Raw genomic sequence first — 142,887 nt, 5'->3', positions numbered from 1 at the left:
TTATTCTTGCTGATTACATGTCTGCTCTGGTTAAAGGTATCAGTCATGTGACCAAGTCATCTAGTCCAAGTCTCAAGCAAGTCCCAAGTCAATAAGGTTCTTAACTTTTTCTCTGACAAGTTGAGTCCTTAGTTGAAGCAAGTCGAGTCAGCCTTACCTGCAGTATCTGGACTTTATGAAGGGAAAAGACAAGGTATTAGGGCCTGTCTGATAATACAATGACCTACAACAAGAAGGTTACAGGTATGACTACTGCCGGGTCTGTTGACTTGTGTGTTAGTTGGTTGGTTGGTTTGTTTCTCAGCAGGATTAATTACACAAAAACTACAGAATGGATTTCCACAAAAATTGGATGGAGGATGGTTCTCGGCCCAGGATAGACCCCATTAACTTTTGTGGCTCTAGATAAAGGACCAGATCCAGGAATCACTTTCACTCACCTTCTTTAACATTGGGAGATTTTTTTTGACAGTTTCATTAATCTCATTAATGCATGGATCTTGATGGAAAAATCTGCTGTATTTAGGTGGCGGGTATCTATGAGTGAGTCTAAAAGTGGACTGTTGGGCTTTTGCGGAGGTATAAGCTTTACTGAGCGCCCTTCTAGTTGGCCATTTTAACTAACCTGTTCAAAAAGTATGATAATTAATTGAATTTGTGTTTGAATTCTTGATATTCAGTGAAATATTTGTAATCAAATGAATTATTTCTTAATTTCTTCGCAATCAAAATTTTGTCCAATGAAATGCTGACAGCCAGACTAAATAAAACTAAAAAACTAAACAGAAAACAGAAAATGAACAGAGTCAAGTCTTTAAAGTGGCTACACGGAACTTTTAAGTGTTTATGAAACAGTCTCCTGATTCCTCTGATGACTAGAAATGACCTGTAACAGCAAACAAGACCATCAGCAAAAAGACTGCTATTTTTATATAGCTATTATTAAAGCCTGTGCTCGGGTCCGATCACATAAATCACATATAAATACTGGTGTCGTACCGCTTTTGTCAAAAGGGGCCGTAGGCACTTTAAATTCCAAGTCTAAATTGAGTCTCAAGTCTTTTATGTTTTGCCGAGTCAAGTCAACAAAACAATGACTCGAGTCGAGTCCAAGTCACAAAGACTTATGTTAGTCTGGTTTTATATTACTCAATAAATGTTATTTTGTATTCAGTCAGCTTGATAATTAATCGGTAAATTCATGTTTGAATTGCATTTGAATGACATATTTCATTAGATTTAACATTTTTAATAGATTTAGTAACAGTGGTCTGCCCTAAAGTCCCCTCTTCCTTCATCATGTTTCCATCACAACAGCCTGAGCTCACCAGCTCGATGCGACCGGTCGAAACTCGCTAAAAGCCACACGAGTTACAACCAAGGGAGAAAGGTTGAACAAGAGTCAGAAACAATCGAGCGAGGGCAGAGAAAAGGGGATTGTTGTGATTAAAAGACAATTATCTGTGCACATCGACTTCCCAGTGTTGTGCGGTGTCAGGCTCGAGCTGAGCTGTTCTGTCCCAGAAGGCCTCGGGAGACAATGGCTCCTGTGTCAGGACGGTGGGGGGTGCGTTAACAAGTCCTGGGGTTTCATGACACTGTCACAGCACCATGCAACTGTGTGAACACGCTTAATACCACATTTAGGCTTCATAATGTGTTTTTATAGGACAGATGAGTTGGCTGGTTTGATACAAGCACACTGTATTTCCTAAAGTGACGTACAGTCGACTTAAAACCACAGGAGACATTTTAAAACAGCAGAAAAATCACAAGATCATAATTAAAATCACCCAGATTATCTTTAGGTTACTGTTGATGTTGAACATCTGGAGGTGGAAAAGTTACAAAGTGGAACTATTGCACGAACAGAAAAAGAAAACAAAATCAATGTGATTAATTGAAGATTCAGAGTGACCTCAGTTCACTGTGTGCTTCAAGGACATCAAGGAGGAGTCTGTAACGTCTTCGATCAGAGAGGCAGCAGAGAGGTTTCTTGTACACAACATACAGTGTCATGAAGCTCCAGTTATATTAATGCAAAGGTCAAAAGTATCCTAGATAAAATTAGCATTTTTTGTTTAGTCATGTAGATTTGCACTTTTGGATTGTGGACAAAGAAATCATCATCATAAAAAATGACATGACAAATATATATATTTTTTTTAAGTAACTGCTCTTAAAGCCTCTTTAGCCTGTTACACAACGGCCTACAGAATGATAAGTGGGTTTTTCAGTATTTGCGTAGCTTTACAAACTGCTGGCAGGGATGTCACGAGCCAGTTTTTCATGAATGTGTCAAAACTGGTGTGACAGTTCAGATGAACATCGGCCACTGACATAAGGGAATGTTACCTTATTTTCCGATAGGTCGATGGTAGTCAACCGGGCAAATGTATTCGGCTGATATATCGGTGCTCAAGTCAAGTGCTCAGTGACCTTGACCGAGGCACTGGCTCAGATCTGGAGTTGGTCCCAGAGTACCAGTCTCACTATGTTGTACGTTGGTGCTGCTGTTGACAAGTGTGACTTTGTGTAAAGAATATTTTGTTTATCATGTTATAACCCATTTTTTTTAATGCATCATCACATACTTTACTGAGTATTCCTGCCTTTCAATAATGGCAATGCAAAGTGTTTAAGAACGGGCCTGTAGTCTTTCACATTTTCCATTTGTTTCTATCAATCTACTCGCTTTTGACTTTTTCTTGTTCTTTCCTGTCACAGCTACATTTTTTCCATCTAATGTGCACCATATTTTTACTATCTACATTTCAGTTTCATTGACACATGGCAGCTGGCCTTTCTCATGCAACTTTCAAGTTGATTTTTGTTTGGTAGTGAAATGATGTGGCTGCCTGAAAGATGGAAAACACGACTTAAACATACTAACCACAAATCCCTAAAAAGCAAACTCGTGGTCACTGGTGTAAAACATGCAAAAAGACTGTTCTGACTCTTTAGTTTCTTAATTCTGTGAAGCACTGACTTGTGAAAACAAAACAGTGACAGATTTGACCGAAGGACATACACAAGCATCTACGCCTCATTGTCTCTATCACCCCCTCCCAAACTCATTTCCTGCCTTCTGTTACACTGACCTCAAAAACAAAACAAAAAAAAAACTGTGGATGTGCTCTCCATCTCCATCTATCCAAAATCATGAAATATGCCCAGTTCCGTCCAGCATACACCAGTGGATAGAAGGGCCTCGGAGCTCAAAGCCTCACCCATATTTGCTGGGATGAGGGGGAACAGTGTGGCCCTTTGTGGCCCCCGTTTGTATTTATGAATGGCTGAGCCTCGGGGCGAAGCCTCAGAACAATGCTGCTACACTGAAGGGCTGATTTTCATATGGGAGGGGTGATGGTGATGATGGTGGCAGCAGTGGTGGTGATGGTGGTGGGCAGGGCGGTTTATTCCCCACCGTTGGGGCTTGGTACAGAGAGTGGCGAGAGGTCTTGCTGGCAGCGGGCTGGTGTGACGCTTTGCATGTGAGTGTCAGAAGGACGGCTGCTGGAGCTGCTCATACAGGAGCTGCTGGGGGTCGGCCACGGTCACCTACACAGGTGAGCAGCAGCACTTTGTCTCTGATTTTCAAGATTTTAATGGACTTTGGAGCTTTTGGGATTGGAGATTTTTTGGAAGAAAGACGCAAGAGGACGTAGAATCTATCTATCTATCTATCTATCTATCTATCCATCTATCTATCTATCTATCTATCTATCTGTCTATCTATCTATCTATCTATCTATCTATCTATCTATCTATCTATCTATCTATCTATCTATCTATTTAATTGTATCTAATCTATCTAATCTTGTTATTTTACTTATTAGCTATTTTTGTTCTTTAAGGTCAAACACCTACAGTCAGGGTGAGTGTGCGCTTGTTTGCGTGAGCGTTCAAACATGAGCGTGAGAAGATTGAGAGTCAGATGAGTCACAAGTTAGACCTAGTTAGGTAATGAGTGTGAGTGTGTGTGTGTGTGTGTGTGTGACTGGGTAAATGCGTGCATGAGTGAACGTGTTTGTGATGATGTGTAAGCGTGCACAGAGGAGTGAGTGAGTGAGTGTGTTTTCTGTGAGAGTGTGACTGTGTGTGTTGTTGTTAGCAGGGGTTGCTAAAAGCCCTGCCAATTATTACTGGATGGATTTCGCTGCCTGTGCCATCAGCGCCGAGCCGTTCCAGTAACTGTCACATGCAAGCAGGTACCTGATGCCTCCGATCACACAGCCAACCAGAACAGTTTTGCAAGCAATTTAACACGGTCTGCGTTAGTCAAACGAGGTGAAGATACGTTTTCTTCAATGAAGGGTTTCACCACATCAGCAAACGGAGGAAAACTTTTGCAGTTTACAAAATGCAGACATAAATATTTTCTAAAAATCTGAGTGTAGTGAGTGCAATATTAGTCATAAGGCCGAATCACATCTGTGCTGACACATTTTAGTTTCAGATTTTGACTTTTGACTATAGCTTCCCCTTTAAAGGTGCACTATGCAGTTCTAATGAACAAACTCTCTTGGTTTTCATGACTGAATACGCTGAATAAACAAACTGTCTTTAAAGGGCAACACAGTTTCATACTGTTTTACTTTGCTTATATGCGGCAGACCCTGCCAGTGTTCTGGGGACCTTATTATCCTCTGAGAACAGCTTGTTTATTTAGTTATGGAAAAAAAATATTTCTCAGTTTGTCTTATTACCTGACTGATATTGTAAATATTTAAATTTGAGTTTGGATTTCTTCTCCAAAATGACACAGTGCCCCTTTAAGCCATTTAAAGCCAGTATTTTTGTAGGGATCGGTGGATGTGTGTCGCAAGTTTTGTAACAGAGTTAGCATTTTGTGCGATTTGGCGCCCCCAGACATAATGTAGGAGCCAACCACAAACAAAACTCATTACATCATAACAATGTTATGTGTTGAAAACTTGTATTTTGAAGTAAACATGTATGTAACGCTGTGATTCTACCCTCTCACTGAAGTTACAAAGTGCAGAAACCAATGACAGAGACACCATTCACCCTATTACAAGACACTGTACCATCAAAATCATCTTGAAGCTGTTGTTTTAAGGTAAAAATAAAAGTTACATATAAACAATATATTTATGTGTCATCTATGGAGGGACAGAGGTTGGCAGATTAAAACTCACTTTCCCGGTTGGGGACAGCGAGTCAAGTGGAGTGTTTCAGGGAGCATCTCTGGGATGGGGCCGCACTCTGTTTGTCTGTGTGGTTGTTGAACAGGTGACGGCTCTGTTTGTCGCCCCCTTTTGTTCAGAGCGGAAGGGAGAGCGCTCTAATGAGAGAGCAGGCCTGTGGCTCGCCATCTGCCCACTGGGCTGGGGATTGCCAGAGTCAACCGGGTTTGCCAGGTAGAAAAGATAGAAATAAGCTATTGGTGCTCAGGTCTCTTGTTATGCTGGAGATCGGGCCAACTGTGGCCCACTCTGTTGTCACGCTCACCTCATGTGCTGTTGGTAAAATGTGTATTATATCTGTGGGTCTTCTTTTTAAATAGGAAAAAAACGTGTGCTTAAGCTCAAACCAAACAAAACAAATGCAGGGTGTGTAATTGAAAATGTGCACAGAATATGTGAATGCCTAGAAAACTGTAGTAGTCACAGTTTGATTGAAAGAACTCAAATAAAAAAAGAGGAAAAGAGAAAAACAGATGCATAAAATAGCTAAAAGAGACCCTAAAACACTAAAATACTACACTTATTATAGGTAAGATAAATGTGTTAATACACTTCAAAATATCTGCTGCAGGAAGCAGCAATACTTTTATTTCCTTGACTACCTTAAAGTCCAGTCTGAATCTTTAATTTATGCCAGCACTCTCTGCAGAACCTTGGACAGACTGTGTGACTGATATTGGCATATCTCCGTGTTTATGTTTGTATTTTGTGTGCCTGAGTGTGTGTGTGTGTGTGCGTGCGCTGTGCTCATCGCTCCATGTGTGGGAGGGGGGAGCAGTCATGTTTTAAGACCATCTGCTCCTCTGAGTATTCTAGTGGGGGCCTTAGCTTGCGGTGGACCAACGCGCGTCACAGGCAAACAGCAAAGCGCAAGCTGTGAGCGGGCCTGTTCCGGAAAAAATTCCTCCAGTTTCTCCCTCGCACAATGGCCAGTGTTCTGTGCACAAGGTTCCCATTCTCTCGTTCGCCTCGTCCAAGAGCCACGGTGGAGCTCTTGTACACGGGCCGCAGACGATATTTACAATGAAAATGTTCTTCTTGGCACAGTCGATTGTTTGTGTGAGCCTTTTATGGTTTGTGGGAGCAATTTCAGTAATGTAAAATGACTCATAAAAGGTGTCGTGGCCTGATTTAGCAGAGATGATTGTTCAGATGGCATGTGCATCCCTGAAGCGTGATGTGGAATAAGTTATTATGTTGAGTTTTTGATTAGATATTAGAAAAGGAGGTTCTGATGGTGAAGATAAATGTGCACGGATGTACTTTGGGAATATCTTTGTCACCTTTTCAACCTGCTGGTTCTTCTTTTCTTTTGTCCCGAACATGACACGACTGTATTCGCTCACTCCGCCTGCTCTTGCACATTTAATGCACACATATACAGTGACTACAGTCCCAGCAGGACAATAGAGCAGCCTGAGCTTACAACCAGCGCATAGGGTTTTGCAGAGGAAGGTCACATAGCTGCACACCCCACACTGAGGAGTGTGTTGGCATGCCTTATGCTGCCTGTGTGTGTGTGTGTGTGTGTGTGGTGGTGGTGGGGGGGGAGTATGGCATGCTGCGTATTCGTTTATAGACGGCTTCAGTGCATCAAAGCAGCATTCTCTTCTTCAGCGCCTCTCCAGACTGTTTACGGAGGGATTCCCTTGAGGTTATCCGTGGCTCGAACGATGCCATCACTTGGCGGGTGGCCTAACGGCTTTTGGACGCAGTGACTCACTCTACATGTAACAATGAGAGTGGGAAAAAAAGTGCCACTTGGATAGACAAGTTGCCTTTGTTGCATTTATATGTAAACTAGTGCTTGTTCATGCTTGTGCTCCCCGCCCACGAACATTCCTCACCAGGGAAAATATTAGATCTGCACACGTCTGGAAAGATCAATGATCATGACCTAAGGCCTCAATTTCAAATTCATCCAGACGTGGCTTCAGATTCACTTTCTTCAGTTGAATTGTCTAATTCAGGCTCTTATGGATGGCTACTTTAAACAAACGGACCTTTCTAAGATCCAAATCTGCATCAAACTAATGTAAATGTCTAATTTACATAACCATATTCATGTGACAAGTTCTATGTTCCTCCTACTCCCCGTATGTTGCTCTAACACAGCCTGACTCAAAGTGATATTGAGTCATCATTCCTCCACCACACAACGTTTGCCCTCGTGTCTTGGGCACCACTAGCATTAAAAAGGTTCAGCTAATGTCAACATGTTAAGGGAAGTATGGTCAAGGCCCGGTGTTAGAGGCATTGAGACACATGGGACGGCTCAGGGAAGGAATTCTGAGTGGGCCAAAGAACGGCTCCAGAAATGCCTGAACGCATATTCAGAGCTGCCCACGACACATGTAAACCAGTGCTCACACAGACTCCCTCTCTTTCCCTTTCCCTTGTCTCCCTCTCACATCTCTCTTTATCTCCCTTTTCTGTCCTTTCCTCATTGAATCTGACATCTAGGATTCAGAGCAAGACGACCAACTCAGGGAGAACAACAACGGGAACAAGAAGAAGAAGAAGAAGAAGGAGAAGAAGAAGAAGAAGAAGTGAGGACTGAGAGGGAGCAGGAGCCTGGTGCTGAGGCTGGTATGAGGCAAGTGTTTTGTGTGCGTGTCGCGTGTGTGTGTGCGCTTAAGTGTGCACACGTATGCTGTGTACTCTGTGCCAGCCGTTTGTCTGCCCCGTCAATGAGGCCGTTGTTGTTGGGCTCGATGGTGGTGGTGTCAGTGGCCCTGCCCGGCTGCTCGGCTCTGTTCTCTCCTGCCGTTGCCGCTGCACGGCCTCTCTGCTTGGACACGCTCGCCTAGCTCTTGGCCTTTTGTTGCCGTGCAGATGGTGAAGCTTGACGCAACACTGGAGAAAAGTTAAGACTGTCACAGCCAACAGTGTGGCATTATGGGCGAAGACGTCTCGAAATGTGACCCACTTTCAGTCTGAGATGTTGATTTGGTCACACTTTACAATAAGGTACACAAGTAGTTACTGAGGAGCGAGTAAGGAACGAATCAGGAACAAACCTGATGGTTAATGAATTGTTAATGAGTAATTCCAGAATAACTGTGATTTGAAGACTATATAGTAGATAATGATGAGTTACTGGAGAACAGACTGGGAGATACAACATTAATGAATCATTACATAATGATTAGATAATAAATATCTGTGAATCAACATACTGACCACTTTCTTCATGAGGTGTTCTTGATTATCTATCAACCAGCTGCTGAGTGGCATGAACTAGTGACGACCCATTACTTCCTAATTACTTAATCATTAGTTACTCTTTTGTGTGCTTCATGTAAAGTGACCTATCATACTCAGTAGTTACCCAATATAGATTCATTAGTTACTAATTACTTAATCATTAGTTACTCTTTTGTGTGCTTCATGTAAAGTGACCTATCATACTCAGTAGTTACCCAATATAGATTCATTAGTTACTAATTACTTAATCACTAGTTACTCTTTTTGTGTGCTTCATGTGAAGTGAAACCTCATACTGTATAGTTACCAATATAGACTCATTAGTTACTAATCAATTAAATCAAGTCGTTACCTTACTAGTTCCTCAGTAACTACTCAAATTTTTGCGTGCCTTATTTCTCAAGTGTTACCGTTGATTTCAAAGTAGCATTAACTGATATTTTCCTAATGAGAGTACATCAAATAATAATGTGAAAATGGTGAAACGTAGTTTTTATCACTTGAATCTGCATCGCCCCTCAGCTTCAAGCTTCATAGCAAGTTTCAGCTCTTTGTTTAGCTGTTTGGCCTGCAAATTTAGTGTCCCCTATTACCACCCTCATAGCATTGTTTTTGGCGTTTTTTTAAATTAAAAAGTACTGACTACAGACTACCGTGTGTCTGTAGGAGGCTACAACATTTACATGTCTATAATCGATAGTTTCACTTAAACAATGTATCAAATGACAATGTGATAAGCATGTGAAAGGGGATGGTTTCACTCATAGTCATTCACCCTACAGAGAATTTTATGCAGTTTATGTTTTGGCTCTCAGCGTAGTTTTTGGCTGAAGCATGCAGTTGTATTCAGTAAAAGAAAAAAACAGACACCGTTAGAGACTAGCTGGTGAACACAATGGAGTGTTTAGCAGCTAAAGATTCAAACAGAGCAAAAAAGATTAAATATTGGAGTGAAATTCAGCACATGGACACAAATAAGCAACTGCTTGCTAACAAGGTCAGTATATCAACTTAAAAGGTAGTCTCGCATAGCCAGACCTATCTCCAAAGTGCTGTGTTAGCACTTGAGAAAGGTCTGATTTTTTTTAATCATTGAAAATAGTCTTGGGTGGCAATAAACCCAGGGTGCAGCGACAGTGCCCCTGCAAAATAGTGTCACATTCACATGGACAGGTGAGCCCTGGCATTAAAACAGCTAAATTCCTGCAAAAGAAAAGGTAATAACTGCCAGTTTAATGTTGTTGTCTTGGAGGTTGACGTTGTTTCTGATTCGGGATTTCGAAAACAGAAGCACACAGATAACATCAGGGAGGAGAATGTTACCTGAAAGTCAGTGTCAGACTGAAACCCACAGTTTACATCTGTTGAGTCAGACTACTTCTAAGATGATCATGTGACAGTGTTGTGTTCACAACTTGTCTCTGCTGCCCCCAAGTGGCCAAGAAAAAAAAAAAATTAAAGGAGTTATTCCCCCTCTGTCTGAAAAGCTCTGTTTTGGCTCCTGTCTCTTTAAGGACCCCCTCCCAAATACCCAGTCTGCTCTGATTGGCCAGCTCACACACACCTGGGCCAGCATCGCTAACGACAACAGAGCAGCTGTGCTAAATTAATTCTACATTTCAAACTAGTTGCTTATGCAAATGTGTGACATGGTGACGTAGTGTGATGTCACAAAGTCACAGAATTAGCTACTGATGAGGCGTTTCAGGAGCAGTGTTTTCTGTGGGAGATTGGAGCTTCTGTTGGTGTGGACCTATAACACTGAAGGAAAGGAAAACCTAATATGTCTCCTTTATTGCAAATAAAAAGTAGAAGGTAGCTGACAGAGCAAGTACATCTCCTTTGAGTGTTCAAAAATACATGACTGCATGATGAGCAGCAGGACAGATCCACGGCCTCTTGCCATGTCAAACCAACATCATTTCTCACTTCTCTCCTTCAACGAGGCTAATATTGGTCATGGATTCTCCGGGGGATGTTGTGATGTGTTAATCACGAAGCTTCAGAACACAATCCACTCTTAGGCCTGCCATCTGCACACACCGGCTGCTGCAGCATGGGGCTAAATCCTCTGCTTCTACTTCTGCACTTATTAATTCTTCGTCACAAGTAACAGCCATCATGAAAACAGTATACATTTTATTTATATCACAGTTAAACAGCTACGTATTTCTTTAAACACATGTAAAGTAAGAGCAACGGCCAGTATGTATGTTGTAAATGTAAATATCAACTAAACAAATACAAAATAATAGATTAAACGATGACGTGACATTACACTGATGAGTGTAGATGGATGAATTACAACATTTCCTGATGTTGGATTATTGTTACCTGTATTAGATTGCAGAGTGGAGAGAAGCACTTTAATTTTGCTTAAATGTTACAATGTGAGAAGACATTGCTGATTGAATGACTTAAAGAAACAATTAAAGAATAGTTGGAAGGTGATGATTGTGTTAAGTGTTGAAACAGATTCTCAGGACAGAGTGTAATTAATTTAGGAATTAGTCAGAGCGAGCACAGACATTTAATTTGACTGAAGAGCTGCATATTAATCTAAATCCTGTGTTATTAGCATTAGCATCATTATTGGCTGGAATTTATTTTAAAGATCCAGAATATGACTTGTTCCATTAAGGGGTCTCTCAACCAAAACAATGAAAACAAAAGACGTAGTTTGATAAGTTGTGAAGTAGCGTAGTAGTTGTGTTGCTGATGAAAATCTATCTGACGTGACTCAGCCATAAATGTTCATAGACGAGGTAATGTATTAAAATTTGTACGTTATGATTAGTCACATTCACCAACTGGCGACTAATATTATGATTTTTCTGAGTTTGAACATTGTTGAAAACATTTGGGCTAATCTAAGTAGAGGGCTCAAAAATATATATTACAAAGGTCAAGTTGTTTTAAGACATTTTAATGCATGTTGCATATTTTGACTTTAATCAGGAGCTGACATGGTGTGAAGATTTTCATTTCATAGTGACTCAATAAGCGATTCTACTGTATATGTTTTCTTTTTTTTAGTTTATCTTATGTGACAAAAATAAGAAGTTATGATGACCATGTGAAGCCACTAAAACCACCCTTTTTCCTGAAACAGCAGCACAGCCAGCATACTGTATTACACAAAATGACATGGGATTTTAATTTTGTGCGAATATGACAATGAAAACACTCTGCTGGTCACATTACCTGTTGGTCAAAAGCAAGTTTTTTTTTTTTACCAGGACTGTTGAGAAAAGGCTCACAGACAGTGAGGATAATGGAGACACTAAGCAGAAAAAAAACTATATTCAAGCGATAATATGACGACAGCTACATAAAATTCAATTTCATGAGGACTGCAAATGCTTCAAATCCCTTGTGTGTGTGGTGTCGTGCTAGCTAACAAGGCTATAAAGCACCCCCCACCCCCCAAAAATGATAGCTCCTATGTGGTCTGTGTGCCAGAATAGTTGGAAACCCCTTGTTGTAGACCATAAAGAGTAGAGAAAAACAACAAGGCAAACCTTGAAACTAAAAGTTTTCTCATTTTAAAGTGAGAAAAACCATCTATAGTGACATTTGGAACAAAATTATTTATGTGCAGTTCTTTTTAAATACAGTGGCATTTGTTTACATAAGTCGTCATCACCGTCATGAGCACAGCACAGATAGTATCAGTAATCTACTGATGACATGATGTGTGGTGACTGGAGTTTGTGTCAGAGCTCAGCCAACAGTGGCAGTCATTCATTGGACGAGCTTACGTATGGCGACTGCGAGGCAGCGAGCAGGTGCTGACTGACGCTGAGTTTGTGTGACTTTACTACGGCTCTGTGTGAGTCGGGGGACTGTGAGTGATGTCATCGCCTGATGATGCTGATGTAACTAGTCTTTTTTTTTTTTTTTTTTCTTCACAGAGAAGAAGGCTGTCGAGCTGTCTGGGTGTGAGTGAACACCCTCTAGTGGAGCTGCTGACCAGCTGTCCTGCAGAGCTTCTGTCTGTTTCTAACCATCAGCATTTCAAGGTAAAACCACAGTCGCAGTTTTATAAAAGACACTAACAAGCATTTTCAACTGAGTTTCTATTTTTTGACACAAAACACATTTGGTAAACTGTTACACTGTGTCCTGAAGTCCTGAAGTCAGTTTGGATTTGAATCATTTTGTCATTTTGTCTCTAGATCCAGTTATTTAGAATATAATGCAGTCCATAATGTGTTGTGTTTTCCAAAGGGCTGCTGAGTGAAATACATGTGTAATTTCATGCATTTCTCATTATGTTACTGACCTTAAAGGACAACACACTTTAATACTGTTTTACTTTGTTTATATGTGGCGGACCCTGCCACCTTTCTAGCTTCAAACAATGTTCTGGAACTTTATTTTCCTCTGAGAACAGCTTGTTTATTCAGTTATGGAAAAATAAATATTCCCATTATTACCTCATTAATATTGTAAAAATGTAAATTCTGAGTTTTAACTGCTTCTACAAAACTACGCAGTGCCCCTTTAACCTTTAAAAAATATAATAAGTACAAAACTGCATTGCATTTCTTTGTGGTTTTAGATCGAGGTACCACGCTGTACTCAGAACCCAGAAACTAAACTGTTAAATCTCAATAACATTTAGATAATTTGTGTGATTCTCTGAGGCAAATGCAGCGTCTGAGTCATCAGCAGCACCCGTGCTGTAAACAAGACGGTTCAGGTTATTTTTCTCTTGATGATGCATGTGCTGTAACTGACAGGATGTGTTGTGTTCCAGAGGTCTATGGTCCAGCGCTGAGCAGAGACCATGTGGTGTTTGGAGCTGCTCTTACCACTGCTGTTGATCATCAATGGTAATACATTTCTGTACCTCTTTGCTGTCTGATGGTACATAAAGTAGGCATGCAATACTATTTTTCCAATCTCAGATGCAATATTAATTGTCAGTATCATGTACAATATTATTTTTTGTCCTTTTATTTTACTTAATTTACTAATTTATCTGACCTATTAGGGATTCTTCTAGGTACTGCTGAGGTGATAATTTATAAAAAAAAACATCAGTTTTCTCATACTATCCAGTGCTGCAGCTCTGTATTCCCCCTGTCTGCAACGTTCTGTTTTAGCTCCTGTCTCTTTAAGGCCCCTTCTCCTGAATACCCTGTCTGCTCTGATTGGTCAGGTTACACACACCTGAGCCAGCGACATTTTCATGTCTAAAAGTATCCCTATCTTATCTTATCTTATCTTATCTTATCTTAATGTCTGCCTCTGATCTTTCTCTCAGATGCCAGTTGCCAGTGGAACGTTTGGGTCCCTCGGGACATCTCGGCCATGACGAACTCCTGTGTGGTCATCCCGTGCACCTTCATGTATCCATCCGGTATCAGGCCGTACCGTGGCGTTCACGGTATCTGGTACTTTGGCCAGCCGTACCCTCAGCTCTTCCCTCCCGTCGTCTTCAAAACACGCACAGACATCGTGCACGAGAGCTACAAGGGCCGCACCAAGCTGCTGGGCGACCTGCACCAGAGGAACTGCACTCTGCTCATCAACAACATCGGCTCGGAGCACTCAGGGAGATACTACTTTCGTGCTGATCTCGGTGGAGCCAACATGTATACGTTCCCGGACTTCTCTGAGCTCAAGGTTCTGGGTAAGTTACTGATCAGAGTGGAATATACATGAAACTGTGACCAATAAACCAGAAATATAAAAAAAGGTTTATAGCTAATGGTAAAGTAACAATTTAATGTATTAAATATAAGAGTTTTATCCATCTAGATAAGATAAAATGCTGCTTTACAATTAAAGTTCCTCTTGTTATTATACATTAAATAAATCCAGTAATATCTTTCCATTCATGTCCACCAGACCAACCCAACATCGACGTCCCAGAGGAGATTGTCAGCGACGAGAATCTGGAGCTGACATGCTACGCTCCGGACAACTGCCCCGACATGACTCCAGAGATCCAGTGGATGTACACCGACTACCTGCCCGACCCAGAGTTCAGCTCTGACTACCTGGAGGAGAGCAACACGGCGGTACTCTCCAGCACCCTCACCTTCACACCCAGACCCATGCACAATGGGCAGCTCCTGGGCTGCAGGGTCTACTACCCCAACACCACTCTGGTCTATGAGAGGCTCATCTCTCTAGACATCAAGTGTAAGTTAAAAAGCACTTTTCCACCTCTAGCTATAGCCTCAAATTTGTTCAACATCATTGTAAATGATGACTAGCCTTCAGTGATTTTGGAGTTTAAATACAGGTGTAAAATAATAATAATGTTGTGTCTGACATGCCACACTAGAATCCCAAAAGCAATTATGAATCCCACTCAAGCAAATTTCTTTCTTGAGTGGCTTCCAGGCAATGACTCATGATGGTTTAGTGTTTGTGTCGTGCAGCGCCATCATTTAAGTTCCAAAAATTACTTTAGAGTTCCTGTGGCGCTAACACTAAAGCTAACTTCCAGCTGACAGCAACACTGTGAAGGGGAGCAAGAGCAGAGTCAGCCTTTCAGAATAATATTCCTCCACATCCAGAATCCATCTAATAGTTGTTGAAATAATTCAGTCTGTATATCCAAAACAAAACTCATATATCGCTGCCTTTTGGACATTAAATTCTCCGTCTTACTTCCTCTCCCAGATGCCCCACGCTCCGTTTGGGTGAACGTGTCCTCAGAGGTGATGGAGGGCAGCACTGTGATGCTGCACTGCGAGGTGGACAGTAACCCTCCTCCCAAGATCTCCTGGATGTTCGGAGACCAGGAGCTTCTGTGGGACACGGCGTCCAACATCTCCCTCGCTCTGGACGATGTGACGCCTGCGCAGGAGGGAATCTACACCTGCGTCGGGGACAACGGCTACGGCATCATGAACACTTCTCTGTACCTTGCTGTCAAGTGTAAGTCCCTGAGACGGCAGCTGTGTCCCAATTCCAACATATATATTGTAAATACTGTGTAGAATTAGTATGTAGCAGGTAAGAGGGACACAGCAGGTTACATTGGAGTTTAGGCGATGATTTAAAATAAGTAACAATAGAGGAATTAGTTTGAATTCTCGCATCAGAAACAATAAAGACAAAGTCAGAGGCAGCTGTTGCCAGCCTGGATTTACAACAACTACAAATAACAGAAAACAAATAAAAAAAAGCCTCATAACATTCACAGAAACCTCTCAAATCAACCCCCATGCTCTTGTTGATTCGTATGCTCAGTATTTTCTTACCTATCCTTGCTTTGCCAATTAATCAATATGCGCTGCAGAGCTTCAGAGCCACGAAGAGGAAATGGCAGAACAATGAAAAAGTGTATTGGATGAGCGGAGCTGTGTCCCAAATCCACACAGCACACTAATGCTATCATAAATCAATTTCCTTTTTTGTTTCAAACAAACACCGAGCGCCACAGTAACCCTCCCAGGAAACAATCAAACTGTGACCTGAGAAGGCCACTGACAATTTAACTTTATCACAAGAAACAAAACAAGAATCCAAAGATTTAATATTTTCTGTGTTCTGAGATCTCCCTGAAACCAAATCACCACATTCTCTTTGTAGCTCTCACTTTCTTTTTGCCTTTCATCGCTAGACTACAGTGTTGATAAATATCTCATATTAAAAAAAGTCCATTATTTTTTTCCGTGGGAGCTCACCACATAATCAACTTTCATCAACTGAAACAGACACACAATTTATTTTATACTGAGACAGAGAAGACTCTGTTAAAAGGCTCATGAGTTGTATAATACAACATAGAATAAAAAAGTATGTATTCTTATGGAATATACACTTGTTATTAGGATTCAATAAAGTCTTCTTATCGATCTGAACAGGTAATTAGTGACTGTATCGAATACATTTTTAAATTAACCCTCCCAACCCTGGTGAAAACCGTGTGAAAGAGGTCGCTCACACTGATGAACACACAGAATTATCAGAGAGCAGATAATCCCTCAGCTTTATGGAGCTTTATAGTGAGTTTCAGCTCATTTTCACTCTTAACTTTACTATTTTTGGTCGCAGCAGGCATCTGTTTTCAGTAAAACGCTAAAAAACAAAACACCGTAACAGCAGAGGGACACAGTTAGAGACTTGTGAACATTTAACAGCTAAAGAGCCAATATTTTCTTCCGGAGTTGGTCTAAATGAATGATAACATATGCTGGATGTTCGCTGCTCAAAGTGGCCAAAAAAACAAATCACTTACTGCAGATTTAACTAAATATTGTGAATTGAAATTAAAGCCAGTATCCCAAACTCAAACCCTGAGTTTCTCTGCATTTTGTTGCAGACCCTCCCCGTGAGCCCGTGGTAAACGACTCCATGACGATACAAGAGGGAACCTCACTGGCACTGCACTGTAGCACCCAGGGCAGCCCGGCCCCGACCCTCACCTGGCTGAAGGACGGGGAGCTGGTGGGCACCATCACTGCTGACGAGCTGTCAGTGCTGGAGATCATAGACATCACACCGCAGGGAGACGGACAGTACCGCTGCCTGGCCGAGAACGAGCACGGAAGAGCCAGCAGCTCCATGAACATCACTGTTGAGTGTGAGTGCGTCAGTAGGACAATGTAACTGTAGTGAGCATCTCTAAAGCTGCTGTTACAACCTTTTCAAATACCCTCAACAGATGCCCCTGTCTTTCTGGAGGAGTCCAAGTGCACGGTGGTGAGGGAGGGCGTCCAGTGTGTCTGCATGGCCACAGGAAACCCTGAACCCACCATCGAGTTCTACCTGCCCGACCTGAACGTCACCATCAACGAAACAGACGGGCGGTACAACTTCTACACGCACACAGACGGACACACCTCCACCGGTATGATCAAGCTTAGGGAGAAAGGCGAGCGGATCGACAACGGCCCTGCCGTCAACGTTCACTGCAACATCTACAACATGTACGGAAGAGAGAGCGTACACCTGGAGCTACAGCAGGAGAGTGAGTAGAGACAAACTGAACACTGAAACTGATTATTTACTTTTATTCTTGTCGTGATGTTTGATTAAATTGTATGGAAATGTCCTTCTGCCTCTTTTTCATCATCTTTCTTTAGCATTCTTTAAAGGAGACATATTATGCTCATTTTCAGGTTCATTATTTTAAACAATGAAAACAATGATAAAAGCGTTATAGGTCTTCCTGAAAGAATAAGCCTGTAGATATTCTGTTTTTTTTCTTATTGTCAACAAATCCTGTGGTAAAAAACAGTAATAAATTGATTTCACTGAAAAGTATTGTCAGTGTCGCCAAAGCCTGATCTATCTTATTCCTCTTGGCGTGCCGTTGCACTGGATGACAGGTTCCTTCATTACCAATACCAACGGCACTGTGTTGAGTCGATCCCATGGCTGAACACACAGGTGTTGAACCAATCATTGTCCTTTAAGGAACTACTGTCAGCCAGAGATTGCACGTTGTGTAAGTGTGACAACTAGCGAGAGAAGCAACAGCGGCGGCTCCTCGAGAGGTTATATGTCATATCAGAACTGTGTAGTATATTTTATTGAAAAAAAAAGCAAAGAAGAACGCCACTGAAGGCTTCTTCTCCCGACTGACTTTAATTTACCAACTGGCTCCGCTGGGTGTAGCGTTCTCCTACTGTTGATCTGACTGGAAGAGGTCAGCCTGTGATAGACAGATGGTTCATCTAATCACCTGCCAAGTATTTCTGGAAAATGTCTGCTCTTTTTCCAAATAGTTTCTCACAGTGTTTTCCCAGATGGTTCCGTGTAACAAACCATCTGACGCTTCAGGTTTTGTATATGTTGTCCTACTGCTGTAAATTAAATGTGTACTGATCTGCTGCAGAAAATAGTCAAATGCACTATTTCCTCCTTTTTGAGTGATGTTTCCTTAAATAATACAGTTTTAAGCCTTTTTAAGGAATTAAACTATACTGTATATTTCAAGTTTGGTTTGAAATGTTTAGGGAAATGGGTGGCGTGCCTTGTGCAGAAAAAGGCCAGTTGCACAAGCTTTAGCAGTGCACATAAGACTGATTTTTCACCCGGTTTTGCAACTGAAGTTAAGGCAGCAACACTTTTGACTTTTAACTTTAGAGAAGAATGGTGAAAAAGTTTCCCCAAGCCAACTCCGTTCTCTGATCCAACCAGGACTTAAGTCAAAAATCTCAAGCATGGCAGAAATATCAGAGAGGACTGGGACACCAGGCTTGAGAATAAATATTGTGATTATTTAGGCTTCCTTCCAGTGTACTCCATAGCACCCCGGTTAGCTGCTTCGTAAGGATTAAGTGCTTCCTTTCTTTTTGCCCGTAACTCGTGCAGATTGTTTGCTCTTGTGGGATTGCTCTGAAACAAACATAACACATTGTTGGTTTTGGTCTCTTCGTTGGATTCATGGGATCATGACGATAAGAAAAATATAGAATAATGTCAGCTTTATTCTTACGATGCTATCATCTTTGTAAAAGTACATGATGGACATCATAAATGGTGGATTTTCTACTCCTATATATTCCTTCTTTCCCTAACTCTTTCTCTTCTGATTCAAATTTCTTCCCCAAAACTACATAGTGCTCCTTTAATATTTTGACCAATAATTAAGTCGTATGTCCTCATATTTAACTTTGATCACCTTTGTTTTCAGAAAAGTACATGATGGCAGTTATAGTTGGCACCATTGGAGGAGTGGCGGTCATAGCTTTCATCATTGCAGCAGTGAGATACGTTGGCCACAACAACAAGAAGTGAGTATAAATGACAAACTAATGGAGAGGCCGATGCGAGGCAGAAGTAGTCGTTTTCCTCACTAAGCATTTTTTGATATCCAAGGAGACACTTAAGCCTTGTCATCCATTCTAAAACACACACACATTGTATATGAGTGAATGTGGGACTGATGTGGACGTGCGAATCATTTCTCCAGAGCAATTTCAGTTTATTTGCCAGGACAAGTCCCAGTTGAAATCCTTGGAGATCCACATTGGCTGCCTTGTGGAGTGGGTTAGAAAGCTGGACTAACCTTATATTTTGCAGGCACAATTCCCTGCTCTGACACTGCTTCTGTATCCTTGACCTGCTACGCTAAATACAACCCAGGTAGCCCTCTTAACCAAGGTGCTTTATTTTAGCCTCAAGGCATATTTGGACCCCCAAATTTGCAAGCTTTCTCTGGCAAATCACCCCTGAAGTGGGTGTGAGCTCAGCCACTAAACCCATAAAATAACCACGTCACTCACAGCCACAGTTGGCCTCCAGCATAACCTCACAGAGCTTGTTGTTTTAAAATGGATGCCCAGGCTTGGCGTGTCACCCTGCGTTAGTCGCAGTCGAGACCGAGTCTGATTATGTGACTCCGTCCCCCAGAGAGAATGGCAACCCTAGGCAGGACGTGGTCCTGGAGAACCCAGCTTTGTACTACAGCGCAGTCAAGAAGGACAAACAAAATCTGAGGAAGAAAGTGGTGAGACATGCTGATGTCAATGATTATGATTATGATGGAGGATGGGTTGGGTGACCATTCTCAGATTGTTTGGGGTTGTACTTTTGTGTAATAAGTTGTAAAAAAAAAAAAAAATGACACCCCATGTTGACCTCTGAAAATGAGGTAATAAAGGAATCTGTCCCACCAGCAGTCCAGTAGCCCCAACCATGACCTTTCCAAACACTGTTTTCTCTTGCTTTCATCGCTTCTCTGCGTTTTTCTGTCTGTTTTTCTCTCCCCTAACTCTTGCACAGCTTAAGACAGAGCTGTTGGGCTCAAAGTTTAACTCCATTCTAGAGGAGACTACGGTAAGGTTCCTAAACGAATCCCCATTAAAAAAAAACACAAGCCTCAGTGACAGATGCATCTCCTCGCATATCAGCTTCTGTGTCCTGTACACTGCCGTTTGTTTCCGAAACTGCCTTCTGCATGGCTGCCTCATTGCTAACACAAACTGCCAAACCTAACAGGAAACATCTCAATCTCCCTGTCAGTTGTCGACCAGTAACCACTAACATCTTTTCTTTATGGTGTCTGTCGCATTCGTCTGTCATCCGAGGTGTCGTCGGCACCTTGCCAGTGATTTCTGCCGCTGATTCGTGCTTCTGTCTGCAGGGAGAAGACGGGGATTATCAACCTGTGGGCTCTATGGCAGGACTGGAGAGGCAAGAGCTGAATTACGCTGCTCTGGAGTTTATCGGGGCCAGGCCCAGGGAGGGGGCCTCAGGGAGGGGGGATGACGGCAGCAACTACACGGAAATCAAAGCCAAATGAATCGCGATCCTTCCCTGATCCCTCGGCTATGCGAGACGCAGTGGCGACCCCAACACATCTTCTGCCCCATAAACTGTGTAATAACCCGCCTCCCTCTTCTGGATTTCACCCCGCATATGATGACTCCTTGTCACTCATTTCCTCAGATTTGTCACATATAATGTACCGCTCCATGCCAGTACTCCCCCCTCACACTGGCCCTCCTCCATGGGACGCCCCTTCACACGCCATCATTTGGGAAAACTGGTACTTTTCTGGGTCAGAGCATGACCCACTGGACAATGTCAAAGAAATTGTTTGAATTTCTAGCCTCAGTTGCAGTACGTGGGCTCTAAAACATGCAGTGTTAACCAGCGACCATTTTTTTGTTGCTTTCATTGTTTGTTTGACACAGTTTGCTCGTCATCTGCTCTACATCTGTTTCCCGTAACTGTCACTGTGTCTGCTGCCAGTCGAAGCATCAGGGCAAGGAGTAACTGCGCTTTTTGTTCTCTTTTATTTATGTGTGTCTGTCAGATGAGAGCAAACCTCTCCTCTCTTTCTGTTTGGTTAATTACTTCCCAAGAATATCCCCTTTCGACCAAAGTGGATCAAGTGTTGGTTCAACCTGCAAACCTTTTAAGAACTGGTTTGCTTTTCCATGAGAGCCGCTGTCGAGTCACATCAGTCAGTCACTGTATACATCGGCAATTTACCAGCATTGCTAGGAACAGCTATGGCGGACAACATCGACTTTTTACAAGTGTTGCTCCTGGCTTTGCATGGCTACATTGGTATCCAAACATGACCGGTCCTCGGACCACTGCTGCTTCGATTTGGTGTCCAGAATGATCATTTTTTGTTTATTCTCCCGTAGATGAGTCAGAACACGCTACATTAGTTCTTGTTTTTAAAAATGGCGGTCACAAGTGGTTTTAGTTGGTCCTTGGTCATGATAACCTCCGCCCTCAGCACCTGATGTAAGCATGACGTAAGTGTTGGTGCCACTCTGGAACCAGTTTTCCTGACTGAGAGCCAATTCTTTTGCTGTCAAGAGCTGGTTCCAGAGTAGGCTCTGGTTCCGAACCAGCACCTGAACCACCTCGGTCGAAAAGGGGTTAGAGGATAACCCACCGAGGCTGAGAGATGTAAACGCATCTCAGCATCTTGTTTCCACATAATTGTATTTAATGTGTGCTGCGACTCGGTGGCCTCCCTTAATAAATGAAAACAAAAGTCACCATCATTTTTGATAATAATTGAAGAGGTTTTGTAAATTCAACACTGTCCAGTCACAGCTTCTTTTCAGCATTTTCCAACTAGAATGTGTTGAGATTTTTCGGGGAACTTCCTGCACTGTGGTCGACGCAAAATGTCCGTCTCATCTCCCACGTCTTCTCCCTTTAGTGTGGCTTCCAGCTCTCTGACTGCTCTGGAAAATACAGACCTAAAGCACAACATATTTGCGAGCGAGCGGCCAAAGTGTTATCTCTTTTCGACAATGTGTGTGTGTTTGTGTGTGTGTGTATGCGTGTGTGTGTGTGTGTGTGTGTGTGTTCAAATCGTGCTGAAAGATCATAGGACACTGATCACTGAAGTCTTTGGGAAGTTCGAGCATCACTTCACTTTTGATGCTTTGTTCTCACTGTGTTGCATCAGATGTTTGAATGAGAAAAAGTGATCCTGACTAGCCAGTTGGTTGTGCTATTCAAAGACATTTGATGAACCTGTGATGTAATATCAAAGCACACTAATAGTCTAACTTGATAATGATGGTGTCAATAATATATATTAATAAGATGTATATTGATGGGGAAAGGGATTCCAGTATGTACAGTAAATACCCTGCATGACTGTTTTGCCAGCAGGCTCACGTATAAGCATTAAATTATGGATAAAAGCCAGTGTGAGAAGTACAAACAGTCTTTTCACACATCATTCAAATGTTTTTGACTGAACACTGTCTTAATATGAGCTTAATAACAAAAGCGTACACTAGTCAAAGTCACATCAGAGGCTGCGTTTACATGCAGGGAGAAACCTTTTTGCGGTTGATTTAAAGCTTAAAACCTGCTTTCTATTATTAATAATAAAAAAAAACATAAAATAACTTCAGAAATGTAACAGCGCACTTCCATCAAAGGAAATTTTAAAAATAATCGTCAAATTCAATGCAGCAGCGGCTGAGGTGCACTCAATAAAATGCTTTGCCTATAACAGTGACTTAAAGTATTTTAATTTTTCATCTAAGTTTTTCCACCGTGATGAGAATATATTAAAAAAACTCAATTTAATTAAATTAAATTAATGCAGACTCTATAAACATAATGTGTATTTCAACACATCTAGTTTGTTAATGTATTCACATTGACTAAACATGACAGAAACATTTTACATCAGGGGTTTCCAACCACTGGACTGTGGACCGGTCTAGGATCATTCAGCACTGGTCCATGCTGATGTACTGTAGGTTACTGCATTGTGTTTTGTTATTTATTTTCCTGGAAAAGCCAACCTTTTTATTACATATCACACGGCAAATTACAAAGCTACTTGGTTAGTTCTGGGAAAACATTGCGGTTTGGATAAAAAAAAAGAAAGAAAAAAAGTTTCTTATGTAACTTCAGTAACGTTATGTTCGTTATGTACTTCACTATGTTAGTAAGGTAAAATAACTTGCTTTTTGGTTACACACTGGACACAAACAGCCTCCTGGGTGAAAGTCCTGTGAAGGTTTTAACCGGACCATCCGTCCATGACCTCCACCCGATAAGACTGTCAGTCTTTATACTACTTTGCCTGACTTCCTCCTTTGCTGCCATAATAATTACTACAGCCACTTGAGGTCGTCACCGAACAAGAAATATGGGTCATAATAAGCTGCTTTCACAGTCAACTTATAGGGTTGTTTTTCTGATGAGGACCAATGAGGCTGAATTAAAATACTTTAAGCCACTGTTTTTAGAAATGTTATATTTTTCTTATAGTCCATAGTATAGGTCAAGTCTTTCAAACTCAACATGCATCTGTTTTTTTCCTTTGTTATATAAATTGCAGTCTCCAAGCTCAGCTGACACAACGCTGATGAAATATCAGACTTTACCACCTTTCTTCAGAACTGTGTTGCAAGAGGACATTATACAACTGTTTTCACAGGTTGGGTTTAAGTTATCAGAGTTCCTCTTTTATACACAGGACATCAATCCACCAATGAAAACACATCTGTGCATCTGTCCACATCATCACGTCTAACGGGTCATATGTGTACACCTCAGTTTCCTCTGCAAGAAATCATTTCTAAAATACTGAGAGTAACAGCTACAGTTCGACTTTGAAAAATTAGTGTTAAGCATGAAATATGCAACTTGTCTACTAAGTTTCTTCTCCTAATCATACGTTGTTACACTGTACTGATGTTAATAGATGTCTCAAGCATCTGGCTAGAGATGTGCAATGATCTCTTCTTGGCAAACGACAAATGTATGTTATGAAACAAATTCACAATGCGGCAGCCTCGTTTTAAGTGATGGATTAAGTTCATCAGGAGCAGCTCGTCTCTGTGTGCACATAAAGGCCTCTGACTGCTGACTGCTAACTCCACATACCAGTAGACTGATCATTGGAAGCCATATAAAAACAACAATATGACACTATGAGGAGTACTTCAGTTTACATTAACCCAAATAAATCTCTCTCTGCCAAAACTACAGTTAAATAAATCATGTTGATGACGCCTCAGGCTGCCTCTCACACAGGGGCAAGAAAGATGATGAAGATAAGGTGTGTAGGATTTTTTTTCTGACATCAAAACATACCCACAAGGCTGTGATGTGAGGAAGTATAATCTTGCTCAAGAGATCACCAGTTTTGGTGTTAATGTATTACAAAGTCATGTTTCGTTGTGGCATGTTGTCCGTTCTCAGACTTCCTCAGAAAGAGCTCCTTTGCCTTATCTTGCCTTACATTATGTTTAAAGTATGAAGATTAAACGTGTAGAGTGCAGATAAATGAGCAAACTTTAAAAACTTTAAATTATGTATTGGTGCGTAATACAAAAAGCTTGGTATCAGGGGTTTTGAGCGCTATTTACACACCCCAAGAACAAAAAACAAATTAAAAATGTAGTTCTCTGTGCATGTAAACCAGCTATTCTTTCTCACATTATCCTTTTATTAAGACATTGTTCTGTCAACGTAATGATGGAGGGTTCCTGATATGCTGGCTAGCATTCATAAATTGCCTATATGCACAAAGTCAATAACCAGTTCATGTCTTTGAACGCCTCATCGGGTGGGTTTATATTTTATTTAATTTTTTTTAAAGTAGAAATATCAAATATGTCTTACCTAATCTTTTGTCACGGTGTGTTGTAAAGCAAATTTGTATGTCCTATACTTTGTGGTGATCATAATTATCATGATGGAGATTTTGTTTTCTACATATATGATTGACACAATAATTCAGATCAGGGTTTTTGCAATCTCTCTGCAAATTAGCACTGTTACTTAATGAAAGCAGGATTTCTGAAATGATGTCGTTTGCTTGCTCTTTTTATTTTAAACAAGTCTTTCATGCCTCAAGCAAATTCATCTGTCTCCAGTTCCACGCAAACATAAATAAAATAAAAACAACACGAAATGCAAACAGGTGATTATTGATAGAAAACAAACTGTCTTGTTTGTCATGCTGTCTCTTCATTGTTGGGAAAAGCAACATCACCATGATGAAACTGTGTCATGCTCCTCTTACATTTTGGTTTTGCTACTTTGGTGAAGTGAACAGATCAGAAAAAGTTTTAATTTCTCCTAATGTGCACTTCAACGTGATCAAGCTACAGCAGTAAATTTAGAAACTGTATTGTTTGTAGGTGAATACAGGTAAGAAAATCAATAAAACACATACAGACCTTTGTCTAAAGATTTACACAGACATTGTTGGCAGCGTTCGCACATTAGCTGATTTTTTTTATCAGCACCTGAAGACCTGAGGACCGGTCACTGTTGGAATTAAAGGTCATATAAATGACATTTGAATGTAGACAAATCACTTTTAAAAAATAATACATCGACAGAGCTTGTAGGTGCCTTAAAAACATAATTATGATTATGAAACAATCATTTTTAAATATTTGTTGTGTCCAAAATAATTGTTTTGATTATATCTGTGTCAGAATTCTTACGTTTGGTTCCAGCTTCTTACAACTTTTATGAGCCAATAGTATAACGCCGCTGGTATCATGTGGTATCTGTGTTTCTTCCGCGATCAACAGTCTTGGTAGTTGTTTTTTTCTACATGTATTTCTACATCATCACGAGATCAACATTTTGGGGTTTAGATTATTCAGTCCCTCAAAACAAACTGATAAATGCATTTCCAATTGGACCATTAGCAAGAAGGTTTGTTTAAGATCACACATATACTGTGCTCCCCATTTCTTTCGAATGACATAATATAAGAAACATACAAAAAGCATGTCTTTACATTTTTGTGTTGATGCTGACCACAAACAAAGCGGAAGCAGAAAAGGAAGTGAGAGTGAGTCAGTGATTGTACGACAAGTCACTCAGAAGAGATCACTGTGCAGAGAAGAGAGGAAAAGAGGCAGACAGAGGTAAAACACAACTTTTAGCTTATTGAAACATGTGTCTGTGTATTTGTTGAGTTGTTTTAATGGTAATTGTATTAAGGTTCATTATAGCAACTTTCTAAAAACAGATATTACACAACTCTTAGTGTAGCCGCACCCCTCGGGGAGACAGACAGCAATTAGAGTTGACTGGAGAGGCCTCAAAGCTTTTGACCATATTTCATCATTATATCACAGATGTATTAAAATCTTTGCTGTCAGCTGTGGAGCTTCCTGTTTCAAGAACTGAACTTTATGTTTGTCTTTTGTCCTCTTCATATGAAGTGTTTTCGCTTCTGAAACTGCCTCAGTCATCACATCAGGATGTTTTTTCTTACCTGGGCGACTCTGCTGCTCCTTGTCAGATGCAGCAATACTGACACAGGTATGCATCTTTATTACAACCTTGTTTCCCTTGTTTTTCAAATAAAAGTATGAATTATAAATAATAAGTGTCCCTTTAAATGTTTTACTTAAATGCTTCGAAACTACAAACATTTGTTTTTTCCACCTTGAATTAAGTAGAAGTTTAATTGAATGATGCAAAACACCTAATCACTTAGAAACTCTGAAATAGATACCACAGACATTAAAGGTGCACTATGAAGTTTTAGGGAAAAGATTTTAATCAAAAAACTAAAAAACTGAATAAACAAACTGACCTTAAAGGACAACACAGATTCATTCTTTGTTTATATTTGGTGGACCCTGCCGCCTTTGTAGCTTCAAACAGTGTTCTGGGGACCTTTTTTTCCTCTGAGAACAGCGTGTTTATCCAGTTGTAAAGGAAAGAAATTGTATTTCTGAGTTTGTTTTATTACCTCATTCATATATATTACAATTCTAAGTTTGAATTTCCTCTCCAAAACTACATAGTGCCAATTTAATCTTCAATAAATATGCAATACGTTGAAATGGCGTTATACTGTCTGGTCATTGCTGCTGAAAACACCAATTGAGCAGATGTGCTACCTGTGAAGTAATATTTGGGGGATCAAACTTAAGAAATATTGAAATCTTTTGTTACAGATGAGCCTCAAGTTGAGATACAGATGTCTCCACCAGCCTCTGAAGTTAAAGAAGGCACTAAAGTAACTTTAACATGTAATGTGACTAAAAGCCACCCACAACCTCAAACCTACTCTTGGTACAAAGATGAGAAAAAGATTGGTGAGCAGAAAGTCTGGTCTGTTGAGAAAATCCAGCCTGATGACAGAGGCTCCTACACATGTAGGGCCACTAACACTGCCGGTAATGGAACATCAGAGCCACGTCAAATTCAAGTTCGATGTAAGTTTTCACGGCTCCCTGTACTGCATGTATGTCAGAGTTGATTATGAAGGAGATGAGTAATTAAACTCACTGACTGTATCACCATAGAAATTATGCTAAAAGTTATTTCTCCCTTCCAGACGGTCCAAGGAATACCATAATCTCCGTCACACAAAGAGAAGTACGAGTCGATACCTCCGTCAAATTCACCTGTCAGGCTGAAGCCTATCCTGCCCCAAAGAGTTACTCCTGGTACCGTTACAGCGAAAATAAACCAATTGACTCATCACAGTGGCAGTCAAAGACAACTAATAACAACGAGCTGTATTTGCAGTCTGTAAAAAGCACAGATGAAGCATGCTACATGTGCAACGCAACCAACGACATCAGTACAGGGTGGAACAGTAAGCAGCTATGCATAAAGGTTCTCTGTAAGTATTCTGTTACACTGAAAACGCTCTGTGATATTTCAGTTTCTCTGAACTTCAACATCAAGTTAAGTTTGAAAAAAGTCTGCATTTACACCTGACCAACTCGAAAAAAACATCTTTTATTATTATTTGCTTTGTGGTGAAGAGTTAGATGAGATCGAATGCACTCTGATATCTGCACAGTAATTAAAAAGCTGGAACTAGCTGCAGGTTAATGTACCCTAGCATAAGACTGGATACATCTATCCTGGCTCTGTGTGACTATAACTGTTTATTGACTGCTGCTGCAATATAATGCAACATGTTTCAAAAGGACTGAATTCTTGTGAAAAACAAACATACATCTGTTTCCTCTCTACAGATCCTCCCACCAATCTCACGCTGTCTATGGATTCTGAGGTCACAGAGGGTCAGCGCATTACAATCAAATGCACTGTTGATAGTGCCCCAACGTCAACCCTTAGCCTGACCACACCCAATTCTCCAGATTGTTCAGATTGTCTCCCTCAATGTGATCATCACGTGCCCTCCAACGCTCTCTGCGTTTCATTTAATGTGACTTCAGCCCACTCAGGCGGTTACACCTGCACTGCCTGGAACGGAGTAGGTTCAACACAAAGTAACCAAAGGAAGTTGGTGGTGAAATGTGAGTACATTATTTCTTTGCTAATCAAACAACTGATGTTGAAACCAAAACTTTCCATAAAGTTATTCATTTAATCTCAGTATGAGAAGAAAAACAACTTGATTTTAAATGGCAAAAGTACATGTATGACTCATAATGTACAAGGGGTCGACAAAATGGCTTAAACATAAGCTAAGTAACTACATTGCTTAAGTACTGTACAGCATACTTATCTAGAGTGTTGGGGTACTTTAATTGTCTGATCCATTCTCTGCCACTTTATACTTTTATACCAAAACATATTTGGCATATAGTATAGTAGCTACTCTGAAGGTTTAGCTTATATATACACAACTCAGAAAATATGATGCACGATGCTGCAGCTACCCTTCAGTAAAGGTTTTGTTCAGGGCCAATAGTGATTATTAGTAATACAGGAGACTGATAACTGATATTTAAAACCGATGCACATTTACATGAAGACTAGAAATCTTTGTCTCAAAGTTGAGAATAACCAGTGATGGAATGTCACCAGCTAGAGTTTAGAAATTTATTTCTGATAATACTTTCACTCCATTTCTTTGAAAACTTTAGCTACTTGTTACTTTGCAAATTCAGATTATTCCGTTCTGATCGGACATTACACTTGACATCAGATAGTGTTGTGGACACAGAGAAAACAGAGTGGTGCATCACAGCCAAAGTACTACATTTGTAAATGTATTTATTATATCGGCAATCAGACACAAAAAAACCCAGATACTGATACTAGGAAAACTGCTGACTATTGGCCCAGATAATCATTTCATTTTGAATTTATTCTAAGTCATGTCTTTTATCTGGATCCTGAGTCAGTTATAAAATTAAAATTGAATGTGTATAAAAGTGACAATTTGTTCAGCTGAGTCTACAAAAATGCACATGTGACAAAAACTGTTAGTTTGCTGTTTCTCCTCGGCCTTCAGATTTTAATACAAACCCCACCATCAACTATCATTTGAATATTTCTGGAGAATTTCACACTTGAACAGTTATACAATCTAAGTTATGCCATTTCTAGCTACTTGTTACTTTGCAAATTCTTACATTATAATTATACATACATATGCTGGCGTCTTAAATAGGTGACGATTCAAATAGCTGGCTAATATGGTAAATTGGGGCATTTTGAGAGAAGCAGTTTTACAAATAGACCATATGCCCGCCCCTACGGAGCGCCCAAAAAAAGTGCGAAGGAACACACCCAAGGCGGCATCCGTCATTTGATTGGTCCACACTCTAGCTGCCCCCTATTGGCTGGTGAAACACAATATTTTGAGCGCAGGGAGGGACAGCCTTGAGTCTGAGCAGACTCCTCAACCGGAGAGGAGGTACTTGTTCTGAGTGCGTGCGAGGTTTGAGCGCGCAGACTTTAGATCTGAGCGAGCACAGGACGTATTTGAATGCGAGCGAAATTTTTGTGTGCAAGAAGAAGATGTGTGAGCACAAGCATGTGATTTTTGAGTTCAAGCACACATTTTGAAAGAAAGCAACAAACATCTCAGTGCGAGCACAAAATGTGAGCATGAGGAGAATAAATCTGAGCACGAGAAGGAGCTGTGTCACTGAAAAGGAATGAAATCATGCTCTCAAACTGAAAATCTACGCTCTTGAATAAAGATAGGATAATTCTCCCATAACATCAGATAGTGTTGTGGACACTGAGAACACAGAGTGGTGCATCACAGCCAAAGTACTAAAGATTTTCAAATTAGACATATAAGATTGAAAAATATTGCATTTTCCTGATTAGAGTATTCAATTGCTGCAGTAAAATTACAAATGAAGTAAGGAGTATTATATAGTGTAGTATTGTTAATGAGAATTTTACCAAGCCTTCCTACATTGAGTAAAATAAACAGTTGTAGGAACTTTATAGGTGTTATAACACTCAGCCTCTAAATGTGGCATTTCATCTCTCTCATCTGCCCCCACCACTTGAGGGGGCAGATGAGGGGCAATCTTGATGCTGATTCAACAAAGGTACCATGTGATACCAACGTCGTTATACTATTTGCTCACAAACCTTGTCAAAAGCTGGAACCAACCGTCAGAATTCTTACACAGAGATAAACAAAACAATAATGTTGGACCTGACAAACGCTTTAAAATTATTGATTCAGAATCATAATAATGTTTTTAAGGAAAATAAATACTTTTAGTCTGCTTCGTTCTACCTATCTACAAAAAAATGTAATGAAAATGCAAAACAATGAAAATGTTATCAAATGACCTCGTGTTTTCACATCGTGTGATTTAGTGCAACACCACCACAAATTACGGCCTCAAAAAGGACTTGAATCACCCTCTCTCCAGTTTGTAAGACAGTTATATGGAATGAATGATATTTTACAGTTATTATATCATCCAACACCTACATGGACAAAGACTTACCTTGAACCTGGCTAATTAAAAATGGCATTTTTGCAATTATTATTCACAACGGTTTCTATAATAACCGGTTGTTAAATGTTTGGATTGTGGTATTGATTACTACACATGGACATGATGAGACAATGTTTAGATCTGACTCTTCTGTTTTTTATGATATTTTTGGTAAATGCAGATCGTCCCAAAGATGTGACAGTGAAAGCCTCGCCTCATCTTATTGTGAATGAAAACGAGATGTTGACACTGCAGTGCAATGCCCACTCCCACCCAGCAATTACGTCTTACGAGTGGATGAAGATGACTGATGGGAAGAAAGAAATCATGAATCGTCAGACTGAGACCATCACCATAAAGCCTGTCATTCCTTCTGACAGCGGACTGTACAGCTGTGCAGCCAGTAATGAAATCGGGACTGGAGAGTCACAGCCAGCTGAGGTTAAAGTCAAGTGTGAGTAGACAGATGCACTGATTCCTTTATTCCTTCCTGCTGCTGTTAGACTTTACAACCAGCACTGCTCCCAGTAGACCACACACACACACACACACACACACACACACACACACACACACACACACACACACACACACACACACACACACACACACACACACAGACCAAAAAAACTTCAAGCTGTGCAATCTCATACTCTCTATTTTTGCTATCCCCTATTGCTGCTGTAATAATGCAAATGCCAAAGTTGTGGGAGTAATATAGGGTTATTTTATCTTATCTTATCTTATTTTTTTTGCAGTAGAAAGACAATATATTCAAACGCTGCTAGAATGACAATAAATTTACCATGTACCTTGTAGAAATGTCTCCAGTGGTCCTTAAACATCAGTTAAAGGTGTGGGCAGTTCATTGCTTTGTCACAGTATCTTTTTTTAAACAACCACTCGGGATTGTCGAAAGGGAATTTTTTTTGTGCTATCATTCATGTAACACAGGTCATTTTCTTCTGCTTCCCTTTCTCCTAAATTTTCCTGCTTAGATGCTCCAAAGTATGTAAATGTCATGAATGGGAAGAGTTTGGTGGTGCTGACCTGCAGCAGTGACTGCTATCCCCCTGTCAGAAAGTATTCATGGTACAGGAAGAAGTCAGCAGAGAACAAAAAGGGCGAATACGTTTCTAGTGGTCCAAGCCGCAAAGTGTATTCAGACGATCCGGGACACTACTACTGCATCGCAGAAAATGACATAGATAAAAAATCGTCGGATCCAGTCCAGCTGTTTGTTTACCGTGAGTGAATTCAAGACCATGTGTCCGTATGTGTATGTGTACCATATCGCTTTCATACAGGAGAGATGTTGAAGACACAAAATAAATGTTTTCTCTGATAAAGATCAGTCTGAAACAATGCTGTCTTTACACTGATGTTCTGTCTCTTCTTACCTTGCAGCTACCCTTCAGTAAAGGTTTTGTTCAGGACCAATAGTGATTATTACAGTAATACAGGAGACTGATAACTGATATTTAAAACCGATGCACATTTACCTGAAGACTAAAAATCTTTGTCTCAAAGTTGAAAATAACCAGTGATTTAATGTCACCAACTAGAATTTAGAAATGTATTTCTGATAATACTTTCACTCCATTTCTTTGAAAACTTTAGCTACTTGTTACTTTGCAAATTCAGATTATTCCGTTCTGATCGGACATTACACTTGACATCAGATAGTGTTGTGGACACAGAGAAAACAGAGTGGTGCATCACAGCCAAAGTACTACATTTGTAAATGTATTTATTATATCGGCAATCAGACACAAAAAAACCCAGATACTGATACTAGGAAAACTGCTGACTATTGGCCCAGATAATCATTTCATTGTGAATTTATTCTAAGTCATGTCTTTTATCTGGATCCTGAGTCAGTTATAAAATTAAAATTGAATGTGTATAAAAGTGACAATTTGTTCAGCTGAGTCTACAAAAATGCACATGTGACAAAAACTGTTAGTTTGCTGTTTCTCCTCGGCCTTCAGATTTTAATACAAACCCCACCATCAACTATCATTTGAATATTTCTGGAGAATTTCACACTTGAACAGTTATACAATCTAAGTTATGCCATTTCTAACAGCAGATCAGCCTGGACCAGGTGCAGTGCTCCCCTGGGTCATCGCTGCGGTGTCTCTCATTGTGAATGTCATCTTCATAGTCTGCCTGGTGTTTCTTTGGTATGTTTGGTATCAGCATTTATATTATATTATTATTATTATCAGCATATGGTTTGAAGTCAGTGTGAATGTAGTGGACACTTTTATAGAAAACACATCATGTCTCACTGTTTCTTCTCTCCAAAGGAACACAAGAAAAAAGGTGAAACCGAACCAAGAGGACAGAACCTACATGTCGCTGAGGAGAAATGATCTTTCACCAGAGTATGATGTCATCGGACAGCCTCTGAACTGACCGAACCTAACGAGTCAGCTTCAACTGAGTGTAGTAAAAGACTTCATACTCTGATCCGTTACATCATGTTTTCAACATGTGTAAGATTTTACAATGATGGCATTTCTTCAAGTTATTTGTATTGAACTGTTACATTTTGCTTATACTGTATTCTTTTTTCAGTTTTTCATGTCATGAACCTTTATTGACTCATGGGAAGTCTACTGAGCTCGCATCATTCACAATAATCTGTTCACATTGTTCACACCTTTGTATAATACACACCAGAGTAAAGGATTGAAGGGCTTTCCAGATTTCCCAACTAGTCGGATCATCTGAAACGGTCACATGCAAGTCGTGTTAATTAATATTTAAAATTTGATTGTGAAAATGTTTGAGTACACTCTGTAAAGGATGTCATCATTTGGGACAATAAAGGCCATTTTGATTTGTTGACTTGTAGAGATATCCTTTGCCACAAAAGAATAACATTTTTGCAATTGTTTATGTGGTAAAATACTTAAGTAAAAGCATTTTTGTAAAGTAACTTGGTACGTTTATTTATGTCTTGTACATAAGTAGACCTACACATTTGAGTTGTACTTTTCCTCATCATTTCCTTTTCATGACACTTCTACTTACGCTCCACTACATTTCAGAGAGGGCAATGTCATAACCTGTTTTTTCTTTACTTCAATTATTTGACAGCTTTATTTATCCTAGCAGTTGCTTTACAAATTGAGATTTGACACACAACACACATGAACAACTTTATAAACATTTTTCATTGTATTAAATAGGGATAGATTATCTGCCTGGAAGATTAATGGGCATGATTATCTGTATCGTGAGCAATGGAACGGTCATCCAAGTCGGAAACTCTACCAAGATCCAAGTAGCCCGAATTCACCGACATAACCACACATGACATCGCAGCAGTATGGAAGCACACATAGTGAACAATTACTTTTTACCTCTTCATCACTTTTTACTTTATATATTGTTTGTTTTTGCATAACGTGCAGTAACTACAACTTTGTAGTTGCATTTTCACTTTCATTCAGTTGATCTGTGCTCAACAGAAGTCTTTGAGAGTATACGTTAGGAGCCTACTCCTCAACTCCTTCCATATTTCTCAATATTAACTCAATTCAAACATGAAAATATTCATCTAAATTAGGACATTATTGGTATTATTAAAATGTTTGATATCTTTCATAATTTCCGAGATTCCCATTCAAGTAAATGGATGGAATGTTAAAAAATCCAACATTTTCACACCTTTTCAACCATTTTCAATCTAAACTACTCATTCAAACATTGAAATACTCCACATTTTGTCTTCATTAAAGCTATCATTCATCTTTCAACTCTCATTAAAACTTTTTCAAACCCACTCATTTTTAAAAGTATTCCCAGTCCTTCATACATTCACATAGAAACTCCATTCAAACTTTGAAACGTTCACAAAGTTTAGGCCTTTCTCATATCGTCATTCATATGTTTTATACAGTTGCAGTTCAAAAATTCATCATTTCTGAGCCATTTTCAGATTGTTGGTGTGTACAGGACAGAACGTTGACAGCCAGAATGGACAGGAAGTATAAAAAAATCTGAAAAAACTTGTCTTCAACTCGCTCACATTCCCACAATGTTCTCGCCACCTACATAATTTAAACATAAACTTGTAGGAAAATTCCTCCTGGTTGCAACTATGTGCGCTGGAAGCAAGTGGGCCAACACTTCTGGCTTGGTGGGCTTTTAAATGACAGGAGCACTGACCAACTGACACATTGGCTCCTATTTAACTGAGAGGAAAAATATCAAGAGGCATGCAAACACATCCACTTTTCTTAACTGCTCCACTAGTCACATTTTGACTATACACACACAACGTGCTCAGTAGTCTCATAGTTTCTACCATATCATCATTTAAGTGATTGCAGTTATTGCCTTTCAGGGAGAAGCATGATAATGTAAGGTGAGCCTCAGCTCAAATCTCTGTGAAATCAAGTCGCTGTCAGTTACCACTATCAGCAAAGTTACCATCACCATGGCAACCTTTGACTTCATAAGTGCAGTTTAAAACACACAGTGGCAAACACAAGTACAAATACAGTCAAAAATACACGCATAAGCTTGCACACAAGACCACACACAGAAACACAGCCAAAATTGGCTATAATAATATCTGATTGGTTACATTCCACAACTTATAGCCTTTAAACTCTGAATAATCTGAAACATCAAAGTAACTAGAAACTCAGTTTATCAAATAAATATAGAGGGGTGAAGTATAAAGTAGCAGAAAAAGGAAATACTCAAGTAAAGTACCTCAAAAATGTTCTTAAGAACAGTACTTGAGTAATATTCCATCACAGTTTTTTCTAAAATTTAACTTTAACATTTTTTTTTTTTCTGCAAATGAATATCAGTACTAAATATCTGTTATCAGTCTTCTTGAATTATAATAATAGGTAGCAGTATCGGCCTTGAAAAAACAATATAATTCGCCTGTATTTCACGACCCAACAGTACATAGGGTTTTTAAATTAAGTTTTTAAAAAATGTTTTTATCCGACCAGTCCAAGCGTAAAATCTGAACATCTTCCACCTGGAAGAAGTTTTCCAAAAGGTCAGTTTCAGTGACCTAAACTGCACTTGCGTGTGTATGAAAGTTCAAACACATAGAAACAGCTATGGTTTAGGAAATATCTGTGTATATGTGGTAACAGTCACAGGAGGAGGAGCTACAGTATATATGACATACAGTCGTTTGATGTTAACACTGAAACAAACATACATTTTTAAAAAAAAAACACATTAGGAGAAGTGTGCAGTGCTTGTACTTGTTTGTTAGTTTGTCAAGATAAGTATAATATCACACATTTCGATACTTCCCTTTTTAAAAAGTTTTGCACTACTTCACTGTCATGGAGAGGCTAAAAAAAAAATGGTAGGGGCAAACAAACAATTTTCTCCTCATACTTCTATGTTAAAGGTCCAAATAAGATACACAAGATGATATTATGAGATTATAAGTATAAATAATTGGATAAATGCCTGCCAGGCTCAGGAGAAGACAAGTAAAGCTTAGTGCTGTTTGGGGAAACTTCCTCAAACATTGTCTCGCACAAAGAGTTAAGAAATAGAAAAGTGAAGAGAGGAAGGGACAGTTCAGAGCAGAAACACTCTGGAGAGGAAGCAAGCAGGCAAACAAGGCATAAAGAGGTAAAACACAACATATCATTTTTGATTAAAATGTCTTCCTGAGCTGTAAATGGAAGTTAGTTAATGATTCTTTCTTCATGATATATTTGATAAACAGATTTGGGGGGAGAGTTAAAGATGTTGTTGTATTTAGTAAATGATTTTGTGAGCACAACACTGTAATTGTTCAGTTTATTTGTTGTATAGTTAATTTGCAATATAAAACAGAACAGAGGTCACAAAGTTCTTTATTAGAGCCGCACAATATGAAAAAACAAATCCTACCGGGATTATTTGACAGATATTTTGATTTCCTTTTGGTCAGTTCCTCTTTGTTTACTTCGCTTTACTGTAAAATTTGTCCTTTAGAAAGGAGAGACTCGCTGTGTCAATCATCGAATCAGGATGTTTGTTCTCATCTGGGTGGCTCTGCTTTTCTCTGTGAGAGGCAGCAATGCTGACACAGGTATGCATCTTTATTATATTCTCATTATGATGCAAACATTAAAGATATGAATACAGTTGTTGGCATAAATGTCCTCATAATTGTTTTCCTTGCATGCTTCCAAACTACAAGTATTTAGTTTTCCCACCTTTAATTTGTCAACTCATTAGTAACCTTCCTTGAAGCATTGACTGTATTGACTGTATTAAAATAGATATTTAATTGACTTTCTTGATTACCAAAGATGTGATTGATAAAGAAATATGTTAATGAAATGAGTTGAATGAAATTCTGTAATCAGCTCAAAAACAGTTTATGTGTTATCTGTCAGCAGAATTTCTTTATTATAAAGTATGGTTTGGTGTCATAATTGAAACCCTCTTGCTGTGTTTCTCTTACTTGTCACAGGTGGATCAGTGAAACAGCGAACACACTGTAACAATGGATTCTGTATCACTCTTAATGAAGGAGAAATAACAGCAGAGGCTGGACTCTGTGTTGTGATACCGTGTTCCTTCATTACTACTTCTGACTTTAAAACTGAACATATGGTTTGGTACAAATGTGAACCTTACCGAAGATGTGGTGATTCAGACGTGATATTCCACACTGACAAGAACAACAAAAAAGTTCAGCCTCAGTTCGAAGGACGAGTGTCACTGCTACAGTCTGACGTGAGTCAAAACAACTGCAGCATCATCATCAATGACCTCACTGAGTCAGACTCTGGATCATATCAGCTCAGAGTTAATGGTTTCCGGAAGTTGTCAGGTGGTTACTATAAGGTGCCTGAGGGATTTACATTCTCTGCAAGACCAACTGTCTCTGTTAAAGGTAATGTAGAGCTACAGCAAATATATCCAGTGACATTGTTCATTGTTGTGCCTTTGAACTGCACTAACGTGCGTTTATAGTCCTTGTTGACCTTTGTGGGCAACCAGTCTGATCTGTAGCATTAAATGATGTAACTCCTCCTTATTGCCCCATTGAAAGTCTTAACAGATACCTGTATCTGATTGTTTTAGCTTAAATTTAAGTGAATGATGAGCTTCAGGCTCCTCACCTGATTCCACTCATGGACTTTCTCTCCCATTAGATCTGATCCAGAAGCCCATAGTGATGATTCATCCTCTGACAGAGGGACAGCAGACCACACTGACCTGCACTGCTCCAGGTCACTGCTCTGGATCTGATCCTACAATCACCTGGAGGTGGAAAGGGACAGGAGTGAACGACTCTCCCATCACAGGAAACATCACTGCTAAGAATCACAGCTCAACTTTGACCTTTAACCCTTTAGCTGAACTCCACGGCACCAGTGTCACCTGTAAGGTCAGCTTCACAGGTGGCACAACTACAGAGGAGACAGTGACTCTGAATGTAACCTGTGAGTAGAATACTTTCATGACTTAAAGGTGCACTATGGAGTTTAAATTCTGAATATGAAAGTCTACTCTAAAATGACATAGTGCCCCTTTAAAGACCAGTTAATAAAAGGTGACTCAGGATTCTCTGTACTTCAAATTGTGTCTAAAAGTGAATTAAAATGATTGACCACATACTTGTAAAACATGTTTTCCTGCTTGTGTGTTGACAGTGTTTCCAAGGATCTTAAAAAACTCTGGATGTAAAGTTCAGTCTGAGGTCTTGACCTGTGTGTGTATCAGTGAGGGGTTTCCTTTACCCACCATCAAATGGCCGCTGTTGAAGGATCACACTGAGTACTCCGTCATCACCACCGTCTCAAAGCACACAGTGAGCTGCACAGTCAACCTCACTGTCATGGACCACAGCAACACTGCTGCTGAGTGTGTCAGCAGCAATGAACTAGGGGAAGTAAAACAAAACTTCACCATCCAAGTAGACACGTCAGAACTAGAAGGTACATGATCTTAGCTGAAACACTTCTGCTACTGTGGACCACTGCTTTGTGACCTTTTCAGTATTCAGACACAATAATGTATATTATTTTCCTCTTTTAAACCATGACTTATTCATTGTGGATTTGTATGTCATTTATTCTAAGTCATGTCTTTTATCTGGATCCTGAGTCAGTTATAAAATTCAAGTTGAATTTATATAAAAGTGACAATTTGTTGAGAATTTCACACTTGAACAGTTATACAATCTAAGTTATGCCATTTCTAACAGCAGATCAGCCTGGACCAGGTGCAGTGCTCCCCTGGGTCATCGCTGCGGTGTCTCTCATTGTGAATGTCATCTTCATAGTCTGCCTGGTGTTTCTTTGGTATGTTTGGTATCAGCATTTATATTATATTATTATTATTATCAGTATATGATTTGAAGTCAGTGTGAATGTAGTGGACACTTTTATAGAAAACACATCATGTCTGACTGTTTCTTCTCTCCAAAGGAACACAAGAAAAAAGGTGAAACCGAACCAAGAGGACAGAACCTACATGTCGCTGAGGAAAAAGGATCTTTCACCAGAGTATGATGTCATCGGACAGCCTCTGAACTGACCGAACCTAACGAGTCAGCTTCAACTGAGTGTAGTAGAAGACTTCATACTCTGATCCGTTACATTTTCAACATGTGTAAGATTTTACAATGATGGCATTTCTTCAAGTTATTTGTATTGAACTTGCTTACACTGTATTCTTTTTTCAGTTTTTCATGTCATGAACCTTTATTGACTCATGGGAAGTCTACTGAGCTCGCATCATTCGCATTAATCATATCACATTGTCACACCTTCACACCTGTGAATAATACACACCAGAGTAATCACAGTCAACTACTGTAACCAGGATTGAAGTGCTTTGGGTGGGTTATTTTTACAGGTTAAAGGGGCTGAGCTGGGTTTTTCTGTTTATATTTTCAGTACAGATAAAACGTGATTGAATTCTAGTCTCTATATTATTTTGTCCAAACACATTGACTCACCTGTTTAGATTTAATTCCTATGTTTTATGAAGTGGTTTACATGTTTTCTTGACTATGATTTATAATTTGAATTGAACAGCTGCCTCTTGTTTTATATCATTAACCTTATGTGAGCAGGGAGGTGTATAGCCTACTTCCTCCAAATAAAAACACACACCTGGTTTGTTTCTACGAGTTTCTTAGAAATAAGTGAAACAGCGCCCCTCTGGGTTCCTATGGCCGGTAAGCGTTTGTCAGTGTGTGCGGTGAAAGAGGGAATTGCACTGCTGTGGAGAGCAGGTGAGGTCGATAACCGGTGAGTAGTGACTTCAGTCGCCGCTGTGGATGTTCAGGACTCCCGAGAAAACTTTGAAGGGAGGCAGTTTGTGTTTTATCGTGAGTTAGAAACCGTTGAGAGACAGCAACGCGTTCAAAATTAAAGTAGAGTAACCAAAATTACAGTATTACCGATGTTACCAGGTCGTGTTTTCGCAAAACAAGCTAACATTACGGTAGCTAGGTTAGCTAGCAGCGATAGCCTTGATGCTAACCTGGACCCCGGGAATGAAAAGCGGACGGAGGTGGACCTCAGACGTGGACTGAAGAAAGTTGGACACTTTGAGAACTTCGCCAAAATATTAATGGAGCATCTGTGTTGGGAGACTACAAGTCCAGTGGAGCTTAATATTAAGTGGTTGATGGTCATTTTGCCAACATGACAGACAGGTAACTCACCCACTCCTCTGTGTGCCTGCTTTCTGGCTTTCCTGATCGTCAAATAATAAGTCTTTGCTGTCTGTAACATAACATTTTTGCAATAGTTAGTGTGGTAAAATACTTACTTAAGTAAAAGAATTGCTGTAAAGTAACTTGGTATATTTATTTATGTATTGTACTTAAGTAGACCTACACATTTAAATTGTACTTTTCCTCATTTCCTTTTCATGACACTTCATTTTTCCTGTACTTAAATTATTTGACGGCTTTATTTATCCTAGCAGTTGCTTTACAAATGGAGATTTGACATACAACACACATGAAAAACTTTATAAACATTTTTCATTGTATTGAATAGAAATAGATTATCTGCCTGGATGATTACTGGCACTGATATGTACCATTTTTCTGATTATCTGTATGGTGAGAAAGTCAGAAACTCTACCAAGATCCAAGTAGCCCGAATTCATCGACATAAACACACATGACATCGCAGCAGTATGAAAGCACACACAGCGAACAATTACCTTTTACCTCTGCATCACTTTTTACTCTATGTATTGTTTGTTTTGCATAACGTGCGGTAACTACAACTTTGTAGTTGTCATTTTCACTTTCATTCAGTTGATCTTTGCTCAACAGAAGTCTTTGAGAGTATACGTTAGGAGCCTACTTCCCCCCCGTCTCTTTTTAAGTGCCTTTTAGTGTTAAATCATCTGCTGTAGTTGGAAAAATATCTAGAGGCATCAACTTTTCTTAATTGCTCCACTAGCCACATTGTTGACTATATACACACAACACGCTCAGTAGGGTCTCATAGTTTCTACCATATCGTCATTTAAGTGATTGCAGTTATGTCTTTCAGGGAGAAGCATAATAATGTGAGGTGAGCCTCAGCTCAAATCTCTGTAAAATCACCTCTCTGTCAGTTACCACCACCAGCTAACTTACCATCACCATGGCAACCTTTGATTTCAACTGGGGAGCTGAGACATATTTATCAATGAGTGCAGGTTAAAACACACAGTGGCAAATACACGTACAAATACAGTCAAAGATGCGTGCGAACAAGACCGCACACAGAAACACAGCCAAAAATGGTTATAATAATATCTGATTGGTTACATTCCACAACTAAACTCTGAATAATCAGAATCTGCAAAGTAACTAGAAACTCAATTTATCAAATAAATACAGGGGGGTGAAGTATGAAGTAGCAGAAAAAGGAAATGCTCAAGTACCTCAAAAATGTTCTTAAGAACTACACTTGAGTAATTTGTACTAGGTTCCTTCATCACAGGTTGTTCTAAAATGTAACTTTAAAGTAATAATCTCAAAGATTTTCATGTAAATAAATATCTGTTCACTATCTATAGCCGAATGAGGTAACACAATGATGATTGAGCATATGGCCCAATGATGAAAGCCCTTGCATCTGCTGTAATACCAAATATGTACACTGGGTGTCAGTGGCAACTTTCCTGGAAAAAGTTACTTTAATAGCAACCATTTTTCATTCAGTAAATAGTAAGTGTTATAATTACCATCAGAAGACATCATTCTCTTTTTCACTTTCATGAGGTGTTGTTATGGAGGCGTGGCAGAGCTGCCAGGTGACTCCAGATCTCTGGGAAACCGTGAGGTCCAAAAATACACCTGCAATTGTCGCTTCCGGAAATCTTCGAGATTGCCACTTTAAGATATTTATTTTTACTGCAAATGAATATCGGTACTAAATATCTGTTATCAGTCTCCCTGATTTCTAATAATTGTAAGCAGTATCAGCCTTGAAAAAAACAATATCGTTACCCCTTGTATTTAACGACCCAACAGTATATAACATTTTAAAATAATGTAAGTTTAAAAAAAAATAAAAAATTAATTCCTGCCCGTCCAGGTGTAAAATCTGAAAATCTTCCACCTGGAAGGAGTTTTCCAAAAGGTCAGTTTTCAGTGACCTAAAATAGCAACACATAGAAACAGCTATGGTTTAGGAAATATCTGTGCACGTTTAGACAGGACCTTAACCAATGGTCATTTGACCATCATCACTCAACAGTCACACTTACAGCATATACTGTATGTGCTGCATTGTTGAAGCGATTGAGAAGCTGTATATGACATACAGTCATTCAATATTATTACTGAAACAAACACACAACATTGTTTTAAAACACATTAGGAGAAGTGTATAGTGCTTGTACCGGTTTGTCAGTTTCTCAAGATAACAAAAAATCACACATTTCCATACTTCCCTTTTTAAAACGTTTTGCATTTCTTCATTGTCATGGAGAGGCTCTAAAAAATGGTATGAGCAAACAAACAATTTTTTTTAATAAAGTTCTATGTTAAAGGTCGATATTAGATACACACGGTGGCATTATGAGATTATAACTATAAATAATTGGGTAAAAGCCTGCCAGGCTCAGGAGAAGACAAATAAAGCTTAGTGCTGTTTGGGGAAACTTCCTCAAACGTTGTTGTTGCACAAAGACTTAAGAAATAGAAAAGTGAAGAGAGGAAGGGTCAGTTCAGAGCCGAAACGCTCTGGAGAGGAAGCAAGCAGGCAAACAAGGCATAAAGAGGTAAAACACAATGTATCATTTTTGATTAAAATGTCTTCCTGAGCTGTAAATGGAAGTTATTTAATGATTCTTTCTTCATGATTAATTTGATAAATGCTTTTTCGACATTCTTGATTTTGTGGTAATGACAGGGTGGACAGATTTGGGGGGAGAGTTAAAGATGTTGTATTTAGGAAATGATTTTGGGAGCACAACACTGTATTTGTTCATTGTACTTGTTTTATAGTTAATTTACAATATAAAATAGAACAGAGGTCACAAAGTGCGTAATATGAAAAAAAGTAATATCGGATTATTTTGACATATTGTGATTTCGATGTGGTTCTTGATTAGTGGGAATGATTATTTTGTAATTTTTACTGTAAAAACTATTGAAATCATGATGATGGGACTTAATGGGGTCTGTACAGAACAAATGTATTTATTGCTTCTGGAGAAAAAGATTTGTCTCTGCAACACTACAGTACATCTTTATAATGCTGTTTTTTCACACATTTTACCTTTATCAAAAAATTGTAGTTTCTTGCAATTTGGATATTGCTTATAGCGTTATTTCGATTATATGTCGATTGATTGTGCAGCCCTATTCTTTACCATTAAAAATATAAGGGTAGTCACACCCCTGGGTGAAGTGTGTTGATCTCGTAACTACGGAATAACTCAATGTGCAACATCCTGTGTAAGATCTGTGATGTCAGCTGCGGAATTTCCTTTTGGTCAGTTCCTCTTTGTTTACTTCACTTTCACTGTAAAATTTGTCCTTTAGAAAGGAGAGACTCGCTGTGTCAATCATCGAATCAGGATGTTTGTTCTCATCTGGGCGGCTCTGCTTTTCTCTGTGAGAGGCAGCAATGCTGACACAGGTATGCATCTTTATTATATTCTCATTATGATGCAAACATTAAAGATATGAATACAGTTGTTAGCAATAATTTTTCAAGATGAATGTCCTCATAATTGTTTTCCTTGCATGCTTCCAAATTAAAATAAAAGTATTTAGTTTTCCCACCTTTAATTTATCAGCTCATTAGTAACCTTTCTGGCAGCATTGACTGTATTTACTGACTTGAAAATTCTGGGAAAATAGATATTTAATTGACTTTCTTGATTACCAAAGATGTGATTGATAAAGAAATATGTTAATGAAATCAGTTAAATTAAATTCTGTCATCAGCTCAAAAACAGTATATGTGTTATCTGTCAGCAGAAGTAGCCTTTCTTTATTATAAAGTGTGGTTTGGTGTCATAATTGAAACCCTCTTGCTGTGTTTCTCTTACTTGTCACAGGTGGATCAGTGGAAGAGCGAATACGCTGTAAGAATGGATTCTGTATCACTCTTAATGAAGGAGAAATAACAGCAGAGGCTGGACTCTGTGTTGTGATACCGTGTTCCTTCACTAGTTATGGCTTTACAACTGAACATATGGTTTGGTACAAATGTAAACCTGACGGAAGATGTGGTGATTCAGAAGTGATATTCCACACTAACAAGAACAACAAAAAAGTTCAGCCTCAGTTTGAAGGACGAGTGTCACTGCTGCAGTCTGACATGAGTCAGAACAACTGCAGCATCATCATCAATGACCTCACTGAGTCAGACTCTGGATCATATCAGCTCAGAGTTAATGGTTTCCGGCAGAAGTGGTCAGGTTCCTGGTATAAGGCGTCTGAGGGATTTACATTCTCATTTGCAAGACCAACTGTCTCTGTTAAAGGTAATGTAGAGCTACAGCAAATATATCCAGTGACATTGTTCATTGTTGTGCCTTTGAACTGCACTAACGTGCGTTTATAGTCCTTGTTTAGCTTTTGTTGACCTTTGTGGGCAACCAGTCTGATCTGTAGCATTAAATGATGTAACTCCTCCTTATTGCCCCATTGAAAGTCTTAACAGATACCTGTATCTGATTGTTTTAACTTAAATTTAAGTGAATGATGAGCTTCAGGCTCCTCACCTGGACTCATGGACTTTCTCCTCCATTAGATCTAATCCAGAAGCCCACAGTGACGATTCCTCCTCTGACGGAGGGACAGCAGACCACACTGACCTGCACTGCTCCAGGTTATTGCTCTGGATCTGATCCTACAATCACCTGGAGGTGGAAAGGGACAGGAGTGAACGACTCTCACATCACGGGAAACATCACTGCTGAGAATCACAGCTCAACTTTGACCTTTAACCCTTTAGCTGAACTCCACGGCACCGGTGTTACCTGTAAGGTCAGCTTCACAGGTGGCACAACTACAGAGGAGACAGTGACTCTGAATGTAACCTGTGAGTAGAACATCCTGTCCTTTATTCTCACACATCACCTTTTTACTAAAATGTTTGCTAAGAGATCTGCTCTGTCATCCCTGATGGTTTTCTGAACTGTGTTGAATTTACATCATTAATAGTGCACTTGCAGGAATGTTGGGAATTTATGGGCGCTGTAACATTGTATATAATGCAGTATATCATTTGTCTCATAGATGTGAAGCAAATCAAAATCACCGGAAATACAAGTGTGACGGAGGGTGAGACTCTGAATCTGACCTGCATTGTTGAAAGTTTCCCTCCATCTCTCATCACATGGACTAAATTATCTGACAAAAACGTGCAAAATGGAACAGAAATTAATCTGCAAAACAAGACTTTAACTGACCTGCGGAACAACACTGAAACCTTCTTGCAGGTAGACCGTGGGATGAGCACTTTCTCCATCTATAACATGACAGTAGAAAATTCTGGAGAGTACATCTGTACAGCAAAACATCTAAACAACAGCCTGATAAAAAAAGTTGATGTAACAGTGAAATGTAAGTACACTGTACAATTGTTCTAAGATAGAGCATTTATGTAGTAGTTTCATCATCTATGTGCCTCTATGCACATATTTAGAAAACATACATAAAAACGTGCTGTCTGCGTGCTGTTTGTTAAAACCACTTTGTAGAGTTTGAAGCATTTTACTGTGTCGCCCTCCAGTGGTAGCAACAAATGACACCAAACTAAACAATGCTTCACTACTCTATGCATGAATATAAAACCTTGTACACACTGAGTTTACATTGTGTGTATTATGTATTTCACATTGCTGTAGATTTTCATATATTTGTGTGTATGTTATATATATTTAGAAAACAATATGCATATATTTATACAGTCTTAAGGATACCACATGCACTATGAATGCCTCTTTCTATTTTAGTTGGACTCTTAAAAAGTTTAATATCTCTAGAAGTCTAATGGAGATGCAACTGGACCAATTATATTTTCATGCATATATATATTTGACAGACATTCCCTCAGTTTATGTACTTTAGGTAATAAATATTAACAACTTATTTAATATGACAAATCTCCTTTCATCTGTTTGTTGCTGCTATCTTATTTTGATATATGTTGTGTAAAATTTGCTTCACAGATATGAAGAAGCCTGTAATCACTGGTAATACAACTGTCGAGGTGGGACATGCTCTGAATCTGACCTGCAGTGTTGAAAGTTTTCCCCCATCTAATATCACATGGACTAAACTTGGTTCCAGCACAGACCTGCACAATGAGCCCAGTACTGACCTGCAGGACGATGCTGGCTCTGCAACACTTGTCATCCATAGTGTGACGGCAGAACATTCTGGACAGTACATCTGTACAGCAAAACACCTGGAAACAACTGTGACTGTATATGCTGATGTAACTGTGACCTGTAAGTAGACTGTACTAATCTTGTTGAAAAGGAAGTTTATGCTCACATTTTACACTATTAGCATTGTCTTAGTATGTTGTGATTCTGCTTGTGTGTTTACAGCTTTTCCAAAGATCTTAAACTCTGAATGTAAGGTTCAAGCCGAGGTGCTGACCTGTGTGTGTGTCAGCGACGGGCTTCCTTTACCCACCATTAAATGGCCACTGTTGAAAAACTACACTGACTACACTGTTGTTACCACCGTCTCAAACCACACAGTGAACTGCACGGTCACCCTAACTGTTAAGGACCATAGCAACACTGCTGTTGAGTGTGTCAGCAGCAATGCAAATGGGGAAGTAAACAAAAACATCATCCAAATAGATGTGCCAAATCCAGAAGGTACATGTTCACAGCTAAAGCACTTCTGCTACTGTAGACCACTTTATGATATTTTAAGTACCTCTTTTTTTTGTATACTGTGACCTCTGCATTTGGACATTGGTCAAGCTTTTTAAAGGAAGTAAGCTATTACTTCTGTTTTAGTGCTGAGAAGAACATTAACATTTTTGTTCTCCTTGATTGCAGGACGGTCCAAAGGCCCATTTGAAATTGTGTCATGGCTGCAAGTCATACTTGCCTTTTTGATTGGGGTACTTCTTTCAGCTGTCATTTGCTGTTTGGCAATAAAATGTCGAAGGTACTCCATTCATTTTAATAATTGACTCCTGGTATTGTTTGTGGATAATTTTCATGCCTGTATTTTAATCTGTTACAATTTGTTTTTCCCAGAAGAAAACAGAAGAGTTCTGGAAAACTGGATGAAACTCTGGAGATGGTGACCAGTCAGGAGGATCCACTGGTAATATAACTAATAATATATACGTCAGTTCAGCCTTTCCCAAACTTAAGAATGATGAAGCCCAACTTGAAATTGGAAAATCTTTTGGGGCCCACTCAAACTTTTAATCATAACTCTAGTCCCGTCATCGACTTGATAAAGAATACGATGTTGTGTCAAAGTCTGTTCTCTAGTCAGTAATATTGCTCTTGCATTAGAATTGGGTTTCCTGCCTTTGGTGGCAGTTTATGGGTCAATAGGTGGCACACATATCAATGGGAAACAGACTTTAACAACATTAAATAGGTAAAAAATAGGTCAGATAAATGAAGAATAACCTGTAATTTTGCTACCTTGCTCTATCAGTTCTGAAAACGTATTTGAATGTAAATATGTAATCATAAATATTCTATTGCAATTTCAAACCTAATTACAAAATTGAACATGTACCTTCACGGCCCACCAGGGGCTACGGCCCCCACTTTGGGAATCACTGCATAAATTGAAACACTAGTTTTCTTCAGAGTTGTCAATTAGCACTTGAGATGTGTGAATATGACTTTCATTGTTCAACATTGTCAGACACTTTTTTTCAAGGAAACTACCAAATATAGCAAATGGTTACACAGTTAGATTTGGTATAAAATATTCTGCTATTTTCAGGAAACTCAAAGAATCTGAGCAGCAACAACAAGACTGCTAAAAAACACATATATGGACATCACAGTTTAGTTATTTCATTAATAGTGAAAGGGCAACAAATAAGGAGGTTAGGAGCTTCAGCATCAGCATAGTAATAGCTGGAACAGTCAGATTTTTTAGACTGCCTTGTGCACCTGCATGAATTGGATTGGACATCACTAGTTAGCTGGTAGCCACAATAATTTAGCCACTGATGATGAATTATGAATTCAGTCGTTGTTTTCAGTAAATTTAAGCAAACACAACTTGTGCAATTTACCCAAACTAAACTCTTTGCTTCCTTCATGTAAATCAACTTGCAGAAAGTTGACACTTGGCCTTCTATGCCTGCTTTAATAGCCAGGCCCCTTTTTCGTTACCTTGCAGTGCAGTTGCACTACATGTATGTTACATGCATTTCTGATGTAACATTACCACATATAACAATGTTACTATAATTACAGGAGATGCACATTGTGATGGATAACAGTAGCTGAAACAAGTTTCAAGTCTTGCTTCAAGCTGTTTTATTTCAAACAGTACAGAATTGGAAACTACATCTTAAAAAGATGATGGTATAACTTAATTAAAAAAGAAATATTGGCAGTAATGTAGATAAACCAGTAGTATTCATTCAAATTTGGTACTTGTTTCAGCTGAATGAATCATATAATTTGCATTGTACTCAACAGATAGATGCTGGTCAAGGAGTGGAAGATGATCAGACCTATTACCAAGAAGGAGCTGACGAAGGGGAAGCTGTGGCAGCAGAGAATGCATCCCTTGATCTCAATGGTGGACCAAAAGATGTTGAGTATGCCAGCATTGATTTCTCCGTGTTGAAAAGAAAGACCCAAAGGAAGGCAGCAAAGACGCAAGAGACCACGGAGACGGAGTATGCTGAAATTATGAAAAAAGTTAAAGAGGAAAGAGAAGATAATGGTGGAGAGGAAGGTGAAGTGTTGGAGGGCAAAGAGGAGGAGGAAGTGATTGGGGAGGAGGAGGAGATGAAACATGGTGTCCCAGAGGAGGAGGAAGGAGAGGATGTGGAAGTGTACTCCAATGTGAAGGATATAATGGGTGAGAAATAAGGACTATGTTACATTGTGGAGCTGCTTGAGGATGAAGTTTCTTTGTTCATCAGATGTGACGGCTTGAAGTACTGGACTGATGACTGATATTCTGTTCAATGACTAACGGACCTGTAAATGGTTTCTAACACAGAGCTGTGATCTTCAAACTCCAAATTCAGCCTGTGGTAAACTTAAATGACTTAGACACTTTACTCGTCTACATGTTGGGGGATGAGCAAATGCATTCACTCAACTCAGGGTGGACTTGAAACTGGACATACTTCCTTATTCGAGCTTTATGGGCTACAGTGTCTTTTACTTTTCATGAGTTTTCCTCTTAGGCTCTGAGAGCCTAAGTGTGCTTTTGTTTGATACCTTTATGATAAGCATCTGCCCTGAGTGTCCTTCCGGCCAGCCCAAAGCGCTTCTGAATGGCCCACGTTTCACTGTGAAAAAGAACGTTCACGCTAACCCTGTTTATGGATGAGGTGTCTCTTTTTCAGCGTGGCTGTAGGGATTGCAGCGTTGGTCTGTCCGTTGGTTGGTTTGTCAGATCACTGGTCCATCTGAAATATCTAACAATGTAATATCTAATAGCTAATGGATAGATTCTCAATTTTGTACAGCCATTTGGGGTCCCCAGAGGATGTATCTCAATGACTTTGTTCGTCCTGTAACTTTTCCTGTCCCTCCACCATGGTTTTGGCATTTGTTTGATTGAAATGTCAATCAACAACTATTGGATGGATTCCCATGAAATCATCAGACATTTACATCCACCTCAGGTTGAATAGTAACTGTTTTTACTGTTTTTACTCTTCTTCTTCTTCTTCCTGTTGTTGTTGTTGTTATTGTTATTATTATTATCATCAGTAGTAGCAGGCTTAGTAGCAGCAGCAGCTGTAGTAGTAGTAGGTACGATGACCAAGGATTTTTGGTTGAATTCAAGCTCAATTATAATTTCACAAAGTATTATGTGCTGACTGAAACTCAATATAAACTTGAAATGTTTTTTTAATGCCACTAATATGGTAGAATTAAATTAAAAAGAAAATATACACGGTATGATCAATCAGATCTGAGTCAATTTTCATACAATGGTATACCTTTAAAATGGCAAATTGCTGCAACCCTAAGCATAATGCAGTCACTTAAGTGGGTTTGATAGGTTCCAATCAAGCATCTTTGATATGTAAGGTGGTAGCTTTACAGCAAGGGCTTTATAAATAAATAAATAAATAAATAAATACCAACGACTATTACGCCTCTCTACCAGTGAATGCCAATCCATACAATATACAATGGTGAGCACCAATATTTATGATCAAAAACCTGCTAAATTAATTATATTCCCATCAGCTTCAGCTTCACTATTTGTTTAAACTAATATGGTGAACATAGTAAACATTGCACGTAGTAAAAATCAGCATGTTAGTGTCATTGTGAGCCTGTGACCATGCTGACATTAACATTTTGCTCAAAGCACAGCAGCAGTTTCACAGAGCCGCTAGTGTCTGTGGCTGCTCATAGTCTTGTTCCTTTTTCATTTAGTGTGTCAAGTGTTTCTCAGTACAGTTATCACATGGCCATTTGTACACTGAAAGCGTTAGATCTCTTCTCAATTAATTTGGATGAGAGATGGGGGACAAAATTTACAGCCCAAACTGCTTTCTAAAGATTGGCCAAAGCTAATAAGAGGCTTTAGCAGAACTCAGACAAGTCAAGTGGATATCTTCCAAAGTTACAGTTTGTGTAGTTAGAAATTCTCTCCTTGTGTTTCCATGGACAGTGTTTTCTTGCAGTGGTGGGGCAGTAACACAAAGAACAAAATTCACACTAAAACACAATATATTAGTAGTAGATACCAAGAGGATCTCAGAAAGCTGAAGCTTATTAGCTTCAGCTCAACTTCAGGTATTTATCATCACAACATGAGGATTGTAAAGTTTGTGCCCTATCTCAGTGACATTGCATCAGAATGGGATCTCTTCAGGGCCAGTATGTAAAAGAACAATTGAAGCAACCAGTTTTGATGTACATTAAACTGGTGTGAATGAGCAATTTTCATATAAAATTATAAGAATTAATAGTTTTTTAAAACCGATAAAACATTTGGCCAGATTTGTCTCTAAAGGCCCTGTTAAAGTTCTTGTTTAACAAGTCATAGATTACTTCCCTTTTTAATGTGCAGCAGGAATCGAACTGACTCAGTGCTTATTTACTCTCATTGTAACAGGAAACACACTTGTTTGTGTTTGTCAGTTACAACAAAGCCTTTCTTTCTTCAGGTACATTCTGCAACGTTTGCAGGTTCTGTAGTAACTGTCCGATATGCAGACATGTAAAAACTTGCAAGGACGTCGTCGTTGCTGGTTTGTAGATAAAAATAGTTCTATTCTAGCACAATAAAGTGTGAACAGGAAGTTATTAGAAATAATACAGGATAAGCATTTGAGGCAATGTTTCACAGAATAATCAACACAGGGACGTTTCTGAGAATACAACTTATATATATGACACAATTAACTGCAAAACTATAACAAAACATTCTGTATTAAATAGTGTTCATGTTATGAGACTGCATGTAGCCAAAATTAAGAACTAGTATTATAACAAAGAATCTGCAGTTATTAAGTGCACTCAATCAGGGTCAGGAGTTTTCTTTTGCATACATGAATAAACTGATCATTCACCTAATACCTATCTCTGACCATTATTATGTATCTGACAATGATTATATGAACAAATAATACAGACTGTTCCCATTCATGCACTTCTCAATATACACATGATGTGTCATGCATGACAAAGTCAAGTATAGTTAGTAGATAGAATAGTTGGTTTCTTGAGATGACCTTGTTTTAAGACACATACGACACTTCCCCTTTCTCAAAGTTTCTCAGTTTCACAGTCATGAACATGATCTAAAAAAAAAATCAAGACTTGTTGGATTTTATTATTGAGTGTTAAAGTTGCACGTTCTCAACTTGATTTATTGTATATACATATGATATTGGCTTATGACTTTAGCTCCAAGTTTGGTAGTTTAATGAGGGCCAGCAGTTTGCAGATAAACGTCCTGGAAGCTTGTCATAGTGCAAAGAGGTACAAAGAAGAAGTACAAAAAGAGAAGAGAGGAAGAGTCAATTCAGAGCAGAGACACTCAGCAGAGATCACTGAGGTGAGAAGAGAGCAGGAGAAAGAGACAAAAAGAGGTAAAACACAACATTCACCTAATTTTTTAAATGTCTTAACGTAATTGTTTATTTAAATGTAGAAGTCAGTTTTACCTAATTAATGTCATTAGGCACTATTTAAAATTCTTGGATTTACTCGTAAAATAAGGTGTGCAGTAAATTGGGAAAAGGTTGTGGGACTGTGGGATTTATCTTGGAACTGCTACAGATAAGTTTATTTTGCAGCTTTATGGAACAGATATTGAGATTCACTTCAAAATAAATTATTCCAGGGGACATGAACATGTTAGCAATATTGAATAATGTGACTACAGAAAAGGTGAACATTCTTTATTTCAATCTGTGCTGTCAACAATGGAGGTGTTTCTGGTCCCTAAACTAAAACCTTTTAATGTAAAAAAAATGTCTGTGCCTCTGAAAGGAAATATTTGTCCTGTGCAGCGGAGAGACCGACTGTCTCAAACACCGAATCAGGATGTTTGTTCTCATCTGGGCAGCTCTGCTCTTCTCTGTTAAATGCAGCAAAGTTGGCACAGGTATGCATCTTTATTTCAGTGTTGTAATAATGTAATGATGTAAAAATATCAACAGAATACAAAGCAATAATTTGCCATGATAAGCGTCCTTAAAAATGTTTTCCTAACCTGCTTCCTCGAATTTACCAGCTCATTTGTGGTATTCCTCACATCACCTATTAACTTTGTGTTTAAAATTCTGGGATAGCCATTTAAATTATCTTTTTTTTTTTTTACCAAGGATATTTTAGATGAATAAGGATGTTATTATAATTATATAATTCTGTTGCGTCGTCTACTGCCGCAGTTGACATTGGTAGTAATATAAAACAAATGGTATACATACCATCTCTCAGGAGTACAGCCTTTCATCATTTATCAAATATGGTGTATTGTCAAATTTAAATATTCTCTGTTGCTGTGTTTCTCTCATTGTTTGCATTAACAGGTGCATCAGCGATACGGAACCCCTGTCAAAATGGATTCTGTATCACTCTTCATGAAGAAAACATAACAGCAGAGGCCGGACTCTGTGCTGTGATACCGTGTTCCTTCACTAGTTCTGGCTTTACGCCTGAACATATGGTTTGGTACAAATGTGAACCTAACCGAAAGTGTAATGACTCAGGCGTGATATTCCACACTAACAAGAGCAACAAAAAAGTTCAGCCTCAGTTTGAAGGACGAGTGTCACTGCTGCAGTCTGATGTGAGTCAGAACAACTGCAGCATCATCATCAATGACCTCACTGTGGCAGACTCTGGATTATATCATTCCAGAGTTAAAGGTGTCCTGAAAAAGGGACAAAATGGATTTGTAAATCGAACAGTAATCGTCTCTGTTAAAGGTATGAAAATGGTACAACAAATATATACAATGAAGATGTTCATTGTTGTGCCTTTGAACTGCACTAACATGCTTGGTGTGTTTATAGTGTTAATGAAGCATGAAGTAAATGTTTGTGATTTGTCAACCTCTGTGGGCAGACAGTAGGAACTGCAGCAGTTCCTGATAACTCCTACTTATTGGCCCATTGATATGTTTTACAGTACTTTTTGTTTATTTTATCCAAAATTTAAGTAAATGATGACCTTCAGGCTGCTCACCTGATACCACTCATGGACTTTCTCCATTTAGAGCTGATCCAGAAGCCCACAGTGATGAGTCCTCCTGTCACAGAGGGACAGCAAACCACACTGACCTGCACTGCTCCTGGTCTCTGCTCTGGATCTTATCCTAAAATCACCTGGATGTGGAGTGGAAGCAGAGACAAGGGTTCTCACATCACAGGAAACATCACTGCTTTCAAGACTGAGAATGTGACTGCTATCACACAGAGGCACAGCTCAACTTTGACCTTTAACGCTTCAGCTGAACACAACGGCACCAATGTTACCTGTAAGGTCAGCTTCAAAAACGCCACTACAGAGGAGACAGTGACCCTGAATGTGACCTGTGAGTATAGCTCATACTGTACATTATTCTCATTTTTTTTGTTTAGCAAAATGTTGAAAAGTATGCTCTCTTAGTGTGGATACCCTCAAACTCAACTGTGAATGTCTCATAACTTGAAAAGTGAGGTGAAACATTTGGGCTGTGTCTTTTAATAGTTCAGAAATAGCTCACCTAGTCCAGAGATTTTTAACTTTGTAGAAAGTAAACAGCTTTCCTTAAATTGAGTGTTGTTCTGCTACCTGTTTAATATCTTGTCTGTGTAGAGGTTGGTGGTTTAGTGTGTGATTGCATTCATATCAAATCTGAATGGTATCTAAAGCTCTAACTTTTTTTAAATGCTTGCATATCTCCTTTCCTGATGAATTTACATTTCTCTCGTGGCATACACTCTGATGTTAAGGAAATAAAAGCAGTGCAGTTACAGCTGTGAAGAAGGGGGATGTTCTGAAATGTACTTTTCTGAAATGTATAGTTCATCATTACTGTGCGCCTCCTCAAGTGCAATTCAGTGTGTTTAGTTTGTTATTGATAGAGATTTTTTTCTTACATATTGCGGTCTAACCAACATAATCTTCTCATAAAAAAGTCTCATACCTGTTGAGATATTTTATAAGGCTTTTAGGTGTTTCGAATAATAAATTGTTTTGTAAGACAAAATTCTAGTAATTTGTCTAAAATTTTGTGTTTTAAAGCTTTAAGTGGACCTACAGTCATTGGAGTGACAGATGTTAAAGAGGGTGATGCTCTAAATCTGACCTGCAGCGTTGTAAGTTACGGTCCATCCGTTATCACATGGACTAAACTTGGCTCCAACAAAAACCTGCAAAATGAAACCATGATCAACCTGCAGAACGAGACTGGAACAGCCACTCTTGTCATCCTTAATGTGACGGCAGAACATTCTGGACGGTACATCTGTACAGCAAAACACCAGATCCCTACTCTGGCAAAACATGCTGAAGTAACTGTGAAATGTGAGTAGACTGAACTAATCTCCTTTGAAAAAAAACTGTGTTCATATCAGCTTACTGCATGTTTGATGTGATGTTGAGATTCATTTTGTGTCCCCACAGTTTTTCCAAGGATCTTAGATAGCTCTTCGTGTGAGGTTAAGTCAGAGGTCCTGACCTGTGTGTGTATCAGTGAGGGGTTTCCTCCACCCACCATCAAATTCCCAATGTTGGACAATCACAGTGAATACACTGAATACGCTGTCTCTACCACTGTGTCAAGCCACACAGTCAGGGTGACTGCATCTTTAAAACATCACAACCACACCACTGTTGAGTGTGTCAGCAGCAATGGCCAGGAAGCAAAAAAGAACCTCACGGTCAAGACTAAGAAGTTCAAACTACAGGGTAAGTGTTTGATGACTACACTTAATTTACTTTAGAACAATGCTTTATAACATTTTCAATACACAATCTTTAAAAATGTTTTTATGTCATAGCAAGAAGCAGCAGTGATCACAACTTCTAATGGTTTTGACCAATTTGTTCCTCTCCATTCCAGATCTGCCCGAGGAATTGTTGATAATTGTTCAACAGCCACAAGTCATCGTTTCGTTTGTGATTGGGATTCTTCTTTCAGCAACCATCTGCTGTTTGGCCAGAATATGTTGCAGGTATCCTTTTAAATGTATCCTTCTTTTTGACATCCATACATTTCAGGTAATATGTGTCATAAAGGATCACACCAGTGTTTGAGCATACTCAATCCATTTTACAATAATGTTGGCTATTTTACAAGGTATATCACATTTTTTATTTTAAACCCAGAACATTGTTGCTGTGACGCGACACTGCTGAGCCACTGTGCCACTTACATGACGTGTCCTATATTGAAATAACAAATAGAAAACAATTGTCGTCTGATATATAGGAAGAACACTTTTAGAAAACAAAGGTAGCCATGAATTCAGAATTGAATAAAGGTTATAATAACTTAATTCATTATGGGCTGAAACATAAAAAATCACAGGAGCGGTTCATTTAAACCCTATTTTGAAAGTGACTTCAATTCAGTGATCCATTTTCGTTAATTGTTGTTCTTCATTAAAATATGTTTTCTGTTTAATTATGTTTCTTCCCCAGAAAAAAACAGAAGATCCCTGAAAATATGGATGAGACCCTGGAGATGGTGACTGCTCAAGTGATTCCACTGGTATTTATATTAACACAGCTGATTATTTTATTTGTTTAAAAGTTAATTTCATCTTTGCTAACTTTAGCAGCGTCAGTTCTCTTACTATATATAGACTGATCTGGGGAGACTGGACTGCATGATGACACAACAAGCAACCTTAAACTAGCAATAGACAAGGTTTTTGCTTTAAAGTATTATGAAGTAAATGTCGACTGCACCATGTGATGGCTTTAGAATAATGACACCATCGGCTTTTATATTGATTTCCTGTGTAATCGTGTCTGCAACTGGGCACAAAATCTCCCCAGGGAAATGAAGGCTGACTGGCGATCCAGACAAGCTTGGCAGCCTGGCACCATTTCTATCTGCTTTTATGTCTCCTTGACTAATCAAGTTCAAACATAAACACTAAAACTAGGTTTCTGAATATCAGGAGTTTTCCAAAAAGACCGATTTCAGTGACCGAAAAAGCCATTAAGGCCAAAATGCATAGAAGAAGCTACATTTAATGAAATTGCCATGTACGTGTGGACAGGGCCTGTGTCACATCGAGATTTCAGAACCATTAGCCGGGCGCTGTGAGTTGATCCCAAGCAGCCATCAGGCTCAAAGGAAGTTGGCAGATCATCATTATAGGCAGAAGTCTGACCATTCAACACTTTACAAACAAGTAGTAGAATCTGAGAATCAATTTAAAACTACAGCTTTAGTCACCTAAATTAAGTGCAATAAGATCATTTTGATGCATTACCAACAATATTTCAAGTTTCAAGTCTTTTCAAGCTGATTTTCAAACCTTGGAGCATAAAAAAATATTTAAATGGAATGACTTGGAAATTTGTTGGTAGTGAATGTATGGAATAAATGATCAGTAGTAAGCGGGCAAATGCTGCAGAGTTTCCAGAGCCCCATTTTTTGTTTAGTCAGTGTGTAAAATATTGAATGCCACTGACGGAGACTATTCCTGCTTAGTTTACAAACTGTACAGCTGTCTGGTTTGTAGCAGCTGGCAAATAACATATCATTTCTTCATTGTACATGGCAGATGGATGGTGGTCAATCAGTGGAAAATGACGGGACCCACAACCAAGAAGCAGCTGAAGATGGAGCCGAGGCTGCTGGGCAATCACTCCCTGACTGTGACGCTGAACCAAAAGAGGTGGAATACTCAGCCATCGACTTCTACGCATGTAAAAAGAAGAGTCCCACTGAGGACACAGCGGAGACCACAGAGACAGAGTATGCTGAAATTAAGAAGGAAGAAACAGGGGAGAGACGAGATGGTGAAATGTTGGTGGGCAACAAAGAGGAGGAGGGGATGATGGGGGGAGATGAGGAGCAAAAAGAGTGCATGTCTGAAAAAGAGGAGGAAGGAGTGGACACAGCAGTGTACTCCACTGTAGATGAAATCATGGCTAATATTTAAGGACGATGTAACTGGTGGAGTCAATTTCTTTCTTTTGTTTTATTAATGAAGACGAAACATGACAGGCAGTTTAACATAGACAGATGTGACATAACATTCACACAGTGAAACATTTAGCATTACATCAAATAAGCTTTGTTGTCTAAAATGATTTATTTAAACAATGTCATGTAGAATTAACAGATTTATTTACTGTAGCAGTTGATTTGTTCATTACTTTTAGACAATACATTATTTGATAAATGAATTGGAATTATATGTAAATAAATTGAGATCTGATGTGTCAAGTACACAGTTAATTAAGTGTAGTTTTGTTTTAGATTTTTAAGTGAAGCCACTGTGTGTTGCTGACTCACGAGGTACTGTAGAGTAGATCGGGGTCATCAGTAGTTGAAAGGTTTGGCGGTTGAGCCACAGCAGCACAATGAACCTGAAATAGCTCCTGGCGGTTAGGTCAGTGCCTTGCACTGTCATTAATGCCGTCAATGAGTCTGAATGGGTGAATGAGAGACAAAGCGCTTGAGATAAATATATATATGCCATATAAATGCGGTCAATTTCTGTAAATATTTTCAAAATTTGGTATGTACTTCTAACTGGTACCTTGCTTTGCACACAAATAAATGCTAACCCTGTGCTCTGAAGAATTGTCCAGAGTGTTTATTCTTTCTTTTTCATTTCAGAGAGTCACTGTACACACCACTTTTGTGAGGAAACATACATTTGCATGAATTCACACAACCATCGATGTGAAAGAATAATTAAATATTAAAAAAGAATAAATGTTATTTTCCCTCAAATTTAGAAAAACATCCTATCCTGGTCAGGAGACTGCATGCCATTAGCTGAAGATATTGTCTAATAGTGCAATAGGAAGTTGTCAGTGACACTGAAAAATACTGTACAGGGGTGCTATATAAGGAAATGTGTCTTTGAGTACTCTGACTGATGACGAAAGTGCGTACTGATATTTCACAATATAAAAATAGAGAAGTGCTTTCAAGAGACTGAAGCTAAAATGGAGAAACGGAAGGAATGTCAAAATTCTGCAGGTATCTAATACATTAATCTGTGACAAAAGCAGTTTTTCCACACATGAATATTCTTTGACCATTATTCAACTGGCACTGCATTAATACAGATCATTCACTGCCATGCACATCATACTTTGCACCGTATGTATTGTGTATTATACTTAAAAGGAAGAACATTTCAAGCTTACTGAGTCATATAAATGCCTGCACAAAGAAAATATACCATTGGTTGGTTGCTTGGTTTCAAGATGACCAGAATATTTTGTGCAACTGCCATAAACTTCCCTTTTCTAAATGTTTTGTATTAGTTCACAGTCATGAACATGATACAAGCCACAAATATTTCTCTTCCTTTTTCTTCATTAGTGTTGAATGTAGAAATTCAAAAATGATTATCAGACACTGTGACACGACTGCATCACATGGATGCGGTCGGACAGTAGGAGCAACAATACTGAGGCCGCCTTTATTGTTTTTGCACAAAGAAGGAAGAGGCGCATATGTGATGAGGTGGAGTCGGTTTAAGGTGCAGTCACACAAGAGAGAACCCTGTGGAGGACAGAGAGCAGGAGAACAAACAGGTAAAATACAACATTTATCTTATTTTTTTTCTAAGTGAAATCTATTGCAGTGAATGATTCTGCCCCAACTAACCCTAAGACAGTGTTGTGTCAAAGTATTGGCTTTGCTTGTGCAGTACGGCCAGCTGTAGTAGGGAAAGGTCTTTGGCCAGGCATGGGCAAGGGGCCCTGGATATGGCACAGACATTTATTGTGCAGAGCAGTTGTTGAGCCCAACATGGCACCCCTGGGGAAAGTGGTAGTCAAATTTATTCACAGGGGTACAGGTTACGTGAACATGCAACTTCCTGTATAAACGTCTGTGCTGTCAGCTGTGGAGCTGTTTCCGGTCCAGTTTGAACAACCAACCTTTGTGAATGCTCATTGCCCATTTTTGAGAGACAAGATTTCATCCTATGCAGGGAGAGACCGTCTCAATCATCGGATCAGGATGTTTCCTCTTATCTGGATGACTCTGCTCTTCACTGTGAGAAGCAACCATGCTAACACAGGTATAGTGTAAAGCTTTATTGCAATTTTGGTACGAGACTTTTTTGCACTGATGATCAATGTTTCCTTTCACGCTCCAAAATTGCAGTTATTCTGTTTTTTTTAATCCTTGAAATTTCTAAAAGTTCTTATGACCCACAACCTGTTACTGGTTAGCATTAATAATGAACTTAAAATGAAATAATGATTTATGTACCAGAGAAGAATCCGGAAAAATATGTAAAAACCTGAAACGTAATGATTTTACATGCTTAATTTTCTGTTTACCGTTCTAATCAGAGAGGAACTTAACACCATGACTGGCTAAAATATATCAGCCTCGTGCATCAGAGACAGATAAGCTGTTCACATGCTGCACCAAATAGCATTGGCCTGTCAAAATAGTCTCTCTTCATCAGTAAAAAGAAATTCTGTTGTATCATTTTCTGTGCCTAATTTCCTCTTTTTCCCTGTTTGTATCAACAGTCACATCTCCAGGAGCTACCCCAGAAATATCAGCAGAGGCTGGACTCTGTGTTGTGATACCCTGTAATGTTACAACTGATTCACGCTTCAATTTGAAAAGTGCAGCTTGGTACAAATGTGAACAGAACTGTGCTGATTCTGACATAAAACTCCGCTTTAACGACACCAACTCGAATGCTCAGCCTGGGTCTAGAGGACGAGTGTCGCTGTTGGAGCCTAATCTGAGTCAGAACAATTGCAGCATCATCATCAATGACCTCACTGGATCAGACTCTGGATTATATCAGCTCAGGGTCCTGAATGAAACATTTCACAGAGCAACTATCACTGTACAAGGTATAAAATGCTGTATGTTTATTAATAGATCTATGAAAAGGTTGTGAACTCTGGGGGCAATCAGTAGGAACGCTCCCATTAAACCTCCTACTTATTGCCCCTTTGAAATATTAAACAGATTTCTATATTTGTCTTTAGTACTTGGAGTGAATAATAAACTTCATGTCTGCTCCCCTGATTCTTCTAATAGATTTTTTTCTACTCTACATCTGCTCCCTCTATAGATCTGATCCAGAAGCCCACAGTGATGATCCCTTCTCTGACAGATGGACAACAGATAACACTGACCTGTACTGCTCCTGGTCTCTGCTCTGGATCTTATCCTACAATCACCTGGACGTGGAGAGGACGAGGAGAGAAGGGTTCTCACATCACAGGAAACATCACTGCTGTAAAGACTGAGAATGTGACTGCTATCACACAGAGACACAGCTCAACTTTGACCTTTAATTCTTCAGCTGAACACCACGGCACCAGTGTTACCTGTAAGGTCAGCTTCACTGGTAACATGACGATGGAGGAGACAGTGACTCTGAATGTGACCTGTGAGTAGCACTTCCTATATTGCATTCTCTCACAACAGAAAACATTAACATAACAATTGTTATGTACACTGTATTTAGAAAGTTTTATCAGCGTCAAGTGGTTGAAAAATGAAAACTTTTTAATAGAGTGATGTAGTAATGAGTCTTAAAACCCAGAAATCAGTCAGCATTGTTGCACTTCTGGTTCCCTCGTCTCAAAGTCAATGGGTTTTTTGAATGGGTTTTCAGTTAAAAGCCTGAAACAAGGTTTGTGGTCACCACAGGCTAAAGATATTTACACGTTTTATTCTACGACATAAAATACACCATTAAATGTCCCGACAGTTGAATTTTAAAGCACATATGTGTCTTAAAAATGTCAGTTGCTAACAAGTGGCTAAATGAGACTAGAGGAGTTGTCAGGGTCATTAAACGTCATCACACCGAACACAGACTCATTTACTCACTAGTCCGTCTTTACAGGCCGACTTTAGTTACAAATTAAATTGTCATTTATGGAAGGCTTGTATAGTAATTGTGTAGTAAAACGCTTGGTGACATACAAGTCATGTGACCGCAGCGTAGTCTGTTTATAGGCTAACATTAGCTTTTTACTTCTAGCAAAGATTATCTTGCTGAGCATAACATGCATGTATCATAAACTTGTGTTTGTCACAGTGCTTATTTTCTGCAATGATCCAAAATCCAATTCAACAATCCTAAATTATAAGCTTTTTGTCAAGGGAACCAGAGCAATGCTAACTTCCGGGTTAGCCTACAAAAGTATGTCATTGTGACACCACTCAATTCAGAGCAGACAACAACCCTTTCTTAATCTTATTAAATTCATGGTGACTAACAGGTATGTGTGGCCCTTTCATGTTTTTTCAGGTTATGACTTTTATACTGCTTAACAAAGAATTTAATTTAATTTGTCATGAAACTACAGTTTGGATTAAAAACTGGAGATCTTGCGGTCTTTTCAGCGTCTAAATTAGACTAGACTAGACTAAGCCCCCAGAAAGTGCTATTGTAATATACAATAGTAAAGCAACATTATGTAGAAATTGGCCTTTTGTGTGATTTGGCTGACCCCACAGTTTCAGAGTGCAAAACCACTGTCCTAAATACCAATGCCAGGTCTGGAACAATTTATCAGATGTGATGTAGGTGCTACCTACAAAAAAATAACTCATGGCATCATAACAATGTTATGTGTTTAAAACTTGTATGTTGAAGTAAACATGTATGTAACGCTGGGATCTTACCCTCTCACTGAAGTTACATAGTGCAGAAACAAGTGATGGGGGGGTGGAGTGGCTGACAGAGACACTATTCACCCTATTACAAGACACTGTACCATCAAAAATCATTTTGAAGCTGTTATTTTAAGGTGAAAAAGTTGCATAATGTTGCCCCCAAAAAAGATGATGAAATGTCTAAAGGTTTCTGAGGCTTTTGGAGGTTTTAAGCCTCCGATTGAAGCCACATGTTAAGAATGACTACAAATGGCATTATCTAATAAATCCAAATCTTTTGTCTTAAAGACGTCAAGAAACCTGAAATCACTGGAAGGACAACAGTAAAGCAGGGTGATACTCTGAACTTGACCTGCAGTGCTGAAAGTTTCCCTCTCGCTTCTGTCATTTGGACTCAAGTCCCATCCAACAAAAACCTGCCCAGTGAAACTGAAACTGACCAGCAGAACAACACTGGAACAGCCACACTTGTGTTCCCTAATGTGACAACAGAACATACCGGACAATACACCTGCACAGCAAAACACCTGAACACGACTTTGACTGTGTATGCCAATGTAAATGTGACTTGTAAGTAGAAAGGAAACTTATTGTCATATCCTACCTGTGTTGTTATCAACTTGCTGTACACTTCATTTGATGCTCTGATTCTGTTTTTTGCAGTGTATCCAAAGATCCTAAACAGCTCTGGATGCACAACACAGTCAGAGATTCTGACCTGTATGTGTATCAGTCAGGGGTTTCCTTTACCCACCATCACATGGCCGCTGTTGCAGCACCACACTAAGTTCACTGTCATTACCACCATCTCAAATAACACAATCAACAGCACCATCACCCTAACTGTAAAAGAACGAAGTAACACTGGTGTTGAGTGTGTCAGCAGGAGTGAAAATAGAGAAGTAAAAGGGAAACTCATCATAATCGAAGTAGAAAAAGAAGGTAATCGCTCACCATTTGAATGTTCTTTTCTCTAACCTACAAACCTCTATAGTGCTTTTAGTGTTTGTTTCTCTTGATTTCAGGTCAAATCAAGGAATTGGTCAGAATTGTGACAAGTCTGGAACATGTCATTGTGTTTTTGATCGGCGCTCTTGTTTCTGCAATCATTTGCTGTTTGGTGAGAAAATGTCACAGGTACACTATGAATTTACTATTTATGTAATGTTATATTTACTTTTTCTTGTTTATCTGAATTACAGGCTCAGTTTCTGTTAACTGTAGTTCATAAAAACATATCAGAAGTTGTATAGTATGCTTTGTAAAATGGTTAGCAGTGATGGAAAATGTTTATTGGAATAGGTGGGCCAAAATATGCTTAACTTCTAGTCTTTCAAGTGAGATTAAAGAAACCGTGGCCCAAAATTTAAAAAAGTCAGTCATTGTCTACTCACTCCCATGCTGAAGGAAAGGGTGAAGTTTCATAAGTCTTCACTTTTCTTGCATCACACTAAAACAGTGATGCAGCATTCTCCTAAACAACTGAAGTAGATGGGGACTTGTTTTAAAAGGTAAAAAAAAAAACCAACCCAACAATAAATAAAAACATGAAATCGCTCTATGTAGCTTGTCTGGTGTAAGCCACATCTCTGTAAGCCCCAAGATCCCCAAAAAGATTGGAAAAGATTTTAACTTGGGATCTGACGGCTTCTGGAGACATGGATTACACCGGAAGAGCTGGTTGGAGCCATTTTATGTTATGTTATTTAAGTCCCCATCCACTTCAGTTGTCAGTTGAGAATGCTGCACTGCGGTCCATCCACTGGCATCGGGGGTGTGAGCAGATGATGACTGAATGTTAGTATTTGGGTGAACTTTTCCTTTAATAATCTTTGCTTGACATTTGTATGTTAACATGTGTCGCTGTTTATAAACATTTCTCCTCAGAAACAAACGGAGGACCTACGGAAATCAGGCTGACACTCTGGAGATGGTGACAATTCTCGAGGATCAGCTGGTATTTATATTTATACAGTCGGAGATATTATCCATTAAAGACTTTTGTGACACTTTCCAAGCTGAAATTAGACATTTGACATTATAAGGCAACCAAATTATAATTTCCAGTTGTTGGTGTTGCAGCAGCGGATGAATGACTCTTTTAATTTTCTGTGTTGTATCTGACAGATTAATGCTGGTCCAGCAGTGGAAGTGGATCAGGCCATCGACCAAGAGACAGCTGAAGCAGGAGAAGCTGGGGCGGTGGGGAAATCAGACGTGGAGTACTCCAACCTTGATTTCTCCCTGATTAAGAGGCAGACTCCAGCAGAGGCAGGGGCGACACAAGGGAAGGCAGAGACCGAGTACGCTGAAATTAAAAGAGAAAAAGGAAAGGAGAGAAAAGATGGAGAGGACAATGTGGAAGAGGAGATGGATGAGGAGGCAAAACATGGTGTACAAGATGAGGAGGAAAGTGACGATGTGGCGGTTTATTCGACAGTGAAGGAGTTAATGGATGAGATTGAAGGATAGTGTTTCTTAGCTATTAGAGGATGAAGTAGCTTCTGTGATTTGTTGTGATGACATTGCGTCTTGCTGTCATGTGTAACTGTCCCATGTACAGTTTCTGCAGTGACTTTTCAAAAGCCAAACTGAGCCTCTGGTAAGCCTCAAATGATTGAGACTATGTTTAAATATCATAATGTAGAGCACAAGTTATTTTGTGAATCAGCTCCGTAGCGGCGCTGAGCACTGTACAGTTGTTTATAAAAGGCTGTTTTAGTATAGAAAACATTTGTCTTTGCAGACAAATGTGTTTGAGACCAACAAAAGTGGCTGTCATTCCAATGACATTGTTACCACATCAGAGGATACACAAATACATATTACATGTACAAATCATACATAATATGCATAGTTGTAAGGGCGCGGACACACCAAACACAGCAAAGAACTAGTGGCAGCGAGAGCTGACTGTCTCGGCCAAAAAAGGTGCACTTGAACATACCATGTTACAGTTTGACATTACACAAGATTACATGACGGCCAAACACGTGAGAAGAAATACCTTCCCATTCCATCAGGTGGACGTAGTATGTATTCATGTATTCATTCCAAAAGGGAAACGGATGACTCCGTACTACAGATACACAAATCGTTGTTATGATAAAGCAGCATTTTTTTGGACACGTCGCTCACTAAAATAGCAATCTCTAGTTGAGAATATGTCTGATAAAAAGTTGCAAATGGCACTGAAGGTCAAAAAATAGAGCCACGGCACTACATGAGTGACATCATGATTGGTTAAGCAACACGCTCAAGGGGCTTTCCCTTTCTTTTCCATTTTTCTTCTGGTGCAGTGATATGCTTAGCTGCTGAGCAGGCAATTAGAGGGATTTCTCTTACGGACGGGCTCAATATTGGCCGGTGTGTCAGGGCCCTAACCCCCTGTGACCTGTGTGAACATTAATGCTCAAAAGACTAAAAGAACAGGTGGAAATCTGTTGCAGAAATCACTTGAAGGTCAAACGTTCACACTTTATCTTAAATTTTCTGTCTACAGTATTGCTTTTAGTATGCAGACAAATTTTAATTATGTTAACGCTGGATGTGTGTATACTGCATTATGTTGTATAAACTGCTGTATATTGCAATTACAAGTATTATTTTACTCTATATATCGGGAAACCCGTAAGTAGAAAGGTGTTTTGAATATAACTTTATTGTGTCTTTATTTGTATATGATAACTTCGCGCAATGTAAATACAGTTTTAAAGCAATAGTAGTTAAATATTTTAGACTAATCGCTTCCTTCCTCAACCACTCACATGTTTATGCATTAAATATGGAGCTAGCTTAGCTTAGCATAAAGGCTGGGAAGAGCAGGGGGAAATGCTATGTGTAAACTAAAAAAAAAAAAAAAAAGGTTTTAGGAAGGTGTGGCCTAACTGTTTGCAGCCAACCTCACCATGGCAACAAGAGTATTGCAGTACCAGCTGGTTACAGTTGAGGAAATCTGAAAGCTTGAGTGAATGTTTTTGTTGTTTTTAAAATGTGTTTTAATAAAACATATACTTGAGAAAACTAATGCATTAAAACTGTAGCTGAGTATCAACACAGTGCTTTCTTTGCTGCTACCTTGAATCTATAAATCCATCAACATTACGGAGAAACTGTGCTCTTACTTTACTTTCACCACCTTTTGGCAATTTGATAGTTTTTTTTTTAAAGAAAAGAAAGAAAATGTTACTTTTTATTTGGATTGAATCACGTGTTGTATTATTATTGTATTCAGTGGAGACAGAACATAAAACTGCAACTTCTGCTGTAAAACAGACAGGAAATCATGGTGTGAGAGGATGTGAGCTTAAAATAACATCTGAAACTTCAACTCATGTCAAATGTTTTTGCATCCTGGGTTCCCCTTCAAAGAGACAACAGCAAAACTCTGCAGCTTGGCTCATGAGGCTCTGACTCACCGTGTGCACACCTTCCTCAACTTACTTTGTTCCTCTTTATTGGTAATGCCTGTATAATGTGGAAAACTGAAGATTCTCACAGCAGCTTTCACAGTGAGTGAAAAGAAAATGAAACTCCCGCTGCTGATCCTGTCAACATTACACCCACATCCAACCAAAAAAACAAAAAACAAAAGAAGAATCACAACAGGAAATAACAACAGGCTTTAAATGTAATTCATTCATATCACATCTTTTTGGCGATGTCGTTTTTATTTTCGTGTAAAGAGACAGCAAACATGAAAAAGGTCCTCAGCTGGAATTGAGCCGTGGAGGTCGTGTTATGTGGTATGTGCTTGAACCATTCGGAAAACAAAGCGCCCAATGTCTTTAACATTGTGGACAGTGAGGAGAAAGACTTTGTATTGTTAATAAATATAATTTTCATGGCCTTACTGATGTGTTTTGGCCATCTTCTCTTGTCTAGATAGCAGTTGCGCTGGTGTTATTAGTAAAGCTTTGCATTTTAATAACACTGTTGTTATTTAATAATAATAATTTAAGCATTTTTATGTATCGTAAATGATGCATCATTTAAAAACGTGTGTCTTCTTGTAGGCTTATGCATGAATGCAAGTAGATTTACATACACACACACAGTATGCCTGAATGTGCTTAACCTGATTTTGGATTAAGGCTGAGCTAACAGGATTAGAATGTTCTGCTGGCTGGACGGACGCCTTAAATAGATCAGACTGACGCTGCTGCTGCTTCAGAGCTGCAGAACAATCAACATTTTACAACTGAGAACAAATATTTCCACCACAGCTGTGCTTTTCCTCCACATCCGCAGGTGAGTGTGTGCAGCATTTTGTTGAAATGAAACTTCGCATTGCTGGAAAAAAAAGTCAATATTTGATTGGTTTAAATCGTGAATTCCTTCACTACAGAAAAATAATCAGCCTTTGGCACATTATGATAACTGGCAGCAATGCATTATTTCATTTTAGGGTTTTTATCTTAACTATTTCTATTATTACTGGGATGTGGTAAACCTTCAGTTTAGATGTAACCATGTGATAAATGAGTAGTTTACTCTGACACCTGCAAAGCTTCCAGTTGTATTTATTTTTACTGATATTTTAAATGTCATCATGTCTATCGTTACACTTACAAGCATGGTAAAGGAAGATCAGTTTTAAGGCTTTGTTTGAAAATAGTATTCATTGTATTAAAGTGACTTTTTTATCTTTTCACAGAAATGGCTGATGTTTTCAGAGGCCTGAACCTCCTTGAAACCCTCAAAGACTCCATAGAGAACAACAAGTTATCAGATGTAAAGGATACCGTGGAAGATCTCCTGATCAGCAGGATCAACTTAGCTGCAGTGGGAGACCGTGGGGATGAAAAAGCTACCTTCATAAACTCCCTCCGTGGCCTCAGTCCCGGCGACGAAGGAGCTGTTCCGTCTCCGTCCCCTGCTGCTCCGGAGGAGTTGGCAGGCTATCCTCACCCTAAACACCCTGACTTTCGCCTGTGGGATCTGCCACCTGTCCCATCCACCTCTCCATTTGAACCTGAGAGGTACATGGAGAGAGTCAAGTTCCCCCGCTACAATGCCGTCTTCATGACATTCACACAGACAGTCCAACCCAACAGTGTGGAGGTGTTCCTGGAGGCCCGCTCACTGCAGCAGCATACAGTTTATTTTATTCTCTTCGCTGTAGCTAAAGACACAGAAAAAAGCCTGGAAGAAAAGAGGAAAGCTAGTGTGGAAGTGCTGACATCACAAGGTGTGGCACAGCCTAAAGTCTACGTGGTGCGACCCTCAACCCTGGAGAAGTTTGACTTCCCCGGCCTTTTGGAGGACATGGGGAGAGACCTTCCAGAGATACGAGCCCACGCTCTTCTCTTGGCTCTGCCGACTCTGACCTCCACCCTGGTCACTCAGAAAAAGGATGCATTCAAAGCACTTGTATGGGCAGCTGCCTCACTATCTGGTGGGGTGTCGGCTATTCCTGTTCCCTTTGTGGCCTCCATGGTGGACTCAAGTGTAGCAGTGCGGATTCTAACCAAAGCACAAGTATCTCTGTGCCTGGACAATGAATCAGTCGAGGCACTGGCCCGACAGCGAGGCATGGAACTCACTAGACTTAAAGGGCTGCGGACTTGTGTACTGTCAGTGGAGGTCACCAAGGGTGAAGTGAAAAAGCGGCTGGCGGCGGCAGAAAAGGACTTGGCCACGGCTTCGTCGAAGCTGGTGGAGATGGCGATGCCCAGACATGCCCGCTCTGTCAGCCGCTCCTTCACTGCCATGCTGCAAGCCTTAAACAGCGCCATCGATGAAATGGCGGCTGATGCTGAGAGGATAGTGGCTGCTGCTTTCGGGGAGGGGAAGTGAAGTCAAATGTTTTTCTCTTTGTGTGCTGTTGATGTGTGATTCATCTTTACTTTTATGTTTTGGGCTGTAAGAGATGCACTGTTTATTATCCTTAATAAATCTTTTGATACGTTTCCACTCCTTTTGATGAGCCTGAAGTACTCAAAGACACTGTAAATACTGTGCATGCATACATTCTGCAAGTAAATGTCGAGTACTGTAAGCTGCTATTTGGCTGTTTGCCCACCCTGAAGAGGGACTTTCATTTTCGACAAAGCATTAAATAGAGGAAGTGAGAGGGAACTCGTCTGCATACGCACTGCAGCGGGCCAGTTGAAGAAAGAATTACTGTATCAACTTCATCAGTAAAACTATAAAAGATTCTCTCCTCTGGCTTGCATGATTGGGCATGCAAATACTTGAAGATTTTGTGTCAACCGTGAAAACTTCCTTTTTTTTAAATGTTATTTAAGGAGGGATGGTTTGTGGTACGGACTATAATAAAGGATTTCTCTGAGGTAAGAACAAGCTTGTTTTTGTATTTTTCAGTCACAGATGTTTTCTCTATCATACTTCCTATTTTTAAAAATAATAGGTATCTCTGTCTGTAAAGGTTCATCTCAGTCATTGAGATGTTATGCCGTCTGTCTAGAGAGAGGAGACTTTTGATTTCTAAAATGAGACTTCAAATTGCATTAAATTGTTTGTGATTTGGATTCAGCTTAAACCGGCAAAAGTGATTTTGTTGTATCCACAAGTTTAAAGTGGTATATAAGTCACGTATATTCTGTTAATGGAGCTTACAAAAACATTTTATTTATAGTCAGTATGTTGTGTATGGTGATTATGGGTGTACTTGCACGGCTGGTGACGCAGACAAAATTGATGTCAGAAGATCTCAAATATAAATGATATGCTCCCGAGCCATATTTAAGGTACTGAAAGTCAAGAATTTTAACCTCTAACTGGAAGCCTTAAAGTGCAATCAATGTGGGCTCTGCAAAGACACTATAATTTCAACAACTATAGGCTTTTCAGGAAAAAATGTTGTTATGACGTATTTTCAATCTGTTTGCAATCTCTTTTTACTACAACTCAATGAAAGTGTTGCCAGTTGTGAAAAAGATGTCTGTAGTGCTGGAGAATTCCCAACTATCTCAAAATGATGAAGGAAACAGACCAGATAATTGTCAGAAAAAGAAAAAGAGGAAGAAGAAAAAAATTCAGACTGGCTGATTTGCATTGCAAAACATCAAAAAACCCACCTGGTAAACAGATAGTTTACAGTAAATGTATAAAATGTTGTGTACACACGTTTTATTGGTTGTTTGTTTCAGATTTCTAGCTTTGATGCTGCATGAAGATGAATACTCGGACAATCGGGTGGTTCATATTTCTGGTGCTGATAAAATGTAAGAATTTTATCACCCTAGTGTGATAACAAAGTTTGCTTTTTACAACATTTGCGTTAAAGTTACAAACATTATCTGACTTTTCCACTTGTGTTTTCACACTACAGATCTTTCTGTTGCCAACCCTACTTATTTCAAACTAGAAGGCAGTCACCTGACAGCTACCGAGGGGTCATGCACTGGAATCAACTGCACAGTCTATCCTACCACACATAATTTTCCTGAAGCTGTTGCATCCTGGTTTTGGATGAAGGATGCGCATTATAATGATGCTATTAAAGACTTCAATGCCACAATCATTTGCAGTACGGATAATAAATCACGTCCCGTCAGTCCAGACTTTGCAGACAGAGTGAAATATATCGGGACTCCGTCTGCAAGCTGGAAATCTTCATCCTCGCCTCCGTCTTGCAGTATTACGATCTGCAACCTGAAAAAAACTGACAACGGAAACTATTCTTTCAGAGTTGTAGGAGAGGCTGGAAGATGGGAGACTAATCGAGTTAACCTCACAGTTACAGGTGAGTACAGAAATCAGAACACTGACAGACATTTTAAGAATATACAAAGAAATATAAAGGGCTATGCAGACACTGGGGGCTCCCTAAAAACTTGGTATTTTACCCGGATGGGCGTGGTTTTGTAGCACGTGGCAGTGCACTCTTCGGCGAGCTCCGTAACCATCTTAGTCCATACGCTGAGTGCTTGTTATTTTCACCTCACATCTACATGCATGGAAAGTGATAATCGGCCTCGTAAAAGCCTTTTTATGAGATTTTTTTCTGCCTGAAAACCTTTTGGAAATGTAGGCCTTGAGGTGATATAGTATAAAACTGCGTATTACACATCTCTCACTCAGTGCTGCTGGTTGAATGTGACTTTTATGAGGGTGGCCAGAGTCTGCATATTGTGTGAAAATATGGTTTTGTTTTATGTATTACACTATTGGAGTGTATTAGTTTTCAGGTATTTAAAAGAACAGTTTCAGTTTTCAGCCGCAGTTTGTTTTCGAGAAAGGTAATGGCACGGATTAAAATGATAAGTCAACGTTCACTTGTGGTCTCACATGGGACAAGAACAGCAATTAAGCTTGGCCGATATCCAACATTTTATATTGCGATATTTTCCTGTCCAAATATCAGGATAGACAATATTATCGCTGTAATATAAAATACAAATATTTTATTTGTAAATAACGGACTGAAAGAGAGAGATAGGCTGTTCACCTCTTTACCGCTCTCTTTGCAGCAACACATACAACACTTGTATGTGACAAAATGATATTAAATTAGAATAGAATTGCCTCCTTATTAGCCTCGCTGTGATAAATTAAAAATTGAAATACAGTCAGACTACTTCCTCTCAGGTGAAGAATCACACAACTGGTCGATAATATTGCATATGACACAAATATTGTTATATTCGATAATATCTAATATCAGTGCGGCCTAACAGCAGTGATCAACAGTAATAATCCTCTTTGTCTGAAGTCTCATTGACAAGATGCTCAATGTGAGACGACAGGAACGCGCATCAGATGCACATCTCTGTGTGACACAGGATGTAAGGCTTGGCGAAATACCAAGTTTTTAGTGAGATGAGCTGTTCCGGAAGCAGAAATGGTTGAACTAGTTGAGTCAAGATTCAAGATGATAATGGAAATAACATATTAAGAATACATTTTATCGGTGTTAAGAAATGATTGTACAGTTATAAGAATTAATTTGTCCCAAAAAAAGTCATACACTAACAGGAAGTTGTGATTTCTATAATTGAACATTTCGTTGTAATTGTATGCTAAAACAAATACATTATGATAACACATTTTGAGCGTCATTATTATATTTATTTCATGAAATATAAGCAAAAAGAATCAAAATGGGGTGAGCTGCATCATTACACAGCTCACCTGCCCTCTTCTATTTATCAGTGGGCCTCTAATGCCAAATTGAGCAAATGTAGCCCCATCGGATCCAATTTAGCTGATCTTCTGATCTTCGCACTTGTTATATGTAAAATCTTAAGTTTCTCACACTGAATAGCAAACCAATAGCAGTCAATATTATATATATTATATATATATATATATAATATATATCTTCCTGACTAACACAACTACCTAAAACGTAAGTTCTTACTGCTATATTAACATGGAGCTGATAATCTCAGAATCACAAGATCTGTATCTTAAAGTTATGTGGAAACTATCTCATGATTGAGATCTTTATTTTCAGTCACACAGGAAAAAGAATTAGAAGGTTCACTGAGTTTAAACTCAGCGTTTAATACCAGATCAGTTTTGCTGGAGCTCCACTCTGCGTAGATTACCAGCCTTTCAAATATGAGTCAGTAATTCACTCAGTATTCAGTTTAGTAACGAGTACATATGTAACTATGAGCACAGAGAGCTTAAGGAAGATAAAGTATGAGTAAATTATATATTAATTAAATATATTTTTTTAAGAGAAAGTGTGATTATGATTAAGTGGCTACTATGTAAATTCACAATCTCTGATCATATTCTCCTTTTCATTTTTTCAGAAAATCCATGCCTGATCACTTTTGAAAAACCACCTGCCGTAAAGGAAAATGACACAGTAACGCTCACCTGCTCCACTTTGAGTTCATGTTCTTCAAACCCACAAATTGAAGGTTCGCCACCATCGTCCCCAAAGCCTCCACAAGAACAAAACAAACAGAAAATCACCACTATGGAGTTTAAAGCCGACTGGAGCCACGATGGGAAGATGTTTTCATGCCAAACACAAGATAACAGGGACATGCATTTGATTCGAAATGTCAACCTAACTGTTGAATGTAAGTTATTGAATGCAGAGTTTATTTATATCACGTCTACTATCTGATTGACGGGTCATTTAATACAGGATCTAATACTCGACAATAACTGCAATCTAAACTATCAATGTTTTGTGATGTTGTAGTATGGATTTGAAAACCCAGCAGTAGAAACAGGCCTATATTTACAACTCTGTTGAGTCAAAATTATTATTTTATTTTTTCTTTATAGCTCAAGTTATATATGATGTAATCTTGTCAAATATACTTTAGCTAACAGTGCCAGTAGATGAATCTCCTTTAAGATCAGAATTGGCAAGCAGAATATGCCTCTTAGTGGCAGCTGTTACTTAATTGCTTAATCGCAGCAGCACAAAGCAACACAAAAGGTCAAAAAAGTGGCACGCAACTCAATTACATCAATTTTACGACACAGTTTCCATGCTCTTACATTTTTTGACTCAAACTTTCTTGAAGGGGAATTCCGGTATTTTTAAATATTTACATGTTTTGGTGTGTAAATGATTCATAACAACTAAAAAGTTTTGGAATCAGTTAAGTAGATCGACTCAGCTGGTGGCTTCGATACGGCTGCAATGGCTGCATCGTAATCCTTCTGGGCAACGTCAGTCATGTCCATTAAAAATCCTTATTTTTGCCACTGACTGAGGTTGTTATTCTAAGTGTCTGACACGGAAACAATCCCTGCAGAGATAATCCTTTTTGTTGAATAATAAGATGTTTTTTGTTGCCAGAATCACAAGTCTCACTCAAAGAGAGGTCTTACTCTGAAATCTTTCGAGGTGAATTGTTAAAGTTGTTGCCTTATCTAGATTGTCAAAATCCCCTAAGCCCCCAGTAAGAGTGTCAGGCTTTGAAGCCAGTTTTTGTAGTGTAATTACATCATCACCCGACCACCTGTGGCCTAAAAAGACTTTTTTCCATAAGCTCATATTGTGAAAGAAGCATCTGTAAAACGGTCGATACATTTTTCCAGCATCACAACCGTCACAAAATGACTCATTTCGCTATCACAATTTGATCTATTCGGTATAATAAAATTGGGAAATTCTGGAAGAGCTGGGTGATTAAATAATTTCTATCCCTATCAGGTTAGCCAGGCGCTAAACTGGATGTTAGCCTGCTTGGCTGTCTTAATTCTTAAATGCGCACAACGTGGAAGATCTGCGTAATTTTCATACTTGGGAAGTCAAGTGCCACTGAGCTGCCTTAATAGGAATGATTGGGGCGCCGCCTCCAAAGCTGTATCCAGGGTCTCATTAAACGCCCATTGTCAAAATCAGTTAAATATTCAGCTGTAACTTTGGAAATAAATTCATGCTGGCAGTCCCTTTAAGTAAATTTCAAACTCCTCTCTCCAACTCTGACTCACAAGGCTTCTCCTTGAGGCGAGACTTCTGTTTTTGGTAACAAAATGGATCTTATTGGGCTCTCTCTGTGGGAAACGTTTCCATGATGTTGTCAGACACTGAGAATAACAACCTCAGCCGGTCAGTCGCGACTGAAACAGTTTGAATGGATGTCACTTTGACGGTCGGAGTCGCCCTTGCAGCCATGTCGCGGCTGCCAGCTGAGGCGATCTAGTAAGTCACCAAGACATGTAACTGTAGGGCCCAGGTTTAAAAATTGGGAATTCCCCTTTAATTATGTCAAGAAAAAAACACAGTTACATGTTTAATTTGCTCTAAACTCGTAATATTTGTCAGACCACTTTAGAAAACTCTTCACGGAGACTAACAAACACAGTACAGCTCCATTCTTAGGCCTATTTGATTTTGCGTTAACACTCCACCTTTGCGTACTGTATGAAGACTGATTCCTCCTCACTTGTGTTGTATTTATTGACAGATGCTCCTAAAGAGACACTGGCTAACGGAAGCCCTAAGTTCATCAAGGCAGGAGAAACTGTGACCCTCAATTGCTCCGCCAAAGGACGTCCTGCTCCCTCCTTTACCTGGTTTAGAAATGAACAAGAACTGGGGTCAGGGCCAGAATTGAAGATCGACTCAATTAAAGAATCACAGGGTGGGAATTACAGTTGTGTAGCTCAAAACCCACATGGCAACGCTAGATCGAATCCAGTGGATGTAGATGTCACATGTGAGTACCTCCTGTGAAGTTTACTTGAATTAATTTGGTGATTTTTTTATTCTTAGCAGTTTTTCCCTCCTGTTGTACTGTTTTGACACTTTGCTGTAACACTTGTGAAATTATTAATATCATTTCTTTTAAAGGTAAGAAAAGTTGATTTTTGAGTCTCATTCCCAACTGATCAAAAACTGTTGCTTTGGCGTTGTAGGTTGGGTCGGCTGCTATCCCAAAGCATCAGTGTTTGATGAGTTGGGAACAAGACTCAAGAATCAACTGTTCTTACAAATAGGATCTTTAATTAACACTGGTGTATTCTTAACTGTTCATTTGTGGATCAAACTTAAGAAATATTGAAATCTTTTCTTACAGATGAGCCTCAAATTGAGATAAAGATGTCTCCACCAGCCTCTGAAGTTGAAGAAGGCGCTAGAATAACTTTGACATGTAATGTGACTAAAAGCCACCCACAACCTCAAACCTACTCTTGGTACAAAGATGAGAAAAACATTGGTGAGCAGAAAGTCTGGTCTGTTGAGAAAATCCAGCCTAAGAACAGTGGCTCCTACACATGTAGGGCCACTAACACTGCCGGTACTGGAAGATCAGAGCCACGTCAAATTCAAGTTCGATGTAAGTTTTCACGGCTCCCTGTATTGCATGTATGTCAGAGTTGATTATGAAGGAGATGAGTAATTAAACTCACTGACTGTATCACCATAGAAAATATGCTAAAAGTTATTTCTCCCTTCCAGACGGTCCAATGAATACCATAATCTCCGTCACACAAAGAGAAGTACAAGTCAATACCTCCCTCAAATTCACCTGTCAGGCTAAAGCCTATCCTGCCCCAAAGAATTACTCCTGGTACCGTTACAGCAAAAATAAACCGATTGACTCATCACAGTGGCACTCAAAGACAACTAATAACAACGAGCTGTATTTGCAGTCTGTAAAAAGAACAGATGAAGCATGCTACATGTGCAACGCAACCAACGACATCAGTACAGGGTGGAACAGTAAGCAGCTATGCATAAAGGTTCTCTGTAAGTATTCTGTTACACTGAAAACGCTCTGTGATATTTCAGTTTCTCTGAACTTAAACATCAAGTTAAGTTTGAAAAAGTCTGCATTTACACCTGACCAACTCCATTACCCCCAAAATCACCATCTTTTATTGTTATTTTGCTTTCTGGTGAAGAGTTAGATGAGATCAAATGCACTCTGATATCTGCACAGTAATTAGAAAGCTGGATCTAGCTGCAGGTTAATGTACCCTAGCATAAGACTGGATACATCTATCCTGGTTCTGTGCGGCTGTAACTAATTCCACCTCCCAGCACCTCTTAAGCTTCCAGTAGTGTTGTAGTCAAGACCACCTAGACCGCTGACCGAGACGACAAGACCAAGACATTGAGGGATTGAGGCCAAGTCTAAAATCAAGGCAGGACTCGGCAAATGTCAGCAAAGGGGAAAGTCTTGCACCAAATGGAGTGAAATATGAAAGCGTGTCCCTTGTTCTTGGCACCTGTTTCATCCTTTTTCAGCAGCAAACTGAGTCGAGCAGAGCAGGCACTGCTAATACGACACCTAGCTGCTGTTATCTGAGTTAACTAGCTAATAGCAACAACAGAGATGTTCTGCATTGTTTATTTGGAATATGAAGTCTTATATATTGCATCTTTTTGTATTTAACCTTTTAGGACAAAAGTTGACTTCCTGTTTATTGACTGCTGCTGCAATATAATGCAACATGTTTCAAAATGGCTGAATTCTTGTGAAAAACAAACATACATCTGTGTCCTCTCTACAGATCCTCCCACCAATCTCACGCTGTCTATGGATTCTGAGGTCACAGAGGGTCAGCGCATTACAATCAAATGCACTGTTGATAGTGCCCCAACGTCAATCCTTAGCCTGACCACACCCAATTATCGAGATTGTTCAGATTGTCTCCCTCAATGTGATCATCATGCGCCCTCCAACACTCTCTGCTTCTCATTTAATGTGACTTCAGCCCACTCAGGCGGTTACACCTGCGCTGCCTGGAACAGAGTAGGTTCAAAAGCAAGTAACCAAAGGAAGTTGGTGGTGAAATGTGAGTACATTATTTCTTTGCTAATCAAACAACTGATGTTGAAACCAAAACTTTCCATAAAGTTATTCATTTAATCTCAGTATGAGAAGAAAAACAACTTGATTTTAAATGGCAAAAGTAAATCTATGACTCATAATGTACAAGGGGTCGACAAAACGGCTTAAACATAAGCTAAGTAACTACATTGCTTAAGTACTGTACAGCATACTTATCTAGAGTGTTGGGGTACTTTAATTGTCTGATCCATTCTCTGCCACTTTATACTTTTATACCAAAACATATTTGGCATATAGTATAGTAGCTACTCTGAAGGTTTAGCTTATATATACACAACTCAGAAAATATGATGCACGATGCTGCAGCTACCCTTCAGTAAAGGTTTTGTTCAGGGCCAATAGTGATTATTAGTAATACAGGAGACTGATAACTGATATTTAAAACCGATGCACATTTACATGAAGACTAGAAATCTTTGTCTCAAAGTTGAGAATAACCAGTGATGGAATGTCACCAGCTAGAGTTTAGAAATGTATTTCTGCTACTTAATACTTTCACTCCATTTCTTTGAAAACTTTAGCTACTTGTTGCTTTGCAAATTACGATTATTCTGTTCTGATCGGCTGTTACACTTGAGATCAGATAGTGTTGTGGACACTGAGAACACAGAGCATCACGGCCAAAGTACCAAAGATTTTCAAATTAGACATATAAAATTGAAAAATATTGCATTTTCCTGATTAGAGTATTCAAATGCTGCAGTAAAATTACAAATGAAGTAAGGAGTATTATATAGTGTAGTATTGTTAATGAGAATTTTACAAAGCCTTCCTACATTGAGTAAAATAAACAGTTGTAGGAACTTTAAAGGTGTTATAACACTCAGCCTCTAAATGTGGCATCTGCCCCCACCACTTGAGGGGGCAGATGAGGGGCAATCTTGATGCTGATTCAACAAAGGTACCATGTGATACCAACGTCGTTATACTATTTGCTCACAAACCTTGTCAAAAGCTGGAACCAACCGTCAGAATTCTTTCACAGAGATAAACAAAACAATAATGTTGGACCAGACAAACGCTTTAAAATTATTGATTCAGAATCATAATAATGTTTTTAAGGAAAATAAATACTTTTAGTCTGCTTCGTTCTACCTATCTACAAGCTCTGTACATTTTTATTATTATTAAAAACATGAAAATGTTATCAAAATGACCTTTAAGTTTTAGTTTTCACATCGTGTGATTTAGTGCAACACCACCACAAATTACGGCCTCAAAAATGATCAAAACATTTTAATCACCCTCTCTTCAGTTTGTAAGACAGTTATATGGAATGAATGATATTTTACAGTTGTGCAATTATATCATCCAACACCTACATGGACAAAGACTTACCTTGAACCTGGCTAATTAAAAATGGCATTTTTGCAATTATTATTCACAACGGTTTCTATAATAACCGGTTGTTAAATGTTTGGATTGTGATATTGATTACTACACATGGACATGATGAGACAATGTTTAGATCTGACTCTTCTGTTTTTTATGATATTTTTGGTAAATGCAGTTCGTCCCAAAGATGTGACAGTGAAAGCCTCGCCTAATCTTACTGTGAATGAAAACGAGATGTTGACACTGCAGTGCGATGCCCACTCCCACCCAGCAATTACGTTTTACGAGTGGATGAAGAAGACTGATGGGAATAATGAAATCATGAATCATCAGACTAAAACCATCACCATAAAGTCTGTCAGTCCTTCTGACAGCGGACTGTACAGCTGTGCAGCCAGTAATGAAATCGGGACTGGAGAGTCAGAGCAAGCTGAGGTTAAAGTCAAGTGTGAGTAGACAGATGCACTGATTACTTTCTTCCTTCCTGCTGCTGTTAGACTTTACAACCAGCACTGCTCTCAGTAGACCACACACACACACACACACACACACACACACACACACACACACACACACACACACACACACACACACACCAAAAAAACTTCAAGCTGTGCAATCTCATACTCTCTATTTTAATATCCCCTATTGCTGCTGTAATAATGCAAATGACAAAGTTGTGGGACTAATAAAGGGTTATTTTATCTTATCTTATCTTATTTTTTTTGCAGTAGAAAGACAATATATTCAAACGTTGTCCTTAAACATCAGTTAAAGGTGTGGGCAGTTCATTGCTTTGTCACAGTATCTTTTTTTAAACAACCACTCGGGATTGTCGAAAGGGAATTTTTTTTGTGCTATCATTCATGTAACACAGATCATTTTCTTCTGCTTCCCTTTCTCCTAAATTTTCCTGCTTAGATGCTCCAAAGTATGTAAATGTCATGACAGCAGCAGAGCAGCAGGAGCCGGATGGGAGGAGTTTGGTGGTGCTGACCTGCAGCAGTCACTGCTATCCCCCTGTCACAAAGTATTCATGGTACAGGAAGAAGTCAGCAGAGAACAAAAAGGGTGAATACGTTTCTAGTGGTCAAAGCCGCAAAGTGTATTCGGATGAACCGGGACACTACTACTGCATCGCAGGAAATGAAATAGATAAAAAATCGTCGGATCCAGTCCACCTGTTTGTTCACCGTGAGTGAATTCAAGACCATGTGTCCGTATGTGGAATGTGTACCATATCGCTTTCATACAGGAGAGATGTTGAAGACACAAAATACATTTTTCTCTGATAAAGATCAGTCTGAAACAATGCTGTCTTTACACTGACGTTCTGTCTCTTCTTACCACAGGACACCTGTTGAGGGTCCTGAAGTACGTCTTCGTTTCTCTGATTATCCTGCTTGTTCTTTTATTACCTGTCTTTGTCTATAGGTAAAGTATAAAAAGTAAACATTTTCAATCAAAAATAAATACATTTCACAGATGCTGTGGCATGTATAACCGCTGTCGTGTACACGCTTTCAGACATAAGAGGAAGAAATCGAGTCATCGAGGACCTACAAGCAAACAGCCCTGCTTTGGTTTTCTGGTGATGAATCATTTGTGCAATTGTTTTTCTGCTTCTTTATTGAATAGATCTGGACAAAAATGACATATCTTCCTGTGTGTGTGTGTGTGTGTCAACCAATTCAGGTTTGGTGGCACTGTGCCAGACGGAGGAATCGGATAACGGAGTCCGTCACAGCAGAGCCTTTCAGGAGCAGAGATGACCTCTTGCCAGACCAGCCGTGCCGTCCAAATGCCCAACGACACCAGCCTCGCCAGCCAGACAGCACGTAAGACAGCAGCCACACACACTGTCCCCACCCAGTACAAGGCACAGTCTGTTGTACAGGGAGCTGCATGCTGCTGCTGCTCAAAGCATCTATTTAAGATCCTTCAGACATGAATGACACAATGAGAGTCTGCCCTGTCATTTATTATAGTTGATCACTGAGTGTGCATGTTTTTATTCTTATTGCCATTGTTGTTGTTCCACAGGTCTGCATCCAACAGCAACAACTGCGTTTACTCTAATGTCAATTTCCCCGCTGGAAAACAGGTGAGACACGCAATGCAAAGCAAGTTTTCACAAAAACTTTATTAAGAGAGCAACAGATGAAAACAATTGTATTGGGAGACTTTACAAAAATCACAATTTAAGACGGCTAACTTTCAATTTATTGGCATTTCTTACATGGACAGTTTACCACTTTTACACAAGTACATCATAGCGTTTGAAAACAGTCACACGTGTAATGTCTTCTGCGGCACTTTGAACATACTTCATAGACCTGTTACTGCTTGTCTCTCAATATAATGCCTCTATATGACCATACATTTGTAAACAAGACGGCTATTTCTGTATAGCAACTATAGTTCTTCCTACCTGTGTCCGGGTCAGATACTGGGTTAGTACTGAAGCCTTTAGAGACAATTTGTCTCTGAACTAAACTGTTGAAGTTTAATAGATAATCTCTTCCTAAAGTTTTTATTTTTCCAGCTGTGAAAACGTGGAATTTTTTTTGGAGAAACTGAGTTGTTTTAATTTATTATTAATTTTTAATTTATGTGTGAAACCAAAAAAAATGATTACAGAAAAATGTTTTTCTTTTCTTTTTTCAGGAGGAATTTAAAAAAAAAAAAAAATTATGTGAAACTGAGTGAAAGAAATTTCCGATTTTTTTTAGGAGGAAATGTTTTTTTCTTATGTGAAACTAAGTAAAATAAAAAAATTATTTGAAAAAAAAATGTGGGTGGGAAAAAAGTTTTGCCGAGAATCTCTTCCTAATTTTTTATTTTTCCAGCTTTGAAAACATGTGGAAAAATTTTTCGAAACTGAGTTTTGTTTTGTTTTTTATGTGGGAAACCAAGTAAAAAAGATTACAGAAAAAAGTTTTTATTTTCTTTTTTCAGGAGGAAATTTTTTTATTTTCATATTAAACAGAATTAAACGGGGAATTTTTTTTTTCATATGTGAAACTAAGTAATAGAAAAAAATCATTTGAAAAAAAATGTCATGTAATACTGGGTGAAATTATTTTTTTCAGATTTAAAAAAAACAATTTCAGGGGTAACATTTTTTTCATGTTTGAAACCAATTTTTGAGAAAAACATTTTTTTCTGGAGGAAAATGATTTTGGGAGAAAAACTTTTTTTTTCATTGTTTTTAAAAAAATTTCCTCCTGATATTTTTGGTTCTGTTTTCACCCATGGAAAAAAAGAATGAAGACAGTTTCAAAAAGATTATCCTGGCATAACTTTTTTTTTTTCCCACCAGTTTTCTAGTCATAAACACAGAAGAAAACACAACTCTTCACTTGCCCCTCAGGGCTTCCATAGAATAAGTCATGAAGTGGTAAGAATGAATTTAGGAGTCTCAGCTTGAGAGAAAAAGCTGCTCTGTAGTCTGTCGGTACCGTCCGGCACTAAAACAAAGTTTACTTTTGTTTCATCATCGTTATATAGTTATTAATCTTACATTGCCACACAGACACATTACCTCATCAATATGCATCCTGCAAACAGCTGATTTAAGGAGAAAAAAGTATGAACTACGTATTGCATCTTTTTCACTCGCTTTCAAAACAAATGCACGTTAACCACATCGACATCTTCACAACAGGAAGCGGTGGTGCTCGTACCACTTTTGTCCACAGGGGCCGCCAGAGTCAGCTAAAGGAAAGTTCCTTGTAGCTGCAAAGGTTACAATTTAAGCAGAAATATTGAATGCTTGTAAAACAATCCTTTTAATCTGGTTTATAAAATAACCAGGGTTAAAATTTTATTTTAAATGACAATAGTAGAACATCCCAAAGGGCGATCTTTTAGCAGAGAAGATACAGGGATCTGAAACACTGCAAAGGATTAACAAAATCATTGACATCAACTTTCAGGGCTTCTGGACCTCCTTACAATTTCAGTTTAACATAAAAAAAATATTAGTGCTCGTAAAACAACTATGCAAATCAGTGTATGTCCAGCTCAAAAAAAACGGATGTGTCTTTTGTGATCAAGCTGTAGCTCTGCGCTGTCCTTACTGTATGTCACAACACTAATCATTCAGTATTCAGTATTGTGGAGCAATGAATCACCAGCAAACCCACAGCTTGCATTCTGAGCATGAATGAGCTGATTCAGTTGCTACTGTACATTCACTGATGTCTCCTGTCTGCATCTGCTCAGGGTCCTTCTGCACAAAAGCCGATCAGACTGCAAGATGGACGCGCAGCGGATGAGTCTCTCAACTACGCTTCTTTACACTTTGGAAATGAGAACAAGTGAGAATTTATGTTGTTCACAAACACCAGAATGAGAACGGTTGTACAACATGGTATAATTTCATAATGATGTTTTTTTTTATTCAGGAACAAACAGGATAAAGCAGAAGTGACTGCGGTGTACGCTGTGGTGACCAAGCACGAGAAACCTAAAAAGGTCAGAAACCTATGAACCACAACGTGTCATGATTAGTTTATTGCATTATAGCATTGATGGTGTTGCTTAATGTCTAAACCATACTATTAGTTGATCTGTATTGTGCTTGTGGTTACACAAAAGCTACTTTTAAAATATAGATAAAGCAGAAATGTGTCCTTTTTAGTACATCTGTGTGCCCACAATACTTTAGCAAAGTACAAATACTTTGTTACTGTACTGAAGTCGATTTTTCAGGTATCTGACAACTTTTTACTTTTACTTCCTACATTTTAACACAAATATCTGTTTTTTCTACTCCTTACATTTTGTACTTTCTAGTTTTTCCTTGAGTAAAGAAGTTGATTCAGAACTTTTACTTTACTGTCTTTTTTTAAAACAAGCATCTGTATTTCTACTTGAGTAAAGAATTAGTGTACTTTTGCAAACAAAATGATTTCATTAACGAAAAAGTCTTCCTGTTCTCACAAGCATGAAACATGTGTTAAAATGAATTTTACTGTGAATCAAACCACTATGACTATTTCTGTTCCTAGAATGAGCAAGAAGACCGGGACTACGAGAACGTCAGTGCAGCCCAGACAGCCAAATCCCCGAATCCACTGGACTCTGACTCAGACACCACCAGTGACGATGAGGTGGAGCTTAATTATTCACAGGTGAGGTTCGAGGCGAAGCCTGGACATAAGAGAGCCGCCAGAGACTCTAGCAGTGACTCCAGCACCTCTGATGAAGAAGTGACCCAGTACTCTGACATCAAAATCTGAGTCACAAGTACACCCACATTGTGCCTGAGCCACATGAAATCATGTACATAGTTAATCAGGTTTTGTTTATTAAAAATGGCTGCATCATTTTTCATTACTGTAGCTTGCAGGAACAAATACCAAACAGAAGGAGAGAAAGTAAGCTTGGGCACCTTAAATATAATTAAGGTTCAATGCTAACATATTTTTGTTCTAACTACTGAATGTATTATCAAAGAAAGTAAGTGTGGACAAATGTACATATCTGTAAAAATGTAATGACATTACTGTGACGTGACATGACATGGTTGTAATGTTGTAACGCTGTTGTTTTACTGAGACTTAATTCTGAAATATGCATGTGTAAAGAATGTGTTATATTCGTAATGCTGCTTCACATAATGCGTTTTGACTTCAGTGCAGGAAAAAGGGCCTTCTTTGTTTTTATAAACAAACGCACACATATTCATGTATTTTAACAAAAAACAAAAACAAAATGATTAATAAAAAAGTGTTTTGTTTTGTACTTGCTTCTTTCACTCTGGGTTTAAGGTTTTAAATAAATTCAGAACTGTAAGACAAAAGTTATCATTGAAATATTAAAAACAAGCACATAGAAGAATAAAAGTCATAAGTTTACAGGGAAAATGTACTGTTATGGTTGATTGTGGGAGGTTAAAGGTTCATCCCCAGCATGCGGATGAGCTCTCACAGCTATAGAGAGGTGAAGTCAATTAAGTTATTGATCCCGATTGAATTGTGCCATGAATCACACATATGATGCGTGAAATTTTTTTGTCTTACTTTTTATATGAATTGTTGCATAATGGCCAAAAATGTGTTTTGTGAGGTTACAGTGACGCAGTGGTGTGTCTGCTGCACCCCCTCTTTGTAATTACATATTTTCACAGCCTTATTAGTTTTATGACAAACTATGATTTTCTCAAGTTGAAAAAAATATTTTTTAAATTGACATTGACAAACATCATATGTGTAATTCATGAAACAATTCAAATGGAATAAAAAAATATTTGTTTCTTACCATACATCATTTTTTTTTTTTAAAATAAGGTCCCATGATGGTCCACTGGAAGGGGGTGTGACTTCGCCTCTCTATATCATGTGGAAACTACAGAATAACTGCAATCATTTTTATTGTGTTTTTGTTTTGGTAGACATTTTTCAGTACAGAGACACAAGAAGGATAAAAGTTACAGTGACAGAATTTAAAAGCTAATCTTGAAGCCAGCGTGTGGCTTTACTCTCGTTACATAAAGCTGTCTGCAGTGCAGTTTCTACCTCCACTGCTGCAGACTTTACGAGGTTGTTCTGCTCAGCTGGGCTCTGCTGACTGAAGTGGGACGTCATGAAGTCCTGTAGCTGTTTTAAAGCCCAGAATCCTTTGTTTCGGCTATCATTTCCCCTAAAGTTAAGCCAAAACCTTTTCACTGACCTGTCCTATGAGACCACAGTGTCTTTCTCTTGACCCAGATGAGTATCAGCAACTGTCTCTCCTTTTGCTGCATCTCCTCCGCTGCCTTCCTTTGCGTTCAAACGGATCTGAGCGTACTCCCCCGTCTTGGAGTCCAGGCCTCGGATCTCGCCCTCGCCGAGCTTGCCCTCTGAGTTTGCCTGGAGTTTAGCAAAGTCCACCTTGGCGTAGTGGAGAGTTTCTTCTGTAGCTACTTCTTCCTGTTCTAGAATGGCTTTATTGGCATAGATCACATCCACTGGTGAAGAGTTTTTCTGCAGGAAAACAAGTGAGCAATTTGTTTCAGTAATGGAGAAGAAGAGTTAATTTTTCTCTTTGCCCAATTTGCAATCAGAATCAATTGTCAATAAAATAAAAAAATAATTTAAAATGTGCTACTTTGGCTCTAGTGCAGCTTGCAATCTGCAAAGAAACTAGTAACTCATTTTATCAAATAATGTAGAGGAGTAAAAAGTACAATATTTGCATCTAAAGTGTAGTGAAGTGGAAGTAAATACTCAAGAGAAGTACAAGTACTTGAGTAAACGTACTTAGTTACAGTCCATCACTACATGAGTGTGTGCGCAAGGAGATGAACTCACCCCATTAGCTAAAACGTCTGAAGTGTCCACCGTTCCCTTGTCTGGTGACAGGCTGCCTTTCCTTTTCCTAAAACCAACACAAGAAGTCATTGTTAAATACAGTCAGTTCTGATTGTTTATTAAAGTCTCTCATTTCATGGTCGTGTTTTGCAGTGTTCATGGGTGACCCACTGAAATCCACCACGAGCCTGGTCACTGTCTGATCATGAAGCCAACACAGAAGTGCCAAAAGTTGCAGTTCCACGAATGCGCTGGCTCAAAACCATGTCAATCCCCAAAGACCCCATGTTAAACTGCCCGACTTTACAGCAGAAATAAACATGTTTACAGCCGGGTACAAAAACCGGTATCGGTCTCTATAGCTAATTTTCCTAGGTTGGTGCCTTGTAGTGAACTTTTAATGCAAATATCAGACAAATGACATGGCCAGAGTCGTGTCCAAACACCCAGAGTCGAGGAAGGCATAGAGTTTGTACTAAAAAGTGTATTTATCCTAAATCTCGCTTCTCAACCTCTGCAGCAGCAAGTGCAGAGCTGCTGAAATCCTCCTTAATGTACTGTTATTCTCTTTTATTTGACGGCTGAATGGAGGGGAAATGTACTAAACGTACGGGAGGAGAAAAGATATTACCGGAGTCACAGTGGCTCTGTCACACACCCCTAACAACAACCTGAAAACAGTTAACAGTACTGTATAATGTGTTAGCTACTGTCTCACCTGCAAAAGAAAACCAGCAGCGGGACACACACCAGCAGCATCCCCAGGGCTCCTGCTGCAGAGCCAATCAAAAGAGACAAGGTGTGGAGACCTGAAAAGTCCCAACAAACCATTTTATCAGTCAGTCAAACCAAGAAGGGGCAGATCACACAAAAGAAAAGTCGAGTATAAACACAGCACCCTAAAGATTCCTCTACCTAGCTGAGTTTCACTGGAGGTCACGTTGAACACAAAACTATCTGAGCCCAGCGAGTTGAGGCTGACGCAGACGAGAGAGGGCATGTGTTCGTCCAGACGGTACAAGGTGATGAGGCTCCTCATGCTCATGTCTCCCAGGGGAACTTCCCTGATCGGGATGTCAGCAGAGTGATTGACAGGCTCTCCGGCTAATTCCCAAACCAGGGAGGGAGGGGGGTTCCCCTGGCTGTCACAGGAACATCGGACCTGGGATAAAATCTTGACGCAGCGGGAGGAGGGCAGGATCTCTGGAGCAACTGAGACAAAGGATGAAGTTGGTTATTTGTTCATTCTTGGTAAAACTTCCAGAGAAAATTAAAAGCTTGGAATTAAATAAAAAGATAAATTAATCTCACATGTGACGTCGAAACTGGCAGGCTCCGAGTGTTCAGCTCCGTGGACATTCAGAGCTTCACAGTAATACTGATCCTCTGAGAGTTTGGTCACGTTGAAGATGAAGTCTCGCTCAGAGCCAACCACCTCATTTTCTCTGCCCGCCACTCGGAACCAGGTGAAGTTAACCGCTGCTGGATTGGCGACGGTTGTGCAGGTCAGAGTTACGGAGCTGCCGTCCTGCACCGGACCGGAGGGGTCGGCTGAAACCGAGGTGTTCTTAGGAGGATCTGGAAAGGAAAGAGATGGTGGTTATTTGTTGGGAATGCTTACTGGGCCACATTCACAGGATGTTACTGTCTATTAAAGCAGCGTTATGTAATAATTTGGCATCGCCCACAGTTTCTGGGTGCAACACGACAAGACGCTGTACCATCGAAATGAATTTGAAGCTGTTATTTTTACGGTAAAAAGAAAAAAAAAGTTACACAATGTTGCTTTAAATGTATTCACATTAAACATTTCTGTAAACTGTGACAACCTCTTCATTTTCTCTGGTTGGAAATGACGTCTTAACACGGACAGAAACCAAACAAAACATCTCCACATAAATTAACACACTGGCACACACGTGGACCTACAACAGAGCTCAGTGATGATGGGCCATTGACACAGAAAGGATTCTGAGGTTGTCACGCAATGCCACAATACGTTACTGTGCACGCTCCAGACACAGGGACTGAGACTTGGCTCCGGCTCATGTTTGGGTGACCACAGCTGGATATACAGCCGAGCCATATTCAGCATATGAACACACTGGAAACATACAGCTGTGTTGTGTTCAGTGTAAATCAATGTCTTTACTGTGTGAGATCAACTTACACTGAATGTCCAGCTGAATGGCTGCTGAAACGTCCTCTCCTTCCTCATTTTTCGCTGCACAGTGGTAGCCGCCATTATGGCTCGGGTCGACGGCGTTTATAACCAAGGTGGATCCAGGCTCCTCATCCTCTTCGTCATCTTTGTACCAGGTGTAGTTGGTCACAGGTGGGTTGGCTCTGCTCTTACAGAACAGACTAACAGAGCTGCCCTCCAGTATTGGACCATCAGGGTCGACGACTACTGCGGTTTCTTTGGGAGAAACTGGACAAACAAACACAAGTTTCAGTTCATGCTGCTGGCCTTTATTTATCACCTGTGATTGTGTTTCAATCTGACTTACAGTGCACATCGATCTGAGTGACGGATGAGTTCTGGGCTCCGTATTTGTTTGCGGCTGTGCAGTAAAACTGGCTGTCGACTTCCGAGACTGTAGTCGAGAGCTTCTTCTTAGAGCCCACTGCCGTCACCTGATCTCCATCCACTTTGTACCAGGTGTAGCCGTCCACAGCTGGATATGCGTTAGCGTTGCAGGTCAAAGTCACTGAGCTGCCCTCTTTCACAGGACCAGAGTAACTGACAGATGTGTTATTCGGAGGATCTGGAAGAGAATGTGTGATGTGTGAATTATTCGCTTTATCTGAAAGGACAGCCAACACAATAACAAGACATAAAAATACATCAAACATACTCACAAAGAACACGGAGGGTCAAACTTTTTTCATACAGGATATCATTGTTGCCGGCTTGTCGGTTGTAGAGAACAGCACACGAGAACTTCTGTCCATTGTGGAGGTAAGAAGCAGTGAAGTTCATCACAGAGGTCACAGATTTGGCGTCCATGCTCTCCTCAATGTCACCTTCACTGGGGGTCCATGTCAGAGCTGGAGGAAGAACGGGACAGGCAGAGACAGCAGAGCAGTTCAACCTCACTGGAGTCCCTTCCTCCACCTCAAGCCTGGGTGGAGTTATGGTGGGTCTGGGCGGTGAACCTGAGGAGTAAAAACAGTGAGGAGAGACACCAAAAGATGTGGTTTACATGTATAAGAGCAGGGGCAGAGGGGCAAGTGAAGGCATTTTGTCTCCGTCTGAAAATAGTTTTCTCTTTTGTGTTTATGCCAGGATAATCTTAGTTTCTTTTTTTTTCTTTTCCATCTGTGAAAGCTGGGGGGGAAAAAAATTTGGTGATCTCAAAGAAATTTCTTCACTGGTTTCAAACATAAAAATATTCTCCTATTTTTTCCCCACTGATTTCACACATACAATAATTCTCCCAAAAATAGTTTTCACTGGTTTCAAACGTTAAAAAAAAAAAAACTCTTCACAGGTTTCACATACAAAAAAGATTCTCCTGAAATGTTCTTTCAAAAATTACCAAAAAAAATTCTCATTAAAAACATTTTTTGACTGGTTTCACACAGAAAAAAATTCTCATAAAAAAAATATTTTTCACTGGATTCAGAATTTTTGAAATTTTTTCAAGATTTTTTTTATTCCACTGGTTTCACAAATCTAAAGAAATTCTCCCAAAAAGGTTTTGGCACTGCGTTCACAATTTTTTTTTTTTAATTCGCCTTATGTTTTGTTTTTTTTTTCACTGGTTTCAAAAAGTAATTTTTCACTGGTTTCAGACAGAAAAAAGTTCTCCCAAAAATTCTTTCCACTGGTTTTACACGTAAAAAATCCACCTTTTTTTTTTCTGGTGGTCTCAAAAACATTTTTTCACTGGTTTCAAACATAAAAATATTCTCCTAATTTTTCTTTTGCTGGTTTCACACATACAAAAAATTCTCCCAAAAATTGTTTTCACTGGTAAAAAATGTAAAAAAATCCCCAATTTTTTTTCAGTGGTTTCACACAATAAACAAATTCTCAAAAAAAAAGAAAAATGTTTTCATTCGTTTCACATACAAAAGAAATTCTCCCAAAATGTTCTTTCACAAATTTTTTAAAAAATGTCATTAAAAATATTTTTTGATTGGTTTCACACGTTAAAGAAATTCTCCTAAAATATTTTTTTTATCACTGGTTTCACACATGATATTTTTCCCCACTGGTTTCACAAATCTAAAAAAATTCTCCCAAAAAGGTTTTGGCACTGCTTTCACAATTTTTTTTTTTTTTAAAAATCACCTATGTTTTTTTTCCCCACTGGTTTCAAAAAGGAATTTTTCACTTGTTTCACACAGAAAAATGATCTCCCGAAATGTTTTTTCACCGGTTTCACAAATTTAAAGAAATTTTCCTATAATCTTTTTTCCCACTGGTTTCACACGTAAAAAAAATTCTCATAAATTTTTTTTCCACTGATTCACATACAAAAAAAGAGAAAATCTCCAATTTTTTTTCAGTGATCTCAAAAAATTTTTTCACTGGTTTCAGACATAAAAATATTCTCCTAATTTTTCTTTCACTGGTTTCACACAAACAAAAATTCTCCAAAAAATTGTTTTCACTGGTTTCACAAATTAAAAAAATTCTGCCCATAATTTTTCCCCCCACTGGTTTCACACATTAAAAAAACTCTCATAAAAGAATTTTTCACTGGTTTCACACAAAAAAATCTCACAAAAAGTTTTTGTTCGCTGGTTTCACGTCATAAAAAATTCTCATATAAAAATGTTCACATACAAAAAAAATGTTCTTTCACAAATTCAAAAACAAATTCTCATAAAAAATTTTTTCCCCTGGTTTCACACAGAAAAAAATTCTCATAAAAAATGTTTTCACTGGATTCAGAATTTTAGGAAAAACTGGTTTCACACATGATTTTTTTCCCCCCACTGCTTTCACAAATCTAAAGAAATTCTCCCAAAAAGGTTTTGGCACAGCTTTCACAATTTTTTTTTTTTAAATTTGCCTAATTTTTTTTTTTTTTCCACTGGTTTCAAAAAGTAATTTCTTCACTTGTTTCACACAGAATAATGTTCTCCCAAAATGTGTTTTCATCGGTTTCACAAATTAAAAAAAATTATCCTAGAATCTTTTTTCCACTGGTTTCACACGTAAAAAAAATATCCTAAACGTTTTTTTTTCACTGGTTTCACACATAGAAAAATTCTCCCCAAAATGGATTCAGAATTTTAGATTCTTTTTTTTTCACTGGTTTCACACATGATTTTTTTCCCCCAGTGGTTTCACAAATCTAAAGAAATTCTCCCAAAAAGGTTTTGGCACAGCTTTCACAATTTTTTTTAAAAATTGCCTAATTTTTTTTTTTTTTCACTGGTTTCAAAAAGTAATTTTTCACTGGTTTCACACAGAAAAATGTTCTCCCAAAATGTGTTTTCACCGGTTTCACAAATTTAAAAAAAATTCTCTTAGAATCTTTTTTTCCACTGGTTTCACATACAAAAAAAATCTCCCAATTTTTTTTTCAGTGATCTCAAAACATTTTTTTCAATGGTTTCAAACATAAAAATATTCTCCTAATGTTTCTTTTTACTGGTTTCACAAATAAAAAAAAAACTCCTAAAAATGTTTTCCACTGGTTTCACACAAAAAATTCTCCCCAAAACTTTTTCCACTTGTTTCACAAATTCTAAAAAATTCTCCTAAAAATGTTTTTTCACTGGTTTCATACATATGAATAAACCTCCTTAAAAAAATGTTTCACACGGTTTCACACAACAACAACAAAACAATTTGTTGTTGTAGAAGATGGATAACCAGAAAAAAAATAATCTTGGCTTGCCTCTCAGGGCTTCTTGGAAATAACACAAACCTTGAGCGGTGATGATGACGCTTGTTGGAAAGTTGAACTTCAGGTCGTTGTCACACTGCAGTCTGAAGTAATAGTTGTCATAATGGTTGGACGGCAGGTTGTTGAAGATGGTGGTGCAGTCCTTCTCACGCAGGTTCCCTGTTAGGTTTCCTTGGAGGATGTTTAAGCTCGCGCTGGCTCCAGTGAGGCTGGAATCAAACACCTGCGTTCGAACCCAACTGCCTCGTTTCCAAATGGCCTTACAGGAATCATCCAGGCGTTGATCCCAACCCGAGAGCAGGGTGAAGGAGCAGGGGATGATCACACAGGAGCCACTCAGTCCCTCTACTGTCCGAGGCATGAAGGCGGCCCACTGTTGGCATGAGCTACCTGAGGTGAAACATCATAAATATCAGCAAAGGTTAGCACCAAAGTTGTATTACAACAAGTAGTGTGTGTCACACATTGCAACATTGTTTTTACATTTTAAAGTCTCCATGTCTTAAGCCATTTAGGAGAGCTTTCTTTTAAAACATGAGTAAGACAACAAGCCCACGTCGAAGATTTTCTTTTTCTTTCATGTTTAGTTGCAGACTAAACATGTTGTTTGTCAGCTCACCTGTGAAAAATATGCAGGCCAGAATTTTTTTAATGTTATTAATCTGAATTTGTGGAGCATATTAGCCGTCAAACATTCATATGTTGGAGTATTGCTATTTATGAATAAATAATGAACATTATTCATATAGCACATTTCAAAACACGGTTACAAAATGTTTCACACAACCAAATAAAACACTAAACCAATAAAACAAGCTGAAAAACTACACACAGAAAACAGGATGTCCTAAAGCAGACCAAATCATTTTTAAGAAGTGTTTTTTTTAAAGTATTTCGAGAAGTTGTTGCTATTTTGCAGGTTGCCTGGGCAGCTACTTCTGGTCTGAAACTAAATGATCCAAAGTGACAGCAGACAGCTACAATACGTGAATGTTGAGACGATGCAAGACACCTGAAAAGCACTGAAATGTGAAACAGCCTACCTTGAAGTAGACAGCATATGAGGAGAGCCTTTACAGCACCTGTCATGCTTTTATGTCAGGTTGATGATCGTACAGAGAGGGACTGCGCGCACACACACACACACACACACACACACACACACACACACACACACACACACACACACACACACACACACACACACACACACAAATGTGAATCAGTCAGGATAATAGAGAATAAATCCTGATGTTACTTGATTCTATCCTCAGACTTGTGGTTTTTGCTGCTGAAAGTAATCCACATTATTGTTTTCAAGCTTGTAGCAGTGGAGCAGCACTAGTTATAGTAGCTTATGAGAGAAAATATATCAAAATCACATTGGAATATTACTCCATTTAACAAATATATGGCAATCAGTATTTATAGTAGAGTATTTATTGTACAAAAATGTTCTATTCACATTATCGCATTAATAATGTGAAAATAAAGTGCTTCTCTCCACTTACAGTATGTTGAATAAGGAAGGTGACACCTCGTAAATGAGATGTGCAGTTACACTAAAAAATAACCTATGATACTGGTGTACGTCATGATGTTACACCAGTTCGTCTGAAGTGCGACCATATGAAAGATTTTGCATATGTTTTGCAAAACTGTACTTCGGACAGCAACAAAGAGCAACAACCAACAGTGGAGCAGTGACGAACCATTACATAAGTTTAAAGTATTCAAGTCTGGTTTTAGTTTTAAGAATAATTTAAATAGGCTTAAAGAAAGATGTAGAGAGAAGTTTGTGACAAAGAAATAATAACGTATCTCTGTTTGGTCTTACCTTACAGCCAACAATGATGTTCAGCATACGGTGTCTTTGTTTTCTGGAAAAATAAAGAGAGTTTATTTGAAATTAAATACACACACCTCCTGACCTGATTGTGAAGTCAAACTAAAACCAGTAGTGAAAATTTCATTTTTGAAAGTGATGAAAAAAAAAAAAAGCAGAGAAAGGTTTTACCAGCATTGAAGGGTCAGTGGTAATAATCTGACTACTGAGTAATGTCACACTGGTCTCAGCTCTTCATAGATTTGTCGGGGGAGTGGCACAGTAAAGGGGTTTGACTCTCTCAATACTGCAGTCGTGCGGGTTTCTTCAGTCTCTGATGTTAATTCAGTGTTTTTTTATTTTAACGCTTGTTACAGATTCAAGTCATAAATTATAAATAAAAAGGAAGAAGTGAAAAAAGGAAGAAACAAAACAACGGTGACATGGATGACTTACAGAGTAACACAACCTGACTACCTGCTTATATGAACTGATAACACGGATGCCCTGTGCGAGAAGGGCCAAAGTCGCCTCCACCTGCTGAGGAGACTGAGGTCCTTTGGGGTGCAGAGGACATTACTTCGAACATTTTATGACACTGTGGTGGCATCGGCGCTCCTTTATGCAGTGGTCTGCTGGGGAGGTAGCAGCACGGACAGGGACAGGAAGAGACTAAACAAACTGATTAGGAGGGCCAGCTCTGTCCGCTGGATATCATAGAGGTGGTGGGTGAGAGGAGGATGTTAGCCAAGCTGATGTCAATCATGGACAACACTTCTCACCCCCTGCACCAGACTGTGGAAGCCTTGAGCAGCTCTTTCAGCAGCAGACTCTTACACCCACTGTGTAAGGAGTGTTTGTTTTTTGTAAATATCTTATTTTATTCTATTTATTTTCTATTTAACTTGATGCGTATTTGTCTGACTCTTCTTCCTGTACTTGTTGCATCTTGAGCTGTTGTAACAAGTGAATTTCCCCGTTGTGGGATAACTAAAGCCTATCTAATCTAATCTATAGAAGCATTCTCCTGATAGAAATTTTGAATACTTAAATAGTCAGTCAAGGTAACACAAGTAATGGTCATATTCAATTCAAATTAAAGGAGATATCTTATGTTCATTTTCAGGTTGCTACTAGAACAGGTTTACAGGCTTTAATGCTCAAAAACACACCAGTTTTCTCATACTGTCCAGTGCTGCAGCTCTGTATTCCCCCTCTGTCTGAAACGCTGTTTTAGCTCCTGTCTCTTTAAACACCCCCAGTCTGCTCTGATTGGTCAGCTCACACACTGGATTTCTGAACCCTCAGCACCCACTACAGTGTTCATGAGCTATGCTGAAAGCAGACACACAAATGTTAGCTGAAAAAAAGGTCATGTGACTGTGGTTTGATAGCTGCGCAAGTTTCTATGGTTGGATTTTACCACAAGCACTTCATACACCGAGGAGGAAGTGTTTAACAGTCTGTAAGATGATTGCAAAACTGTTGTGAGAAAAAATGGCTGCAGAAAGACAGTACAGTTATGGTTTGTATTAAAAATAGTAGACTACTTGCCATTTGAAGCAGAATGTTGTTTGTCAATCAATATGAAACCCCAAACTGATCTGAAAAGACATTATTGACACCTCAGCACTACCTTAAACCTGGTTTATTGCCCAGATAAACATGGTTTTGCAGGATGTAGCAGTGAAAGTTTCAGCTTGTGCTCTGAGTGCACTTTGTTTTTCAGTAATTTGTGTATTTCACCTCACACGCATGTGCATGGAAGGTGATATTCTGCCTTGTAAGTGTGTTTGGGTGGTGTTATGCAAAGTTTAACGCTGTGAAAACTTTTGGAAAGGTAAGTCTTTAGGTAATAAAGTATTAATGTGCTTAATTAATGAAAATCAGTGTGATGAACTGGCTGAGTGGACTTTTGTTTGAGTTTTCAACTGTGGGTGAACTATTCCTTTAAATTGAGACCATTTCAAAACCTGTTAAAGGTGACTTGTAGTTTAATGTTGGATATGAAGTGAGAAAAAAAGAGGAGACTGAAGCAAAGGTTTTATGAATAAACATTTAACAGTGCATTCATAACAGGGTATACCTTCATTTATCTGCATATCAAACCCATAGATATTTCCAAATAATAACTTAATTCATGAAAATGTAATTTATGAAAACAAAGACACATGATATGGACATACTGGTAGAAACACTTGACAATATAAATCAATCCAACAGCACAAAAAAATTATCTCTCTTATTGCTGGGCTGTTATATTGGACTGCCTTATGTTGTACAAGTGTTGATATTATTGTGTCCACCCCCTGATGTTGTTTGCTGTAGTGTACTGCAGTCCTGTAATGCTGGACTGTGACCAGCAGGGGGAGGCCAGGCTCAAAGAGTGAAACCTCCCAGTAACAGAAAGCCAGTGGTGCAGGCTGGTGTGATTAGCTGTTAGTGGTTTGCAGATGGCTCAGCGGTGAACCTCTGTCACCACCACCAAGTGTCACTCTCTCAGTAACAGTTTCCTCCACCGTGTTCGAGCACATCTGTCCAGCACCCCGACGCCACTGCCCCTCAGAGTCTATTATTTATCCACAGATTCCTGAGTCCAGGTACAGAATCAGTACCTGAGGTGGATCTCAGCCTCACCAGCCCCCTCACACAGGGGGGAAAACGCACCGTCTGTGCAGCAGCTTCACCCGAGGGTTTTACAGTCTGCATATGCAAGAGGTCAATAACGGCTGTGCTCGTCTGTCGCCGTGACGATGACGTCCATCCAAATCCGCATGGACACCGCATTGGAGGCCACCAGAAAGAAGAGACGGTCGTACGTCTTCACACAGAAGGTCAGGCTGGGCCGCGGAGACTGAGGGGAAAGCAGACAAGTGATAATGTGATGAGTCACGATGAAGAAGCAGCTTTTTGACAGGCCTGAGGGGTTTTTACATAATGCTGATTAACTTGTTCAAGATCTCATTGATCTAACTGTAGAGATTTGCATTCTCACAGCTGAACCTGAAACTTATCATATCTTCTGTCACAGCTCTGTCTTTACTTTTCTGAGAAGAGGAAGAACAGGCTTCTTTGCTTTATTTTGAAAGACATAATGTTTGTCACATGTTTAAAGGGTAACTCCACCAATGTTACACATTAAAGTGTGTTTACAGGTCTTGGGGAGTACTACTGCACATGTGAAAAAGTAGTTAAAGTCTGTTGTGGCTCCAGAGGAAGCTGCATGTAATCTAACAAGTTGCCTCCAGTGATGTCACAATTGCATTGTGGGTAATGTAGGCAACAAGGTTTTGAAAAGGAGTTCATGGTCCAGCATTGCTCTCCTGTAACACTGATGGTGTAACAAATAACCCAAATCGATGCAGCAGAACTGGAGATATCCGCACATTCTTCTTCCTTTTCAAAACCTGGAGCCTACATTACCCACAATGCAACTTTAGTAAAACACCAGTTAAATCTTGAGCAATATATTATAATTCATAAGATTATCATATATTTTAACATAAAATCTGGATTCCAAAAGTAGCTAGTAACTATAGCTGTCTACTTATAGATATATATAGAATATGCAACATTTCCATATTAAAAATGTCTAAAAACAACATCAGATAGATTTTCATCTGCAGTGGTTGACAACAAATCTCATGACCCCACACTGCTTCATAACATCATCGAAGTACTGCACATCTTTTGTTTTGATCGAAAGTAAAAAGTATGTTTCAATCACAAGTAGAAAGCAGCATGAAACAGAAATGCTCCAAGCCTGAAAACTGTACTGAAGAACTGCACTTGAGTTGAATTGTTCTGAGGGCTGAAGTGTTTAGTTGTTTTATTTGAGCAGCTACACAAACTCCTCATGCTGACTGACATAAATAACAGGGCTTCTCATGGTAATTGTACTGTGATTATAAACCCACAGTGTCACTTGACACTTTACTTAAGACCTGAGTCTTTCCAGAAGCAAATAAAGCTCAGCTTTAAAACTCAGCAGCACCAGTGTTACCCGACACCCGCCTCTGATTTCTAATACACTAATTGCAGAGATCGTCCTTAATCCTCAAATCTGCCACGTCTATTTGGAGTAGGAGCAACCTCAAATCATTAAAACAAACTTTATGTCATGTGAATACACAGACCTGAGGAGTAAATTCCTAAATCACATGAGATCCTGACCCGAGGTTATTCTAGTTCAGTTGAAATAGGGCTGCAACTAAGATTCATTAAAGTGGAGACCTCTAAGATGCTCCCTGGTTTACAACAATATATTTAGCAGTATGTTTATTAATGCCCATGCATGTTAGTCCAACTTTTTGATACATTTTTTGGATTCATACCTGAGCTACACTGACCTGTACATCATACATTAGACTCCAGGCTACAGACCCTTTGCACCAAAACAAAAAGTCCAGTTTAAACCTCTAAGTCCTGAGGTTCAGCAGCAGACTCTCAGTTGGAAAAACACTACAGACTTTAATAGACGTCAGCTGGTGTTCTGTATCAGGACTCACAGAAGTGGCTGTCCGTAGATGGTCGTAGTAAACTTCTTCTATGGCCTGGAAGTAGATGACTCCCTTTAGTTTCCTCTCGTCACAGTCTGGAAGAAGGAAGAAGAACGTTAGAAAGATTATTAGACTTATTAGGACTCAATGGACCTTTTCGAGTCATAAAGCAGGGCTCCTGCAGGTTTCAACACTTTTTTATTGGATCTTCAGTGTAACCAGCATTTACACAATAAATAAATAAAAGCAAGACTGAGGTTAGTGCAACCTTACAAAGCCAACCAAGACATTTTAAAGTCTAAAATTTTGGATTATTGGATTATCAAATTTTTTTAAAGGTGCACTATGTAGTTTTGGGCATTTTAATCAGAAGAGAAACATCTTTACTGACAAATTTTTCTTTTTATGTCTAAACAAACTCTTTGTTTTCATGATTGATTAACTGAATAAACAACCTGACCTTACAGGACAACACAATTTCATACTGTTTTACTGTGTTTATATGTGGCCACCTGCCACCTTTCTAGCTTCAAACAGTGTTCTGGGGACCTTACTTTCCTCTGAGAACAGCTTGTTTATTTGGTTAAGGAAATAATTAATATTTCTGCATTTGTATTATTACCTCATTAATATTGTAAATATTAAAATTCCGGGTTGAATTTCCTCTCGGAAACTACATAGTACGCCCTTTAAGGACCGGCAGAAACCATGAAAAAAAGTTTTAATAATCTGCAATTTAACTATGAATTAAAAAAATAAAATACAATAAGTAAGTTTTCTTTCTTTCAACTGGGAAATACAAAGAATGTACAGCAAGAGGATGGCAGCTGGAAAACAACGTTACTGATGCAATATTGTTTTACAACACGCCTGACGGTGAGCGAGTGTGACACACAGAAGGCTTTCATTCATGCAAACACTCAGTCAACATGCGCGCACGCACACACACACACACACACACACACACACACACACACACACGCACACACACACGCACACACCACTCTCCCAGCTGGTCTAACCTGTATAGTAGGCTAGTCGTCTGTGGTCCATGTCAAACAGGAACCATCTTTTCTTCCAAGTCTTGACCCTCCCCCCTCGTTTGGTCAGGAAGCCCGCACAGCGTCGAGGCGTCAGGCGCAGGTCCGTGCAGCCGGCCACCCCGTGACCCAGAGACTCCAAGTGGGCCCGGAGGTCGAAGTTGGGGGAGAGGAAGAGGGGCAGGCTGTGCTGCTGGAGGGACAGCTGGAGTTTAGATGTTGTCGAAAGAGGCCCATAAATAACACTAGGAACATGCATTTGCTGCTTTTTTTCCACTGTCTATCTCTCAGATGAAGGAGGTGACTGAGAAAACATGTTTTCAGGAGATTGTCATTTTATACATACTGGGGACTTTGGGGGAGAGCTGACGATCTGTTGCTCCTTTGGTTCTGGCTCTGGCCTTTGTGGGGTCTCTGAATCTGACGGTTCTGTTCTGGGAGAGTTCAGCTCTCTCTGCCTTCTCTCCTCCAACAACATCCGCCGTCGCTCTTCCTGTGTGCACAAATGTATCATTGAAAATCAGAAGCCATCCTTCAGAATATGTGATGACCCGTCAGAGTAATAAATTTGGAAAGACAATAATAATTCTGCTCTAACACGGTTGTATTCGCAAAGGATTCCTTGATATATGCTTTTAAAAAAAAAAGAACCAGAACATGAAAGTTCCTCTCCACATCTCACATCATGTGGCTACACATTTTTCAATCTTGGCATTCACCTATGCTCCAAACATGCATTACAAACATTCACACATCTGCTGGCTGTTTTCTTGGACCATCATGTGCGAGCTGAGTGGGTGTCAGTGATCAGACAGCCGTGTCTAACGCGGTGTGTCCCGGGTGATTAGAGGTGTCAGCCAGTGTTTCCCACGGCAGGTGACTCACCCTCTCTCTGAGCAGCTTCTCTCTCTCTGCCTTGGCTTCCCTCAGTTTCTTCTCGATCTCCACGACATCCAACAGGGACGGGCTGTGAGAGGAGTTAAATTAATCAGTTTATCAGAATAACTGCAAAAGGTGAAGATACAAAGTGAGCAACGTTTGTCAACATTTGTCAGCTATTAATGTGTAACATGAGACAGAAAGAACTGTTTCAAAAAAGATCCAAGATCATTACATCCAGACACGACAGTACTACATGACACTGTATATTATACTTTGTGTGGTACTGAATGGAGAGAGAAAAAATATTTTCTTATCTTGTTTGAATTGTGCTGTGAATCACACATATGATGCTTGTTCATTTAAAGATAATTTTTTAACTTGAAAAAAGTCGCAGTTTGTCATAAAACTAATGAATGAATACTGTGAAAATACGTAATTAGAAAGACGACACAGCCAACAGTCACATTAGTGTCTCATTGAACGTTCACACCCATAACCGAAACCTTAACCTCGCTCATAGCTGCAGTTATCAATGTGTCAATACCTTTTCTATGCCGTAGCAGCCATGTTGGTGTTAGTGATGTACAGTATATGGAGCGAGACGTAGCGAGATGTAGTTCACTGAACGGTTTCACACAAAACTAAATAGTATTTTACTTTTTTAAACAAACTGAGACTTTAAGGTGAAAAATGATCTGTTAAATTTACAATCATAATATGTGTGATTCTTGGCACAATTCAAATGGGATAGATATATTTATTTGTCTCTCACCATTGACTACTTGATCCAAAATAAGGTCACATGTACCTGTATATCTTAAGATTTACTGTGCAGCAGCTCTACATACTGTAGAATCACTTGTTTTATTTCTTATATTGCGTGTACTGATGTTTATTTACACATTCACTCCAAATATACTATTCCCATGCATTGATGATCATAAAAAACCTTTAGGCAGGGAGCTTTTTTTGTGTGTGTGTGTCCATAGGCGCTATAAATAACGTGACTAACTAACTGAACTGCTGTTGAGCTTTGCACTCTGTTTCTGCCTGTTATCATAACACACTACAGTACACCTTCTGTAACTGCTGCCGCTGCTGCTGTGTGTTAGCTGTTGACACAGATAACCCGTCACACAGAGCGTCCAGAGTCAAAGTCCTTGTTGCCTTATTGATATTTTTTGTCACTGGGCCAGAAATCTCTAAAATTCCTTTAAAGGATTATTGTGGTTGGTCTATTTTTGTGGTTTCGGCCATCATTTCTATCCGTGATGATAACGCTGCACTTATCAGGATGAGATCTGGAATTGGGGTCAACCATGCTGAGAAGACGTGGGGTGAGGAGCATGACCAGTCACACGATCATTCACGTTTTTTAAAAAAAACTCCTCTGTTATTTGAAAAGGGAAATGAAAGCTCACAGTAAAATCATTCACCAAACCCTCCAATGTTTGACCTACTTTAACTCGCCATAACTATCTAATCAGATCCATCACACTGGTGTTGTTACAGACATTTCTGTTGTGCCCACTTTTAGTTTTACCTCGAAACAAAGCACTTTAGATAATCCAGTTAAACTCCTCAGTTATTCAAACATGCTCGGACAAGAAAATGAAAGTGAACAGTAAAATTATCACCCAAACTGTTTGATCTTTGACCTGCTTGAACAGTGTTTCTGTTTCTCTCTACCAGCAACGTTATCTGCTTTCTTCATCAGCATTAAGTTTTTCATGAAGTCGGCCAAAAGACACACCTCACGTTTTGGATTTTGTCACCCTGCGATTGGACTGTCATAACAGCAGGTGAGCCGCGTGTGGCTTGTTGTAAATTATGTAACCGATCAAAACCAACGTGCACCGATCAGCATTAGCAGGCGAGGTCACATCACAATCAGTGCGTTCACAGGAGGGATCTAATACCAGAGAGCGTCTCTCTCCCTGTCCTCATATGTGTGATTGACAGCGGACGGGAGGGGAAGAGCGAGGGCAGTCGGTCCACAAGTTAATCGATGGTGGATGGCATCGATGAATACCAAAATAAAAATGTAAAAAAGGCTCATAAAATGCTAAAATGGGCCGCCAAGTATACCTGGGCAGACCTGCCAAGTAAAATCTATGTGTAGGAAACACTGTTTGACTTTGAGCTACCTGATCTACGTTATTAAAGACATTTTTGGTATGCAGACTTTTACTCTGACCTTGTGCTTTACATAATCTGGTTCAACTGTTGGATTGTTTACTAGCTATCTGATCCTCCGGCGGCTCATGTTTGTTGATGTGTTGTAACGACATCGCCGTGTTCCCAGAGCTCAACAATTACTGTGTCAAGTACGATGTTATTATAAGACAAAAGGGTTTAATAAACTGGAATTATCTTTTGTGGTAGCTGCACCTTATCTGACACACTCTCCCATCCTGTAAAATCAGCTTCTAACTGCACATTAAAAAGCCGCCCTTCATTTCACATCCATCAAGCGAGCGGTGAGGTAACTGACCTGGCAGCGCGAGAGCTTGTTGTACTGTTGCACGGCGTGAGGAGCCCGCCGCCGTTGCTGGTCCCAGGTCTGTGCCCGCTGCTGTGCCCGTTGCTGAGCCTATGGGAGGGCAGCGGGGACGTGAACGCCTCTGGGGTCTGGCTGTCTGGAAGCGTCCTCACCAACCCTGAGAGAGGAAGGTGATGGGGAAAGACACAGGAGAAAAACACGCATCGGTCAGTGCGAGTGGCTTTATATAAGATGTGGCGTGAGAAGATTTGTGCGTCAGAATGAATTACAGAAGAGTAAGAAAGTTCAGTTACAAAACAAACACCTGGCAAGACTGGACATGACCTTGTGAATCAGGCTACGCTTTACACTCGTTACTATTTGAGGATAGGTGTGTGTGTGTGAAAAATGGATACTACTGAGGAGACCTGAGGCTTAATGCACTTCTCTGGCTCATCCGGTCTGTTCAGGTAAATCCTGCTCTCTGCCTACGTAATAACAACCTGCCGCCTCCACTGACACACCTTTAATTTGACTACAAGGGAGGGAACTGAGCAAACAGTCAGATAAAATGGGGACACGAGTGCAGAGAGAGAGTGTGTATTGTTCCATATCATGGCACTCTCAGCTTAAGCAAATCAAGAGCACAATAGTCAGAGAAAATAGAAAAAGAGGGTTGGTCACCGCTCACCCTGCGCTGAGAGCGGCCGGTCGCTGAGTTTGCGATGCGAGCTCCGTCGTCGGGGCAAACTGACGGATTCGCTGCATGGCTCCTACAAAATAAAACAACACAATGTCAATGAGATGTGTGACAAACATCACAACTTCATCTTTCAACTACAGCCTCAACTATCAGGTGATGAAATGATCAGTCTACATTCAAAGGCTGTAAGCTGTGATGTTTGGGTATCAGTACTCGTTTAAGCAAATAAAAGGCTGATTAATTGATCATTTAAAAAATCGATCAGTTACAGCCTTATTGTAAGCATACTGTATCCATGGCGACATGCTGCATACCTGAGGAGGCTTATGTATGGTCAGAGGGGAGAGTGACATCATGCAGGGGGCTGAGCCGGTGATGTTCGACCAATCAGTGAGCGGCTTCTTCTCTTTGAGAACCTGTAGGACCAGATTGAACGTCATCTGAAATTCAGTAACGCATCTGATTGATATCAGACTGTGCACATTTGGCACAAACACTGACTGTCATCTTCCCCCGACCGCGCAAATTCATTTAAACAAAGACAGTGACTGATGAAAGCTGCTGCGCCTCACATACCACATGTGGCTGAGAATGAAAACTCCTCTTCCAGGGGAGATCGTAATGAGTTAAAAAATTATCATTCCCTCAGTATCTTCGCCTCTAACCCTCCCTCCCGGCTTGACTCACAAACACATGAGCAATTCAGTCGCCACATGCAGTCCACGGTTTAACCCTTATCTGTCCCTTTCATTACCCCACATTAGGACACATCAACAGGAAGTGTTTGGACAGTTACAGATCTTCAGTTATTGTTTCTTTTCCACATTTGGTAAACATTCAAGAGTAAAATCGATTACCAATGTGTCTTATAATCCTCGTTACATCACTTGATACAAATCATCAGAACCTGACGACTCCAAACATCTGTTTTCTCTCAGACACGACTATCTCTTCATCTAAGTGAACCACATGCAGTCATATCGCAGTCATACACACTTGGTCATGCTGTCTTGTCCCTCTCTCCTCCTCTGTGCTGCCACTCCCTTCTGCCCTTCCTCCAGCTGTTCCCATTCTCTTCACTTAGAAGAGCCGGACAACTGAACATGAAGGCCGTTTTCTGACAAACACCACTCTCAGCCATGCAGATCAATTTAAGCGCTCATTTTGTTTTAGCTTACCGCCCGCTGCGAGGATGTGAAACTTCTCTCAGCTCGCCTTCTCTGCTTCTCACACATCCACACACATGTACACACACATTCACAAACGACGCGCCCTCCCTCGCATTGCTTACTCCTCCCCTCTCTTGTCCTCCCCTCCCTACAGCTTGAGTTAAGCTCCCTCTCTCTCCCACTCTCTCTCTCTCTCTCTCCATGTCTGATTTGCTTTTTCCTCGTGTGGCTCTCCTCATTTCAGCTGGAGCTGCCATAAGTCTGATCAAAGGCCAACCGCTGGCCGTGTGATAAAGTCACAGCGCAGCTTAATTAGTGACTGAGTAGATCACATACTTTGGAACAGCGAGTATTCATAATAAACACTGATAACACGTGGTGGTTTGGGCTGAGCTCCACATGTTAGCCAACTAAAAGTCATCGGATGTTTTTTTGATAAAGGAAAGCTCAGCACTCTACAGCTGAGTCTGATATCAATCATTATTCACAATACAGGGACTTCATGTAGAGGAATATCATAACAAAAACTGCCTTCTGATGCACACAAGTTTTGGGTCACTATTCAGGTCATTCGTCTCTTCCAGCAGCCATCTAAAATGAAAACTTTTCTTCCCCCCATCTGCACGATGAATCATGGTAAATACGTCTTGGGTTGTGGTCATTGATTGCACACTACTTTTTACAAGGCAGGAGTTTTATCATGTAAACAATAAAATTTGTTCCATTTTACAATGTAGGGTGAAAAAACTCCCAGCAGACTTTTGGAAAATGCTACAAAATGGAAAACAGATAAGTAAACAATTTCACAGACAGGCACTGTTAATAAAAATGCAGTATCATGGTACTAAAGCTGGGTGACATTGCGCTATTGTGACATATATTGTGAAACACAATATATATCACAAGATGCTGAAGATCAAATATCGCAATATTTTTTGACAAAGTGGTGATTATTGGTACTTTTACAAATTATTAACACAATAAAATGGGATAATGGGAAGTAGAAATGTCTGTTCAGACAATGACATCGTTTTACTGTAGTGCAGCCTTTAAACCTGGGGGAAGACAACACTTATGCCACATGCACATCTGAAATCCAAGATGATATATAGCCTCATATCACTATATAACAGATATATTGCCCAGCCCTACATCATACGACTTTCTGTAAGATTAACTCATTATAACCTAGTAAGTCGACTCTTTAAACCCACATTTTCTGATATTTTGGCCACTTGAGGGCAGCACAACAAGCTTTAAATGCAACATTAAAATAATATCACCTTTTAAAATGAACAATTGTCTATTTACAAGGTACAAGGTAATCTGTTCATCATCACACAACACAGGGTTGCATAACAAAATGAAAGAGCTGGCAGTTGATTTGCATTGCGGTGATATGTGAAACCAGCAAACTTGTTTATTTCTGTTGTCATTTTCAACAAAGTGGTCCGACTTATCCAACGTTTCCGTGTTACTTACTGTGTCGCTTTGCAGGCAACTGTGATAAACCAAATCTACCAAACAGCGGCATCTGACTCAATCTGTTATTTTCTTTAGTCTGAAAGTGTTGTTATTAAATGAAAGCATCAAAAACGCGCATTTTAAAAGGGTGTAAACACTTGTATATTGTGTGTAAACTACGTAATGTCTTACCCATAAATTGAACATTGTGATTGGTTTTATAGTAAATAAAGATGGAATCCACAGCTGCCATCTTTAGTTACATGTGTTGGCTTCCATCCTCTACAACAATTAAAATGTCAAACATGTTTAAGGCATTGAAGACAGACTAATGAATGAACCACCAGAATCAAATATTAGTGTTTGTCCTTGAGTAGCAGAGGTGATAGTGACAGTCCTCAGTTTAATGAATCCCTCTTACCGTTTGACTCCTGTGGACCAGCTCTCTCTTCTCTTTCCTCAAGGCGTTCAGCTCCCTCTCCTTCTCCCTCTCCATCTCCTTCAGCTGTCTCTCCAACTGCTGCACTCGCTCCTGAAAATTCACAACACAATTCCCATCAGCGTGGACCGACACACGACTTCTCCTCCTCAAAAGAAGTCTTGTTTGCTGTATCTGATTCATCTGACCGGTCTGAGTTTACTTAATCTTCATTATGAGGTAATGTTGGGTAAATATCCCCCCCCGATGTGTTGGCGCGGGTGCTGTGTGAGGAAATGTAGAGTCAGATTGATCTCCTCGGCCGAGACACAATGCAAATCAAACATCTCATTTGCAAGTTAATGAGGGGCACGAGAGGGACACGTGACAACAGGGCTGAGTGTGACTCAAAGAAGTGATGGACCGATGCAGGGAGCTAATGTGACACAGTGAGAGACGGACAGACGGTGCAGAGCTGAACTGTCATCTGCAGCTGAGTCAACTACCATCGCTCTCGCACAATCCCCCTCTTCATCCTCTCGCCCTGCACTCCTCCTCTTACATACTCCAGCTAACTGAGGAACAATTCTGTATTATTTTCCCCATCTGTCTATTGTCTGTACTCATATGTTCTTGTGGAATTTGAAACTTCCTGTGCGAGGATGTAAACGAATATCCACCTCGAACGGTTACACAGTTGCTTGCACTTGTTCTCAGAAAAACTTGGGACATAGTGAAGGCTTCAGAAATCATTTTCATACATGAGTTTCGGAGGATGTTTTGCTAAAGCGCAAAGTCATCTCATGAGAGAATGATTAAAGTTTATCAATAAAGCTTCTGTTAGCATTCATTAACCCCCCCCCCCTTTTTTTTTTTTTAGCAATGCTAGCGACACAGAGCTCTATGAATGGAATTTTTTATCACATATTCATGGTCCCCAGAGAATGAATCCCTCTGACTATCATTAAAGCACCACCACGAGGTTGACATTTGTGGTTTTGGGTGAAATGTCTCCACAGCTACTGGATGGATTGACATCTCATTGGATACCAACTACAGCTCAATCAAAGTCAATCGAAAGACAATTAATTGCCAACTACTTTGATGATTGTTTTCTGCGCTGTGCCACAACAAATACACCGATACCGATATATCTGTGATTGGCCAATATCAGCCGATAATACTCTAGGCTCTAGAAAACAAATACTGGTTGCGTTAGTAGCCCTTGTGCCAATATGTATGTCCCTCTCAGGATCAATCCTGATCCTCTGACTTTTATTCTAGTAACATCATCAAGTCAAAAACCAACCACCCAACAAACAGACAGGTGAAAACACAACCCGCTTGGCGAAGGAACAATGATCAGATCAATGAATCACTATCGAAACCAAAGACACACAAGAGCACCAGTGTCTCAACAGTTGGCGCCTCAGTGCAGTTTGAATTTGATATCTATCCTGCACGTCCCGACATGTTCAAGGACTCTTCAAATGATCGTGTGAATCTTAATCTGAAGAGTTTTCATATTTGCTCCATGTCTTGGCTCTCTTCATTAGAAAGCTGCAGAGTGAATTAAAAAATGTAAGGCAAAGAGTGCTTCCTGGACTGGTTTAAGTTTGTTAGAGGCACACTTTAACTATTCAAATACTGTTTGCTATTTTCACATCGTGGTCGTGTTAGACCTTAAAAACAAACGTGACACGATTCGACATCAAGCAGTCGTCACAGAACGGTTTGCTGCCAATACGAAGGCTCGATGTCAAAACACGTCCAAGTATGTTTTTAAGGTCTAACATGACCATAAACAGATTTTTATAGATGAAATTAGAGTGCCTTGGAGTTTTCTTGTGATTTTTTATGTCTGCAGAATGAACTATTCAAAAATGGCAATCATCATCTTGGCTTGCAGAGTAAATCACAGGTCACTGGGTGCCCTACTGTCTCTCTGCGTTTAGAGTACCTGTTCTGGCGCATCCAATCAAGCCTGCTTTATTCAAAAGTTAACCGTCTGCCCAATCACAGGCCTTGTTCATGCACGCTGCTCCTCTAAACAGGTTTTAGGCTTAAGGTGAAATCCCAGATAAATCCTTTCCATTTAGCTACATGATATGGTGGCATTATCGTTGTTATTGACCTAAATTGTATTTGGGAAGACACGCCTATTTCATGTGTTTCTGTGAGTAACATAAAAAAAATGTTTTATCACTATATTGAACAAAATAACCCTGATTACAGTATCACAAGCCATGACAACGTAGCCTTGCTCCAAAACTTTCCAAATCCCCTCATGGATCTTATCTTTCCATCTTATCCACTGTTTTTGCTGCTCTGCGTTCCTTCTGACTGCTCTTTGATTTCTCTCTCTCGTGGTGGCCTCTGATATAATTAAGCTTGCTGTATAGAGTCATGTGATGGTGGGAGTCAGGTTAAGAGTTCACGTTTGTTGTTTGTGGCGGGGGGGCAAGTCTCAACCTGCAATGGCATATATGGACTGTGAAGGGAGAGGATAGTGTGCGTACATCGTGCAAAAATAGTATCCGAGCAAGATTTGTTTGATCAATGCCAACGACTCTGTGATTACTGTAGGAGGAGCTCAGAGTTGTGGCCTCACGGTTCACTCTCTGGTCTGCCCTCTCCTTATTTTAACTCTGAAAAGAAGAAAATTAATTTCAGGAGCTCACAGCTGGAGGACGGTGGCAAACATTTCAGTCACAAACGGACGAAAAATGCAGCTTCAAACGCCTGCTCTGATGGCTCGTCCTTACAGTCATGAACATACAGATTTTTTCGTCAGTTACTGGTCTTGGAGGAGAGCGGTGGCTGACCAAGACAATTTATCATGACTGTAGAAGTAGAGGTTGATAAAGGTTGTTGTTACTATTAAGTGTTGTGCTATATATCATCTTCCTCTTGCTTGTAGTGTTATTTATTCATCCAGATTACTTTTTTTGTCAGTTGCCGAGTTTTGGCGATACCTGCCAACATCCTGCCTAAATGATGTTGGCACATGGACGATGCAGCGGCCGGTAGCTCCTCCAAATTTCATTTCATTAAGCAACCCTGTATTGTAATGACCAATGAATTACCTCGTACCTTGTGTACCTTGTTCTCTCCGATATAGTGGAACTAGATGGCACTCGGCTTGTGGCGTTCAAATAACCAAAAAAATACATTTCAACAGCAATGTCTCTTGCCAGAGATCATGACCCGGTTACTCAAGATAATCCATAAACCTTGTTGCGACCAGTTTCATGTGGGAACTATTTTGTTGTATTGAACTATGCCGTATCACTCTGCAAAATGAAGCATGCATCTATTCATGGACGAAAGGCTGGAGCTCGTGACCGTGTGGGTTGTAAACATCTGTAACACGCTGTACCGTTAGCTTGCCTCTTGTCCATGAGCAGTCGCACGCTTCCTTCCGTGCGGTGACACAGAAAGAAAATAGTTCCTAAATGAACCTGCCCACAACAAGGTCTGTCGATTATCTTCAGTAACTGGGTCGTGATTTCTAGAAAATGACTTTGCTGTTGAATTTTTCAAATGTATTTTCTTTGTGCACTGAGAACCACAAGCTGAGTGCCATCTGGTTCCATTATAATCAAGAGAAGGCAGACATGTCCAAAACTCAGCAGCTCGCACCAAAACAATCTAAATGGATGAATAAGACTACATGTAAGAGGAAAATTACCTATTTTTATTTTTGGGGTGAACCGTCCCTCTAATGCTAAAACATTTTCATAAGTTCTTACACAAAAAAAACAAAAGTTTTAGAAGAGATGAACATTTAAGGAAAAATACAATCTTTTATAACACTACATGTGTGTCCAGGGAGTACACTAAATAAAAGGATCACTAAACAAAGCCTAATAATGGGAAACAAATGCACCACGTGTCTCTGACACAGTCCAAACAAAAACTGAGTGTCATAAACTTTATGAATTTAAAGGCTGAAGCTTAATTTACTCAACCTCAAGATTGTTTTGGGTCAAATTTCATCATGTAGATTTTTTTTTGCAGTTTTCGCATTCCATTCTACTAGATTGTGACATTTCCTGTTATTTTTTGTCCACCTGCCCCATTCACAAGCCTGACGTCATAAATCTGTACTAAGGGGAAGTTTGTGTGAGGGTTAATCCCACGCTCGCCTGCAGCATGAAGCACATGACACACAGATAAGCCGCAAACCCGTATAGCACGACAGGAGCAGCTGTGAAATTCTCAGAACGATTCCTTCTGAGACGTGTTGTTTACCTGCGCAGCGTTGACCACATGCTGCTGACATGAGATTTCCTTCTCCATCTCCCCTTCGCTCCCTCCCTCCGTCTCTTTGTCCGTCGCGCTCTCGTCCTCCTCGTCAATGCCGCTCTCTTTCTCCAGAACACTAAACTCCCAGTCCTCGAAGGCCCGAACCGCCGCTTCCATCACCTCTTTGTCCTGCAAAAAGTCAAATTAAAAAGTACAGTTGTTTTGATGTTATAATTTTGTATCACAGAGTGAAGGCCGACAAAAATCAGGAAAAAGTCTCCTGCACACTGTTCACTTCACTTGCAATTAAGTTTAATGACAGCAACGTTTCGGTACTTAGACCTTCATTAGGTTATCTGATAACCACGTTACCATATTCATCAGGTTATCTGATAAGCTGATGAAGGTCTAAGTACTGAAACGTTGATGTCATTAAACTCAATTGCAAGTGAAGTGGACAGTGTGCGGGAGTCTTTCTCATGAAATTTTGTATCAAAAGGGTGCATACTACAATATTGTACACCTACATCTGAGAGGCTGGTTCCTTTATTTGCTGAACCACAAATTGGTAATAGTACTTTCCTTTTTTGTTGTTTCTACTGCCCCTGTGGACAAAAGCGGTATGAGCATCACCACCTCCTGCCGTACAGGTCTTCTGATCTAGCCGGCATGTGCATTTGTTTTGGAAGCGAGTAAAAGAAAGGTGTATTTCTTAAAATCTTTTTCTTATTTAAAGTTGTTTGAAGGATGCATAGGAACAAGGTAATGTGTCTGTAATATGATGACGGTAAAACCAATTAAACTTTGTGTTAGAGCCGTACCACCAGACGACAGAGCAGCTTCTTTCCTCAGAAAAAAAACTGGTGTAATTTTGTGACTTATGTGTCCTGATCACAGGGATTTATTTAGAAGAACTTTATGGAAATAGCCAATCTTCTCACTGTTGGCTTCATTTGTTTCTGTAGGTCATATGAGGCGTCAGTATCAAAATGAGACATTTTCATAACCAGTTAAAAGTTTCATGTATGTTTAAGATAGCTGCTAATTTAAAGGAAATCTCCATATTTTTTTTTTTTTTTGACTTCCATGCCAGATGAGTTTCTCTGCCACAAAATGCAGATGTTGACTCAAGACAGACGATGTAAGAATCAAAGACTTCAGAAAATCATATTTTTTTTGTATTTTGTCAGTATAAGCACTGGTTTTAATGCTTCAATGCCAAAATGAACCTTAAGAATATTTCCTAAAAGTTAAAGTGCCGGTGGGGGTAAAAACTTTTACAGCCTCAATGCTACATAACCAAAATACCTGTTCTCTTTCTTCTTGTTCAGTGTGTACTTAGGTCTGAGGTTAACTGTGTGTTTGACTGTGTGTTTGAGTGTGAGTTTCTAAGTTTGAGTGTGAGTTTCTAAAATCTCTTCAAACAAATCTGACATGTCGCAACACAAAGTGACGACCTGCCTCTGGACTGCACCAAACCTGTCCTCAGATATAATGTATGCTTTGTTGGTGTGTGTCTTTGTGTGCATGTGTGTCAACTTCTGACACACTGACACATCAGGTCGAACAGGTACTGAACAATCACACTTTGTGCAACCAAAAAGAAAAAAACAACATTATGTCTAGGAGTCAGGAGCCAACGGAGGTATCAGTTGCGGTTTTATTTGTTATTTGGAAAGCTGCCAATAACATAATTTATTGGACTGGACTCAGTCCTTCCTTAGTAAGCAAGTTCAGCAAGATTTTGGAGCCGTACTGGAAATGTTCAGCACCGGAGTCACATCCGTGTGGCCACGTTTCATAATACATGAGTCACAACCTGCACCGTCTCCAAAGCAGGACATAGACACAGGCCATTTTTGTGCTGGTTTTGGCTGGTAACTGAAACATTTGAAATCTGATAGATTTTCTATTTAGATCATCTAGATAGTTTTATTACCATGAGTTCTTGGAAGCGTGTCTGTCAGATTACAGCTGCACTGGTCAGCTGTGTTGTCGGGATTTCTGGCACAACGTCATGAAGACTTTCTAATGATGGTGTGCGAGACAGAGAATACGACCGCCTGTTAAAGTGAATTTTGTGTATTTTGTATCTTATTTTATGATTCCTAATGGCTCCATTTTGACCTGACGGCACAGACACAGAGGCCTAATGCACGATATTTGGCAGATTGTTTCATGAGAGCTTTTAACCCATCACACACAAAGATAAAATAGATTTTATACACGTATCTGACATGAGAAGAAACTTTCTTTCAGTGTTTCAAACTGATTAGTCTGATTTTATTCATCTTCGTGTACGGTGTATCTTAACAGGTGGAAGAAGGCGTTCATTTCTTTCTCTTTCACACTCCAGGTTTTGTTTCACCTTGTGCTGCTGCAGACTCACTCCGACGGTATTCAGTTCAGACTTGTTGACACATCTAGTGAGACTGCTGCTGTGACAAATGTTAAATGTTGACTCGATCCTCAGCCGCTCACCTGCTGCAGCTGCAGTTTTAGCTGTTCTCTCTGGCTCTCGGGCTGACTGGGGATCAGTTTCTCTTTCTCCTCGCACCTCCTCTTCAGCGCCTCCACCCTGCGTCTCTCCTCCTCCAGACGCTCTCGCTCCTGCAGTTACAGACATGGCAAGACAGGAGTGAAGCAAGAGCAGGTCATCACCTAACTTTTAAAACAAAAACGAAAACCTTTTTAAAGGGGAAAGGCAAATTCACAACTATATTATTTACAGATTTTGTTCTTAACGACCACAGACATCAACTTCAAACTGGCTCTACTCCAACAGTCACTGCATGGGAAGTGACTTATCATCGAGATGATCTTGTGTTGATGTTAGTGGAACGTTACTGAGCCCACACCTTTCTTCTTGTGAAATCCCTCAGGCCAGCTTCTTCCGTTGTGATTGTGTTATTCACGTTAAACCATTTGAATGTTAAATCAACACTATTAGTCTTCATTGTCTCCAGGAAAGGAGGAATTCAGTTGGTCGTGAATCGTGACAGAACACCACAAATCATCGCATCAAACATCACAAATGCAGCATATACATGTGTAATCAATGAAAAACAAAAGATATTTATCTTATTACACAATACCTTTCCTCTGTCGGTGTGTCTGGGCCTCTCCGTCGGTCTGCTGTCCAGCTGTAGGGCTTGCAGCCTCTGTGTGTGTCTTTGCAGCTGCTTCTTCTCCGTCTGCAGCTCGCCCTGCAGCAGGGCGATCTCCAGCTGCAGCTGAAAGGACAGGAGACGAAGCTGAGCTGATTCATATTGACCAGACGTTGAGCAAGTCACAGATATGCATTCCTTCACCGTGACCGCGCTGGTGTTTGGAAAGACTTAAATGTGCGGACCTCAGCAGAGACACAATCAAAATTGTTTTAGTGTTTTTCTTGTTAATTTGCTGCAGCCTCAGTGGAACCAGAACAACCTGATGAGCAACAGATGGTGAAGATAACGTACTCTTACTGCAATTTACAATTATTTTCATAGATTCATCTGCAGATTATTTTCTCAATGATTAATCCTTAATTTATTTATGAAACATCACAAAATAATGACAAGAGTTTCTCTGAGCCCAAGGTGAGATTTAAAAAAAAAAAATTATAATTAATTATTATTATAATTTCACATGGGCAAGAGCAAATAAGCACATGACAATATGATGACACACAATATATCGTCACAAAAGGAAAAGGATAACATTTTGGACACATAAAAGTAAGGAAAAAAGTCAAATAAAGCAAAATAAATCACCTTAGGATCAAAATTTTAGTCGGATAAATATAAAATAAGAAGAAAAATTCATAAAAAACAGATACCCACAAAAAAAACAAAAGACGTTAAGCATCATGGGATCACGGGAGTTAAATCTCGCGACGAAGAAGTGTTCACAGACGAGGTCATGTTTTTAAATTTTGTTCACACTATGTTTACACTCATTCGCCGACTTTCCTTTGCACTCTCTCCCAGAAGTTAAAGCGACAGACGACTAAAGGCAACGCAACGTAACTTGTGAAAACTTAGTTAGGTGTGAACATTGCTGGAAATATTTCCAATAATGCAAGTAAACTTTAATGCAGACATTTTAATGCAGAGATGTTACATATTTATCTTTAAAAGTGTTTTGGCCACAATCATCTAACACGCTCACCTCTATCTTCAGTTCCTCCTTCTTTTGGTCGATATCTGTGATTCGCCGTTGGAGCATTGAGAGCGACGGCAGGACCCTCAGTGAGCCCAGCTCCAGCTTTTTAACGCAGGACTGACAGAAGCGGAGGAAGAAGGAGACCAAGTCACCACAAGCAAGCTTTAAAACGCTCAACAGTTTAGTCTAGAAATGTGGGATGATTCACTGGTGCAACATTTCTTTCTTCTTACCACCACCACCGCTTTGTTTGGCATTACAGAGCCGACTTACTCCATCATCGCCAGCTTCATCTCACTCACTCACCTTCTCGCTCTCCGTGCTGCTGCTCTCCGTATCCGACTCCGCCCCCGAGGAGGCGGGACTTTGACCTCCGGCCACTCTGCTGATCCACGGCGGCCGCATCCCCTGCTGCCACTGGCTCCTGGTGCTCTCCATGTTGTGTTGGGGCATTTCTGAAGGCCGAGACAGGGGAGGCAGTTAATGAGAGCTACACGGCGGGGGACTTTGGTGATTATTGTGGTAATCTAATCTGCTGCACGGCTGAAGGCGCATCAGGGATCAGGTGACAGTTCACAGCTGAGTAGTACTGAAAAACACAGAAATCCCCCCCCCCTGGTTTCCAGAAAGCGGTGTGTGATGCAGAAAAAACCCAGCAGTGAAGAGGAAGCAATAGTGAACGAGAGGAGAGCTTTCAGGATGTGGGCGATGGTTTGTGGTTGTGTTTCAGGGTCGCTCTCCTAGTGACAGACTCTGGTGTGTGTGTGTGTGTGTGTGTGTGTGGACACAAGCATGATAAATAATAGTCTTTTCTGTTGGAAGTTTTTGATGTGCATCAGCAGCGGGACAGAAGATGAATGGAACTAGAACAATCAAGACAAAGCACCCACAAAAATGAAAGTTGGAGCACATCAGAATAGACTTTGAAGTACTTTCATGTTGTACTTTTTTTGTTCTGTCCGTCACATTCATGTGTTTTACACGAACATATATCATTACATAGTGTTTACACTGCTTTACATCAAAGGCTTCCCATCATCTGGGAACATGTCAACCTAAAGGCCAACATTATCCCGGCCGCTTTATTCTGCTTTGTCCTTTAGTCCTCTACTGTGTGGCCTCTTTTTAAAAAACACACATGCTTACAGAATCACACAGACCAAAACCAATTTGTGGGAAAATACTTTTCACTCCTATTGTCCAACCTTTTTCCCACCATCTTCCCTCGCCCTCCGTGCCCTCCCTCTCTCTTTGTAGCCAGACCTTATTAGGCTGCAGGGAATGCAGCGCAGGGAGATAAATATACAGCCGAGATACGAGTGAGGGCTTCCAAACAACGACTGGCACACTGACATCGAGAGGGAGCTGGAAGAGGGGGAGGCACGGATGGACAGAAGGAGGAAAGAGAAATCGACAGGAAATGGAGTGTAAGATGTCAAAGGCCTGTGTGTTGTTACCAGAAATGCACTGAAATGTGCGACATGGAGCTTTAAAGTTCACAGAGGAAAAAACACAACTATTTCTCATCACAAAGACGTTTTTAATGCAACTCCATCAGATGTAATCACCAGTGGCCAAGAACTGTGTTACTGTGATCCTAATGGGACTTTCATAACAGGTTGTTAATACTCTAAATGACTGATGATGACATGGATAAAATGAATTCAACTTTACATGAATCAAATTAACAACCAAGATAAAGAGTTGAATAAAACACTAAACTTTAAATTGCACTTTCACTTTCAGGACCGACAAGTATGTCACCGATGTGAAATGAAAGAGAACAACCATATCAGTGGTCCATGACTAATGCAAGTTTCCATCTTCCATACAGTAAAGTTTATGATACAGATAAACAGGCTCCCATGTCAGGAAAGCTCACACAGTTTTATTTTCATTGACCAAACCTTTAACCTTAGAGGGCCAGAAATGAAACTTAACTTGTAATATATTGTATTTAGGGCTGTCACAATATCAGATTTTCACTTAACGATCATCATGGCCAAATTAATGAATTATAACAATATTATTGCGCTATCTGTAGGGAGGTGGAGAGAGTCTGAAACTTCTTTTTAAGGAAAGTCTATCAACCTCTCAGTTACTAGTGAAAAGGCAACTGGATGAACTCACAAAGAAAAATGCACAAAAATGATTCCTTTCATGCCGTTACTGCACAATGATGTTCAAGTTTCACTGAATGTTATAAATGTGGAAAATGTTGAAGACTACTAATGATTTCTACAGTTCTCAGCTGTCCAGTAAGAACTCTCAACTTCTAGGAAACACATGGACGAGAGAGCTTCCCACTCAGCGACACTATCATCCAAACATCAGCACAAATGTTTGCAGTCTGACCTCAAGCTAAAGTCCACGCAGATACACTATCAACCCTGTGGAGCCGAGAGAGAGAGAGCCACACACAGTCAGGAGTAAAGTTCAGGTTTTCATGTTAGGACAGCAGTTTGTCAAATGCAACAAACAAAAGGCTCTTTAAACAAGAGAGAGTGAGACAGGAGGAAGAGCACCAACTATGGACTTGAGCTGTTTCCAACTATTTTAATAATGGATTATTGTTCAAGTCATTTTTCCAGGCAAAATTGTCAAACATGAGCTGGTTCCAGTTTCTTAAATGTGATGATTTGCTGCTTTAATTTGCCTTTTATAATCATAAATAAAGAGTCTTTGGGTTCTGAACTAGAGCCCAAATGATACTGATACCATTTTTATGGAGTAAAGAATTACGATAGATATATCGGCCGATAAAAAACAAGTTTTTTGCAATGATCCCTCAATTGTGGTTAAAAACGTATTTTAATTTGACCGTCTAAAAATGGCTGAAACAGCAAACTTTACTGGGAACTTAATAATTCAAAATTACCCCAAGTATCTTTAACTGCATTATAATCTCTTAAAAAACAACAAATAGACCAATATTGATACACAGTGTCTGTGAACGGTCAATAACAGCCGAGATGTTGGCCAATTTATTTATCAGTCAGGCATAAAGCCTTTAAACTGTTGGTTTGACAAAAGAAAGACAATTTAAAGACGTCACTTTGGGCTCTGGGAAATTGTGATGAACAATTTTGCATTTTTTAGACATTTTAAACGAGTAATTGTGCAAATAATCAGCAGATTAATCAATAAACAAAATACTCCATAGTGGCAGCCCTACTATGGGAAACAATATACGCAGATACAGAAAAATGAAAGAAAAAGGCGAAGTTCAGCCTGAGGGCCACATCAAAGAACAAAACACAGTTTTGTTCCTGAAATAATTGGACTTGATTGCGGGGAGGGGATCGCCTCTGGAGAATAAGATAGCAGAGAGGGAGCGAACAGAGACGCACTTCAGCATCAAGCGTGCATGTGTTTGTGTGGGTGTATTTATGTGCGAGTTATGTAATGACTACCCAGAGGTAACTCAATACTTTACTCAACTCTCAAACTGATCCTACAAGACTTCAGGACTCAGTCCGCAACACTGGTATCAGCAATAACCACGAACAGCTGATTCACCATAACACAAACACACACACAGTCAGACCAGTGTGAGGCTCATGTATGTTCAACAGCACAACACAATGATTCATGTGTCATATTGTCTCGTCATGTGCTCAAACCAGCAAAGTCTTATCACTTCCTTTAACTCTGAGGAGCCACTGAATTCTCAGTTGTCTCCATTAATATCACTCTCAAATAATCCATATAGGAGGTCAGTAAATAAGCAGTTTGTACTTACTGACACAGCAGGACACAAACAAGACCATCACTTGAATTTGTGCTCACTTTTTAACACCGAGTGTTTTTTAAAAGCAAAGATAGAAATCTAACTTTCAACAGCGACAGTTTGTCAACTGAGTGGTCAGAAACACTAATGGATTTTATCCAGAACATTTCATTAGCTGCCGTGTTGTTTGTTACTTGAAGCGCTGAGACTTTTCAATAATCATCTGTAACTCCGGAGGCACATACAGGAAAGATTATGTCAATTTTTCTCACTCATTTATAAAGAAAGGTTAGAGCAACAGATGCTGAAGATATTACTTCATAGCACTGACATACACCAGTGAAATCAGCTGGCATGTAGTAAGGGGAAAATATGTCATTAAAGAAGGATTTAGGGAATATAAACAGTGGAAATGGAATATAACATTCATGATTATGTTTTCACTTATGTACAATCACCCGAAACTAAGAACTGTGCTTGTTACGTTGGAATCAGCCCTTTATATTTACAGAAGGAGTGGGTCCTCTTCCAGACAATCCTCCATGTTGCACCACCGTGGTTCTACAGTAGCCAAGAAAGGACAAACTAAACCGTGACAACTTAGGGAGGGCCTTCTGCCTTTTTCACATTTTCATAGCCGACACAGGCTCTCTAACATGTTTTGGGAAGGTGAAGGTGAGTGGAGGGGTATTCAGTCAGTTGCAATCTGCAACCTCACTGCTAGATGCCACTAAGTCCTTCACACTGGACCTTTAACGTGAAAATAATGTCTAAAAAGAGCATTTTGAAACGGACCAGGTTTTTGGCTACATGTGCCACTGAGCAGCTTTCATAAGCATGCGCCTCCAAAGCTGTATCCAGATTTTAATTGTTAAATCTATGCCACGCCCTCAGCCTCAATTGAAGCTGACTCAGAGGACATCATGAGGCATTTTATCTGTGCAGCTGTCAATAGGCTCAACAGGCGTATATAACTATTATTTACACATCAAAGTCTGTTTATAGTTCATGAGAAATACTACTGTACGTGTGAAGTCAGAGGAGTTCCCTGTTAAGGCATGAGGGCGATTATTTTCAAACTTCCTCTTTCAGAACCACTAAAGGCATTAAAACAACTGTTTTCACAGACTGAATAGTACTCGCTTGTTTATCGTGTCCCTGTGCACAACTGTACTACTGTCCTCGCAGCATGTTAGTATCACAGTATGTCTCTTGCCCACTGGCACCGAGACCTGGGCCGAAGCATATTTAAAGTTTGACTTATCTGCTGCTCAAAGTGAAAAGCAGAATATACTGCAGCTTCCAAATGATGCAAACACCACACAGCAGCCCTCTGAAATGACCTTGTCCCTGCCAGGACCCCTCATTGGTGGGTGGCTAAAAGGAAAAGTGAGGCTAAGCATTGTGTACACAAAAACCATAAAGTCAACACTGACAACAGCTATATTCCACCAGCAACACGCAGGACAAAAGGGCTCTGACGGTGGCATGCTCTGTGTGGGTGTGAATGCAGATTACAGCCTGTCACTATGCGTTCAATGCAAGGGCAGTATAGGAAAAACATGTCACACGTGGAGCATGTGAGCTAAACTGCCCTGTAAAGAGGGGAGCGGTGTACAATGCTGAATTAATCCGCAGAGGCTGAGCTCGGAGTCACTCTGAGTTCACTCAAATCGACTGCTGACTGCTGACTAACAATTTATTACTCATGAATGGTGTTTTTTGTAGCTACTGCTGTGATACAATATAAATACATGTCACAATAATAGTAGCTCCATATGCAAACTGAGGCAAGAAACAAACAGGAAGCTGAGATAAAAAGTTAAAGATGCAATATGTAAGAATTTAAGCTAAAAACATTCAAAAATGGATTCAAAATAATAAGCAGAATGTGCAGAAATAACAGTTTTGACATTGTGTCATCTATGTATTGTGTTGCAGAGATATCTACTGATGTTAGCGTGCTAACCAGCTAGCCTCAGCCTGTCCCGTTCCAAAGCTCCTGTGCTAGCTGTATGACCACCGACACACCCCTTGTCCCCAGCTCCCAGTCTGGACCGCTAGCTGCACAGCTAACTGAGCTAAAGGCAGCTACAGTTAGTGGTTACTATGGTGATATGCATTTGTTTGGAGTATGAATTCAACAGGTGGCAAATTTTTACATATTCCACATTTGAAATACTGAAAAGTAAAAAAATTGTAAAACAAACACAAAAAAAGAGAAAACCTTAAAAATAATCAAAGTAAGTAATGTTTAAAACAGATGAATCAGCAGTGCACAATAAGAAAAACTTGATTTTCCAAGTTCAGTAAAAGCAGCCGGCACCTGCAACGTAATCCTGATGTACGTTGTTACATATGGGTTACATTAAGAGACAGTAGCAAAATTATTTAATGTGGTTAAAACACATTAAGGGTCTTCACACTGCAGCGCACAGTAACCCAGAATTAGAGAATAATATATCAATACAAAGGTCGATTCCAACTTTTTCATCTTTTAATGAATGACTGGAAAAAGGAACTTCTTTGAAGAGAATGTGAAGTGACCCAGTTCTGACACGGACCAATCTCTGGGTTACTGTGCACTGCAATGTAAACAGTAGACAGGTGATGTGTGTTAGCTCTGTGGGCTCAAGCAGAATGTCCAATATGGCACAATATGAGGGGGACTGACCATGACACAGACTTTATTTCCCTTAAATCACTTGTATTCGCTTTAAAAAAAAACAACAGAGAGACTAAAAGATTAAAAGTCTGACTGTCATGTTAGGTTTACAGACTAGAAAATATTTCCAGAGGATTAGTAAGTTGTGAAATCAGTCATGCTCACAACAACATACATTCACTGCATTGTACTGTACAAGTGCAGCCTTTGCCTTTAACACAGTGGCATGACACAGACCCGAAGGGCTTTTACGATCAAGATGACAACATTTTTCTTTGGTTACTGTACGTGGTGTCCTCTCATCTGCAGAGGGCAATAAGATCAAAACCAGCTATTAAGCCTTGTGAACTAGTAGGACAATTCACATGTTCTTTTTATTGACCACAACTGCAGCTGTGTCTTCCATCAGACCAAATCTCCAGTCTTTTAAACTCTGTGTTTAATAGCAGACCTGACATCATCACATTGTCATCTCAGGCACACACATTTTCCAGAGAGAGCACAAGTAATTTTCCTATTTTTATTGTCAAAATGGAGATGCTAAAGTTCTTTGCTCTGGCACCTCCACACTTTGGCTCTCACCAAAGAAAAAACACATGACGTCTTGAATGAAGTTTGGTTGAAAAATACACATTATATGTATGCAAGCTTACATATGTTTAAATATGTATGTGCACTCATTTACAAGAAACTGACATTTTTATGGACTTGTCCTACATTCGGGCAAAGAGCATGCTGTCACTTGACAGATGAAATGCTGTGGACTACCCAGCAGCGACCTCTGGACCTGCTGCATGTGGCTCCTGCAGGCTCGGCTCTGGGGACCAGGAAGCTGTCATCACAGCACTAGTTTATGAGCAAGAAAAGCAGGTGAGATGTGGGTGGTTTGTCACCCAGCTGTCACTGTGAGAAAAGTGACAAGCTCTGCCTGTCACATGGGTGGCAACGCATATGACAAAAAACACTTATGCAGCTAGTTGAGCTCAGAGTCACATGCAAGAAAACACAGCCAGCACGGGCCTGCGTTTCCTGCATCAAGATCAACAACTTAAACCACTTCAGCGCTGTAAAACAAACAGCTTGTGGTATTGGGGTCATTTCTGCACTCAATCTGTTGTTTCGTGGTGGTTTTTATTTTTTACATTCCAGTGGAAAATTGGCTGACGAGCTGATGTCAGTTTGAAATGCTGTGCAGTGACTACAATGGCAGCTGTATGCGTGGAAGATTTTTGAGCCATTTAAAACATCAGTGGTACAGGTCAGGTTTTGTTCAGTCCCACAGAATCCAGATCTAAGCTTAAAGATCACCCAAAAAATAAAATTCAATTATCTCCTCACCTCCTTGCCGGTGGAAAATCAAGTTAAGTTTCCTGGTGCACAAAACATCTCTGGAACTTCACATCAAAGCAGCGTTCGCAGCATTCTCCTGAACAAGAAGTAGCTGAGGACCAAAAACCATAAAATGGCTTCATACAGATCGTCCAGGGTAAAGTCTCCGGAAACCATGAGATCCCAAATTGATTTGAAAAGACGTTATTTTTACCCTCGACCCGCAGCTGACCTCGTGCACCCAGTCCTGACAGGTTGCACGCTAAAGCTTCTAGCTTAGCAGCTACAGCGAAGATTTTAATTAAAAAAAATTGTTTAAATAATTTTAGGGATCAATTTGGGATCTCTGGGAATCCGGAGACTTGAATTACACCGGACTGGCTGCATGGAGACATTTAATATATATTTTTTCAGTTGTTATTTTACTTTTTAAAACAAGTCCCCATCTACTTCAGTTGATTAGGAGAATGCTGCAATGCTGTTTTGCTGTGAAGCTCCAGAAATGACTTCTGGATTGTAAAACTTTACCCAACTTTCCATCAGCATGAGGGTGAGCAGACTTAATAATTGCTTAATTTTCATTTTTGGTTGAACTTGTCCTTTATAGGTTAGGCAAATTTTAAAGCAGATGAAGCCGATATACCAGTTTGTGCACCAGTAGATGCCAAACCTGGGCATCGTTTCAAAAATATTAAAACTAAGGTGATGACGATACCCAAGTTTCACTACCAAAGCCAAAATAATACTTTACCAACACCTTTATCAAATGTTAAGCAGTAACAGCTGTACAAGAACTTTGGTTGAATACAATCTAAAGTAGTCTAAAAGAAATGAGTCAACAAGATTATGAGTCTGAGCAGACTCAAAACTTCAATCAAATGCAAAAAGTTGAGGTCAAAATTAAAGGCACTTTGGGAAATGTAGGAAGGAAAGCGAGTACATTAAAAATAAAAAAATAAAAAACAGAAAATGTTAATGCTCATTAAAAGCAAGCAATAACACACAGGAAGTTGCGATGATGGTGACCAAAGCAGCCGAACCGTGATGTTGTGAACAAAAACAAACATTCGGTTCCAACTTCTCTGTTATTTTGCAGAAACGTTCTCGGTGAACATTTATTCTGGGGATTTGTGTTGCTTTTCGACATCTCTATGCAGAAAATGTGACATATTATGTCTTTGGAACAGATAAAGAAAAGCATAGGTGTAGATAATAACATTAATGATGGCTAGATTTGATTTAGCTGCTTCAGCTTCAGGGTGTCACGCGTGCTGGCTCACCGTCACGGCATACTGAGAAATACCTTTGCTGTCATACATGAAAACATCTGCTGATGCAGCCCTCCTGAAATGCAATAAATATCACAACCAGAGAGGTTTGAGGGACAGAGAGGTGTCCTTTAAACTAGACATACATCTACCTGTCACCTTTAACCCTCCCTACACATTTGAAAATCTACTTAAACGAAGCACTGTAGATATACACGGTGAGAAAATCCATTATCAACTCCCATTTGACTACTGTGTGCAACTCCTGGCATCGGTACAGGTTCGACCGCACCGACAGAGATTCCTTTGGCCTGAGTAAATCTCTGGGAAATGTGATGCAAGAAAACAGTGATCCATTAATGACAGCCCAGGATGTAGGGCTCAGACACAGACTTGTACAAAGCAGGTCAAAACAAGGTGTGTGTAAGAGAAAGAGAGGGACAGGGAACAACTAAAAGGCACAACTCCCCGGACAACAAACCAACCTACACTCCCACCCTCTCTGTTTACCCTAAATGTGCTGATGGAGGGATAAAAAAGCTCAGATGTCTCACGGTCACTGTAAACAAAAAAAGGGGGGGGATTCATGTAAACTGAGGTAAATGTCATGGGACAAGGTTTGAGCTAAGAAAGTCTCACAGATAAGATGAATAATCTTAATTATTGTGGTGTGTGTTCAGGCCAAAGGGTGGGACACAACATGAGAAGTACGACTCAATGAATCATGAATATTTTTACAGATGCAGCCAAAGATTTTAGGAGAGTTTCAAGCAAGAAGGTGGCTTTGATGGTGCATTCAACATCACCAGGAAGCTTTGTTGATTCCTCTTTTGTTATAGGTGCAGGAGGATTAGTAAGTAGACTTAATGAAGTCTAATAAAGGGAATTTAAAGTTCAAGTGTTAAGAGGCTTCACATTAATGTCTCAACCACCATTTAAGCATATTTATTTAACATTTTCTCTCGCATGGGAGGTTTTGTCCGATATTTAGCGCACACCAGGAAACTGCAACTTAAACACAAAGCCTGTTTGTGTTGTGAAGAGGTGGAAACTCTTTCTACGGACACAACAACCGACAAGTCTTACCTGGAAAACGTGCTCCGGTCCGGGACGACGACACTTGTAGGAGCTCAAATTCACAACATACTGTGAGGAAGCCGGGTGAAACCAAACAGGAACAAAATCCACACGTCACTTTTTTTTTTTCTCTCTTCCTTTCACTTTAAGTTTCTTCGAGCTCACCAGCTGTTTCTTTTAAAGTCTCACCACCACCTTACCTCCACTTTCTGTTGGTGTTTTTTTTTTTGGTTTTTATCTCCACCTGGTTTGATTGAAGCCCTCCCGGGAGACCTGACAGGTCAGTGTGAGCTGCTGTCGGCGTCAACAGGTGAGGCTGGGCTGGGAACACGCGGCGGAGGAGGAGGAGGAGGAGGAGGAAGAGGAGGCGGGAGCCGACTAATACAAGTGTTTTGTAGAAAAATGAAAAAAAAAAAAGGTCATATATCTTCTGAGTCCAAACAAACCTCACCGCCGGCTCCTGTGCTGCAGTCCACACAGCAGCAGCAGCAGCAGTGAAAGTCCCGTTCAAGTTCTGCACCGAAATGGGATTTCTATTCTGGGAACTGACGGGGCTTTCTCATTGTGGAGCGGCTCAACTAAAAGAGTCATCCAGGCAGGCTGCCAGCACGCTGTGAAGTAAAAGGCCACTTAAATACTCTTCATGACAGCCTCCCATGGGAGTATTTTAATAATATAGTGATAGAGCAGGAGACTGAACTAATGGGGTCAGAATAGAGGAGGGGAGCTCAGGTCGCAGAGCAAAAGTCATCTGGTGTGACCACAAAATAAAAAGTCACAGAGCAAACAAACAAGTGAAAACACTAAAATATCCCTGACTAGTTTTGAGTGGTGTATATAAAGAGTCAGAGGCGGACTCAGGCTTTCTGAGGACCGGGGGCGAATGAGATAAAAAGGGCACCAGCTGCATGTAGAGTAAAATATGTTTATTGTGTGAGTCAGATTTAAAGTATAATTACAACCCTTTAGGGTCTGTGTCCACATTGCATTTATTCGCAGAGAGCTGGGATGAAGCGTGTGCAGAGAAACAAAAGGCTGCACGTTGGCGTTAGATAATGATGTGGTAACAGAGGGCTGACGACACAGCTAACACCAAGCTTACAATGCATAGGGTGATAAAAGCATGACACCCACCACCAACATTCAGTGTACAGACAATCTTCTGCCACAAACTGACTTCTCTGTCTCTGTTACAAGAGTTTCCATCTGATAAAGTTCAGGATCAGGTCCCGGAGGGTGCCGCTTAGTTTTGCTTCCAAATCTGGCACGGTGGCCACTCGTGGTATTACAATCAAAAAGTTCCCCTGTGGCCCAAGAAGCGTTTTCCCCATAGACTGTAAAGCTGTTGACATCAAGAACTGCAAACAAGGTCGATTATGATTCTTTCTATTATGCATTTTTGATCCATGGAGGTTTTATATTTGTAAAACTTTCAAAAAGCTGAGAAAGGCAATTTAGAAATCTGTGATGTCATCACAATGTGAAGTCTATGAGAAGTAAACGTGGACAAAAAAAAGGCGTAGCGCCCTGAAAAGAGACGGATGTGGAGACGCGCCCTCACAGTCTTAGAGGCACTTTATTGCATTTATACCTACATACAGGGGCATTTAATACCCCTCTTACACTGGACAAATAAACACTAGCACTCACTAACATCTGGCTTCTGTTTTTACTGATAATGGTTATAAATTGGCATACACGTCTGAATCAAATGTCTGTGCGGTAGTCATGGGTGTTTATGGGCTCCAGCTCTGATTGGCTGTGATTAAAGCACAACTATCAGGTCGACACACAAATGTTTGCACCTTTCTGGTACGATTCTATGGGCTTGAGATAGAGACTGATATAAAAGATATTTAAAAAGTAACCACTGATACTGAGTTCATACTTGCCAAACCTCACGGTTTTCTGGGAATAACAAGTGCTGTTTTTACTATACAATAAACTAACCGAATGTCCCAACAGGATATTAAAGGAGCTCTATGTATTAATTTGAAGCAATTCACATGGATTAATCTCTGTTTTATTGGCCACATGAGTGGATTGTTACGTGACTTCCTCGTCTCTCTCGGTTGCCTACAAGCCTTTGTTTAAGTTGTTTAATGCTGCTGGATTTACCGCGAAGGACGTGACTTCACGCACGTTCTCGAGTGCCTCACTGCTCAGCTTACAGAGATTAACAGTAGCAAACATTTGTTTAGAAACGGGGTCTGCTAACGTGAGCAAACGACCGGCTTCCAGCACAACACAGACGTTCCACAGAGCCCCTTTAACGTGGTAATATCATGAAATAGACTATCTGATAGTCCATAACCATCGCAGCAGTGTGACTTACCACTATTAGAAATCCCACGGCCCGGTTGACTACGTACACATATAAGGAAGACTTCCTGTTCAGTGACACCAACAAAGAGCAAGTGCCTATAGCGGCCTTGTTTTGATCCCAGTGGAGATTTAAATACCGTAAAGTATTAGACAGTCGCTGTAAGGTACCACAGCCATGTGAAGGAAATGTTAGTGAAACAATGAGAGATTTAAGAATACCAATAACTCTTACACTTACTGACATTTTAAGAGTAAAACAACAAAACAAGTATAAGACCACTCTGAACTCAACACTAAGTACAACAGATACACTTAAAGTCCCTATAGGAGGGTTTTCTTTAGGTTCTGTTGGGTAAAGCTGCTCTTCACTCTGAGGGCTTTATCGCCCCGACTGGCCTCTTTACAGCTCTTTCTGAAAGAGCTGATAGTGTAATAGATTCTTTCCAGTGACATGTGGCCGGTGTGAGAGAGAATGGGCAGTCGGTTCACGGTGGCACAGAGAGAGTGGGGTGAGGGAGAGACTGAAAGAGGGCTGGCAGATGGGTGACACAGACTGGGTGAAAGGACAGCTGGCACCTTCGCTTCCGTGCAGCAGAGAAAACAGGTTAGAGAGAATAAGACCATTTTTACAAACGACAGTAGCCCCTGAAGCCACATATCTTTTAGCTTGACACACCTCCTGTTTTGAATTAAAAAAACAATGCAGGTGTCTGTCAGTGAGGACACAAGGTGAGGCAGAGGCGTTCCAATAATGTTGTTTGTCTCAAGTGCTGACGGAGACAGCTGGTAGATGGTGTGTGTGCGTGTGTGCTCACAGTATTAACTTGCATATGACCAGCCAGCAGGTTTCACCCACCCTTTTCTCTATTCTACACTTCTTTCTGTTCTTTAACAAATCTTCTTTATTACAAAAGTTGCCGTGCATCTTGCAGGCGTTTCACTCCCAAAACATCAAAGATATTTATGTCATGACCCAAATGACAAGTGCAGCGGAAAGGAAATGGATTGGATTTAAGGCAGCAGATCCAAATACTGTGTATCAGGAAATTATTGGCCTCTTTTTCCTAAATTTTAAACCTGCATACCTCAATGTGTGAAACTCAGAAGAACCAATTTGGTATAAGATGACATGAGGTCATGGATTTTTGCTCCTGAACATAATTGACCAAGCAAACGCTGATTTAATTGGCCACAAAATTGTCAAAATAACTGTATTTAATGTGGATTGGTCACATCATGGTCGATACTCGATCTGCTTTATAAGGTCCTATCAGTGCGATCCGACGAATCAGATCGATGCATCCCTGTTTGTGAGTAAAGAGGGTCCACAAGTTCATTGCTATGATGTTGGATCCTCCCAAACCATTACTACAAAAACACCTGAAATACATTATGTTTTCTAAAATATTCAATTCATGAGTCTGCAGAATAAGGCAGAATGGTCAAAACCTATGCAGCAGAGGCAGAGCTTGTAAGGGGGTCAAGATCGCAAATGTTGAAACTTACATTTCAAGTTATGAAAATCAAATCTCTTGTCAGCAGAGCAGAGCAGGTAGCTTGTCTAGCTAGCAGGTAACAGTACACGCAAACAAGATCCCCCTGACACTACTTTGCAGTGTCACCATCGCTTTATCCTAGGTTTAGCACCACTCAAGAAGACTGTTATTGGTTCAAAGAAATACAAACAAGTCAGAGTTTTTTTTCCCCCTGTACCAGCATGAGAACTGGTGCCGCCAGACATTTCTCCAGCGCTGACATAGCGCTGTGAAGATAAGTCTGGCTATGCAGGACTTGACCCTCCCCGGCTGGTCAACCCCCCCACGCCTTTAAAACACCCGTTTTGAACACTCACACTCTTTCTGTTAAGAACTTGTAGCCTTCAAACCCAGGCTCTGATAACCCTTATGTCGTTAGATGTTGTCTTGAAAAATATTCAAGACTTTTTAAAGCTTCCTCAAAAACCAAATAGCAAAATTATATTATCACATGGTGAAGATGAGTAAACCGTGTAAAATCTGTTGATTACACCAATCAGGAGGAACTCTGCTTGAAAACAGCTCAGTAGAAACATTCTGATACTCATAAAGCTCACAATCAGTCCCACTTTTCACACAGCGTACAATCACATGTGCAAATTTCTCTGGCAGACGCATGTGGCTGAGTCAGTGGCCGACACTCCCAAACAAACCTGTCTTACTGGCTGGTGATCTGTTAAACGCAGGCTGAGAGCAGCATATACTGAACATCTGGAAATCCAGAGGACTTCACTGTGTTGATACTTGGCACGGAAGCTCTTCGTCATACCTTACTGAGATAATGACACACATTTCTATAGACACTTGTCTATTAGACATCTAGAGGAACAGATGAGTGTTGAAAGCAAAAACACATGGTTAATAACATGTTGTCAATGGAAACTTGGCCCTCAGATTGTAAATGCAAATAGCGTAGTTTTCTTCCTGCTATGCAAAAAGGCCGTGGCTGGCAACACTGTGAGTGGTGTGTGTCCGAGTGAGAGAGTGTGTGCCTGAGGCCTCGGCTAAAGGAGCCCGGATCACTGGAAAAGGCCATGTGGAAGGACTCAATTGTCCCAGTTAAGCATTCATGAATACTAAACCAAACCTTGAATGGAACATTTCTGTCGGAGCTCTCCTCGTAAATGTCCTCCCCGATTCATAAAAACACAGCCGAATAAAGAATAGTCACATTTAAATTTAATTAATACAAAAATACCAAGAGTGGTTTTCCCTCATGTACAGATCTGAAGCACTCATTTCTAATCATAGAATAGAACTGATTGCATTTCTATTTCAAGCATGATCACCAGGACCTTGATAAGTGCAACTGACAGTAGCTATACAATCTACACATTCACAGAATTACACATTAGGGTTGGGCCCATCGTAACACTGTCATTTAAAAAGCTCCCCAGATAGGGCAAAAAAGTAGTGTGTCCCCTCACAGTTGCCATAAGGCAGGAGTTGATGCTGTTTGTGACACTAAAGTTGCATCTACATGTCGTGGTTATTATTTTCTGCTTGGTGGCAGCGGTGTTTTTTTTTCTTCTGCTGGCCACTGTTAGTGGGTTTTTTTCAATCTAAGTCAAAGTGCACGCAGCCTGTTACGTTTGCTTCTGAAGGCCCATATCTTTACATCTCTATTTCTGAGTATGTCTACTTCAAAATGTATAAATACATACCCCAAATTTTTACATATTATTGCTTTAATGTACTTTTACATTATTTTAAAAAAATAACTTACTCAACCACAAACTCTTACTTTGTCGTTTAATCTTTCACTATTCAAATCTTGTTTATAGCTACAGTGATATTTTAACTCTATTCTATTCTGAAAGGAACAACCCCACAGGGATAATTAAAGTATTTCTGATTCAGATTCAGTCATGCTGTTATTTAGATTCAGTCATGCTGTTATTTAGCTTCCTCAGTATAGCTACCCAGCTAACTGTGTTTCAAAGGGATGTATGTCAGACACTTGATCAGCCACCCTTCGCTGATGATGGGAGACAGTGGGAAACAGCAGTGACAAGTCGGTGGACATTGCCCAACCCTAATACACATAATAAAGCACATAATGGGAATCAGTTTTTGGTTAATCCTGCTCAGATAAAAACATCTAAATGTTAATCATTTTGCTGTGATGTGGTTGACTTGATTAAAATCCTCCCTTTTGTCGGACATTCAGACTTGGTGAACTCCACAAACCAGATTTGCAGGCACTGAAATATCTGCAAAGGAAGAAGAAAAACAAACTGTTCTCAGATATGGAAGTATGGTCACAGGTCAGATATTTAAATGATCTAAGTGTGAGTGATAAAACCTTGACAATGTAAATTTCTGGCCAAGGAATTATACTTATGTATACTAGCAACAGAGCATGTGGGGTGATTAGAAAAGGGTTTTTTGATACCTATTTTCTTGGGCTTTGGGAGATTCAGGTTGTTCATGATTTTCACAAACTCCTCCAGGCTCTTAGTCAACCGCGGGTTGAACTTGCGCTCCTCACCGACAGTAGACACCGTCTGACCTGATGCACACACAGCCAAATATATCATCTATGGTTACTGTGGTCGTAACGATCACCAGATGCTGAACCTCACAGATCAATCAATTGAAATATAATATTCAGTCATTGCAGCAAAATCACATGGTGCTGGCAGATGTGCAAACAAGAGATGCAGTGTAAACACTCTGTGACACATGTACACGGATACATCAGCGTTCAGATGGTAAATCATTATGAATAAAAAGGCATTTTTCTGACTTATTTTCACTTTATATAAGTATAAAAAAAAAATATTAAAGGTAGTCTGTTATTACACGATACATCAGTTTTGGCTGCTTTACAATACTATGCTTGTGCATTAAATCTGACTATGTGTATAAAGATGACATGTGACATAACATTTAAGATGTGTGAGTTTTCAGCCAACCTAAGTAGTCATGTGCTGGGTAGACGAGGCACTGTTCAGGCAGAGTGAAGATCTTCTGATGGACTGAGTTGTAGAGCTTCTTAGCGCAGCCTGAATAAGAGAGAGAACATCTTGCTGATAAGACAGATGCAATACTGCCCTCTTGTGTTCCTCTAGCAGTACTACAAAAATAAATGCTTTCTCTTGGGCTGTGATGAGGGAATGAATTGAGATTATTAAAATAAAAGTGTATTTCTACCCTGCTGGAAGTCCGTCCTGCCACAGCCTCTGATGAGCAGAGCGTCCCCAGTGAAAACCATGCTCTGATCCCCCGACACCAGCGCCACACACCCATCAGTGTGTCCCGGTGTCTCTCTCACTGTCAGATACTAGAGCAAAGAAGAGACAAAGGTCAGCTCAATTATTTTAACAAGCAGTTTGGACCAAGCAACAGATGATACAGATCAAAAGTATGCGTTGGGCATGTGTCCATATAAAGCTGAAAGAGAGTCAAATCAAGATACAAGATGCTGAAAAGATATGACTACATTTTGATACATCTAAACATAATCAATCTCTGTAAAATGAGGGTTGTATGGATTGATTTTATGCAGTGAAACAAGTAATATTCTTACATGTTTTCCAAAGGAGATCTTGTCTCCCTCTGTCAGGTGGATATCTGCAGAGGCCCCACTGAATTTGGAGATTGCGCTCTTCAGTCCAACCAGTCTTTTCTTCATCAGCCCTGTGCTTGTGATGTGGTCTGCATGGCAGTGGGTGTTCACTATCACAAAAAGAAAACAGTATGGTTCACTATAGGGTTTGCTATAGTTTTACTAAATTCTGTCTGCTGAAGTAATGATTGCAAATAATGCAGAAAAGATGTTTGAGGTACATTATAATTATAAATTTCCCAGTGAGGTTTATTATTTCAGTGCACTGATGTAATTTTGGGCAATAAAGTTTATTGTTTAACTGTAAAATATCCTGCTTTCCTTACATGCAAATGTGTAACGGATCATTGCAAAACAAATTTGTTTATTTATATATTCTGATACTGTACCTAAGAATATCGGCCAATACTGATATCACAATGTTTTTACTCTGTAATATCAGCATTGCCCCCCAAATTTAGTTTCAGTCAAGTTCTCGATTTCATAATTTTTTATGTACTGTTACGGCCTGAGAGCCGTCAGTGGTTGTGTGTGGGTGAGGCTGCTCTCTTCTGTGCTTCTGTGTCCTCCAGGTTTTCCAGGTTAGTTTTCAGTTTGGACCATCATTTTTCTGTGCTTGTAGAGGAAATCTTTGTTTGTGGTAATAAAACCTGAAACCTGATTTGGGAGTTGTTTTATTTTGTAATGTGTTACTCCCCACAGTCCCCGTATTTTTGCAGAACTAGCAACAGAATCTGAGAAGTTTTGCAGTGAAAATGTGCGTAAATCAACAAATGACAGGGTTGTATTGGATGATGGCAAAGACGGAACACTGATATTTAAAAGTCTGAATTCATAGCCCAGTCACACACAGTCAGATACCTGCCACTTTGAGATTGAGCCCCAGTTCGTGTATGAGCTTCAGGTCCCTGTCAATGGTCTCCAGTACAGGATCGATGAGGACCGCATCTTTGGTTTCTGTGTCTGCCAGCAGATAGGTGTAAGTGCTGCTCTCCGACTCAAACAGCTGAACAGAGAAAACAGGTGAGGGCACAGGAGTGACTCAGCAATAAAATACAAAGGATGGTAATGATGCACGTCCGCCCTGTCCTCCTCTGACACTGAGAGAGATTACTATCTGGAGCTACTTGTAGATGCAAAATAATAATCTTTTTTTTTTTTTATATGGCACAAAGTTACAAAGTGCATTACAGTGAAAAAATGTGATGATACCAAACAAAACTTGGAAATAAACAAGATAAAATAAAGAAATTACAATAAATGAAATTAAAAGTGAGGTTAAAGAAGGATATGTAGGAGCTAGACCATTCAAGGCCTAAAAAACAAGCAATAAAATCTGAAAATCAATTTGAAAACTCACAAAAACTCTCTTATCTCAGCACGTGTTAAAATGTATGAATTTTGAACGATGTGGGAAGTTTGCCGTGTTGTCATAAATACATATTTAGTGTTTTTTAAACCAAAGAAACCTGTAATTAAAACAAAAATTATTAAGGTAACTGTGCAGTCTCAGCTCGAGGTCCTTTTACTTACAGTTCTCATAGCTACGCAAATAAGGATGTGTGTAAAACTTTCCTTGATATGGATAGTGAAATAAAAATGTAAGCGGTAGAAGTAAGAGGACCTTGAGTTGAGATTGTTTTGTTACCTTTTGTTTCCAGGGTCAATAATAAACTGGCAACTCATAAAATCTCTCTCCACGGCTTTAAATGTGCACCACGTAGTTTTAGGACAAACTCAATAAACAAACTCTCTTTGTTTTCATTACTGAATAAACTGAATAAACAAACTGACCTTAAAGGGCGACACACTTTGTTTATATGTGGCGGACCCTGCCACCTTTCCTGGGGACCTTATTTTCCTCTGAGAACAGCTTGTTTATTCAGTTAAGGAAAAGATAAATATAATGTGTTTGTATTATTGCCTCATTAATATTATAAATAAAAGTTTCTCTGTGCTCCTTTAAGGCCAACCTTTCACAAACCTTCATGCTCAGTGGTGTCCTCATGTTTCTGCCCTGACATTACTGTACACATCAGGCTCTCAGAGGGTGTGTGAGGGGTGTGTTGGGCCGTAAATGTCACTATCACAATCCACAACGATGAGTCCGATAACTTAGTTTGACACAATTTAAACAAAACTGCAACTTTGAGTGCAATTTCACAGCAAGATAATTAAGCTAACAGCTAATCCGGTTAGCTTACTTCCTCCTAGCGTTAGCAAAAGCTAAGCACAATATTTACACACACACACAGCTGCTTTTGTCTTCACATGTCAGACCTGAGAGTGAACTAAAGTAAAGCAAAACAGCACGTTAATATGGACCCACCTGTCTGAAGAGCAGTCCTTCGGTCAGCGCCATCCTGGAGCAGTACGATCTGCTGGGAGCTCGCAGCGGGTCAACGCGAGAACTCAAGCCGGGATAGAAGCGCCTGCTCTCGGACGCTGCGTACCTCGAGCCCTCGGTGCTCGCTCCGAGGCGCAGCGTGCCAGCCAGAGCCCGTCGAGCCGGTCCAACTCTGCCGATTACCGAGCACATTGTCGTCCGCTGGTGGTTTCCCCGACTGTTATCAGTTTGTTATCTAAATAGGAAAAAATGTCCTGACGACCAACAGCTGTTCTGTAGCCACAGGAGGGGCTGCGGCGTTGTGTCTGTCACGTATCCGCGTTTTCCCTCAAGATTATTGGAGATAAAGTCAGAGTCCTTGCAAGGAAACCCTGAGTTCAAGTGTCACCTCGGATGAACCCAGAGATAATAGTGGTGTTGCAGAGTTTACAGCAGCTGTAACTGCTGCCATAACCTGTGTTTGTTATTGAGCAACAGAAAGTAGGTTAGCCCCATGTTGGTCCACTGCAGCCAGGTCACAGCAGGTAAAGGAGCATTATGTAGTTCTGTGGAAGAAATCTTTTTTTTTTTTTTAGCAGAAGAGAAAGATCTTCATGAATAAACAAACTTTCTTTGTGTTCACGACTGAGTAAACTGAATAAACAAACTGACTTTAAAGGACAACACAATTTCATACTGTTTTACTTTTTTTTTTATATGTGGCGGACCCTGCCACAGACCCTGAGAACAGCTTGTTTATTCAGTTAAGGGGGAAAAAAAGAAACATTTCTGAGTTTGTGTTATTCCCTCTTTATTATTGTAAATGTTAAACTTCTTCTCCAAAACTACACAGTGCCCCTTTAAGTTATAAGGCTGTCTGTCGTAGTGCATGAGCACAACCCACCCACGGCACGCACACAATAGTAGGTGTCGGGTGCAGCGGTGGCCTACGTGACTGTTCTTGCACCACCCAAAATAAAGCTGGTTACAACACCGTATAAAAGGTGCTGCGCTTTTTACTGTGCTTTTCTCATCACACAGGATCATATTACTGTCTTAACTTCACTGGGTTTTGTGACAAATACCGATCTTAACATTTGAGAGCTGATGACTCAAGTTGATAAGCATGTTCAGACTAGTATCGTCCGTTTGTTTGTTATGTTGTGTCATAAACACACGACATACAGTATTTGCAGTGTTGTAAAAAGTACCCAGAAGTCATACTTGAGTAAAATTAAAGATATTGTGTTAAAATAGGCTATGTCTAAGTCAGCCCAAAGAAAGCCAATACGAATTGCACTGAAGTATCTGTTCTTAAATATCAGAAGTAACATTCTGGCAATACATGTACTTAAAGGGGCACTATGTAGTTTTAGAGAAGAAATTCAAACTCAGATTTTTAATATTTATAATATCAATGAGGTAATAACACAACCACAGAAATATTTGTTTTCTACGTAACTGAATACACAAGCTGTTCTCAGAGCAAAATAAGGTCCCCAGAACACTGTTTGAAACTAGAAAGGTGGCAGGGTCCGCCACATATAAACAAAGTTAAAACAGGGTGAAATCACGTTGTCCATTAAAGTCAGTTTATGAAAATAAAGAGTTTGTTTATTGAGTTTGTTTAGGCTTAAAAAAATGAGAGTTGATAACTGAAACTGATAACCATGTCCAGACTAGTATTGTTTTTGTGTTGATAAACACTTGACATAGACACGACAATCTAAAGTTATGTGCCTCACAAAGTCTGTTATTGGCTTAGACTATGGACAGATTGTGCATTTTCTTTTTTAAAATAACCAGGAATATTTGAAAATGAAGACTTATTTCAGGTAAATAGTTGCAGTCAAGATCAGTAATAGAATGTAACTAAGTAGATTTAGAAAGTAGTACTGAACTTCAGTACAATGTTGAGGTACTTGTGTTTTACTTGACTATTTACATGTTTCGCTACGTTACTTTTACGTCACTCGACTACATTTTTGGGACAAATATTGTACTTTTTACTCACTACATTTATTTGTTAACTTTAGTTATTAGTTACTTTGCAGATTGCAAACAAAAAGACACAGGTAATTACACAATATATACATGTTACATGTTATATACAAATTTAGGTTGAAATAATTGCTCCTTAATGCATTTTATGAGAATTGCAAAGGTGTCAAATGCTCAAATGTTGCTTGTATTGGTATAAAAACATGCCAAAGAAATGTGATAGTTAATTTAATTGATAAGGACCAAGACTATCAGTAATTTGACTGATAGTGAGACGGACCAATTGGCTGATGTGCAAGCCTCACTTAACCACTGAGGCACCAAATTTAAAGGTAAGAAAAAATATATGTGCTGAGCTGGACACTTTATAAGCATATGACCAGAATATTATAATGATTTTTGTTTTTTTTAATTTGACAACAAACAACACAAACAAGCAGATACAGATGATTTGCTTCTTTATTGTTTAAGTGTCAGGTTGAGATGGCTGTCATGGTCTCTTCAGGTTTCTCCGATTTGTGCTACGACAAAAAAATTAAAATGCCAGCATCAACATAAATATAGTTTTATGCATATTTCCTCGAAGGCAGGGAATTCAATGTAAATGCATTATATGGTTAGGATGCCTGCACCCAATGAAGAATCCAACAATCTATTCAATACACTCATCCAGCATGCCATATTGAGCCATTAAGTTTATTTACTGTCATTATTGAACTAAAGATGGTGCTTTCTCATAAAAAAGAAGAAATTTAGTCCTATATGACAACCCCAAGAGTTAAGTGGGCTTCCAGTGATATCCCTGAGGCTTGCTTTACAGGAGAACACATGATGATACTCAAACGTAACCATGACACATTCATACACTGGACATCACTTTACACAGTACCTGTACATATCTTTCGACCCAGTGGATCAGTTGGGTTACTCTGCTGTAGACGCCTGGCTTATTGCGCCGTCCGCAGCCCTCTCCCCAGCTCACCACCCCTGCCAGCCTCCATTCCCCACTGGCTGTCTCACACACCAGGGGTCCACCACTGTCTCCCTTCAAACAGGACCAAACCATTGAGGAAACATTACAGAGCACGTTTAAACAATGTCTGCAAATTTAATGGAGTTAAACGGATGCAACTTTGACCTGGGTTATCTTCTATAAACTTAAGAAATGATCTTCATAAACCGTATCAGGGAGGTTTATATTCAGATTTTATATCACTGGGTGTATACCTGGCAAGAGTCCACTCCTCCATCCATGGTGCCGGCACAAATCATTCGCGGAGTTATGTACATGCCGTAGACGCTGGAGTTGGCGCAGACGGAATGAGCTATGACCTTGACTTGAGCCTGCCTGAGTTTATTTGACACAAAGCCTGACAGAGAAGAGAAAAAAGAAAGGTGTGATGTAAGTGTTTGAATCAAAGGGAGGTAAAGAAAATGCCTTTATAATTTGTCTTAAATTACTCACACAGGCTGCAGCTAACACACCTCACAGTGATTTCACAAACTAAGCAGCTGCTTCAGGCCTTGTAGCTGCCAGGGAGGCCCAAAGGAGCAAATTACAAGGCTGAAAGCTGCTTTCCACCTTGTGTCATCATTTAAATTATGTTTTTCTCAAGTAGTTTTGTACCTGAAAAATTATTTTTCCTTCACTGGTTTAAATTTTAGTCGACTCTTTGCTCCTAATGTTTTCATGTTGTAAAGAGAAGAAGTAATGACAGTAAATTGAAGGCTCAAAGGTTGAAAATAGGAGTAAAACATTTACTGAAAAGGGGACCAAAGAAAGTGCTGCCAGCTAGAAAAACAAAAAAACAAAAGTCAGAGGGTTCAGAGGGTTTATGTCAGTGTAACACACCTCCTTCATGAATATATCCCCAGCCTGTGATCCAACAGGCCGCTCCAGGAGGAAAAGACTCACTCGGACTGGGTAAACAGACCGGTCGCACCCCACCTACAAACAGAACGCAGTAATCAGATTGAGACATCTAACATTTATCTGAAAAGCAATAAAGACATAAAGGTTATCACACATGACGGTTATGTGACCTGTGTGTGTCTCACCTGTAATGCTGGAATTAGAAAAGATGATTTGTCCAAAAAACAGTCTTAAAGTTTGTGAAAATTATCTTAAAAGGTCTTTAAAAGACCTGTAGACTTCCTGCTTTTTGCCAATAGATGGAGCCACCTCCTCTTACCTGTCATGTCCATGTCAGTGATGGTGCGCAGCAGGCCCATGTCATAGTCGTTGTTGTATCTGTCGAAGCGAGGGTGGTAAAGGACCTGCAGTGCTCTGTAACGTTTCGCCAGGGAGATGTCTGCGATGCTGACGGTGTCCACCACCACCAGCCAGTCAGCCGCCTCGAGCATGTTGTTCCTGCAGAAACAGCAGCGTGACACAGAAGTTTGAGGCGTGAGTTCAAGTTAAGAAGCCCCTGTCTGCACTGATCAATGCCTGGCTTTATCCTTGTTGTCGACTATGCTGATGCTGTTTTTACTTTGATGATGCCTGGTCTTGATCTGCATACTGCTGAGTGTCAGTTGGGAATTGCAGCGGGACACTTTGATCCACCAACATCAACTCTTGTATACTGTTTGTGGTTTTACTTGTCCAGCTGGTGACAGCTGTCTACACTTTAAAAGTCTGATTTTATCACACTGGAAAAAGTACGTTGTTTCCAACCCAAAGTGGATCTTCATCAGGTAACGAAAAACTGAGCGTTTCAACAGTGTTAGTTCTTAACATGGAGAAAATGACACAGATGTTCCTTAAATGTCTTACTTAAAGGTGCATTATGTAGAATTTTATTCTGAAACATTCATAAATTAAGTAAAATCATCAACAGAATGTGAATGAATAACAGTACTGACATTATGTCAAAGACTTCTATGTACAGTGTTGAGATATCTGCTGAAGTTGGCATGCTAACTAGATAGCCCCGTGCCAGAAAACCTCTTTCTCCCAGCAGTCCAATCACTAACAAGGTAGTCCGGCTAACTGCACAGCTAACTGCGCTAACTGAGCTACAGTCATGGATGTACTGTATAAAAAGAATACATGCAAAATGCATAAAAAGTCTTCAGTTTCTTTCGTACCTGCACTTGACTTGACCTAATTGTATCAAAACAGAATTAACTTGGACTTGACTTGATAATAGCCCTACTGAGGACTATGGCTGTGCAGACAGGATGTATAACTTCCTGGCTGCATCAAACTTTTTAAAGGAGACATATTATGCTCATTTTCTGGGTCATAATTTTATTTTGGGTTACTACTAGAACAGGGTTACATGCTTTAAAAACACATCAGTTTTCTCTGCCGTCCAGTGCTGCAGCTTTGTCTTCCCCCTCTGTCTGAAACGCTCTGTTTTAGCTCCTGTCTCTTTAAGGACCTCCCTCCTGAATACCCAGTCTGCTCTGATTGGTCAGCTCACACACGACTGAACCAGCACTGCTGGTGTTTTCAGCCTCCAGTTGTCACTTCTACCATGAACATAACATAAATTATTATGTAAATGTGTGACTTGGTGATGTCAAGAAGTCACAGGATAAAGGCGGGACTACTAATGAGGCGTTTTAGTAGCAGTGTTTCCTGCGGGAGAGAGGAGCTTCCGTTGATGCAGACTTTGGTCTTTTTTAGCATTCAAGACCTTTTACATGCACAAGAACTGATACAACAGGAAGGAAAGGGGAGGAAAAAACTAAAGAAAGCACAATGAGTCCACCTCTTACTCAACAAAGCAGTGAGCTGCAGTGATGACCCAGCGAGGGGAGATGATGGAACCTCCACAGACGTGTCTCCCTCTCCAGTGCAGGCTGACCTGCCACCTCCACGTGTCCTTGGAAGCTAACGTCCCCCCGACGATTCGCCGGCCGTCACTGACCAGAACCGGGCAGTCTGGGTGTGAGAAGGTGTAAAAGAATGAAAAGACAGAAGGTAGAAAACCCATGCAATACTTTTTTAAAATGACCATTATAACCCTTTACCTAGATTATATCTGCAGAGTATATTAGCAGTTTAACATGACTGTGATAATATTCCACTAAGGCTCTTTCCATGATGAGGCTATTTAGCTTCTAGCCATAACTGTCAGACAGATGATGGATATATAATAATCATGTGTCCAAATTAGTAGAAAACTTTGATAAAACTTTATTATTACAGTTCATTATATATATCATTTTTACACGTTTTACCTGCTGTGATGTTCCCTGTCTGATTCATTGGATTCTTCGGCAGGAAAGGCAGATGAGTTGGGTCGCTGCAGTTCCCCTTCACACCACAGAGAGGAGGTGCTTCACCTGACTCGGAGGGGAATCCCAGGAACTTGACTAATCCCAAGAGGGAAGAAAAGCAAGGACGTGACACGTTAAAGGGGCAATATGTAAGAATTTTGTTTAAAGCTTTCAAAAATGAGCTAAACTCATCAACAGAATGTGAAGAAATAGAAAAAGCTAGCCTGCTATCCAGCTAGCCCCAGCCCATCCGGCTATAAACACCAACACAAATCTGGTCCCTGAGTGCCTGGTCCAGACTGCTAGCTGCACAGCTAACTGAGCTAACTAGCTATAACGGCAGGTCCAGCTAGAGGCAGTTAGCTGTTACTCTGGTGATATGCTGCTCCTTATTTGCTTTGAGTATGAATGCAACAGGTGGCCAATTCCTTTATTTTGCACCTTTAAGTTAACTTACCTGAATAATAAAGAATGATATCACAGAATTGTCACAAAATTGAAATGATCAAAACTCCCAATACACAGATTCTCTGTCCACAACTAACTTTAAGGACACACATTTTAGGATCCATGTTCATGTTGATATAACTTAAATTCATTAAAATTCAAAAGAAAGCTTCAGAGAGGACATAATAACTGGCATATTAAACATGTGAAACCCAATTAAGCCAGATTTTCATCCTCATTATATTTCTAATCACAGAAAACCCCCACTAGATTAGGTCTGGCCAGTGTCCCATCATCTATCGCCTTATAGTCTATCAACGTGCTCAGAATGACTGATGCGGTATAATAAAAACACATGTTAACCTGCTGTCCTTTTTTAATAGGAGTGGTAACCATGTGATGAGGTGAGATGTACGCCTGGTGTAATAATGTAACGTTACACATCATCAACACATCTGACGTTGTGTACAAGTCAAACAGCTTACCTAGGAGAGCAGAGGTGATGACCAGTTTGATGATGACAGGGAGGCACACGATCAGTAACAGCTCCCGAGATGAACAGGTTCGAGGCTCTGAATCTACAAAGAAACAAACAAATCTTTAAACCATAACAAGCCTTGAGCTTCAACACATCTTGACTTTATCATCTTTTTGAGCTTATTATCTTCTTTAGCACTGGGCTGCACCAGCTGTTCATAAATTCCCTTTGTGCTAAATTCTTAGTAACTACTGACAAACTGAATCAGATCGACCTGTTAAAACTTGACTAAATGTCAGTGACTGTAGCATGAGCTGTAACATCCAGGCTAATTAACAAAAAATATAGTTT

The 142,887-nt window shown here is 39.7% G+C and overlaps 11 protein-coding genes across 13 annotated transcripts; 8 read left to right on the top strand and 3 right to left on the bottom strand.

Annotated features, from left to right (window-relative positions):
- Positions 1–13,209: 13,209 nt before the first annotated feature.
- On the top strand, positions 13,210–20,637 carry mag (myelin associated glycoprotein). Of its 2 annotated transcripts, XM_073485962.1 has the most exons (10): positions 13,210–13,255; positions 13,690–14,058; positions 14,277–14,573; positions 15,060–15,317; positions 16,708–16,968; positions 17,050–17,355; positions 19,027–19,126; positions 19,746–19,842; positions 20,118–20,171; positions 20,479–20,637. In XM_073485962.1, exons 1-10 carry the CDS (start codon positions 13,210–13,212, stop codon positions 20,635–20,637), a joined length of 1,947 nt encoding a protein of 648 aa, XP_073342063.1. The 2 variants fall into 2 exon arrangements, with proteins under 2 accessions (XP_073342063.1, XP_073342064.1); XM_073485963.1 differs by lacking the exon at positions 20,118–20,171.
- A 6,640-nt stretch (positions 20,638–27,277) lies between these two features.
- LOC141011501 (B-cell receptor CD22-like) lies at positions 27,278–32,415 on the top strand. The gene is made up of 6 exons (XM_073484663.1): positions 27,278–27,532; positions 27,655–27,945; positions 28,307–28,591; positions 31,176–31,448; positions 31,993–32,241; positions 32,402–32,415. Exons 1-6 carry the CDS (start codon positions 27,295–27,297, stop codon positions 32,413–32,415), a joined length of 1,350 nt encoding a protein of 449 aa, XP_073340764.1. The 5' UTR covers positions 27,278–27,294.
- Positions 32,416–37,009: 4,594 nt separating this feature from the next.
- LOC141011500 (sialic acid-binding Ig-like lectin 14) lies at positions 37,010–38,475 on the top strand. The gene is made up of 3 exons (XM_073484662.1): positions 37,010–37,070; positions 37,458–37,883; positions 38,146–38,475. Exons 1-3 carry the CDS (start codon positions 37,010–37,012, stop codon positions 38,442–38,444), a joined length of 786 nt encoding a protein of 261 aa, XP_073340763.1. The 3' UTR covers positions 38,445–38,475.
- A 4,707-nt stretch (positions 38,476–43,182) lies between these two features.
- On the top strand, positions 43,183–50,756 carry LOC141012124 (sialic acid-binding Ig-like lectin 10). Its single transcript, XM_073485526.1, has 10 exons — positions 43,183–43,237; positions 44,004–44,100; positions 44,525–44,953; positions 45,223–45,513; positions 45,711–46,037; positions 46,646–46,927; positions 47,030–47,308; positions 47,495–47,606; positions 47,699–47,768; positions 49,121–50,756. Exons 2-10 carry the CDS (start codon positions 44,040–44,042, stop codon positions 49,517–49,519), a joined length of 2,250 nt encoding a protein of 749 aa, XP_073341627.1. The 5' UTR covers positions 43,183–43,237; positions 44,004–44,039; the 3' UTR covers positions 49,520–50,756.
- A 2,417-nt stretch (positions 50,757–53,173) lies between these two features.
- On the top strand, positions 53,174–58,239 carry LOC141011499 (uncharacterized). The gene is made up of 8 exons (XM_073484661.1): positions 53,174–53,234; positions 53,662–54,060; positions 54,351–54,668; positions 55,361–55,642; positions 55,742–56,026; positions 56,181–56,292; positions 56,762–56,831; positions 57,859–58,239. Exons 1-8 carry the CDS (start codon positions 53,174–53,176, stop codon positions 58,237–58,239), a joined length of 1,908 nt encoding a protein of 635 aa, XP_073340762.1.
- Positions 58,240–60,188: 1,949 nt separating this feature from the next.
- LOC141012178 (sialic acid-binding Ig-like lectin 5) lies at positions 60,189–66,946 on the top strand. The gene is made up of 8 exons (XM_073485584.1): positions 60,189–60,345; positions 60,809–61,144; positions 61,369–61,689; positions 63,216–63,497; positions 63,591–63,869; positions 63,953–64,064; positions 64,815–64,884; positions 65,055–66,946. Exons 1-8 carry the CDS (start codon positions 60,285–60,287, stop codon positions 65,397–65,399), a joined length of 1,806 nt encoding a protein of 601 aa, XP_073341685.1. The 5' UTR covers positions 60,189–60,284; the 3' UTR covers positions 65,400–66,946.
- A 1,639-nt stretch (positions 66,947–68,585) lies between these two features.
- On the top strand, positions 68,586–69,725 carry LOC141011653 (interferon-inducible GTPase 5-like). The gene has a single exon (XM_073484880.1). The coding sequence runs from the start codon at positions 68,586–68,588 to the stop codon at positions 69,723–69,725; it is 1,140 nt and encodes a 379-aa protein (XP_073340981.1).
- A 291-nt stretch (positions 69,726–70,016) lies between these two features.
- Positions 70,017–85,255, top strand: LOC141011809 (B-cell receptor CD22). Its single transcript, XM_073485104.1, has 17 exons — positions 70,017–70,222; positions 71,042–71,116; positions 71,224–71,637; positions 73,658–73,933; positions 75,782–76,033; positions 76,394–76,654; positions 76,777–77,067; positions 77,835–78,119; positions 79,686–79,958; positions 80,432–80,704; positions 80,863–80,944; positions 81,038–81,101; positions 81,206–81,348; positions 81,554–81,614; positions 83,738–83,832; positions 83,920–83,989; positions 84,526–85,255. Exons 2-17 carry the CDS (start codon positions 71,062–71,064, stop codon positions 84,754–84,756), a joined length of 3,126 nt encoding a protein of 1,041 aa, XP_073341205.1. The 5' UTR covers positions 70,017–70,222; positions 71,042–71,061; the 3' UTR covers positions 84,757–85,255.
- LOC141011498 (myelin-associated glycoprotein-like) lies at positions 85,181–93,767 on the bottom strand. The gene is made up of 10 exons (XM_073484660.1): positions 93,722–93,767; positions 92,700–93,068; positions 89,671–89,967; positions 89,319–89,576; positions 88,979–89,239; positions 88,120–88,386; positions 87,724–88,020; positions 87,527–87,617; positions 86,809–86,875; positions 85,181–86,481 (listed from the first exon to the last, which is right to left on the bottom strand). Exons 1-10 carry the CDS (start codon positions 93,765–93,767, stop codon positions 86,194–86,196), a joined length of 2,241 nt encoding a protein of 746 aa, XP_073340761.1. The 3' UTR covers positions 85,181–86,193.
- A 2,778-nt stretch (positions 93,768–96,545) lies between these two features.
- phldb3 (pleckstrin homology-like domain, family B, member 3) lies at positions 96,546–126,197 on the bottom strand. 2 transcript variants are annotated; one of them, XM_073485108.1, is made up of 15 exons: positions 125,633–126,197; positions 115,861–116,009; positions 115,561–115,671; positions 114,504–114,641; positions 113,890–114,018; positions 111,415–111,597; positions 107,164–107,274; positions 104,424–104,525; positions 104,098–104,179; positions 103,419–103,584; positions 100,928–101,009; positions 100,389–100,535; positions 100,025–100,232; positions 99,012–99,097; positions 96,546–97,357 (listed from the first exon to the last, which is right to left on the bottom strand). In XM_073485108.1, the coding sequence occupies exons 2-15, from the start codon at positions 116,005–116,007 to the stop codon at positions 97,223–97,225; spliced, it is 1,827 nt and encodes a 608-aa protein (XP_073341209.1). In that variant the 5' UTR covers positions 116,008–116,009; positions 125,633–126,197; the 3' UTR covers positions 96,546–97,222. The 2 variants fall into 2 exon arrangements, with proteins under 2 accessions (XP_073341209.1, XP_073341208.1); XM_073485107.1 differs by having other exon boundaries at positions 100,025–100,235; positions 125,633–126,196.
- Positions 126,198–130,640: 4,443 nt separating this feature from the next.
- Positions 130,641–136,259, bottom strand: ethe1 (ETHE1 persulfide dioxygenase). Its single transcript, XM_073485111.1, has 7 exons — positions 135,384–136,259; positions 133,916–134,060; positions 133,016–133,164; positions 132,640–132,769; positions 132,402–132,491; positions 131,879–131,995; positions 130,641–131,696 (listed from the first exon to the last, which is right to left on the bottom strand). The coding sequence occupies exons 1-7, from the start codon at positions 135,591–135,593 to the stop codon at positions 131,650–131,652; spliced, it is 888 nt and encodes a 295-aa protein (XP_073341212.1). The 5' UTR covers positions 135,594–136,259; the 3' UTR covers positions 130,641–131,649.
- Between the last annotated feature and the right edge of the window lie 6,628 nt (positions 136,260–142,887).

Source organism: Pagrus major, chromosome 17 (genome assembly GCF_040436345.1).
Source record: "Pagrus major chromosome 17, Pma_NU_1.0".
Taxonomy (NCBI): domain Eukaryota; kingdom Metazoa; phylum Chordata; class Actinopteri; order Spariformes; family Sparidae; genus Pagrus; species Pagrus major.
The sequence above is the reverse complement of the archived record's forward strand: the minus strand, read 5'-3'. Positions and strand labels throughout refer to the sequence as shown.

Coding starts and splice junctions, on each gene's coding strand:
- LOC141011500 (XM_073484662.1), top strand. CDS start 37,010: ATGTTTGTTCTCATCTGGGTGGCTCTGCTTTTCTCTGTGAGAGGCAGC. Junction 37,071..37,457: donor AGGCAGCAATGCTGACACAG/GTATGCATCTTT, acceptor TACTTGTCACAG/GTGGATCAGTGAAACAGCGA. Junction 37,884..38,145: donor ACCAACTGTCTCTGTTAAAG/GTAATGTAGAGC, acceptor CTCTCCCATTAG/ATCTGATCCAGAAGCCCATA.
- LOC141011499 (XM_073484661.1), top strand. CDS start 53,174: ATGTTTGTTCTCATCTGGGCAGCTCTGCTCTTCTCTGTTAAATGCAGC. Junction 53,235..53,661: donor ATGCAGCAAAGTTGGCACAG/GTATGCATCTTT, acceptor TTGCATTAACAG/GTGCATCAGCGATACGGAAC. Junction 55,643..55,741: donor TGCTGAAGTAACTGTGAAAT/GTGAGTAGACTG, acceptor GTGTCCCCACAG/TTTTTCCAAGGATCTTAGAT.
- LOC141011498 (XM_073484660.1), bottom strand. CDS start 93,767: ATGACAGGTGCTGTAAAGGCTCTCCTCATATGCTGTCTACTTCAAG. Junction 89,240..89,318: donor CACTCAGATCGATGTGCACT/GTAAGTCAGATT, acceptor TTGTTTGTCCAG/TTTCTCCCAAAGAAACCGCA. Junction 87,618..87,723: donor CTCCAGTGAAACTCAGCTAG/GTAGAGGAATCT, acceptor GGGACTTTTCAG/GTCTCCACACCTTGTCTCTT.
- phldb3 (XM_073485107.1), bottom strand. CDS start 116,007: ATGCCCCAACACAACATGGAGAGCACCAGGAGCCAGTGGCAGCAGGGG. Junction 115,672..115,860: donor GCAGCACGGAGAGCGAGAAG/GTGAGTGAGTGA, acceptor CGCTTCTGTCAG/TCCTGCGTTAAAAAGCTGGA. Junction 114,019..114,503: donor GACACACCGACAGAGGAAAG/GTATTGTGTAAT, acceptor CTGTAACTGCAG/GAGCGAGAGCGTCTGGAGGA.
- LOC141012124 (XM_073485526.1), top strand. CDS start 44,040: ATGTTTGTTCTCATCTGGGCGGCTCTGCTTTTCTCTGTGAGAGGCAGC. Junction 46,928..47,029: donor TGCTGATGTAACTGTGACCT/GTAAGTAGACTG, acceptor GTGTGTTTACAG/CTTTTCCAAAGATCTTAAAC. Junction 47,309..47,494: donor AGATGTGCCAAATCCAGAAG/GTACATGTTCAC, acceptor CCTTGATTGCAG/GACGGTCCAAAGGCCCATTT.
- ethe1 (XM_073485111.1), bottom strand. CDS start 135,593: ATGTGCTCGGTAATCGGCAGAGTTGGACCGGCTCGACGGGCTCTGGCT. Junction 134,061..135,383: donor AAGGACTGCTCTTCAGACAG/GTGGGTCCATAT, acceptor TTCTCTGTTCAG/CTGTTTGAGTCGGAGAGCAG. Junction 132,770..133,015: donor AGATCTCCTTTGGAAAACAT/GTAAGAATATTA, acceptor TCTTTGCTCTAG/TATCTGACAGTGAGAGAGAC.
- mag (XM_073485962.1), top strand. CDS start 13,210: ATGTGGTGTTTGGAGCTGCTCTTACCACTGCTGTTGATCATCAATG. Junction 15,318..16,707: donor TCTGTACCTTGCTGTCAAGT/GTAAGTCCCTGA, acceptor ATTTTGTTGCAG/ACCCTCCCCGTGAGCCCGTG. Junction 16,969..17,049: donor CATGAACATCACTGTTGAGT/GTGAGTGCGTCA, acceptor TACCCTCAACAG/ATGCCCCTGTCTTTCTGGAG.
- LOC141011501 (XM_073484663.1), top strand. CDS start 27,295: ATGTCTCCACCAGCCTCTGAAGTTAAAGAAGGCACTAAAGTAACTTTA. Junction 28,592..31,175: donor AAGGAAGTTGGTGGTGAAAT/GTGAGTACATTA, acceptor TGGTAAATGCAG/ATCGTCCCAAAGATGTGACA. Junction 31,449..31,992: donor AGCTGAGGTTAAAGTCAAGT/GTGAGTAGACAG, acceptor TTTCCTGCTTAG/ATGCTCCAAAGTATGTAAAT.
- LOC141012178 (XM_073485584.1), top strand. CDS start 60,285: ATGTTTCCTCTTATCTGGATGACTCTGCTCTTCACTGTGAGAAGCAAC. Junction 60,346..60,808: donor AAGCAACCATGCTAACACAG/GTATAGTGTAAA, acceptor TTGTATCAACAG/TCACATCTCCAGGAGCTACC. Junction 63,498..63,590: donor TGCCAATGTAAATGTGACTT/GTAAGTAGAAAG, acceptor TGTTTTTTGCAG/TGTATCCAAAGATCCTAAAC.
- LOC141011653 (XM_073484880.1), top strand. CDS start 68,586: ATGGCTGATGTTTTCAGAGGCCTGAACCTCCTTGAAACCCTCAAAGAC.
- LOC141011809 (XM_073485104.1), top strand. CDS start 71,062: ATGAAGATGAATACTCGGACAATCGGGTGGTTCATATTTCTGGTGCTG. Junction 71,117..71,223: donor ATTTCTGGTGCTGATAAAAT/GTAAGAATTTTA, acceptor TTCACACTACAG/ATCTTTCTGTTGCCAACCCT. Junction 83,833..83,919: donor CACTTTGGAAATGAGAACAA/GTGAGAATTTAT, acceptor TTTTTTATTCAG/GAACAAACAGGATAAAGCAG.